Here is a 122,704-nt window from a genome sequence, read left to right on the forward strand (position 1 = left end):
TTATTTGTCTCCAGTAAAGTGCCTGAAAACCAAATTAACTTTTTATTTATTTTTTTATGGAAAAGAGCTGTGTGAAGATTCTTCAAAGATTCTCCAAGTAAAAAAAAAAAAAGCAAACAGTTCTGGAACAACATAGAGTGGGTAAATAATGATATACTGTATAATAATGATATAATAACTATTCCTTCATAACAATATCACTTCAAGGAAATTCCCGGAGATCATATTTCTGCACACTATTTTTGAGGAAAAGAGGAAGTCTATTTTCCTTTTCTTATCTTATTGTTCTAATTTTGCTTTGATGATTTTACTTACTACAAATTCAGACAGCCAGGATAATTCCATGCATATGTATGTATTATTATTTACAGTATGTGCATAACAATTACAGATGCGCAAAACCCTTAATATATTTTCAGAGCAATTTCTTTAACTAGAGCGAGAATACGAGAAAGGTTTTGAAAAGAACATCATGCAAACACTTCAGTTGTAATCAGAGTATTTTCATTTTCATTTGTGCTTTCTGTATTAGAAACTGGATGTTGTTGCGTCATAAATCATAATGCTGTTATTGCTTGACCTACGAAACCATTTTTTATCTCATGTGCATTTGTCTCATTTAAACGGTCACATTACCTCTTTAAGGTCCTCGTTAATGTCAGATTAAACCTTAAACAGTATTCTAATAAAAACACTTTCTGTCACTGTAAAGCAATATTAAATCTTATATTTAATACAATTGCTGACAGTAATGTACTCTAATGCACAAGGTTAGGTTAAAGTGAAGATATTAAGCTAAACAGCCGAGGAATATCGATATGAAACAGTTTCATTATTGATTAGAAATTACAGTCAACTTACAGTACTTTCAATCCCTGTAGCGTATTTGATTGTGTGTATTTGTTCTAGAGTTTGATTTATATACAGTACATTTAAAATATATATATATATTAGCTTATTTTGGAAGATTATGCATTTCTGTTTCATAACAAAACTATAATTGTTTGTATATTTGCTTATTTACTGTCCTCATTTTTCTCTAAAAAGCTTGCCATGATGGTACGGACAACCGTTTTGGGGAAAGCAATTATTTTTCTGGATACTTTCCTGAATGCACACAGTCTAATTTCACTCATTACCAGCGGTGCGTTCCAAAGGTGCATGACTCCCTCTATTGGTACTTGATTTAATTTGAATCTTTAGCTCAGCAGAGAATGAAACTTGGTTTGAAAGTAGTTTGTCAAGAAATTAAAAGTGAAAAGTCTCATTACAAGACAGCATAGCATAAAAGTGAGATATTATCTTAGCGCACGCAGTGCGTTTTATTATTCATAAAAATGGTCATAACACAAAAACAGTGGAAATAAATCAAGCTAAGTTTGTTGCTGCTCTAAATTTGTGCAATTTGCATTTAGTAAACAAGTACAGCTGGTCTGTGAAGAAATGTGAAATGCATATTTCATAGAAAGCAACGTTGATTGTTATAGAACGTTATTGATGATGGAGAAAAAATGATTTAAGGCGTCAAATGAGCGCGTTCACATGCACACCAAAATTCTGATAAATACATTTATGCATTTGGCAGATGCTTTTATCCAAAGCGACTTACAGTGCTCTTATTACAGGGACAATCCCCCCAGAGCAACCTGGAGTTAAGTGCCTTACTCAAGGACACAATGGTGGTGGCTGTGGAATCGCCACTCATACCAGCTTATTCAATAGGCACAATTGTAGGCCCATGCACATACTGGTTTACCTTTAGACGTCGAAAAGCAGAGAATAACCCAATGGTTTCAAATCTCACGTAACAAGATTTCTCACTTTGCCTGATTTTTTGGAATAAGCTACTTTTGGTAGTTATCAGCATATTGGTGTGCGTGTAAGCGGGCTCGTTGGGAAACAATGTTATAGCATTAGATCAAAATGACAGTCAGACTGAAATGCAATAACAACTCATTCCATCCATCACGCTTGCTATAAACATAAACATTCAAGCTGCCCGCACAATTTAAATCTTTCCAACTTCTCTCTCACACGGCACAGATCAAATCATTGTCATATAGCCCAAGAGTTATTTGAACGGATCGGACCTCTTTTTGAAATACCTGCCAATTTCAATCATGCCAGAGTTGTTATTAGTCTTTTGTAGGCCTAGTTCACCAACTGCTTTAAGCTCCTTTAACTGTGTATTATTAGAATGGGTTTAAAGATCTATAAACTAGAGGTCATGCCACCCATCTCTGCTGTTAGCAATCTCACTCTTAAAGGAAACGGATGTATTCAATAACCTCAGAGGAACGAGAAAGCTTTATTGTCATTATTCCCTCGTAACGGCCAGACCTAAACTATGAACCATCCAATTAGGGAGCAGAGATTTACGGCTGGAAAAGCTCATGGCCGTTGATGTTAAGTGTCAAAGCCAGGTCTATAAAAGACAAAAGAGAGCTTGGGTTGGGTGTGTGTGTGTGTGTTTGTGAGAGAGAGAGAGAGAAAATTGGAGTTCGTCATTGGAGATATATCTGTTGTTGTCCCAATAATGCCAAATGTGGCCGTTTGTCTTGAGTCACCAATGGGCCTGTAAAAATCCAAATGTTTTGATTTGCTTCTTTTACGACTGCTGATTTCTTATCTTTGTCCTCCTGTTCCTACTAAACTACTAAAGGACAGATTTTACACGCCTGTTTTCTTTCTTCAGACCAGTTTTGTGAACCAGATCAACTGATTCCCTAAAAATATCCGACTCAAAAGAACGATGTGTTCACAAAAGCGAACATTGCTACTTCTCTCATGAGCCATAATGAACGCAAGATTTCATCGTGATCTCATGAAAATTATGTGACTGTGTGGCAAAATGTTTGCAAAATGACATAGCGTGGTTCATTGCACGTATCGCGGTAGTTTCGAGGTGAAATGTCCACTGTGTGGCGCTAAAAGCGAGTTAAATGTTCTCCCAAACAGACAAGGTTTTAACGTTAATGCTCTATCAAGTTTTAAATCAACAAAATCGACCTCCCTACCCTAAACCTTAATCCTAAACCTAACCGATAGTGTTATAAAAAGCAAATGTAAAATGAAAAACACTATTGCTAAGCAACCACGTCATTTTGTGGAGCTTCTACGACACTTTCGGCTCACGTGTCTACTCGTGTGCTCTTCAGGACTCGTACCCCCCGCTCTTTTGCATTGCATATGCAGTGCTCTGTCAGTTGAGTTACCATGCAATTTGACTGTGTTCAAATAAGCTTGTAAATGTAGTTGGTTATTTATCGCAAATGTTAAAATAAATGTCTTTGTTGCTGTTGTTGTGCCAAATGGAAACTGCCATGATTTGTACAAAGAGCCACGAAAACATTATTTTGCAAAAATTTAGATATACACATTTGAGACCAGGTTGCAAGATTATTAGTGAATAACAACTTAACTTTTAGTCTGTTTCTCAACCAAAGCTATCGTATAGTATCAGAAGACTTGAATATAGCACACAAGTCATATGAACTACTTTTATGGCGCTTTTGCATGTAGCTTGAAAGCTCCTGTCTCCATTTATTGTAATTGCATGGAAAAGATCGACCTGTTTATTTGTCAAAATTTCTCCATTTGTGTTCCAAGGAGGAAAGAAAGTAATGCAGATTTGTAACAGCATGAAGGTGAGAAACTGACTGAATGAGGCTCACCCAGCGATCTTTATTACACCAGACCCCATTGCATGTGGAAGTGAAATGCAATCCGTCACTCTGGAATGCTTCGGCAGATTTCAGAGAAATTACCTGTTTTTAAAGCACTACATTCTTTTTTAATTAGAGCTCAAGTCTGCATTTCCTCAACTGACTTACAAAGCAGCATACTGCATGTTGAAAATGTTAGATTTCCGAATGCACTCAAAAATAACGTTGATGTTATCATCATCAACATACTCTTATGTTGAAAACTTGCTGATACAATGCTAGGATGTAGTTGTGGTTGCTAGGGTGTTTTAAGTGGTTTTCAGCATGTTGCTATACAGTTGCTTGAGTGTTCTGGAGGGTTTTTAGCATGTTGCTATACAGTTGTTATAGTGGTCTGAGGGGCTTTTAGCATGTTGCTATGCAGTTGTTATAGTGGTCTGAGGGGCTTTTAGCATGTTGCTATACAGTTGTTATAGTGGTCTGAGGGGCTTTTAGCATGTTGCTATGCAGTTGTTATAGTGGTCTGAGGGGCTTTTAGCATGTTGCTATACAGTTGTTATAGTGGTCTGAGGGGCTTTTAGCATGTTGCTATGCAGTTGTTATAGTGGTCTGAGGGGCTTTTAGCATGTTGCAATGCAGTTGTTATAGTGGTCTGAGGGGCTTTTAGCATGTTGCTATGCAGTTGTTATAGTGGTCTGAGGGGCTTTTAGCATGTTGCTATGCAGTTTCTGGGGTGTTTTGGGTAGTTTTTAGGGTATTCTGTGGGGTTTTAAGGGCATATTACTTTTCAGTTGCTAGGGTGTTATTAATGTTTTTACTGTCGCTTTGCGGTTGCTAGGATTTTCAGAGTGGTTTTAGCATGTTGCCATGTGGCTGCTAGAGTGTTCTCAGTGGTTTTCAGTGTGTTGCTATACAGTTGCTAGAGTGTTCTGAGGGTTTTTTAGCATGTCGTTATGTGGTTGCCAGGGTGTTCTGAGTGGTTTTTAACTTGTCACTATGCGGTTGCTAGGATATTCGGAGTGTTTTTAGCGTGTCGCTATGCTGTTGCTAGGATATTCGGAGTGGTTTTAAGTGTGTCACTATGCGGTTGCTAGGATATTCGGAGTGTTTTTTAGCATGTCACTATGCGGTTGCTAGGATATTCTGAGTGGTTTTTAATATGTCACTATGCAGTTGCTAGGATATTCTGAGTGTTTTTAGCATGTCTATATACTGTAACTAGGGTGTTCTGAGTGTATTTTTAGTGTGTCGTTATGCAGTAACTAGGGTGTTCTTAGTGGGTTTTTAATGTGTTGCTATGCAGTATCTAGGGTGTTCTGAGTGGGGTTTTAGTGTGTCACTATGCAGTAACTAGGGTGTTCTGAGTGGGGTTTTAGTGTGTCACTATGCAGTAACTAGGGTGTTCTGAGTGGGGTTTTAGTGTGTCACTATTCTGTAACTAGGGTGTTCTGGGTGTTTTTTAGTGAGTCGTTATGCAGTAACTAGGGTGTTCTGAGCGTTTTTTAGTGAGTCGTTATGCAGTAACTAGGGTGTTCTGAGTGGGTTTTTAGTGTGTTGCTATGCAGTAACTAGGGTGTTTTAGTAACTAGGGTGTTCTGTGTGGGTTTTTATTGTGTCACTATGCAGTGTCTAGAACGTTCCCATTCTTTTGTTTCATTGTGTTGCTATACTGTTTCTAGAGTGTTCTTAATGGTTTGTAGTGTTGCTATGCGGTTCCTATGGTGTTCTAAGTGTTTTTAGCATATCGCTATGAGGTTGCTAGGGTATTCTAGGGAGTGTTTTTTAGTTAGGGTTGATAGGCACTGCCACAATTCAAAAGAGCTCACCCAGAGTCTATGATATTCTGGTCCTTAGATATGGCTCAGTACTGATCGTTTAGAAAAGTAATAGCATGCCACAAAATATCTTAAGATGAGTTGTTGTTTTATTCAAATCCCTAAACGAGCATTAACAATAGTGATGCTTCCCTTAGCAGACACTTCTAATAATAAAACTACTGTAAAGTGTAAAGTGTAGTTTGCAAACCCCAGTGTGTGTGTCCACTGTTCATCCATAATCTCAGCTCGCTGTCAGAAACAATAATTCTTATTGATTTATTAGTGATCTCATCATTGTCAAACAGTTCTGCAGCCACCTCATCTGCCTTTACCCCCAATTAAGGAAGTGAACATTGTTAATGATATTTAACTTTATTAGCATGAGTGCACACATGTGGCCATCGATTCAAGTGTGGGTGAAATAATAACAAATTGCTAATGAAAAAGTAAACAGTCCGGCTAATAAAACTCACTCATTTTCAGCCACCTGACACGCACAGGGTTCCGGAGAACTTTGTGACATCATTACGTGACATTTAACGATCAATGATTTTAGAGGTACAAAAAGGCTATGAATAAAAACCAGGCAATTACCGCTGAACGACTGCTAGACTGCTTTCGGAGCATCAAGCTGAGGGTGAGTGAGGTCCTTTCACATTTGATTGATGGGAAAATGGTTTGTCTGTCTCTACTAAACGTTCTCATTTTCATTCTTTTAAGGTGTGGAAATGTCTTTTCTCACGAGTCTGATGCAGGTGTCCATCCTTGCGATATTTCTTCTGCACTGTGCGACCAGCCTTCCTGTCCTGGGCAGGTCAGGACATGTTCTAACTCTAGAAAAAATCTGCCAAATATCTGACCTCCTTCTGGTTCTTTGTGGTTTTTCTGGTAAAGAAAAGGAAAGCCAAGTTAACAAAACTAGCATCATCAGTTCTGGATCCGTTCTAATTATTCAATTCAGTGCAACAATTTAAGTGAGAACAGTTTAACGAATAATTAAATTCATCCCCTCTTCTGTCGGCACACAGATTGTCCTGCCCACAACTCACACCATTGCTTGAGCCAACGTTGCTGTCATGTGATTAGTGCAATGATTTGAACGTGTTATCACTTGGGCTCTCGGGGAAATCAAGCAGTCTTTGCATATTTAAGTATTTTGACATCAAAAATATTCCCCTAATCTTTCAATTTCAATACTAACGCTAGTCAAACAGTTATGTGGCCTGTCGAATCTAGTTAGCTCTTTCTTTTCTTCTATTTTTTACTGTGTCTTTGTCTCACTCACCTTCACCTTTTCATTGATACACACACCAAACAAACTTTTAGTGACTATAAAACTGTCATATTACGAGGTGGCCTCATACAATGCAGATAGATTTGCAGTAGATGTCTTTGACTCATACGCTTATGCTCTGACTGTGTTTATTTGCTTTTATCAATGTAGGTATCTTGGAGAAGAGGACAGCGTTATGAGAACAGACAGCATTTCTCCAAGACGGACTCTGTTTCTGAGGGATGATGCAGATATGGCTGTTGCAGACAGAAGCGGGTGGGTCTCATAAAGTTTGATTGTTCATCAACAAGTGACTTTTGTTCTGCTACTTTGTGTAGTCCACAGAAGACCGGCCCTTATGGACCGTAAAAGTGACACACTCAAATTTCAGTTCTGATAAATAAAGAGACATGTTTGTGATTTTTATGTTTTGTTTTCCATTTTGGTTGAAATATATCATTTATATAAGCTGAGTACTTTCCACTTTATTGCTTCAGTGCTTCAAAGCCATTCATATATTAACTTTGAAATAAATTAACATTTATTGAGCTTCTATTTTCTCCCCAATTTGGCATGCCCAATTCCCAATGCACTCTAAGTCCTCGTGGTGGCATAGAGACTCAATCCGACCTCAATCCGGGTGGCGGAGGACAAATCTCAGTTGCCTCCACGTCTGAGACCGTCAATCCGCACATCTTATCATGTGGCTTGTTGAGCGTGTTACTGCGGAGACCTAGTGCGTGTGGAGGCTTCACGCTGTTCTCTGCAGCATCCACGCACAACTCACCACACGTCCCACCGAGAGCAAGAACCACATTATTGTGACCACGATTACCCCATGTGTCTCTACCCTCCCTAGCAAACGGGCCAATTGGTTGCTTAGGAAGCCTGGCTGGAGTCACTCAGCACACCCTGGATTTGAACTTGCGACTCCAGGTGTGGTAGTCAGCGTCTTTACTTGCTGAGCTACCCAGGCCCCCATATTTATTGAGTTTGATAAATGCTACAAGTAACACCTGACTGACTCTGACCTGCAGCTCCCAGAGATCTTGGCTTCAGACGAGGCAGTTGGGTGACATTGAGTTCACAAACAGATATGCTGAACTGCTGAGATCCAAAGCTAAAATCACCTCAATGTGTTCCTTTCTGAAACGCATGCAGAACAGCAAGAAAAGGTAAATCAGTCCTGTCTGCTAAAACTGCTTCCTTTTTTGGACCTTCCTCACTTTCAAACACAAAATCTCTGTCAAAAGCAACATTTGTTTTGGATTCTGTGCTTACTAAATAGTTAAAATACTGGCAGCTTAGCTAATTAGAAATACAAAAGTATTTAGAGCCAACTCAATTATCATTCTACATAATTATATGTAACGTCACGTAACGTCTATACTCGTTAGCATTATACTTAATGATACATAACGTTCAAAGCTTTCTCTTAGCAGTGAGCAAACTAAGTTATCGTTATATGAAATACCATGTAACGATATTTAATACAGATTACTTATAGCAGTCGCCAACTCTGTTATTAAATGTAACATTATGTTACAATACATAATGTAAAGTTTTTTCCAAGCAGTCAGCAAACTCATTGTAATATATAAAGCTATAGATAATGTTTAGCTTTCTCTTAGCAGGCGGCAAACTCAGTCATCATTAAACATAATGAAACATAACTTTTGTAGCTTTCTCTTAGCAGTCAGCAAACTCTTTTATCGTTAAACGTTATGAAACATAATGAATTAAGCTTTCTTTTAGCAGTCAGCAAACTCAGTCAGTTAAACGTAATGATACGTAACTTTTGTAGATTTCTCTTAGCAGTTAGCAAACTCTGATATAGTTAAACGTAATGATACGTATCTTTGGTAGATTTCTCTTAGCGGTTCGCAAACTCCGTTATAGTTAAACGTAATGATACGTAACTTTTGTAGATTTCTCTTAGCAGTTAGCAAACTCCGTTATAGTTAAACGTAATGATACGTATCTTTGGTAGATTTCTCTTAGCGGTTCGCAAACTCCGTTATAGTTAAACGTAATGATACGTAACTTTTGTAGATTTCTCTTAGCAGTTAGCAAACTCCGATATAGTTAAACGTAATGATACGTAACTTTTGTAGATTTCTCTTAGCAGTTAGCAAACTCCGTTATAGTTAAACGTAATGATACGTAACTTTTGTAGATTTCTCTTAGCAGTTAGCAAACTCCGTTATAGTTAAACGTAATGATACGTAACTTTTGTAGATTTCTCTAGCAGTTCGTAAACTCCGTTATAGTTAAACGTAATGATACGTAACTTTTGTAGATTTCTCTTAGCAGTTAGCAAACTCCGTTATAGTTAAACGTAATGATACGTAACTTTTGTAGATTTCTCTTAGCAGTTCGCAAACTCCGTTATAGTTAAACGTAATTATACGTAACTTTTGTAGATTTCTCTTAGCAGTTCGCAAACTCCGTTATAGTTAAACGTAATGATACGTAACTTTTGTAGATTTCTCTTAGCAGTTAGCAAACTCCTTTATAGTTAAACGTAATGATACGTAACTTTTGTAGCTTTCTCTTAGCAGTTAGCAAACTCCGTTATAGTTAAACGTAATGAAATATAACATATGCAGCTTTCTTTTAGCAGTTAGCAAACTCTGTTATAGTTAAACGTAATGATACGTAACATTTGTAGCTTTCTCTTAGCAGTTAGCAAACTTAGTCGTTACACTTAACAAAATGCTACATGTATAGCTTTCTCTTTGCAGTCAGGAAACTCTAGTTATATATGTATATTGATAACAGTTTGTTCTTTGAAAATGCTCCCAAGTTAAAAGTCATGTACGACATTTAAACCATACTGTGCATTGCTTGCATGTACAGCATGTTTATGAAGCATGCTCTCTTGTTTCTTTGCAGTGGCTCTGGTGGAGATTCAGAGAGGTTGATGTCCCTGATGAAACAGTATTCGTGTCCAAACGTGTACCAGTAACGAATTTGACTGGCATGTCAGCTTACTATCCACCAACGAAGAAACACAAAGACACAATTTCACAAAATGTCTGAATCAGTTTGCTGTAACATTGTGAAACATGTTTTAAACAAACTGTTGTACATATATGAATAAACAAAGACTTTGACTTTTTCCAAATGTGCCACACAAATGACCTGTAGATTTTGTGTGCGTTCTTTTAGAATTGATCTATTTTTATTATTAAATTAAACTGAGTTCTGAATTTACAAAAAGATGAATCGGTTAATAGTTGTTTTGCCCATGAAATCACAAAGTAGCTTTTTCAAAAGCACACATTGGTTTCCATGTAACACTACACAAGAACCTCATTACCCTCATTACAGAGGGTCTGCAGATGGAAATTAGCCTAAGGCTATAATCTGACATATTTACATTTGTGAAAATGTTCATTAATATGTATTGTCCCTTTTAAGAAATTAAATTAAATACTAAAATTAAATTAAATACTACCCTACATGATTTTACAAAAATCGTTTTACTTACAATCATAATTTATATGTGGCCAATCACAGGCTGGACTAGCAGAACATGTTGTTTTCTCATAGCTTCTTTCGTAATTAATATTGTGCCCAAAAATTACCAATAATTTCAAGTCCAATATCATCGATATTGATACCAATACTGATAATTCTATTAAACTGATTTTTTTGTTTTTTTTTGCAGATTTCTTGAGATAAAATGGGTAATTAAAATTTTTATTTTTTGTCACAATTCAAGTCATTATTATTATTTAAATTTTTTTCACATTTGTGAGCCTTATTTGTGAGAATTATTAGACTTCTGTTTTGTTTACCCCTACAACAATTAACCATTTCACTACAGTAACTAAAGGTTAACCATGATATTTGGTTAAACCATAGTTACCACACAATATTACTACAAGTACACACAAACACATAATAAGAAATGTCACCTTTAGATATGTTGTTGTTTTAGCGTGAATTTACTCCAGATGCTGTTTCTCTGATTTTCTGATCATTACCTGTACAAAGCAGTTTGAACGAGCCCTGTGACTGCGATTGTCTGCTTGTGTCGTTCAGACATGTTAACAAATTAGCTCCCATCCTGCACAAATATTTGCTAATATAGCCTAACCCTATTAGCCCACTCGGCTGTGGCTCAGGTGGTAGAGCGGGTCGGCCACTAATTGCAGGGTTGGTGGTTTGATTCCTGGCCCATAAGACTCCACATGCCGAAGTGTCCTTGGGCAAGACACTGAACCCCAAGTTGCTCCCAATGGCAGGCTAGCACCTTACATAGCAGCTCTGCTGCCATTGTATGAATGTGAGTGTGAAGCAGTGGCGGCTGCTGGTCTTTCAAAGAGGGGAAGCTCATTTGCGGCCTACATTATAAACTTATTTACCCTATTTTTTGCACTAAATCAATCTTAGGTGTTGATCTGCCCTGCTGTTTAATTCAAATTTTTTCCTCGTAAGGAAGACTTTCAAATGGCTTCGCCAAAATCAGGTCAACAATATTAGCACCGTCTGCCATCGTGCGCAGTTTCACCCGTACGACGCTAGCCTAGCCTACTGTATGAATGAATGAATGAACGAACAAACGAACGAACGCTCTAAAACAAAATATATTAAACTTGGTAAAACTGAAACAAGGAATGTGGTGTATAATTGTGTGAAATGTATTATGCAAATTGACTAGCAATTTCAGCCAAACAAATATAAAGAAATAGGGTGCAGCAGTTTGTCTTTCGACTACACTTGAGAAATCCGCGATGGGACTGAGCGTGAAATAGCTTCAGTGACTTCTTATAGTACAGATTCGCTGTCAATCAAAAGGAGATGCAGTCTTTCGACAGATCCTCCAATCATCACGCGGAAGCCGGAGTCGGGCCAGCCCACTCCTCATTCACCCCCAGAGGCGCTGGCGTCCGTGGGCGGGACATAATCGCAGCATTTATCCAATGACCGTCTATTTTCGGAGCACTGAAAAAACTGTTCAGAGCAGCCCCATTGAAGTCAATGGACGCTCGGCTTCAACAGGGAAATGCACTGGCGCTTCACGGGAATGTATGAGAAGTAAATCGAGTCAGCCGACCTGCTATATGTAATGTAGCTGATTCTGAACGAACTCGTCTTCGAGATGAACGTGTTCTAACGCATTTTTAGTCAATAAATTGTTTACACAATAGTACATATTTGACCATTATTTTTTTGACATTATAGGGGAAGCTGAGCTTCCCTTGCAGTCTTAAAGAAATCCCCACTGGTGTGAATGGGTGAATAAGTCACAGTGTAAAGTGCTTTGGTAACCTCTAAGGTTAAAAAAAAGCGCTATAAGTGCAGACCATTTTACTTTGAAGCTTATGATTAATGTTTATGTTCATGGTAACCAAATAATATCCCTAGTTTACAATCAATATTTTTGTGTGAGGATCGATATTTTTGATCAGTATCGGAACTATCAATACTTTAGGATCGATCCGTCTATCTCTAACGCCCATTATTTGGCTGCACACTTCATTTAAACATTAAAAAAGCTAATAGCTTACAGTGGCTCAGAACTCAAAAATGGGATTCATTGCTGTCCCTGCGATGTTTGCTCATCTAGCAAGTTTATTTCAGTGGTAAACTCATCACATGCTTGAATTTGCTTCTAGTCCAGGTTGATTTATTCAGTAATTTAGATTGAATCTCACAACTGTTCATTCGCTAGATTAGCCAGATCACTTTTTTGACAACTGTGTCCGTTCTTTTCGATGTATTGCTCTTGCATCATCAAGAAACATTTTCTGCTGGAATAGACATTCACAAGGCCAAGCAATGGAACGCAAAAAATAGCACTTTTGCTAAATGGGAACGATGCTAAATCACAGACATTTATCGCAAGAACCTTTTCCCATTACCAAAAACAATTTATCCATGAATGAATGTTGCATTATGATACTACATTCAAAGCACTTTTAAATACCCTCCTGGATGATGCAACCACAGCCATTGTGCACCAGTACGCTCACCACACACCAGCTATTGGTGGAGAGGAGAGAGTAGAGTTATAGAGCCAATTCATGGATGGGGACTATTAGGAGGCCATGATGGATAAGGGCCAATGGGGGGAATTTGGCCAGGACACCGGGGTTATACCCCTACTCTTTACAAGAAGTGTAGGTGTAGTGGTCTAAGCACATAACTGGTAATCTGGTAATCAGAAGGACACTGGTTCGAGCCCCACAGCCACCACCATTGTGTCCTTGAGCAAGGCACTTAACTCCAGGTTGCTCCAGGGGGATTGTCCCTGTAATAAGTGACTGTAAGTCACTTTGAATAAAAGCGTCTGCCAAACGCATAAACGTAAATGTAAATAAAAGTAAGTGCCCTGGGATTTTTAATGACCACTGAGAGTCAGGACTTTGATTTAATGTCTCATCCAAAAGACTGAGTCTTTTTACAGTATTGTGTCCCTGTCAGTATACTGGGGCATTAGGACCCACACAGACCGCTGGGTGAGCACCCCCTGCTGGCCTCACTAACACCACTTCCAGCAGCAACCTTAGTTTCCCCCAGGAGGTCTCCATCCAGGCACTGACCAGGCTCAACCTTGCTTAGCTTCAGTGGGTAACCAGTCTAGAGCTACAGGGTGATATGGCTGCTGACCATCCATATAACCACAAGATAGAAAAGTCACGAATGAGATCTTTTTAATTTCACAATTGTTTCTCCAAGGCAGCCATGACGTTAAAGGAGAGCAAATGGACACTTTTGCTTAAGTCTCTTGCTCCTGAGAAAAAGACTCAAGCAATCTCATGTTTCTCCTCTAGAATCCAGAATAAATCTTGACAATGTCTTAAAGATTACAATATTTATATATGCCAAAATGTCTCATCAATTTTGCAAGACCAAATTATTGGAGCTATCCACAATCATTTTATAGGCCTATTCTTTTACTGTGTCAGCAACTGTCTCAGTTGTGTATCTTTTTATTTCTCCAGGGGTATCTTAGGGGACACATTTGGTACTTTAATGAAATGTACAGTAAGTGATGGGAAATGGTCTGCACTTATATAGTGCTTTTTTAACCTTAGCGGTTTTCAAAGCGCTTTACAGTGTGACACACACACACACACACACACACACACAGCAGAGCTGCCATGCAAGGCACTAGCCTGCCTTTGGGATGCAACTTGGGGTTCAGTGTCTTGCCCAAGGACACTTTGGCATGTGGAGTCATGTGAGCCAATCGAACCACCAACCCTGCGATTAGTGGCCGACCCACTCTACCACCTGAGCCACAGCCGCCCCTGTGATAACACCAGTAAGTCTCATGATCAATGAAGGAGCAACCTCTGATCAATACATTTGTCCTTTGAATATCAACGTCATCTATTACAATGGATGTTTCATTCACAAATTTAAGGATGGCCTGAGTTATAGATCTACAACATTTTTGAAACAGTACCCTCTGTAGCATCCAATTGACTAAAATGATTCCTTTGTAAACATCGTTCTCATTGTGGTCACACTTTAAGAGATGTACACTTGACTTGACTTGACTTGGCATGTATAAAGGTTGCTCAGATAGATTAATCAAAAGTCCACCTCTGATTATATTATGGCCAATAAAGCCGAGATAAGTGTTCCTCTCAAAGGTTAAGATTGAAGTCAGTTTCTCACATTAGCTACTGCTTGCAAGCGATCATTGTGAGGAGCGAATGAGCTGGAACAAAGGGGTCATTCTCAATATTTCTTTGATATTGATCCACCATCTAACAAAGAGAAATGGATTTAAGGCCTAGTGGTTCTGCGGTTGTTTTCTGTCTACTGGTTATTTTCAACCTGGGCAAGTTCAGTCAAGCGCAAACTGGTAAGAGCTTAAAGTTTTGAAAATAAGAAATATTGGGGCGGCTGTGGCTCAGTTGGTAGAGCGGGGCGGCTGCTAATCCCAGGGTTGGGGGTTTGATCCCCGGCCCACATGACTCCACATGTGGAAGTGTCCTTGGGGAAGACACTGAACCCCAAGTTGCTCCCAATGGCAGGCTAGCACCTTGCATGGCAGCTCTGCCACCATTGGAGTGTGAATGGGTGAATGAGACACAGTGTAAAGTGCTTTGGTAACCTCTAAGGTTAAAAAGGTGCTGTATAAGTGCAGACCATTTATTATACTATGCTATTTTTAAAAAGTGTAATTTTCTCTTTCTAAGGAGTTGTGTAATAACTATTAAGAGTAATAATCATATAACAGTACACTTCACAAAATGTATAACAAATGTCTTTTTTTTTTTTTACGGTGTGTTGATCAGAATCACGTAAACATAACAAACGTTATAATACTTATTTCACTTTCCATGAACAATACAGAACTTTGCTATGTGGAAAATGCAGACCATAACATTATTTTTGTGCCGGAGAACAACACTATCGATGCCACAGTTGCAACAATTAAAGCTGACGAGGGGGTGACAGTCCGTATCACTAGTCAGCAACCAGAGAATCTCTTCAGTCTTAACGACCGCAGTATCACTGCCAATGTTGTGCTGGACTTTGAGGTAAATCTATCTTATAACATTATTAATGGCAAATATGAAAAGCAAATCTGTTGTTGTGTTCAACCAATACTCAATAAAGCTAAAGTTTCCTAAGCTGTTGTAAAAAAGCATTTGTAGCAGATAAATGTCTCCCTCACTATATACAAAATGACCGGTAACATGTGTTTTGTGGTTTTCTTAGACATTTAAGGAGCCCTATTCGATGAAAATTGAGTGTACAAAAAATGATTCAACTGTGAGTATCTGGTATTTCATTTAAAACAATTAAAACCAGAGTACATTTGATTAAAGAAATGATGATTTTGAAACAAGTTAAAGGAATATTCCAGGTTTAATTCAAGTTTAGCTCAATTGACAGCATTTGTTACATAATGCTGATTACCACAAAAATTATTTCGACAATTCCCTCCTTTAAAAAAAAAAAAGCAGACATCTATGTTACAGTGAAGCACTTACAATGGAAGTCAATTGGGCCAGGGCTGGAGTGGGAAGAGAAATCTGCCCGGGATTTTACATAGCAAGGTGTGTGTGTGGGTGTGGGGGGGGATTCGCGGGCCTTTTCTGATCGGCCCCAAAGTGCGTCGGCCCACCGGGAAAATGCCCGGTATGACAGATTACCAGTCCAGCCCTTTAAGTTTCTTTTGCAATGTACATAGAAACTAGAAACTTCTATTGTATACTTTTCTGCATATCGCGGCGCCGTTTTGTGGTCCGTTCTGCATAACGCTGCAGTCCATTTTAGCTTATCGTGGTCCATTCGGCCCATTTCGCGGCTGATCCACCGGCCCGCTCAGTCCTCTTGATGGCCAGTCCCATCTGATCGGCTCCAAAGTGCGTCGGCCCACCGGGAAAATGCCCGGTATAACGGAATACCAGTCCAGCCCCCGAATGGGGCCAATCTGCAAACGTTTAAACACTCACTGTTTCAAAAGTAGCCACAAGACGTAAACAATATGCGTTTAACATGATTTTAGAGTGATAAAATCAATTACTAACCTTTTCTGTTGAATTTGATACTTTGTTGCCAAGACAACGTACCTCCGAAAACTCTAGAACCTTAAAAAAACTTTACAACTCGAATAATACAAAAGAGTTCATGTAAGTGCTTTTATGACATTATAAGCTTCAGATATCTTTTTTTAAACCCTCGAAAAATGTGTTCTCATTCACTTCCATTGTAAGGGCCTCACTGTAACCTCGATTTTTGCTTCATCTTTTTAAAAAAAACATTTTTAAAGAAAAGGAGAGACGTGTCAATACTAATTTTTGTTGTAATCAACATTACGCCACAAATGCTGATGAACGAGCTTAACTTGTATTGAACCCGGAATATTCCTTTAAACAAAATACTTTGTTTCTCTTTGTGTATTTACAATGTTTACTGAACCATTAAAGTAAATTAATCTCCTGCATGTCATCATTTGATCTTTTAGACCTTATTAACACTGAACATAGCTGTTGAGAACATAAATGATAATCCTCCAGTGTTTGCAGAGAGCCAGTTCACAATTGACGTCAATGAGGTACAAGAACATATCTCATTTTACTTGTTTAGCTGAAAAAATTAATGTTGCTTATGCTGTATGGATTAGTTTGTCTTTATTCTTTTATCTGCTTTTGTTCACGATTGTTTTAAAAAGTTCAAAAAATTATATTCTTTCAATTTTGTAGTTAACAATAGAGGGTACCACTGTGGCGAAAATCACTGCAAAAGATGCTGATGGTGATCACCTCTACTATAATCTGATTTCACCCGAGGTACATCTGAGATGATTTCCATAACTTGTCATAACTAAGTGAACATATCTACACATTCTTAAAATAAAGTCAAATAAAATGTTATTTATATGTACAGCAGAATGTACATAGAAACTTCTATTGTATACTATGTCGTCTTTATCAGAAGCTTACTTGCATTGGAATGTCGAGCTACTGGACGGAAGTCAGATGGCCAAATATTCCAAAAGGAATGCTGTACACATTCTATTAGGACTATTTCCTGCACACAATGTGTTTCTAAATCTGTCTAAAAAAAATCTTTTTTTTTTCAGGGAGAATTTGATCTGTTGAGCACTATTAATCCTGACATACTGGTGAAAAAACGGCTTGATTATGACATCATTAAAAAAGTCACAATGATGCTGTATGCACAGGTGAGTTCGTCGTCCTGGAGATTTCTCTGAAGAGTATTTAAAGGGTTCCTTTTTTTATGGCTATGACATTATTTCCTCACCATGATGTCAAACACAAAAGGAGATGGTTAGCAGAATATCAAGGCATTTTTCTTCTCTCCCAAAAATCAAAAGTGGACAGTGATTTTGTTTTGTTTGGCCATGCTCCAAAAATATAGGATATTTTGTGTGAGGAACAGACAGTCACAAAATAATTCACTGAAAATCTTGCATCTCACCCTTTCTAAACATGATACAAGAGCAGCCCGCCTGACATGGCAGGGTCTGAGTGGGGGTTGGGGGGCATTGCCCCATAAATTGTCCTTGTGCCCCCAAAGAAACTTCTGACACCCTCCTTTCGGTCCGATAAATAGAGAAATGAACAATTTCCCTCCTTTAAAAATAAAAAGCAAAAATCTAGGTTACAGTGAAGCACTTACAATTGAAGTCAATGGGGCCAGGGATGGAGTGGGAAGAGAAATCGGCCCGGGATTTTACATAGCAAGGTGTGTCCTGGGGGGGGGGGGGGATTTGTGGGCCTTTTCTGCATATCGTGGCGCCGTTTTGTGGTCCGTTCTGCATAATGCTGCAGTCCATTTTAGCTTATCGCTGATCCACCGGCCCGCTCAGATGGCCAGTCCCACCTGATCGGCCCCAAAGTGCGTCAGCCCACCGGGAAAATGCCCGGTATGCCAGATTACCAGTCCAGCCCTGAATGGGGCCAATCTGTAAACGTTTAAACACTCACTGTTTCAAAAGTAAAGCCACAAGATGTAAACAATATCTACCACTTGCACACCAAAAAGGTCAAAATTAGGGATGGCACTGATCTGATACATGGATCGGTATTGAGTCCGATACTGACGTTTTTACCCAGATTGGGTATTGGCCCTACGAGCCCGATCCGCATTGACGTTACTGTCAAGCTCAAATAATGGCAGAAATAACCTTCAAATCACCATTAAAATAGTCCATATAACTTGTGCATTTTATTCAGCCTCTTACAGTCATCCAAAATCTTATTATTATTATTAGAAATTACAATAAAAACAAATTGGGTCCCAAAAATTACTGTGTGATTGAAAAGTGGATTGATGTACTAATAAAACTAAAATGAAAAAACTAGAGAGAGAGAGAGAGAGAGAGAGAGAGAGAGAGAGAGAGAGAGAGAGAGAGAGAGAGATCTGAAACCATTTACAAGTCCAGATACTAGTTAAAATGTGTAAACAGAACTGGCTTCTTCTCTATTGAAGACTTTCACTGGAATTACTGTTATTTTTGCTGCTGCATCCTGCAGACTACATAACAATACAGTTTTACACATGTTCTTTATGTAATTGTTTTTTTTTTGTTTTCCTATTTTACAATGAAATAATGTATTGCTGGAGGTTTTTGCTTCTTTACACAGAGTACTCCCAATCAGTTCCACACAGTGAATTATACATGTTATAAACTCATTCCGGATCGGATCGGGATCGGTATCAGCTGATACTGATAGTTCAGGTATCAGAATCGGAAGATAATTTTTTTTTTACGTTCCATCCCGTCAAAATGCCCCCAAAAGATTGTATCTTAGTACTGTGGTCCGACCCCATTTAAGTATCTTACATATGGTCTCAGAAGACTTGGAATATAGCAAATACATGTTTGGACTGCTTTTTTGGTAGTTATTGTATGTCATTTTGGGGCTTTGCTTGTATAAATCCCTGTCCACTTTCACTACATGGAAAAGAACAGTCTGGACATTCTGCTAAATATCTCAATTTGCTTATCAAATAAAATGCGGGTGAGTAAATGAAGACCAAATTTACGTTTTCAGTGAAATATCAATTACATTTTTAAAGGGTGGTTCTTTTTGTCTAAAAATACTTGATTGATATTGAAAGCAGAGGGTGCAAATAATGGTCTTGATCATTTCAGGACACCCAGGACTCTGTGGGAGTCTCCCACACTGCCTCGGCCACTATCATAGTCAATATCATAGACATTGACAATCGTCCACCATGGTTCCTGCCATGTACAGAAATGGAGGTCAGCACCAGCAAATTGTGCCTGAACACTGGCTACGAAGGGACAGTCAGCTTAAACGAACAAGCGGTGGGTATCACTTCCTGTACTGTTGAAGATGTAGGTAGAGGTGCAAATATGTGTTCTTACAAAATTTTTAAAGAAAGTGCATCAAGCAACACTGTGGCTATAATAAAATTGCATTTCAAACAGAAATATTTGTAAAGTACATTTTACTGCTGAGGTTGCTGCCATTTTTGTACTTTTTACTCAACTTTATGAAGGCAAAATCAGTTTAAAATCCATAAAATTCATAAATGGATGTTTCTTCAACTTCAGGAACTTTCAACTTTTCAAAACCCAGGGTTTGATTTTTAGTAAAACAAACTTCAAAATTACATGAACAAAAAAAATTTTTTTCATGTAATTTGGCCATTATTGGGTTGTCCCAGACTTCCACGCAATGTTGAAGAGGCGTGTCATCCATGACACCCCCTCCACATCCAAAGCTTTCAGCATTTCTGGTCGGATCTCATCAATCCCTGGGGCTTTGCCACTGCGGAGATGTTTGACTACCTCATTGACCTCCCTCAGGAAAATTGAATCTGATTCCTCATCAGCCTCTGGCTCTGCCTCTAGCATATAGGGCGTGTTTGGGATTTAGGAGTTCTTCAAAGTGTTTCTTCCACCGCCCAATAACATCCTCAGTTGAGGTCAACCGAGTAGGGAAGGAGGTATTGCCCCAAGTGAAGGAGTTCAAGTACCTCGGGGTCTTGTTCACAATTGATGGGACAATGGAGCGGGAGGTTGGCCGGAAAACCAGGGAAGTGGGGGCAGTACTGCACTCACTCTATCGTACCGTTGTCACGAAAAGAGAGATGAGCCGGAAGGCAAAGCTCTCGATCTACCGGTCAGTTTTCGTTCCGTCCCTCACCTATGGTCATGAATGCTGGGCCATGACCGAAATAACTAGGTCGCAAGTACAAGCAGCCGAAATGGGCTTCCTCAGAAGGGTGGCGGGCTTCTCCCTTAGAGATAGTGTGAGGAGCTCAGTCATCCGTGAGGAGCTCAGAGTAGACCCGCTGCTCCTTTGCGTCGAAAGAAGCCAGTTGAGGTGGTTTGGGCATCTGGTAAGGATGCCTCCTGGGCGCCTCCCTAGGGAGGTGTTTCAGGCACGTCCAGCTGGGAGGAGGCCTCGGGGAAGGCCCAGGACTAGGTGGAGAGATTACATCTCCATACTGGCCAGGGAACGCCTCGGGGTCCCCCAGTCAGCTGGTTAATGTGGCTCAGGATAGGGAAGTTTGGGGCACCATGCTGGAGCTGCTGCCCACGTGACCCAACTTCGGATAAGCGGTTGAAGATGGATGGATGGATGGATGGATGGATGGATGGATGGATTATCCATTACCATTATATTGAACACAAAACAGAATTTGAGATGTGCCAGAAATTATACATTGGTGGGAATGTTCATGACTTTCAGAATTTGCCCAAAGTTGAAGAAAAACCCAATTTTGATCTTGACAAAGACGTCCAAAACTCATAATTAGGGTCATTCTAACAAGGCATAAACACACAATTAAAATATTTTGAAATGTGGTCAACAAAACCCAACACTCAGTGTAATTTAGTGTTTATTATTGTGTGTTGGGACAATGATTGAACTAGCCTTAAGAAATGAATAAATCTTGAGTTACAGAAACAGCCGTGACACAGTCCAGATAGACATATGATATTTTTTGTTCACTACAGACAGGTCCTTTGCCCTTGAAGCCAGGTCCAGTCAATGCTATTGATGGTGACAATGGTAGAAACGAGCCAATTGGCTACAGATTTCTTGGAGGTAAGACTCATTCTTTCACATTATGGTCCTCATGGGTTTATTCGTAAAGAATAAGTTACACCAAATGGCCAAAATGATGTGGACACCCCTGTGAGTAATGGTTTTGGATACATCCCTCAATTCCAGTGACTGATCACTGAGTGAATTTTCTTATTTTTTTTTTTTGTCTATGTTCAGGAAATGAAGATGATACATTTGATATCAACCCTAACAGTGGGAGCATCACAATGCTAAAACCAGTTGGCTTAGCTGGCCCGTTCGTTCTTAAAGTTTTGGTGAGAAAAATATTTTTAATTAGTCATTTCTGCAGTTAGACCACCATTCAGTTTTGAATGCACAAGTGTGTGCTTTATATTAACTTTTTATCTCCCAACAATAATGTTGTGCCAGCATTTTGAAGTTGCTAAAACATAGAAGTCTATTGATCAAGGATGCAATTGATGCCAATGATGACCTCAAAGATCATCTCAACACATCCTGTAGTTGCTTCCCAACCCAACTTTCTTCTCTGTCTCCATAGGCATTTCAAGAGCAGACAGTTGATCAGTTTGCCACCACCACAGTCATCCTAAGGGTGGTGGTAACTAGTAAGCATCCTCCTAAATTTGTGAAGCCCAGTTATGAAGGTTTTATCTCAGAGGACGCAGGTGTGGACAGCTTGTTAATGGAGAGCGAAACCTCCAACAAGCCCCTCCGTGTACAGGCAACAGATGAAGACTTTTCTAATGTAAGAACTCAAACTGCACTGTGGTCTGTGCACGGTCCATCCCAGAGCTGCATACTCATGTATCAACCAGCACATTAACTGGCTGTTAATCTATAAAAAAACACTGCCTTTAAAGGGGAATACCTGTGTAAAACACAGTCAGAAAGAACTTAATTCAAATGGAAAACAAGTTTCTTTTGCTAGGATTGGACTAAATTGGTCATAAAACAATTCTCATGTAAATAGTAGCGTTGAACTGAAATGTACGCGCAGCGTAGTTTGAGCGGGAAGACTAGCAGCTGTACATCATCGCACCATTAGCTAAGTAACTCCTAGCCAATCACATGTAAGCCATTGCTTTATAAGTCTGCTCACAATCACATCGCTGTTTCAGTGAGCTAACATGGCAACCTCCACCACCCCACCACCACCAGTTGAGTCCCGTCCTGCACGGGGGTAGTCTCCTCACCCCTGCCTCCTATCTCCGGCAAGATATGCCAGTTTCGAGACTTCTTCGCACTGCCAGATGGGGCTTTTGCCAAAGAGTGAAATTACATTTCCGTTTTATATTCATCAAATAAATATCAGTATAAGTCTTCCTGAATTTTTAAAAACAAATTGTAACTTCATGCTTTGAATTGAATCGTTCATAAATTCATTCTTATGTAAACCGTCGCATTCAATTCAACGCTACAGATTGATTTACTCAGAAATGCAATACTTGTGTTTCATGAATGAGGCCCATATTCTTTATGTTTCTGGAGTCAAATGCTGAACTTGTTTCTTCATAGGGGATGAATCCTAACATCAGAATTGAGATTGTAGATGGCACTGACTTCTCGATAACTCCAGAAGGCTTCATACTCATGGCAAAGGCAGTTGCCCCTGGCACTGTAAATTTACAAGTGAGAACTTAACTTTTGCAATGTTTATATTTAACCCTTTCAAGCCTTAGCCCAAAATTATGAAAATTCCCTCTCCAACTCTACAACAGAAAGTAAGTACACAATTTGTAGCCAGCAGTGTGTTCTTCACAAATCCATCACAGATCACAAATTCAAAAATGGCAAAAAAAGTTATTGATATTTATTGAGCTTATGTTTATTTAGCAAGTTTCACAGAAATGTGCTTAAAAATTGAGGCTAGCTGCCTGTCTGATGAACGCCGACGGCCATGCCATTTTTTCCAGAAATAACTAGCATTTAGCTTAAATTGTCATGAGTATCTAGGCATGGTGATTGGATGGCGAAAATATAGAGACGGGAACCATGGGAATAATTGTTCCCAAATTTGAACCCCCCGGCTGGTAAGGGTTAACGCAATTTCTACATGTAAATTTTTTTTTACTTTCTGACTGAAATATTCATATATTACTATGTTATTCAATGTGACTTAGATGAGGGTGGTTGACATGACCAACAATGAATCAAGCATTGCTTCCCTTACCGTTGAGGTTACTCCAGGTAAGACCGACTCAATACTGCATTCTACCAAGATAACACCTAGTTATATTCATGCTAATAATATGATGCAATCTAAACAGGTTTAATCAAAAGTGGCTAAAAAGGTGTGGGCTAATCACAGCAATTTTGCCTGGCTTTAAGCTAGCTTTCAGCAAAAGGTTTTGGTGATGGAAGCATGGATATACTTTGATGCTGCAAGGGTTGCGCTAAATCCGTTTATATTTCAGGCCATTAAAGAGATTAGCTAAACATCATTACAGAGCCTTAATCAGCGTATCGTTTAAAATATTTTCTTCTTCTTCAGGGATTCCCACAACCACTATGGTCACTACGTCTATCATAACCACAAATAAGATCACTGACACACCACAAACAGAAAGCACCTCCACCTCTAACCCAGACACCTCTACCTCTAACCCAGACACCTCCACCTCTAACCCAGACACCTCTACCTCTAACCCAGACACCTCTACCTCTAACTCTGTCACCTCCACAACTCCTGGCCCCACCACAGGTACACTCACTTATGCTAAGCTAACTAGCCTAGCTAATTCTTGTGGTGTGTTATGTCGTATGCTGTGTTCGAAATAGCAGCCAATGATGGTGGTCAGATGGTTTAACTGGTCTCTAAAACCAACCAACAGTCCAGGTTGACCAGGCTGCGAGGCCAACTAAGACCAGAGCACCAATTTAGGCTGGTTGAAAGCTTGTTTGCATCAAGGTTGCATGTTTTATTCTGCTGACACCTTGCAAATCTGACTGTTTAAGCCCTGCTAAAAATCTTAAACTAGCCTAAGCTGGTTTGCTGAACAATTGCCTGGTCAGTCTAGTCCATTAGCTGTTTTTAACAGGGTTTAGGGCATTTCAGTTGGTCGGATTTGGAACTAGACCAGCTAAAACAGCTTAGCCAGCTAAGACCAGCAAACCAGCTTGGGCTGTGTGCTGTTCGCCATATAAGCATGCTAAAAAACAGTGTATCTCACATGTTCTGTGTTCCAGATGGGCCGCAGGTGAGAGTGGGTGAGTATAGAACAGAAGATATGGCAGCTCTAGGGGCCAGTTTGGCTGTGGTGATAGTCCTGTGCTTGGTTTGTATCGGACTGCTGGCACACCGCATCAAGGGCCATAACACAGACTGGAAGAAACTTTCCGAAGCTAGCGTCTTCCGTAGCACTGTGAGTTTCTAATAAATGACTATTACACACAGATGTTGCTTTTTAGTTAACATGTTAAACACAAGCTGTATCACTCAATTATTCAATGGCTGACTTTGAAACCAAAAAAAGAAATGTTTCATGTTTCAGGTTAAAAGATTTAAAATTTGAAGGGATGTAGGCTTGCTGTGTTTTGGCTAATTGCTACATCTGAATGAAATATAGAACGACAGAAAGCAGAACAAATGATAGAACAATAGATAGATAGATAGATAGATAGATAGATAGATAGATAGATAGATAGATAGATAGATAGATAGATAGATAGATAGATAGATAGATAGATAGATAGATAGATAGAGTAAAGGGATTAATGGAAAGGAGGCGAGAACTGGCTTGACGATATAAATAATAGTTTAATGAAGAACTAAACAAAAAGACAAACACACAAAGGTGTTGGACAGCTGCCAGGAAATCTCTCTCTCTCTCTCATAGTGCAGCTTCCAGTCAGTTTTTATCCCTCTCTGAGGCTTGATTAGCCTGATTAGTGGCCGGGTGTGCAGCATCACGACCTGGCCCTGCCCTCACAGATAGATAGATAGACAGACAGACAGACAGACAGACAGATAGATAGACAGACAGACAGGTAGACAGATAGATAGATAGATAGATAGATAGATAGATAGATAGATAGATAGATAGATAGATAGATAGATAGATAGATAGATAGATAGATAGATAGATAGATAGATAGATAAAATGACAGTGAAGCCCAAAATGATCGATAGAACAAGTTACTAACAATGGGCCAAACCTTAAATTAAACACTGTAATGTATATTTACAGCATATCTTTTTCTTTTGGCAGTTGGGAGGGGGTTTGGGTGGTCCCAAGGAGGGTGTGCAGTACATTAACGAGGACTTCCAGCATGATGATGGTTCTTTAAGCGTGATCTCTAGGCTGGCTGCTGACCTGGAGATGAAACTAGAATCTGGGCCACAAGAGCAGGTGACACCCAGCAGTACTTCGATTCTCCAAACACCCGCCACCCGTAGCATTCAGCCCGATTCCACCAGCCTGGGGAGTTTAGATACCCTAGACGGCGAGAAGGAGGTGAAACCGATCCTTACCAAAGAGCGACATGCAGAGGAGGGCTACAAAGCCGTCTGGTTTAAGAAAGATATTGACCCTAACACCAAAGAGGAAGTAGTCATCATTCCAAACACTGGTGACCTGGAGGGAGACCATGAAGAAGAGGATGACAGTGAGGAGGAACAGGAAGATGATGATCATCTACAGACATGGATGAAGGACTGGCAGGGAGATATTCTAGAGGCTTTAGAAGATTAAGGCAGAATGGCTTCAGATTTGTAGAGCTCTGATTGTAGAGCCAGTTTGGGGATTTTAAAGCAAATGGATGGCCTATTTCTCAGCTGAAGGAACATTACAGCGCAAAAGCTGCAAACAAATAGGACTTGAGTTTAGATCAAATGTTTGCCATTGTAGCAGAAGAGAAAATGTTAAAATGATCATTCAAGTTATTATATGTTTGCTAAAGAATCAATGAAATAACTATTTAATTTATCATATGCCCTTTCTATTTTTAAGTTTGTAAATATAGTCCACACTGCAAAAAATCCAGCCTGATCCCATGAAAAATATACGAGTGTGGCAACAGTCAACCCGTCCTTTACGGGTATCGCTGCAGTTCCGAGGTGAAATGTCCACCGTGTGGCGCTAAAAGCGAGTAAAATGTACTCACAACAGGTTTTACCTTCCTACCTTAAACCTTAAACCTAACCGATGGTTTTATAAAAAGCAAATGTGAGATGAAAAACGATATTGCTGAAGCAGTCATGTCATTTTCTGATGCTTAATAACATTTTTGGCTCACATGTCGACTTGTGTGCTTTTTCAATCTGTTACTTACATACACACTGCTATGTTATGATATCAAAACACTTTTACTATAATGCACCATTTGAAAAACTATACATTTAACACTTGTATTACAGACCCACCAACATTTACACACTTATTCCAATGTGATTAGCTTCCGCGGTAGCTCACCTGATAGTGTTGGACTTTTGACTCTGAAAACTGTGGTTCAAGACCAGTCAAGCGCTCAAGTGGACATGTGAGACGGATTTGTCCTAGAAGTGACACGAAATGACGTGGTTACTTCAAAAAATTTGCTTTTCATGCCTCATTTGCTTTTACACTATCGGTTAGATTTAGGAATTGGTTTAGGGTAAGGATGTCTTGTCCACCTCTCATTTGCTTTTAGGACACTATTGGTTACGTTTAGGTGTTGGTTTAGGGTGAAGATGTCTGTTAGGTTTAGCTTAAAGTTTTAGGTTAGGGAGGTACATTTGACTCCGTCTAATATTTACCTTAACCTCATCTGATTATGACATCATTTCACTCACTTTTGGCGCCCCACGATGGACAATTTATTGGTAAACTGCAGCGAAATGTGTAATAAGGCATGTTTTTCTAAAAATGTTGCCATGGTAACGTAAATTTGCCCATGCCGGTATACACCGATAAGACATAATATTACAACCACCTGTCTAATACTGTGTAGGTCCCCCTCGTGCCACCAAAACAGCGCCAATCTGCATCTGGGCTGGTTTGAGTATTTCTGGGATTTTCATGCACAACAGTCTCTAGAATTTACTCCGAATGGTGCCAAAAACTAAAAACATCCAGAGAGGGGCAGTTCTGTGGATGGAAATGTCTTGTTGATGAGAGAGGTCAACAGAGAATGGCCAGAATGGTTCAAACTGATAAAGTCTATGGTAACTCAGATAACCGCTCTGTACAATTGTGGTGAGAAGAACATAATCGCAGAATGCTATTCTGAGATGCAGGTTGGTTACTGTGGCAGCACAAGGGGTACCTACACAATATTAGGTCTACAGACGTCGTAGCACTATTGGGGGTGTTCACCTATCTCTCTTGGGCCCCCTCAGTGGCTGGGCCCCTGAAAGCTGCCCCTTTTCCTCCCTTACAGGCGGGCCTGGGCCTCAGAGCTAACATGGACTAAAAGTCACAAAACTTCCATTTTTATTTCATGGGGTCTTTCAAAGTGAAATTAAGTATTTGACTGCACTGCACTTTTAAAGTAAAATAACAAATGTTAGCTTAGATGTTGCCATTAAATGTGGAGACATTTGCTTTGATATCCTTGTGGCCTTAACTGCGTGTTTATTTGTGTTTGTGCTGTTGCCGTGGAATCTTGCCCTCGAATCACAAAATCCATTCACAATAATCATAAATTATTTTATAGCTGCTTAGATAACCTTTAATCATTAACCCGAGAACAGTCACAGGTATCTTGGTCCAACTTTGAGTGCTGTATTGTTCATTTGCATGCTGTTATGTAATGCGTACCACAAACAAACAGACTGAATCAGGTCTATCTCTACAGGTGAATCATCCAGGTCATATTTCACTCCAAAATCAAATCAAAATAAATATCTAAATATTTAGGCCTGAATATCCGAATCAAGTGTATCCCTACTTGAGGAACATTTTGAAAGTTTAGTTATCATGTCTATACTATATACTACTGTATATCTGAAAACGACAGGGTTGCCTCGATAATACCATGTGTTTTGGACACTCTGGTAATATCAAGATATTCCTTTAAGTACTGTACATTGAAGTACCATGGTTTTACCAACTGATACCATCAATGGTAACGCCACAGCACATATTTATAAGGTGAAATAGCTCCCTCTTCAGGGTCACCACTTTAATGTTTTCAATTGGGGAACAGCGCTCCTCTGGGGCCAACAAAAAATCTCTTTCATAAACACTTCACAGTTCATGGGACAACAGAGGGTTGTTTTCAGTATAATAAAACATATTTGACAGTCTCTGATGTTTTTAATATACACTGGCCCCATAAATCATTTAAATGTATAAAAAAATATATTGCATTTGATAACAAAATATTGAAGCAAGAGGCATCTGCAAACAAATGCTGCTAGAGCTTTTCTCAAAACTAACGTCTTATGAGCTATTTCTGCAAAGACTTCTAAATAACTGATCCAAATAGATTTTTAGTAGCCAATCAGTTCCCCTCAAAATTCACACAGGTGTGCTCCCATGTTTGACAACAATTATGTTGTTTTATAATTAAAAGATAGATACAATTTTTTGTGAAATGTTTTTGCTAAACTTACAGTAGCTTTAAATCATATACCACTTGGCTTGCTACTTTGTAATCTAATGCAATGACATTCGTACATTGTTATGCACGTGAACACATACAAGTGAATGGGTGCCAACATTTTAAAACTCCAAAATCCACGTAAAGGCAGCAGAAATGTTATCCATATGACCCCAGTGGTTAATCCATGTGTTCAGATACGATATGATAGGTGTGAGTGACAAACAGAACAAATCATAAATTCTTCTCCCTGCCCAGTAGGGGGTGATATTCACAAAGTACAGAAGAAGGAGAATGTAAATGTGAAGTGGAGATTGACTGAGCAGGGAGAATTTATAGTAAAAAATAAAGGACTTAAATATTGATCTGTTTCTCACCCACACATATATTGCTTCTGAAGACATGGATTAAACTACTAAAGTCTTATGGATTACTTTTAAGATGAATTTACATGCTTGTTTTGAGCTTCAAAGTTCTGGTCACCATTCACTTGCATTGTAAGGACTACATAGCTGAGAAATTCTTCTAAAAATCTTTGTGTTTAGCAGAAGAAACAAAGTCATACACATACTGGGATGGCATGAGTGTGAGTAAATGATGAGAGAATTTTCATTTTTGGGTGAACTATCCCTTTAAGTGTTCCAATACTTTTAGAGACAACTTTAATTTAGCCTGTGCTAATTCTTAAATAAGGTGGTATCTTTTCTTAAGCGTAAAAATTGTGATATAGTGTTCCTTCAAGAAATGCACCTTTCTTCACAGGAAGCTGAAAAACTTGGCACAGTTTGGGATGGGCATGTGTTTTGTACAGTGCTGGTTTGAGTAAGAGCAGGGAAGTCATTACATTGATAAAGAAGCATTAACAATTAAAATATCTCAAACAGATTAAAGAAAATGTAGGAAGAATCACTATTGTTTTGGCTGAAATACAGGGCCAAAATCAGATTTTTGCTAATATATATATATATATATATATATAGGGTTTCCGCAGATCCTTAAAAAGTCGTACATTCAGTTTTCCAAAATTTAAGATCATAACAAGTCTTAAATATCTTAAATGACACAACAAAAGTCTTAATTATCATTCAAAGATGTCTTAAATGTGGAGGTGGAAAGACGGGAGTCCTGATATGACCTAATGTGATAATCAAACTTCAGAAGAGTACGATTTAAATAAATGCATGCGCTGCGTCCTTTAAATTGAAAACGTGCTTGCGAGTGTTTTCAGCTGTTGCATAGAAGTTCACAAGCATATCGGAAATAAGCGATCACGAATGATCAACTGTTGATGATGATGATGAAATATGAAAATGTTTACTTTTAATCTACGTTGTAGATTATTTTAAGAGTTCACATTTTATTACCCTTAACTGTATGAATGAGCAGCTAGAAGAGGTGAAGCGCAAACATTTCAAAATAAGAGTCCCCAGAGTATTTCAGCCTTTAAAGTTAAAAGGGCTGCGCTATGAATCAAATCCTTTTTTTCCATTGGTTATTAGTATTTTGGTAGCACCATACTCTGCATCTGGAATTTAAATCAATTTGGACTCTTGTAGCCTCTGTCTGGTACTTCCCATCACAGGAAGTGAAGACTAAGAACATTTAATATGTGCTACCAATTTTAAAAACCATTGGTAGATTAAATGCCTTTCTTTAAACACATCATATCAGCAAAATCAACTATTGGTCGACTCCTATTTTGCATTTATTTACTGGCACATAAACCCATTTTAATGTGATATATATGTGGAAAACATGTCTTGAGTACAGATCGCTCGAAAACATTTTTTATTAAAGGGTCAATATTAACTCACTAAATCAGACAAATTTGCTGGGAATAAAATGCCCAAATACTTAATGCACTTTGACAAAATTTTCACATCTAGCTGTATCAGGGAAATTGGACAGTAACTTTTACACACACTTGGATCTTTGTCCTTTTTAAGAATCAAAATGATCCGGGCCTGTGTCATGGTTGGAGGAAGCTTTCCATTCTTTAATTATTCCGTATAAACTTCTAACAAAATTGGAGACAGTTCTGTAGCAGAAGATCTAAAAAATTCAGCAGGAGCCTTGCCTGCAGGCATGGCCTTAATTACCTTGTCAAGCTCCTCCAAGGTTATCTCAGAGTTTTGTGCAGTCGTCAGCTTGGGGATTTTTAATGGTTCCACAAAGTTTCTAATATCTTCATCAGTAGACGAAGACGTGGAACTATAAAGATCAAGATAGAATTCTTTAAAAGCATTATTAATATCAATGGCTGAGGTAAATATTTTTCCACCAGCAGATTTCACTGAGAGAATGGTAGAAAAAGACTCTCTGCTTTAAATATTTAGCCAAAAGCTTCCCTGCTTTGTCCCCCAACTCAAAGTATGTTGTAGTGTAAAATAGTTTTATATCTATATTTCAATCGGGTCAATTCTCTGAGGCCATCGGATGACATTCGGTGCTTCAGCTCTGCCACAGCACTTTTAATATTCCCTTCTAACTCCACAAGTTCTCGTGATTTGGATTTTTTGATGAATGAGGCATACTGTATGATACGATCCCTAAGAACCACCTTAAGTGCCTCCCAAGCCACACCCACAGAGGATACTGAGGACCAGTTGGTCTCCATATAAACAGTGATTTCAGCCTTTAATATTTGTTGGAAATCAGGATTTTGCAAAAGGGATACATTAAAGTGCTAACTATAGGATTGCTTTTACTCAGTATGTGGCAACACCTTTAAGCACACCAGGGCGTGATCTGAGACTAAGATGTTTCCTATTGAGCAATCCACAACAGATGAAATGAGGGATATAAAAAAATCTCCATATAATCAAAAGTCTCCAAATATCTGTAAGACCAAGATTTTTACACATCCTGTGAAGTGTCGATGTTGCTCTAGGGGGCTTACACACTTTTACATCACTATGATCAAGGACTGAGTCCATCAAAAGATTAAAGTCTCCTCCCAATATTATATCATGAGGGGTGCCAGTGGCTTGCAACATCCCTTCAAGAACTATAAAAAAGCCCTGATCATCAATGTTAGGTGCATAAATATGAGCCAAAACCAACCTTTGCCATTTCTGCTAAAACAATAATGACTCTTCCTAATTTATCTTTAATCTGTTTGAGACATTTGAATTGTAGATGTTTACTTATCAGTGTAATGACTCCCCTGCCCTTACTTGTGCCAGCACTAAAAAAACATGCCCACCCCATATCTTCCCAAATTTGTCAGCTTCCTACGGAGAAAGGTGTGTTTCTTGAAGAAACACTATATCGTATTTCTTACGTGTAAGAAAATAAATAACCTTCCTTCTTTTTATGGGGTGCCCCAACCCATTAACACTCCACATGGGGAAAGGTAACCCACTCATACTAACATTTGACATTTGATATATTGGAAAAAATAAATTGTGTGTCAAAAACAAGATTATACAGACAATATTACAAATTTTTGCAACAATCAAACCCCAAACTCCCTCTCGAACCCCCCCACCCCCCCCAAAAGAAACTGAAAAAAGTAAACGTGCACATTAACCCCGTGCACGACAGCGTCAACCGGCATCAATCCCTCTAAACTCAAAGAGTCCATGTACGCACACGAGAGCCCCCACGACAACTTTGTCAGTGCTTCTGCATAAATTCTGTAAGGCAAAATTACATAACAGAAAATACTTGGTAAAACAAACCCCAGCCAATAGGTAGAATTAACATAATGAACAAGTAGATTCATTCACAGAACTGTCTCGATGGTGTGTTCCTCCACAAAACAAATTCAATCTGATATAATGCCATTCAGTTTCCTCGGACAGACAAACAATTGTTCAGTGAGCCAGTTGTTATGAGTGCAGCAAATGATGTAATCATTCTAATGACCCTTAAAAATATTCCAGCCAACAGGAGGCATAAGCACAAAGAACGAACAGATTCATACACAACTGTCCCGAAGTAGTGTTATTCCACAAAACAAGCTCCAGCCGCTAGGCGGAACCAGCACAAAAAACAAAAAACAGGTGTCGCAGTTTCTCGAATTGTCAAGTGGGTATTATTAATATACCCACATTAATATAGCTTTTTTAAAATGACAGGGTCATAACTCGTAAGACATAGGAAATGCATTTGCATATGGACTTTGCTATTCCGACTAAAATTTGGCAAAATGTGTATGTTTGTGTAAACGGTAATATGAAATTTGCAATTGCATTTGGATTGCAATTTATGCATCCAAAAATAGAAAACGGGTAGCTTTAGGCTAAATAAATGACGATAGAATTGACATTTTTGGGTGAACGACAGCAAAAACAATTCTGAAGCCATATGACAGCTTTTTGTGAGGAAAAAAACAAAAATGTATGCCGTTGAGCGTGATTAATATTATTATTATTTTTACTGAAATAGTAATTCAATTAATAAATAATAAATTAATATCATGAAGCACATTTGAAATATGACAGTAAGAGATGCCACAGAGCTTTATGTGTTTAAAATCCATTTATTAAGTGTGGGGATATCTGTGTTGTTGTGACATTCTATATGATATAATAGTATATACACTTCGCTATAGTAAGAAACAACTAGTGCCATAATAACTGAGTGACAGGCAGACTATAATGAGCGATAGAGCATAACACGGTTAGCTTGCTAACCAGATATAGTGTCCGATAAACAGTATCACTAACATCTGCCTCTGTTTCACTCATTCAATATGCTTTATAAGTATAGGGGTTAATAATAATCTGGTCTCTGTTCAGCTGACAGCCTCATGCAAAGACCTAAACAATAAGGAATGTAATATATATATCTATATCTATATTTAGATGAATACCAGTAGTTAAAATCAATTCGTACCTGAACTAAATACATATGTTCTAGATTGAATGCATCCACATGTTTATACAGTACATATATAGTATTGAAGTAGTATACTAGTGTAGAGGAGTAGTTGCTGCCATAGAAATAGAGGCCACATTAACGCTAAAAGTCCCACAATACCAAGCACATGGTGAACTGAGCGATTGTGCTCACTAAAGGCGGGATTCTGTTCGGGTTTGACTATTTGGATGCACTACAGTCCCTCAATATCATAAACTCTACTGCACTCAACACACTATTAGAGTCTGTGGTTATCATGGATTCCAGCGACGGTCATAAAGTCAAGCAATCTGATATTGCTGAAGCTAAAAGGCAGGATGATGTTCCAGATTCAGGCCCAGATCTGAAGGAAGAATAGATAAGAAAAGGTGATTTAACAACCAGTCATTATATATTATATTAACAATATACATGCCCGTAAACAATCTCTCTCTCCCGCACGACACCCTGCAGTCGACCTTTATACCTCGGAGGCTTGATTAGCCTAATGCGGGACCGGGTGCGTAGGAGCACGACCCGGCCCCGCCCTCCGCCCTGCCACAAATGTTGACTTTAAATTATCCCCTTACTCGTAATGTATGATCCCAGGATCCTGAGCAGAAAGCTGTTCCGTCCGGTGAAACTCGAAGGGTGCTGACTCTGTTCTCATGTCCAAACAAGATGGACACGCGGGTTCCCTTTAAAACGTCCCAAACGTTGATCGTGTAGTCATTGTAGCCACCAAACAGTAGTCTCCCTGCAACACAGATGAAACACTCAACAAACAGAACTGTCAATGAGTTTAATACAAATGATATTAGCATAGGATAGGATAGCACTCCTTAAAAAGGTCACTGATTCTTGATCATTTTGGTCGAAGGAAATCTCTGTGTTGAATGCACTCATAAGTTTAAGTTCATAAATAAAAAGCATTTGTTCTTTTGTGTTGAATGCACCTTAAAGGGATAGTTCACCCAAAAATGAAAGTCATTGTTTGCTCTCAGACTGCACAAGACCAACAGTCAAGCTGCAGCCGCTGGCGAGATGGGGCGTTCAAGTGAAAACTCGCTTTGTTTATCTAAAAACAGGTCTGTCACAGCTATATTGACAACAGAACACAACACAGCTGCACACAAACCAGAGAACAGAACTTACTAAATGTGTCTGATGAGTTTGTAGTTGAAGAATAGATGCATTTCTATGCCCTGCTGTATGTATTTACTTCACAGCGGACGAAGTTATACAGCACAATGCCGCAAATACAAAAACAAGCGATGGACAGAATGTCCTGTTGCTCATCGTGGCTGGTTAGGCCAAAGGCTCTGATGAACATAGAAAAGATACCTTAAAGGGGTCATGACATGTTTTTTTTTATTGTATTATTATGTTCCCTTAGGTGCAATTATAGTATTAATATATTTTTTTTTAAGAAAAACTTTTAAAATCTAGTGATTTATGACCTTTTCCCACCCTGTTTCTCATCCTCTGATTCAAACAGTCTGTTTTGGGGGCGTTTTCCATTTAAGACTTCAGTGTTAACGCCCACTGTTATGATTGGCTAACGTCAGTGCCTATGTATCAATTATTGACGCTCCCAGCCAGAACAATATGCAAGTAAACTAAGTAAAAACACTGTGATTATTCATAATGAATGAAATTGCGCTTTAAAAAGTAGTTTAAAGTTTAAAATAGATTACTTACAGTTTAGCGTCGTCGTTGTTCCCAGAATAGTCGGCACGGACTTATCTTTGAGCAACAGTTTTCTGGCAAAGCCAGCATCATATTGAGATTTGTTCTCAAAACAGTCATCCTTAAAATGTACAGAACAAACGCTTAAGTTAACACCGCCGTGACTGGGACGTCCGCAAAAAATAAACTGCATCCATTTTTCCCTGACGTCTGGATCTTTCGGCAGCTTATTCAGAGGTTTTGTTTGACCACAGCCAGGAACAGCACATCTGTGTGGCATCGTAATTTTCCTGTGCACAAGTAGTCTCTGTCAGAGCTCGCTGTCCATCGACTGAACACTTGTGAGGCGACGGCGATACTGAAATGAGCGTAGTTGTCTTGCGCTTAAATCGTAGTTATCTTGTGCTGGAGGCGGTCATATGCAAACGCTGTTACGTCACTTCTAACCGACACGTCACTTCTAACCATGAATCCAGAACGAGCTGTATTTTGAGCTTGATTAAATAAATGATTCGTTTAGAATGGGGAGGACGTCTTAAAATATTAAACTTGCAGGACGTTTTAATGATACAAAGACCTCTTATATACCAAAAGATCAAGGCAAATTTGGTTTCTCATGTCATGACCCCTTTAAATGGCGTGTTGTTTGCCATCAAGTTAGGACATGGTGCGACTGTAGCTGCCTTCAGCCTCCTCTGTCTATCTCTCTGAGTCATTTCAAACAAATAAGGCTGGGCATAGAAATGCATCTATTCTCTGACTACAAACTCTTCAGACATGTTTAGTAAGTTCTTTTCTCTGGTTTGTGTGCAGCTGTGTTATGTTCTGTTGTTAGCCTAGCTTTGGCAGAGCTCCTTTACAAAAATCGAGAGTTCATGGCAAATTTGTTGCAAACTCGCGGCAAATTGTCCATTGTTGCCAAAGGTTTGCTGCGGGTTCACCACTACCAGTACAGAGTTGCAAACTTCTGGCAAACATTTGTGGCGAATCACAAGCTCATTTGCTTGTGAAAATTATGAAAGGCAAATTTGCGGCACGTTTGCAGCTGGTTTGCCAGAACTGGGCTGTTTTAGATAAACAAAATGAGTTTCGCTTGAACGCCCCATCTCGTGAGAGGATGCAGCATAACTGTTGCTCTCATGCAGTCTCGTGAATGCACACATGAGAGCAATGGTCGGTCAAGATTTTCACAATAAATTACATTCGATTTCGGTTTGTTTCTCACCAAACCTCATTGTATGCTTTCAGAACAATCATGAGTCTCATGGAATAATTTACTGGACTTCTGAATTATACTTTGCATCCAGCTTGAAGATGTGGTCACCATTAACTGCCTTAACTACTTACATTCATTCTTCTGTTAAAACTCATGTAATATTTGAGCTTTAAAATTGTTTAAATTGTGATTTTTACAGTCATTTTAGGGTTTTAGAGACCCTTCCTTTCTGAACATGCCACACAACTGCTTGTTCAGTCACTTGTCATCTCTAGACTGGACTACTGTAACGCTCTCATTGCAGGCCTCCCTGGATGTGCAATTAGACCTCTGCAAATGATCCAGAATGCAGCAGCACGTCTGGTCTTTAATGAACCAAAGAGAGCACATGTTACACCACTCTTTGTCTCTCTCCACTGGCTGCCGGTTGATGCACGTATCAAGTTCAAGGCTCTGATGCTGGCATACAAAACAGTCACTGGGTCTGCTCCAGCATACCTAAAATCATTTCTACAGAGCTATGCGTCCACTAGAAGCCTGCGGTCGGCTATGGAACGTCGCCTTGTTGTACCAACACAAAGAGGCACCAAAACACTTTCCCGGACTTTCGGCTTCATAATACCACATTGGTGAAATGACCTTCCCAACTCCATCCGGGAAGCAGACTCACTTTCTGTCTTCAAAAAATGCATGCAGTTACAGTCTCCAGTAACTTGTATCACTATTTGTGGGGTAGGCGATTTTGGCTAGTGAAAATGCTGAGTGGCTAGTGACCTTGGAAACTACTAGCCACAGTGGCCGGTGAGTAAAAAAGTTCATTTCAAAACCTCAACGTCAAAACATATTTTTGTGGTAATCAACATTATGCCACAAATGCCGTCGATTTAATGCATTCTTTTAATGAAACTGAAATGCATAAACCTTAAAGATAGGCTTGATTTAATCTTTTTTTTTTAATGTACAGCATACTGCTAAAATTAGTAAAGTAGTATGCTATTCCAAAGATCAGTGCTTACCACTGAGGGAGAAGTCCACACTAGATGCCCCAAATATGATGCTTTCTTTTGAATAAATGGCCACCTCTCTGTCTGCCCTCAGATCATAGAGACGACACTATAAACACATAAAATGAGGGGAAAATTGACTATAAATCTATTATGTGAAACAGTATGCATTATGCAATGATAAACATTTCAAACAGTACTATGCCACATTGTCATGTGACCTCGTTCTGTTTCATGTTTAATTCAGTTATCATGTTAGAAATACATTTTTTGTGTAAAATGTCTTAACATTAATGTCTTATGTCCATTGTCAGTTTAATAAAATTTTGAGTTGGGAGTCTGGGTAGCTCAGCGACTACCACACCCGGAGTCGTGAGTTTGAATCCAGGGCGTGCTGAGTGACTTCTGCCAGGTCTCCTATGCAACCAAATTGGCCCGGTTGCTAGGGAGGGTAGAGTCACATGTGGTAACCTCCTCGTGGTCATAATAATGTGGTTCTCGCTCTCGGTGGGACGCATGGTGAGTTGTGCGTGGATGCCGCGGAGAATAGCGTGAAGCCTCTACATGTGCTACGTCTCCGCGGCAACGCGCTCAACAAGCCACGTGATAAGATGCGAAGATTGACGGTCTCAGACGTGGAAGCAACTGAGATTCGTCCTCCGCCACCCGGATCAAGGCGAGTCACAACACCACCACGACGACTTAGAGCACGTTGGGAATTGGGCATCCCAAATTGGGGAGAATTATAATTTTTTTTAAATACAATAAAAAATATTGAGTCAAAAAAGAGATCTCAATACAGTATTTATGTTTGATGCATACTGCAAAATATTTCAAACATAGCAAGGGACTCACGGTGGAGTCGTCAGAGCCTGAAGCGAAAGCGTCTCCGCTTGGATAGTACCTGCAGCGAAAATTTATGCAAATTCATCACTCCTTAAACAGTACCCAAAGATGGTGCTGACATTTTAAATATAAATATTTACCCGCACCTAAAGTCCTTAACTGTCACTCAATCTTGAATGATAAAAGTACTCTGTGGACATACTTACCGCACACTGTTTACGTCCGATTCATGAGTCTCAAAAGACTGGACACACTGTCCCGTGCGCATGTCCCACACACATGCCTTCTTGTCACAGCCCTGAAAGAGATGGGAGAACATACGGGTCACTGCACAGGCATGCTAACAAGCTCCAACGTGCTTATGTGTCTGTGTGTGAAAATTGAATTGGAAGAAGAGTGAATGTGTGTGTTTGTGAGGGCAGGTTTTGCTATACTTGTGGGTACCAAAATGTTCCCAGATGAACCTGGCTAAACCTTAAGTTGATGTCCCCCAAAAAGTTTAATCAAGGGAGTAAATATTGCCATAATTAGAATCTTAAAATGCCAAAAGATATATCTATGAATATAGGTCTATACTGTCAGGGAGTAGCAATATTTACTCCTAACTACATTTTTCCATTCTCTGATGAAAATGTGAGAGGTGCTTGTGTAACAGGTCCTGCTCGACCCGAGACCCGAGTGTCCTAACAAGGAGGCTAAAGGCTACAGCCTCTAGCGTCAGTCGCTACTGCACCTCTTGAGGCTTGGGGAGTGAGGTTTACACACACGGCACAGCACGTACCAGCTGGCCACAGTTACACTTGCTAGGGCATTGCTAGGTGGTTGCTAAGGTGTTTTGAGCAATGTTAGTGCATTTTTACTGTGGTTTCTAGGCTATTCAGGGCAGTTGCTACGATGTTCGGGGTGGTTGTCATAGCATTGCTATGCATTTGCTTATGTGTTTTGAGCGATGTGAGTGCATTTTTAAAGGCATTTCTAGGATGTTTTGGGTGGTTGCTAGGGCATTGCTAGGTGGCTTCTTAGGTGTTTTGAGCAATGGCATTTTAAATGTGGTTCTAGGCAGTTGCTAGGGCATTGTTAGGGTGTTCTTGGTGGTCGCTAGGGTATTCTTGGTGGTTGGCATGACATTGCTTTGTGGTTGCTAATGTATTAGCGTGTTTTTTTTAAGGTATTAGCAATGTTAGTGTGTTTTTAATGTACTCTCTAGGGAGTTCTGGGTGGTTGCCATGGCATTATGTGTTTGGTAAGGTGTCTTGAGTAAAGTGTATTATTATAGGAGTTTCTATGATGTTTTAGGTGGTTGCTAGGGCATTGCTAGTTGGTTGCTAAGGTGTTTTGAGCAATGTTAGTGCGTTTTTAATGTGATTTCTAGGGTGTCCTGGGCAGTCGCTAGGGCATTGCTAGGGTTCTCTACGTGGTTGCCATGGCATTGTCATGCATTTGCTAAGGTGTTTTGAGCAATGTTAGTGCATTTTTAATGTGGTTCGTAGGGTGTTCTTGGTGTTTGCTTTGGTGTAGTTAGTTGGTTGTTAAGGGGTTCTGGGTGGTTGCAATAGCATTGCTATTCGGTTGCTATGGTGTTTTGAGCTATGTATTTGTGTTTTTAATGTGGTTTCTAGGATGTTCTGGGCATTTGCAAAGTTGATGCTAGGATATTCTGGGTGGTTTCCATGGCATTGCTATGCTATTGCAATGTACTGTAGGTGTATTTTTTATGGGGTTTCTAGGGTGTTTTGGGTGGTTGCTAGGGCATTGCTATGAGGTTACTATGGTGTTTAGATGCATGTTAGGGTGTTTTAAAAGTGGTTTCTAGGGTGTTCTGGGTGGTTGCTAGGGTGTTACAAAGGGTGTTCTTTTCGATTTACATTGCATTGCTATGTGGTTACTAAGGTGTTCTAAACGTAAACGGTTGCTACTGCATTTTTAATGCGGTTCCTATGGCGTTCTGGGTGGTTGCCATGGCATTGCTCGGTTGTTTTTAGAGGTGGAGCAAGTTATTATAGTTGATATATTTGACTTTAAATTATAAAAAACAATCAGTTTTCTATTTGGAATAACATGCACTGATTAAATAAGCCAAATAAGACCATGAACATGTATTAAGAATGTGATAAGAGTCAATTTTGATTTCGTGTTAACTTTTAAGTTTCCATAAGGTAATGTGTGGCATTGGTTTGTTTGTGGTGAGGTTTGGATAGGATGTGTTCTGCACTAGCAGTGTTGTTCTCACCCCTGACACAAAGGTGTTTCCTGTCTCAGAGGGGGCAAGATCCAGACACAACACATCAGCCGCATGTCCGTGGAAACTCTGCAGCATCTGACCGCTCTCCACGTCCCACAGAGCACATGTGCCATCGCCACTTGATGTCAAGATCTAACGCAAACGCAAAACAAACCAGAACCATTAGCAAGGTCCTGTACGGCAATGTTCAACAATTGCAAGACACTTTGAATTATTTCATCCTCTGATGGGCCTTACCTGCATATCTGAGTTGGTGAAGCAGCATGCAGACAGGTAGTTTGTGTGCATGGCCACTGATTTCTTCTTGGCTGCAAGGTTCTCGTTCTTGTCCAGGGATAGAGGGTATACAGAGCACTTGTTGTCCAGCCCACTGAAACAACAACAACAATATAAAATTAATAAAACTTGCATAAAACAACATATTTACTACAGAAATCGTGAGTTGACTATTAGGCTCACCCGCAAGCTACTGCACATCCAGAGGGGGCATAAGCACAGGCCATGACCCATGTGCAGGGCATGGTCACTGCATGCTCCTGTCAAGACATTTCAAACAACCAATGACAATGGAGCTGCTGGATATTTTTCATGTAAAACTATATTAGAACTTTTAAAATTATGTTTATGGTGCAAATTGCATTTATGTTATAGGTGGAACTCGATGAACACATTTCTTATCAGGTCCCTTTAAATGACTGAAATATCCGTACATATTTTTTCTTAAGACTGTATTTACCTTATTTGTTGTAAATGCATCCCATACAATCACCTTTCCGTCCTGAAAAGAGAATATATATATATATATATATATTACATTTGTCAGCATTTAAATAAAGAGCAAATCATTTAACAATGTCACTATGAAAGGAAATGACAAGAGGGCGTTTGAATGAATAATGGCCAAAACTGACCACAGATCAGTGCTAGATTCACTCCACAGCCTCTAAAACCGATTCTCGCTTCACAAACAAATCGTTCAGACCGTTTTGTGAACCGATTCATTTCGACCAGTTTATTGGACAGAACCGAATCGAATGAATGATTCGTTTGCATATCGAACATTACTACTCCAATTACTTTCAGTTCAGTTTAAGAGATGTAGCTGCTCACGATCTACTTCATATTTATCAAACTTGATTGTATACTTGAATGCATATATGACCTAAATTTCACAGACCACACCTCAAAGACTGCAAGATCATGTAGATTTACACTCTACAATATCAGGAAAATAAGACCTTTCCTCTCTGTACATGCCACACAACTGCTCGTTCAGTCACTTGTCATAACTAGACTGGACTACTGTAACGCTCTCATTGCAGCACTTCCTGCATGTGCAATTAGACCTCTCCAAATGATCCAGAAAGCAGCAGCACGTCTGGTCTTTAATGAACCAAAGAGAGCACATGTTACACCACTCTTTGTCTCTCTCCACTGGCTGCCGGTTGATGCACGTACTAAATTCAAGGCTCTGATGCTGGCGTACAAAACAGTCACTGGGTCTGCTCCAGCACACCTAAAATCATTTATGCAGATCTACACTCCCGCCAGAAGCCGGCGGTCGGCTAAGGAACGTCACCTTGTTATACCAAAACACTTTCACGGACTCTCAGTTTCATCATACCACGTTGGTGGAATGACCTTCCCAACTCCATCCGTGAAGCAGACTCACTTTCTGCCTTCAAAAAACGGCTAAAAACACATCTTTTCCAAGAGCACTTAACCAGTCACTAAAAAAAATAAAAAATAATTCTTGTTGCACTTAAATCTGTTTTGAATGCTATTCTGATGCTAGTAAAACTTTGTAGTATAGCACTTTTCGTACAAATGTCTCCTTAAAATGATTCGCTTATGTTTTCCTCTTTTGTAAGTCACTTTGGATAAAAGCATCTGCCAAATGAATAAATGTAAATGTAAATGTATATTTGACCTAGTTTATAGACTGACCTGAGATGAACTGACGATTCTCCTCTTGTCTTTACACCAGTCCATACACAGCACTTTATTCCCGTGGCCTTTCAGGGTTCGTCTGGTCTTCATGACAAACTGACCCAAAGCATCCATCTTATCCGCCACTTGATGCACTGTTTGAATAAAAGCCACAATTTTAATGCCACTTTTCAGAATTGTTCTGCATAGGTAAAATGAAGAAACTGAAACGGTGTCCTTTTTTTTGTCTCTTCTTGTTCTTCTTTAAACTGTGCTAAATTTGAGAACGTTACGTGTTCTTGAGCTCCTGAAAGGTGCTATATAAATGTAATATTATTCTTATTATTATTTGACTAAATAATGGTGTCCTTTCGTAACAATCCCTGATAGACATACAGGACTTTCAGCTGAATGTAGGCTATATTGATTTCTTTTAATGCTTGAATTTGTATATATTATTCACTGCAAAATGTCTGCTTAGCATTTCACATTTTGCGTGACACCTCCAGCCTGCAGAATAATGTTGTTATACATGCACAGACAAGCTAAAATTATGTTTCAGGCATATATGAATATCAAAAATATCAGGAGAAACCAAAGTTAACAACATATTCCACAGTAAATGTGGCCTACAAATTCAGCTTCATCTGGTAAGAAAAAACGAACTAAATAATAATTAATTTAAATAATAATTGTATATTATTATTATTATTATTATCATTAGGGTATTATTTTGAAAAGGCATGGACAAGGCATGTTTTAGTAATAGAAACTCTAAATGTCAGAGTAAAATTAAAAAATGGACGTTTCATTTAGTTTTGACACACTTCCGGGTTAAGCCCCGCCCCCACCCGGTTCTTTCAGAATACAGAGACAGATCCAGATAATTTTGTCATTTGAACAGATGCTTCATTGCACACCCATACTGGAAAGCGTCACATTTTAATTACCATCTGCTAAACATCTCAAAGTCATATTGACATCGGAGAGGAAACATCTTAAAGACGTCCCAGATAGTGTTTGTAAATCTGATCTTTTTAAGATGTTTAGCAGATGTTTAGAATGCAATGCTTGAAACGCTCTTAAACAGACATCCCGTAGAGGTATGAGTGCTATCTGGGGTAGCCTATTGCAGAAGAGTAAACAACCTAAAAAAAAAGATTTTTTCCAGATGTAAACACAGGCATCAGGTGTGGCTGCTATCATGGACGTCATTAAATTAAGATGGCAACGAGTCTTTTTGAAAACATAAATAAAATAAAAAAATAATAATTATTATAATAATAATAATAAATTATTGATTTATACAAAATAAACAACTGCTAATAAAAATAAATGAATGGCAGATTGTTTTTTAGTTTCGGGTTTTATCATCTTTTTAGTGCGCGAGACTTTCGAAAATAAAATCTAAATAAATGATTGATAAATAAATTATAACTCATACAACTTAATGCAATTCAATGCATAATAATAAATGATGAAATATACATTGCATAATTATTGTAATAAATGCATAATAATTATGAGTACCCTCTTTTTTAGAATATAAATAAAACGTTCCGTTGCAACCATCATCATCATCATCATCATCACCTTCCTGATCGGTTTAAAACGACCGATCGATCCTCCTCATCTGATCTGATTTACTCTAAACATCCTCGCAGCAAACCGAATTATCCTAACATCTGTTTGCATTTTACACACACGGTAAATCCCGAGGTGTGTCGATCATACAATCGCGCTCTTACGCTCGACATCGTGCAGTTTGGCTCTCTCCTCCTCCAGTTTTATCTTCAGCGACTCCGATTCGGTTTTCAGCGTCGCCAGACAGTCGCCAGGCTGCGCGGCCATCTCCTCCAGTTCGGCCATTTCCACGAGAAAACACACGGCTCACGGAGAGGTGTATTTTTCTGGTTCGAGGACACCGGAGAGACGGAGGAGAGGAGAGCCTGGAGACGGAGCGAACGGATGATGCTGCTTGCGTGACGTCATAAAGGATGAAGGATGCTCTCTCTCTCTCTCTCTCGCTCTCCAGCATCCGCCTGAAACCCCCAGAGAATCCCACTCGGATGCGTTTTAGTCTCCTGATGATCAATATTTAGGCTGTCTGCGTCTACATGGGATTCTGTAGTTCCTTAATAGTTTTTAGGTGACATTAGTGTCATCGTGTGCTTCTCATTATGGACATGTAAGAAATATAGTTTAAAGTGTAGTTATACATCATGGTAGCATTTGTTACATCTTGTTTAAATTGATACAAATGTCACCAGACAGGATGATTTTCATCACTGAATTACAGTAAAGAGAATCAATTGATATAATGCAAAAAAACATATGAATGGTAATAAAACAGGCTTAATTTTCTTGTATGCAAATGTAATTCCTCATTTTTTTCTTTTGGGTTGAAGTATAACCCGGGGATGTGTTTTGTGGGATTCACCCGGTTAGGTTTACTAATTGTTCATTTAGCTCTTGGCATTCTCCAACCTAGTCCTTAGAGGATTATCCATCATAAATATTGCATTTCCAAGCCAGATTGTGAGAGCCATGGCAGATAACTAAGAGTGAACAGAGAGGAGACTCAGTTGGCAGTTGAGTTTATTGATTTATTCAATGTGATTTATAAAAGATGCAATGGGAGAACAATTGTGACAACACTTATTAGGAATTACAAGAGGGAAATTAACTATTCCAGGTTGGTTTGGGTTACTGAGATGTGTGTTTCTGCTCATAACATGTTTGTTCACATTTGATCTTGTAAAAAACTATGGGGTACAAAAATGAATAAAATCAAAAAAGTTCTTCACATTATTAAAAAGAGCACATATGATTGTAAATACACAAAAAATATATATATATATATATATATATATATATATATATATATATATATATATATATATATATATATAAAAGCTAATTATTAAAATTAGCTTTAAAATATGTGTTTATATTAACAATTCAGGTAACACTATACAGTTAATGCATTAAACAATTATCAATATATTTTTTATAGCATTTATTAATCTTCGTTAATGTTAGTCATTGTAAGTTAATTGTGCATTAACTAACGTTAACAAATTGAACCTTATTTTAAGGTGTTACCACAATTCAGTTACACTGCAAAGTTTATATAATGCATTTATGTCAGCATTCAGAGGCGGCATAAAGGCATTTTCCCTTAGTCACTTCATGCTTTTTAACAGATCGGATAGCTATTCTATCATGAAAAGACTATTGTAAATAATATCACAATATGAGGGGCCAAAGGTCAGAGGTTAGGGGTCATATGCGAGTGACGAAGCCCAGACGGAGGCTGCTGGGCACCTGTAGGAGTTCCAGGGCTTGTGGTGAGGAGCAGAACGGAAAAGTCACCTGGAACCGATACTGTGCATCCATCATCAGCTGAGACGACCCCTCGCGCTCCTGCAGCAATGCCTGTAACCATGGAGACAAACAATGAGAGGTCTAGGGCCTATTCACGATTGATTTATAATCATGTCCCTTTAACCTCCCATTTAAACGTACCTGCACCTTCCGGACAAAGGATGGAGTGATTCGTTTTTCGAAATCATCAATGGGTGTGTAGGAGTTAAGAATTTTCACAATCTATAGAAGAAAAGATGCCAAAGTCTCTCATAGATGCAAACATAAGAAGACAATATGCACCGAAAAAAAAAAGATATTCCTTCACAGACAGAATGCTAAAATGAAAGGGGTAGTTCACCCAGAATGAAAATCATTTACTCATACTCATGCCATCCCAGATGTGTGTGACTTTCTTTCTTCTGCAGAATGCCAACGAAACATTTTAGAAGAATATCGTAGTACTGTAGGTCCATACAATGCAAATGAATGGTGACCAGAACTTTGAAGCTCCAAAAAGCACATAAATGAAGCATGAAAGTAATCCACAAGACTCCAGTGGTTCAACCCATGCCATTTTAAGCAATGAGATAAATGTGGGTTAGAAAAAAAATCAACATTTAAATCCACTTTCACTTCCACGTTGTTCTTCTTTTGTTTTTGGCGATCCGCACGCACCGTGTATATCACCACCTACTGGTCGGAACTGGTCAAAGGTGCAGATTTATAGTAAAAATTAATAAATATTGATCTGTTTCTCACCCACACCTATCATATCGCTTCAGGTGACATGGATTAAACCAATGGAGTTTATGCTGCCTTGTTGCGCTGGTCATCATTCACTTGGATTATGTGGACCTACAGAGCTGAGATATTCTTCTAAAAATCTTAATTTGTGTTCTGCAGAAAAAAGAAAGTCATACACATCTGGGATGGCATGAGGGTGAGTAAATGATGAGAGAATTAACATTTTTGGGTGAACTATCCCTTTAATGCCACAAATCAATTACAGGAAAAACACAATATTTCCTAGTCAGTTGTCTTAAAGGAAAAGTTAAGTCTAAAGTTTGCACCTGTACAGGCGAGAGCTCAGAGCATCTCTGCTTGATTTCAGCTGCGTCCTCATCTGTAGTTTTGTTGACCTGAAGAAGCCATGCGACCTGTGACAGCGGTCCGAGAGTTTCCATGGCACAGCTGCTCTGCAGACCCTTCTCTCGCAGCCACTCCTCCAGGTAACTTATGTTACACCTGAATGGAAAAAATTTAGTTGTCGAAGTGGCCGTACGACTGATATAATGATAAAGACAATTATTTTAGTTCCAGCGCCAAGTAGAGCTTAGATCTCCACCACAATACATAAGAAAGTCTCTGCTACATACAGCAAAAACAGTCCCACAACAATCTTTGTTTTATTATTCTACCTGATCTGCATGCCCTTACGACAGGAGCAAAGGTCTTTCCTCAGCAGAATGCTGTTGACAGAAGTGGATCCGATCAGGTAGAACATCTGTCTGATGACCTGACCCTGCAGCTGTGGCTCCATGCCCTGCTGTGCCATGCATGTGTGGAATGTGGTGAGCTGCTGCAAGATGGACGTCACGCTGAGCGGCTCACCACCGCCGAGGCCCTCACCGTCCTCGTACACGCTGCTCGAGCGCTTACGGAAGCCGGTGGGTTTCATGCTGGAGATCCCCTGGAGACTCTCGTGCTCCAAAATCCCTGGAACTGAACAAAGGGTGGATGAATGGATAGTTCAGCCTAAAATGTCATTTCTAAACCAGCCTAACATCTCCTTTTGTGTTCCACTGGAGAGAAATTCTTATGGGATTGGAAAAACAAGAGGGTGAGTAAATGTTGACAGAATGTTTGTTTTTAGGTGTCCCTTTAAAGGTGCTGTAAGCTGTAGTTTTTAATCTGGGTTAATCGGTGTGTATGTTTATTTCCATACTAATCATAGGAAAGAGTGTGTCCTCCATCACGCTGATGAACTGATGGAAGATGTTGATGGCCAGATCGCTGAGGACCTGCCTGTGCTCTGACAGGTCAAAGTTCTTCAGGCAGTTCTTATTCTGACGTGGAGTGTTGTGCTTAATGAACTCCTGTTGATGGAGGAAGACATATTGAAACCACTAAAAGTATAAAGTAGTCAAGATACTCTTTTAAAAAAGAAGTTAGCTACACTACAAGCTACTAAAAAAGTAGCTAACTACATTTAAAAGGATAGATCACCCAAAAATTAAAATTCTCTTATGAATTACTCACACTCATGCCATCCCAGATGTATATGAGTTTCTTCTTCTGAACACTAATGACATTTTTTTGAAGAATTTCGGCTCTGTAGGCCCGTACAATGCAAGTGAATGGTGACCAGAACTTTGTAGCTAAAAAAAAAAAATCACATAAGGAAACATAAAATAATCCATATCATCGCTGTCTGATGAAAAACACGTGTCTCCACTTTCGGCAATTTTGACGGAATGCACCGAATGACCAATAAAAATATGTTTAATCAGGTGATTTGTTTAACAAGTATCTCAATTGGCCTTGAGAAGTGTCCATCAAATCCGTGTATGTTCCGCCCTTATGTTTTGAAGAACTAATTTACCTCAGTTGTCCGGCTGAATTAAAGGGAAGAGATTGCCTAAATCATGCTGTCTCTGACTGGAGTCATATGGATTACTTTTATGTTTCCTTTCTATGATTTTTGGAGCTTCAAAGTTCTGGTCACCATTCACTTGCATTATATGGACCTACTGAGCTGAGATATTCTTCTAAAAATCTTTGTTTGTGTTCTGCAGAAAGAAAGAAAGTCATACACATCTGGGATGGCATGAGGGTGAGTAAATGATGAGAGAATTATCATTTTTAGGTGAACTATCTTTTTAAGCTATTTAAATATACAGTATAACAATCAGAAAATATTAACAATACCCAGTAATATGATAATATCACCTGATAGTAATATTAGGGTGATGTTCCCGTAAGAAAACCATGGTTACGAAAACATTACTATAAATAAACCATGGTTAATTTTCATAATTGTTAAACAAATAGGGTGACACCATTCAATTGAATATTAATTTGTATTCAATATACACAAAAAAAATCGAAATGTAGTACAATAGAAATACAATAAATATTTCATAAAAAAAATAAATTAAAAAAAGCCAAAGTCCCTTTAAGACTAGTTGTTAATGGTTGCAAAAGCGTTCGGTGTTAACAGCCCCATACAGTTGGTTGAAGTAATTGGCCGTTGAGTCTTGCTCCCTCATAAGCGTTTCTAAGATTAAATTCATTTTTTAAAAGCTTTGTCAGGAAAAGAGTTCAACTTGGAAATATGTGTCTCACGATTCTTGCGTTCTGTTACATTCTGTTGTCAGCCCCTTGCCTGTGCTCATAGTCTGAGCCGCTTCACCACAGTGTTCAGCCGAATACCACTGCTGTCTGGGAATATTGCTACCCTACATTCAACTGTAATGAATAAAAACCAATGTGCTATTTCACTGTTAATCTGGGGTAGTATACTCATACTGTGGCATCAGTGCAAGTGTAACACCATGTGGACTGCCTATTGAAGCGTTCCACCCCCCCCCCCCCATTTTACTTTTGACATAACATTTGAGAAAATCGGCTGACTGAAACGTTTAATTAATTAATTTATTTCATGCACATTAATGAAATACTCTTTTTTTTTTAACAGCCAGGAATGTTCTTTGCAATAATATAATGGTGCTGTATAATTTATGTATTTATTGTGCTCTCTTGTGGACAAAGGAACAAAGTACATTTAAAAATAAACTGACTTTAAAATTTGAATATTATTCAAATTTTGAAAATTTGAATTTAGTTTCTCTCGGTCAATTGACAGCCCTGTTATAGACCTCTGTAATTACAATTCTTACTAGTAAAAAAATCAATTGTAAATCCATATATTTGAAGTTTTTACTAGTAAAAGCTCTGAATTGTATTTGTATAGGTAAATATGCAAATGAACAGCTCTGTAATTGAAATATTACTGGTAACACTTTACAATAAGGTTCCATTTGTTGACATTAGTTCACATAAACTAACAATGAACAATACTTTTTACAGCATTTATTCATCTTGGTTAATGTTAATTTCAACACATACTGATACATTGTTAACATTAGTTAATGAACTATGAACTAACATGAACTTAAAATGAACAATTGTATTTTTATTAGTGCTATATTGTTTGATCATGATACCTAATGCGTTTACTAATAATAACGAATGTAACCTTATTGTAAAGTGAAACCGTATTACTAGTAAACATATCATTACAATGCATAACACTGGAAGCATTTATGTTAAATTGGCTTGCCATAGTTTGCTACCTGTGCTCGCGGAAAATCGATGTGACAAAAATAGCGTTTTGTGACGCTACAGCGCTACACATTAGGAAATGTAGCTTCTTGCTAGTGAAGTTACACTACTGTGAAAATAGCTAAACTACAGTCATGATACTGAAAAATATAGTTAAATAAGTAGCATCGCTTCTCTTAGTTACATGTAACTACTCCCCTGCACTGCTGGCAGAATTAAGGTGTCCTTTAAAACTTAAAAAAAAACATGAAATCACTTTATGAAACACTTTTATTTCCTGTGTTGATGTATAAAGTGAGACTTTACCTCATCACCACTGTACTGTTTGAGGCAGTTGAGAAATTGATATGTGTTTGAGAGACAGAAGGACAGAATTTCAAAATCCTCTTGGTGCACCTGAAATCGTCATTGTAATTGTCAGCATAATTATTATATAAGGAAACTTTTCATTAACGTTTAACCATGCAACCATCAGGCACAGCGTCTTACCATTACAACATCCTTGAATGACTTGATAATGGCATGCATGAGGGATTTAAGCTTGTTTCCGTCGTTGAGATAATCAGCATGTCTTACACACATGAAGAGGAGATGAGCAGCCAGACCAGGGATCATATTCACAACCACACCACGAGGTTTCAGCTCTGTAGAGGTTACACAACTTAGTGTCAATTTGTCTAAGTAAGTATTTTTTATATTTTACATTACTCTAGTTACAATTGAACTGATTTGGAATTTAATATTCCAGGGCTAGTCAACCAGTGCTCCAGAGAAGATGGTTCACTTATAACATGCTTTGTGAACACAAATCGCAGCGCGTTCATTTTATTTTCACATTTGCTGAAAATTAAATTCTAAATATATCTGACTGTTGCAGGTTATTCCGAAAATTATGAATATGCATAAATATAGTATATTATAAAGTCTTCTAAAATGAATGGTTTCCGAATTTCTGAACTGCCCCCAGTGGCCGAAGCTGGAACTACAGTTGTACGCATCTGCACCTTCGCGTAACCAATGTGCAGAACATGAGCAAACATTAGGCGGATTAAACATTTGAGTAATAATTATATTAATATAAAAACCAAAACTGAGACCAAAACAATGTTATTTGAAATTCAGCACATTGGGTATCAATTTTGGGTGGAAAAAAATTTGGAACTTCAGAATGGATTCAAACTCACATTGCCCGTTGAAGTTTTGGGTATACTGCGTTTTTCCACGTGCCATTCCATCTCACACATGGTAAAACGTGAAAAATGTCAAAGTATACCCATTTGCATGCCCATATGGACACATTCAACGCATGCACACAACAACTGCTTTGTGGCACAGTCAATGGCAGGCGCACGTGCAGATGATGCGCAGAAGCGTACTGTATATTACAGCTGGGCTGCACGTGGACAGTCCGCCCATACTGTGATGACACAATTTGGGTAGTGGCATGCGTAAAACCTAACAACAACAACAACCGGAATTTGCCACTAACTGGCGGTGACGTCCCCACAACGCTTGTGCCAGGCTGTGTGCACCTTGAGGCCAAGTGAAGTGTCGAAAGCCAGCGGGCAGGAGGTCACGGGGCAGACCCAGATGCCAAGGGTCGACTGACTGAGACAACTGGCTGATGGACCACCTGTGCTCCCTACTGTGCCAACTTGCTGTGCTTTAGCCATCCGGCGCTCCGCTCATTGTTGTGAGTCTCCATTCTGCCCTCCGTTGTTGTTGTTGTCAAATGTTGTCAGATTTGATTTGGTCTCATGAGCACAAAGTAATAGGAAATTTTGGGAAAACCTAAGTACACTTAAACGCACACACTTTCACAGTATGGTTTACCTATTATGAGAGTCTGGACCAGCCTGCCTTCATCTTCCTTCTTGTATTCCAACATGCCCAAGTATTCTTTGGGTACTGTTGGTGCTGCTCTCTGATTGGCTGATGAGCAGATTAAACATGGAGAGAATGAGACTTGATTGGCTGAATCTAAAGTCACGTAAATGGAATGGTCTTTAAGAGTGTTACCTGTCTCAGATGTTTGAAGAGATTTGATTTGGTCTTGGAGTCTCTTTATCAGTCTGTCCTTCATATCTATCTGCTCCTCAAAGTCCTGAAACCAGAAACAAATAATGAAGATTAACACACCAACGTGCCAATTAATTAATCGCATATATAGTAAATGGTCTGCACTTATATAGCGCCTTTTTAAACTTAGCGTTATTCAAATCACTTTACACTGCTTCTCATTCACACACCAGTGATGGCAGAGCTGCCATGCAAGGTGCTAGCCTGCCATTGGGAGCAACTTGGGGTTCAGTGTCTTGCCCAAGGACACTTCTGCACGTGGAGTCATATGGGCCTGGAATCGAACCACCAACCCTGCGATTAGTGGACAACCCGCTCTACCACCTGAGACACAGCCGCCCCAAATATATCAATTTTGCAATTGCATTGGTCAGTCTGTCCTGTTCCCACAGCACGCGCTCTTGCACCGTTTAATAGTTGGTTTATGTACATGTGCTTCAAATGGATGCTTCAGGAGCCTTTCATTGGTATTCAGCATCATAAACACCATGTTTTTAGGACACTGTGTCAAGTTAAAAGTAGTTGAAACTTTGAAAATCATGTGTTGAGATCCTTGCATTCAGTTGTGCTTCGTCTAGCTGTCAAAAACATACGTGTCCAGTGATCTGGCTCTCATTCTGTGGTTGGGCTGCTTGTGAGATTTGTTGAGGCGAGGTTTTGCTGAATGCCCCCTACTGACGTGGCTTGTAAAAACATGTTACATTTACATCTAGCTTTAATTGCTCTGGTGGTAGGAACATTTTATTATGGAATTTACACACAGGTCAGGTGGTATGATTTATTGCGTAAAATTATTTTATCACATTATTTTTTTAAATTATTAATTACACTAAACAAACACATAAAATAGACAACGCTAAAATATCAGAATATTTCAGGTTCCAAGTAAATCGACAGCATTTATAGCATAATGTTGATCACCACAAAAATGTATTTTGACCTGCCCCTCCTACAGTGAGGCACTTACAATGGAAGTCAATGGGGGCCAAACATTAATATACTCACTGTTTCAAAACTATAGCCACAACACATAAACAATATGCAAGTGAAGATGATTTTAGTGATAAAATGACTTACTAAACTTTTCTGTGAAAAGTTATGGTCAATTTTACAACTTCATGTTATGTCAACAAACCCTAAAATGACTGTCAAAATTACAATTTAAACAACTATACAGCTCACATAAGTTAAGAGTACAAAATAAGAGTTTTAACAGAAGAATGAAAGTGCTTTTATAAGCTTCAAATTTATGCATTTAAACCCTCCAAAAGTTGGCCCCATTCACTTCCATTGTAAGTGCCTCATTGTAACCGCCATTTCTGCTTTTTTTTTTTTTTTTAAGAAAAGGAGGTTTTTGTTGTAATCAACTTTATGCCACAAATGCTGTACGATTGAGCTTAACTTATACTGAACCCAGATTGTTCCTTTAATTCTAAGATTTTTCTTACAGTACTTGAATCTTACAGCAATTAGGAAGTCGACTAATAAATACACTATTAAAAATTCTCAAAATAGATTTTCCTTTGCACTTTGCCAGTCATAGGCAACAACAAAATACAATTTCCACTTGTTATTTTGATAAAAAAAAAAATGTGCTAGCTTTATATAGACACAGTTTTTATATGTGAAGTAATTACCCTAATGAAAACACTACATTTCAAAATGGTTTCAAAGTTCAAATAATGCTTTTTTATTTGTCATAAAATTCTTTAAAAAATAATGTTTTTATACTAATTATATTATTATTATTATTATTATTAAATGTTTTATATATAATATTTTATATTTATTATTTTTATATTGTTAATTTAATTTTTTGGAAAAGAAAAGCTTGTTGAAGTTTATCTTAAAACCATTATAAAGTTGATGTAACATTTGTGTAAAAAAACACAATACATTTAGTAATTGAGTTTTTCCCCATTACAGCACTTAATTACAAAATAACTCAAAATGCTCATCTATATTTTGCAGGTAACAATAAGACCTAGAGGGCTAGTCACCACATTTATGATCTATTATCTATATTACTGTACAGTATGTGTTGTATTTATCCTTATTTGTAAGTCACTGTGGATAAAAGCTAAATCAATATGTGTAATTGCAAATATACACATAAGCTTTTCCTTGTACACACATGCACACACACACACACGCACACACACACGCACACACACACGCACACACACACGCACACACACACACACACACACACACACACACACACACACACCATGTTCTCAGCTGTGAGGTGTGATGTCTCTTGTTTCAGTCTGTTCTTGGCTTCATTCTCTATGAGTTGAGTTTTCTGCAGCTGCTCATTCTCTTCTTTGAGGTCCAACATCTGTCTCTCCAGCTCTTCTCCTTTTCTCTCACTCTCTGTAATACTCTCCTCCAGGAGCCTGTGAACAGATTCAAACACACACACACACACACACACACACACACACACACACACACACACACACACACACCTGTTCCTTCAGCCTGAAACCTGTGCCACAGAGTCTGAAGTGTAAAAACAGTTTGAGCAAATAAACACCAAACCTGCGCTGCAATCGCTCCTTTTCAACAGCGAGCTGAAGCTGATTCGATAACTCCTTCATTTTGGCTGCCAAATAAGATTTAAAAGTTACGTTGTAAAGGAGTTAAAAACTGCTTGAGCATGTTCAGATTTGGACATCAACTGTAAAAACTAAGCAGTCAAATTCATGCACATCTTTGTACTGAAATAATTGAGTTGAAATAAGTCGTTGTATCAACTGTATTTGATGTAAGTGTGTATAATGCATGAGTAGAACTAACCGGTCATGTCAGAACTCTGATCTTGTATCTGGGTCTCCAGTTCGTGTTTGTGACGGGTCAGTTCAGAAACCTGCTGCTTCAGTTCTGGAATCACCTACAGACACAAAGCAAAAGAACGATCTCCAGAGAATCGTTTAAGTGACATAAAACTACGCAACGAGGCAAGAAGAGGTGGACAGATAGATCGCACACACACTACCATGTTCTCAGCAGTAAGGCGGGCCACTTCCTGTCCGATGTTGTGGTTGACATCATTTTTCTCCTGAAAGAGAGCTTGAAGTTGCTCGTTCTCTTTGTTTAAATGTTCGTTTTTGAATACCAACACTTCCATCTGACTCTTGTAAGCTTCTTTCTGTTCCCCCAGTTGAGTCTCCATCACTCTGAACGAGGAAGACGGAAAGACAAGATGAACTAAATTCGTTCAATTCCAGAAGTATACACAATGGATTCGATTAAAAACGTTTAGAGTTCATACTTGGCAGCTTTCTCCATTCCGTCAAAAGCGGAGAGAAGATCGTCTCCAACATCGCTATCTAATGCTTCTTCATTCATTCTGGAGTAAAAAGACACAAGCAGTCTGAATCAAGCATGTGCTGATTATGCTGCTAATGTTCACCATCAACAGCCTCAATAAATAAAACACACCTGTGAATGAGCGCTTCCTCTACAGCTTCACCAAGCAGCTGCCGCGTAATCAAACTCATCTTAGCTGAGAGCATAAAAATGGAAACAAACTGCTAAAATGACTTATTCACACATTTTATTTAAAGGGATAGTTCACCCAAAAAGGAAAATTCTCTCATCATTTACTCACCCTCATGCCATCCATAATGTATCTGTCTTTCATTCTTCTGCAGAACACAAATTAAGATTTTTAGAAGAATGTCTCCACTCTGAAGGTCCATACAATGCAAGTGAATGGGTGCCAAAACTTTGAAGCTTCAAACAACACATAAAGGCAACATAAAAAGTAATTAATAAGACTCCAGTGGTTTAATCCATGTCTTCAGAAGCGATATAAGTGACAGATCAATATTTATGTCCTTCTTTACTATAAATTATCCTCCCTGCCTTGTAGGTGGCGATATATATATATATATATACACCAAAAATGTGAACGGGCAAATCAAAAGAAGAACAACTTTTAGGAGAGAAGAGCTTTGTTATTATATATTAATAATAAATATTGATCTGTTTCTCACCCACACCTATCATATCACTTCAAAAGACATGGATTAACCACTGGAGTCTTATGGATTACTTTTACACTGCCTTTATGTGCTTCTTGGAGCTTCAAAGTTTTGGTCACCATTCACTTGCATTGTATGGACCTACAGAGCTGAAATTTTCTTCTAAAAATCATAATTGTGTTCTGCAGATGAAAGAAAGTCATACACATCTGGGATGGCATGAGGGTGAGTAAATGATGAGAGAATTTTCATTTTTGGGTGAACTATTGAGTAAATTGCAAAATGTTACGTGTGTGTGTGTGGGGGTATTAATTCCAAAAATACCTCTGACTTGTTCACTTTGAGCTTTTATGTTTTTATCGGCTTCAGCTTTCTGCATCTGAAGACTGTTAATTTCCTTCCGTAGGTCTGGTATGATCTTCAAAATATGCAAATAAGGAAAGAAAGAAATTAATTTTCTTAATTTTTGTTTTTTTTTCTTTTCTTTTCAGTAAAACCCTCAAAATACTCTTTTAAGATGTGATAAATTAAACTTACATTTAAAAAAGACATTATTTATTAATTGTAATTTTTTTTAATAAATATAATTTGTTAAATAAAATGTATTTCCATATACAGTTGCAGTTTTAGGTTTATACTTAAAACAAGAAAGAACTATTTTCCAGTGGAGTATAAAAAAAATGTATAAAAAAAAACATTTCAAGATATATTCTCTGAAAAGAAAATTAAATCATCTCAATTTTGCTTCTCAAGTAAATGTCCATCCATCTTCAACCGCTTATCCGAAGTCGGGTCGCGGGGTCAGCAGCTCCAGCAGGGGGCCCCAAACTTCCCTATCCCAAACCACATTAACCAGCTCTGACTGGGGGACCCCGAGGCCTCCTCCCAGCTGGACGTGCATGAAACACCTACCTAGGGAGGCGGCCAGGGGGCATCCTTACCAGATGCCCAAACAACCTCAACTGGCTCCTTTCGACGCAAAGGAGCAGCGGCTCTACTCTGAGCTCCTCACGGATGACTGAGCTCCTCACCCTATCTCTAAGGGAGAAGCCCGCCACCCTTCTGTGGAAGCCCATTTTGGCCGCTTGTACTCGCGACCTAGTTCTTTTGGTCATAACCCATCCTTCATGACCATAGGTGAGGGTAGGAACGAAAATTGACCGGTAGATCGAGAGGTTTGCCTTCCGGCTCATCTCTCTTTTCGTGACAACGGTGCGATAGAGCGAGTGTAATACCGCCCCCACTGCCCCGATTCTCCGGCCAACATCCCACTCCTCCTCACTTGTGAACAAGACCCCGAGGTACTTGAACTCCTTCACTTGGGGCAATACCTCCTTCCCAACTCAGAGTACAGTAAATGTATCTTGTTTTAATTTATATCTAGGGTCACAAAACTTACCACATTATGGTATGAAACAAACTGCCACTTGTTCTTTTCCTTAGAGGACTAAAACACAGAGACATATGGGACATGAAAAGGCAATGAAGAGAGAGACAGGTATAATTCACCTTGACATGTTTGGTGAGCTGCACCAGTTGTTCTTGCATTTCTGCATTGAGCTGCTTGTCCTCTTCAACCTGCGTCTGCAGTCTGATCCGTTCTTCTCTCAGTCGCCGGTTCTCTTCTTTCAGTGCCACGATCTCTATATCCAAGTCTTCTTTCTGGAGTTCACTGTTGTGCTCCGCCACCCTGACAAAACCAGAACAGATTTAGACAAATTCGTTTGAACAAAACTGTGGAATGGTTTGTTAGAAAATTAAAAAGTTCACACAAAAATGAAAATTCTGTCGTTTATTCACGTCATGTTTTTCCAAACCTACATGACATACGTCATACAGGTTTGAAACAACATGAGGGTGTTTAAAACGATGCCAGAATTTGTTGAAATATTGCTTAATCACACAGCTCTTACTTTCTAAGTCTCTCCTCTCTTTCTAAATCTTCCATCAGTTTTCTCTTCACATCCTCAAAGTGATCTGAAAATCAAGAGGTGTGTCACAACGAGTTACAGTCGTGTCATTTCAATATCACAATATCAGTTATTAAAATGACTTCACCTTTCATCTGTTGGGTCATATCGCTCAGTTTCTGCTCCAAAGCCTTATTCATTTGAGTAAGTTTCCCTTTATCATCCTGAAGCAGAGCGATTGCCTAAGAGAAGAAAGCAAATTGAATGCATTATAACAATATTCAGATGCTTAGAGGCATTTAAAGGGACAGTTCACCCATAAATGAAAGTTCTTTCATCATTTACTCACCCTCATGCCATCCCATATGTGTATGACTTACTTTCTTCTACAGAACAAAAATTAAGCTTTAAAGCTCCTAAAAGACCATAAAGGCAGCATAAAAGTAATCCATACGACTCCAGTGGTTTAATCCATGTCTTCTGAAGCGATCTAATTGGTTTTGGGTGAGAACGGACCAAAATCGAACTCCTCCTTCACTATAAATCTTGACATCAGCAGTCTCCTTGGTGATCATGATTGATCAAGCCTGATTACACTTCTAGGGTGAGTATGTGTTCCTTGTTGTGCTTTTTGGAGCTTCAAAGTTTTTTCATCATTCACTTGCATTGTATGGACCTACAGAGCTGAGATATACTTCTAAAAATCGTAGTTTGTGTTAAGCTGAAGAAAGAAAGTCATGCACATCTGGGAAGTAAACGATGAGTTTTTGTATGAACTGTCCCTTTAACAAAGCTTAAAAGTAGACATTATCTTTAATAATAGCAATACAGATCAGTGTGTCTTCACCTGATTGGCCTCTTCTATGTTTTTTCTCGACCTCTCCTCTAAAGCCCCCCTCTCGTTAGTTATTTTGCAAAGCTCCGCCTCCAGAGTCAGAACCTTTTCCATTCCTTGAGTGCGTGCGTTTGACACACTGGTGAGTCGTTCCAAAAGACCATGATTCTCTTTAGTCTAGAAGACGAGAGGGTCGTATTGAAGTCAAAACAGAAAATATAACGTTGAAGAATAAAGTTAGAAAACTTCATGTTGTCATTTTGACTACATTTATGATTGCAGCAGACACTTTAATCCAAAGTGATTTAAAGTGAATTCTAAGTGTATTTCCCATCAATCAAACCCATGACTTTGCTGTTTCTAGCACAAGCTGAGCGACAGGTACCTGAAGTGTCTTTGTAAGACACATGTCGCATCAGAGAGAAAAATCTCTTCAATATTTTCAATTGATTCTCCTAGACCGTTCTGTCAACGAGACCAGAATGGTCTGATCATACCTGTTCTTCCACTTTCTTGCGAAGCTGTTGTACTCTGTACGAGAGCTGAACGTTTATGACCAGCCTGCGCATGGTCTGAAACCGTCTGCGGGCCAGCCAAGCACGAGTGTACTTCTGCAGAACCAGAGCCTTGTGTTCTGCAACCATCTGCAATAAGACACACTCATAGAGTATCATACTGAACCAGATAAACATTATTCAGGCTACACAAAATTATCACAAGACTCCTGTATTTGCCTTTTTGTAGCTCTTGCGGGCCATCCATCCTCTTGTAAAGGCTTGTATTGTGATTGTAGCGATCAGGACGAGCTGGTATACCCTCCGTACCAGATACCCACGACAGTGTCTCTGAATCACGATAGCTGCCCAGCCCTGCTTCAACGCCTGAGCCGTCACGGTGCGTCTGCAAAACAACAGCAAGAAGTGCAGTCAGATGATCCTTTTGGATCCTTTTCTGCATATCGCGGCGCCGTTTTGTGGTCCGTTCAGCATAATGCGGCGGCTCATTCGGCCCGTTTCGTGGTTGACCCAACGGCCAGCTCGGTTGTCCCGATGGCCAGTCCGCCCCTGATCGGCCCCAAAGTGCGTCAGCCCACCGGGAAAATGCCCGGTATGCCAGATTACCAGTCCAGCCCTGGTTACATTTATACTGCAAGATCTACAGCAGATCTTTTTTTCAATTTATTTAGTTTTAACGGTGTTCACTTAATGAAAACATGTATGAAAATGTATGAAAATGTATAATTATTAAAAATTTTATTATTATCTAATATGAAGCATTACACTCTGGGTCAGCATCATAAGGTGTTTTTGTATTCCATAAATGCTATTGGCAATTAGGCCTTTTTGGTCACATGTCATACACACGTCATAGGGGCTATTCAGACCATTCCTCTGTAAAAAAGTTAGTCTCGAGATGCATTTTCAAAAGTTGACGTTCCTGCACAAGATGCTGAAAAACACGAGATGTGTCGCAACGATCAAAGACGTCCATCTAGTGCATGTTTACATAGAAAAACAATTAAAAACAGTGTAGTCAGATGCAAAAATGTATTCAGTCGGATCAGCCACTAATCTTGTTGCATTGTGTCTGGGAGTTTTACACTTGGAATTTAATGTTGCGCAATGAGAGCTGTTTTTTTTAACCTTGTGTGACTCCGTATCCGCATGTTGTATTTTGGCTTCGCTATACATTTTAAGGCTTAAACTTCTGGCGCACTGAAACACGTGACACAACAGCAGGACGTCGATTTCCGTGAAGCGCTTCTACGGGTGCAGCGCCAAAAAAAGTGCCTCTGGTAAGAAACCTCTTAAGTTTTTTGATTGAAACCTGTTTGGGTGTAAAAGCGTCTCTAGGTTCCTTTAAGCTGCGGCTTAAAAAAATCTATTTGTTTTCCGCGCTTATAAATATAATGTCCACATATCTGGAAAATGGGACCTTATTCCCTCAAAATTTATATAATACAAATAATGTTTTTTATTTTGAATAACTTTCAACATTAACACATCTGTGAGCAAAGGAACATCCTAAACTTTCTATGCAGCTAAGTGCATTCATTTCCTAAAATCTGATCAAAATATAGTCTCCTAAAAGAATCTATAAATGCCTTGTTTAATTCCGTATTGATCGTAATGCTATTGATCGTAATGCTAAACACAGAAATGTGTTTTGTGTGGAGTGGTGGTGGCGTAGTGGCTAAAGCACAGGGCTGTTAATCAGAGGGTCCCTGGTTCGAACCCCACTGCCACCACCATTGTGTCCTTGAGCAAGGCACTTAACTCCAGGTTGCTCTGGGGGATTGTCCCTGTAATAAGTGACTGTAAGTCGCTTTGGATAAAAGCGTCTGCCAAATGCATAAATGTAAAATGTAAATGTACGGTCATGCATTCAGTCTGTGCTATTTGTGTTGCTTATGATGCTGTGTCATGTTAAAATGAAAAAACACCCAATTCTATTCTGCTGCACTCCATCTTAACATTTTAAACACAAGCCCTGTGTGTATATCCCCAAAGAAAGATTCAAGCCGTGTATAGTTAAAAGTCCTGAGAAGTTGGAATCACCCACCTGATTTGTTTCTTGCCGCGGACGTACTGTTGGATGATGATGGCTGCTTGCCTCATGTGGAGGAATCTGTGCCTCTGTCTCCAGCCCCTTGCGTGCTTCTGGATGGTCACGCATGCTGCACGGAGATGATCCAAACGGAGCTTCTCCAGGTATGCCACCTGCCCCGCTCGGAAGAATATCTTAGTCCGTCCAAACTTGTACTGGTCGGAATCCTTTAACAGAAGATATTTTCATAGCATATTTAAAAAGTACAGGACCTTTTTGTTTATTTGTATTGTAAGGGGCTGTTCAGTCCAATAAATTTTTTCTTAGTCTTCACTGTTTTTCATTGCTTTTCTATGTACACATTAGATGGACATATATGACCATTGCACCGCATCTTGCTGTTGTTTTTCCAAATCAAGGTGCACAAATGACCATGGTAGGACTCAGGTTGATGACGCAAATGTGCCTCTGTTCGGAAATAGCTAATGCAAATGAAAAGAGAATAAGCTATCAAAGCCAAATGTGAAAACAGCCTTACAGGAATGAGTCTCTGTAGAACCGTCCTACACGTCTGCTTCTTTTCTCCCAACTTCAGCTCCGACTGGCTCATCAAAATACTGTAACGGCTGTAAAACTCGATATACGTCCACCTGTGAGGATGGGGGATGGGGGGGGTTAGAGCGAGATAGAAAAGATTCTCTGACTGCTAGACTGATTTTCACAGAGAAGCTCCTTAACTTTAAATAAAATGGTCACCTGGATGGGTAACTCTGAGCACTGATGCGGATCGTCTCCAACACACCGCAGGCTCTCAGCTGCTGTACCACACGCTTTGAGTCGTACCTGAGCAAACATACGCAAATAAGGATTGCAAATCTATAAGAACATATAATTGCAAACAGTCAGACCCAAACAAAAGACTTTGTTGTCACTTACTCAAATGACATTTTCTCCTCATTTGGTTTGATACAGCGCACATAATGAGGTGTGGTAGCATTCAGGGTCTCCATTAACAGATACAAGGAACTCCGAAACTTAATGGATGAGATAGATAGATAGATAGATAGACAGATAGATAGATAGATAGATAGATAGATAGATAGATAGATAGATAGATAGATAGATGGATAGATGGATAGATAGATAGGATGAACAAAGAAACGAAAGATAGAACAAACAAATTCAAGAAAGATAGGAAGATTGAACAAACGAAAAATAGGTAAATAGAACGAACAACAGATAAAACAACCAATCATACGATCGTTCGATCATTTTATAGATTTTCTTCTATTATTTTCTAGGATCATGTACCTTATCTCCTACTGTGGTTCTCAGCTGTTTGTTTGAAGCTTTAACTTTGGGTTGTGCTGGTGTCACTTTTATATTTTTGTGGCCCAAATTCCGTTCTTCCACTTGAAAGAATTCTGCCAAGAGAGCAAACTAACAACACAGAGTTTCAGAAATTAAACAGGCATCCAACAATATGATAACATTATGAAATTAACAAATTTAACTATCATAAGAAAACAAGACATACGTTTTAGATAAATGTGATTATTACCTGACTAGTGCGCATGATGTCAACAAGCTCTTCATAAAGAGTGTCTCGATTCTTCTCCAAAAAACCTTTACACTGGTATTCTACCTAAAAAAAAAATTATCTTTAGGTATCACTTTCACAAATGTTACTGTCTTTTGAAAAGAATATAGAGATAAACTGTAATCATCATTTACCTTATCAGCAAAATGCTGGATCAAAAAAGAGTCATTGGACAAACGGGGTTTCTCAAACAGCGGTTTTGAGCCAAGAAAATTGTAGAGTTTTTGTAGCCAGTTTTTATCAGTGCCTTGAGGGAGCTGTGGAGAAATTAAAATGCAAAAGCATCCATTAAGTCTCCTGAGCTTTAATAACATTTAGTAATATTAATTAAAAACATTTTTTTAATTTTTATTGGAACACAACCATATATTATTTCTTATTTACCACGTAAATACAATAAGAAATAAGGGTTACACTTTACAATACGGTTCTATTCGTTAACATTAGCTAATGCGTTAGGTCATTTTATCTTGGTTAATAGGGCTGAAGCGATTAGTTGACATTATCAACAACGACGACAATAAAAAATTGTCGACAAAAGATTCTGTTGTCGAATAGCGTTTGATCTCATTTAACGTAACATGAGATCACAATAAACTGTAATGATGGCGCATGAGAGTATCACTGCAGCTCGTGCCTGACTCAGGAGAGGAAGAATTACACAGATCACAGTCCAGATGCACTAAACTTTCCAAACAGCTTCAGGTGATGGAGATCGCAAAGTATGAAGGAATTATAAAAAAATAAAAAAATAAATAAGTAAATACAGAAGCACTCTCAATGTAGAATAAGTGGAGTCGGAGCTCTTTAAAGGAAACACCCCGGTGTTACATCTAAAATGCAGTTATATTTAATGCGTTATATCTTTATTAAATTTCAAATAATACGGCAACAGGTCATGTAAATAACTACAAACTCTGAAACTGGCATTTCTCTTTGCGGTCACTGTCTCTTCTATGAGTTGCACAAATGTCCGGATTTAAGGGGGAGAGACTGAATCTGCATCGGCCTGACGGACGCTCTGTCGCGGCGACGCTCGTCCCTCAAGCTCACACGCTTGCTGCAGCTAGATTATAACGTGATGGCTCGCGATTTATTGAATCATAATATATGTGTCATTGTGTGTTTCTTATCGTTAAGAAAATTGGCAATATGCGGCTTTATTAATAAGAGAGAGTTTTAGTGAGTTAAAGATGGATTGAAGTGAACAGAAAGTTGAGAGAGGGAAATCTTCGCCCCATTATTCACTGCAACAAAATACATTTTTTATTTGATTTTGTTTTGTCTTGATTTCCAATAAAAATATCTAAAACTCCTTTAAGACAATGTACATTTACTTTAGCAGCTATACTGCAGGAGAACATTTTTTATTTGAGAATGTTGAAAATAATATAAACAATTCAAATATTTTAAAATATCTAAAGTCCAGTACAAAAAAGATGCATTGACCTGAGAAGCAGCATATATGATATTTAGACTTGCTTTTAGAGAACAGATCATGAATATAAATATATTTTGTCTTTACTGCACTAGCAGAAGTATAACCAAGTGAAAAAATACACTTATCTACCAAATACACTTATATTTAAGATACATCATCAGATAAAGTCTAAATGTCTTATATGCTGCTTCTCAAGTAAATGTATTTTGTTTTTTAGACAAATTAAAATGGAAAACAAGAGAAAAACGTTTGATAACAATAGAATTTTTTGCAGTGAATTTCTTTACTGAATTAAACTTAATAAAAAGTATTATTTTCCCTGTTTATTAATTGAATGTCATTTAAAGGTGTTTTTAAAAGATGATTTTGTCCTCTTTATTGTTAGTAAGCATGTTTAATACAACCTTTTATGTCGGGACACAAGCAAAATAATCGGTTAAGGGCTAATGATTAATCTGTGCAATAATCGCCGTATAGTCGAATAATTGTTAGATTAATTGATCATCAAAATAATCATTAGTTGCAGCCCTATTGGTTAATGTTATTAAAATACTATTGATCATTGTTTGTTAATGTTAGGTTGCAGTGCATTAATTAATGTAAGAAATTTGGAAATTTGTGGTTAAGTATTGTGTTTACTGATGTTAACAAATATAACCTTATTGTGAAGTGTTACCGAAATAAGAAATGGGTTTTATTGTTAATTCTCACCAGACACTCCTCATCCAGAAGGTCCAGAATACCCATTTTAGCTTCGATGAGATCGATGACAGGCTGATTGTCATAGAAATCAATCAGCGTCCAAGGAATGTCCTCTTTCATATACTCCTCCTGCTCCAGTTTAAATACATGCTAACAGGACAATAATCAGTTTCAGTGATAATATAATTCAATATACCAGAAGGTAAAATGAGATGGAAAAGAAATTACCAAGTTAAACTGTTGTTGCAGCTTTTCATTGGCATAGTTAATGCAGAACTGCTCGAAACTGTTAACATCAAAGGTCTCAAATCTGGATGAGGCAGAAGAAAGAATTACATTAGAAAAATCTGGAGTGCGCTGACGACTAAAATCTGGAGAAAAATCTGAATGTGTATCTACAAATGTAGATTAACTCAAGCAAACATACCCATAAATATCCAACACCCCAATAAATGAATGTTGTTTCCCGGGCACCAGTAGCGCCCGGTTGATTTTGTGGATGACCCAGTCGAAAAGGTAGGCGTAGATGTGTTTGGCCAAGGCGTCACGGGCGTTGATGGCCCGCTCCTTGGGCTGAGGTTTGACTACAGTCTCCGCTGATAGAACGATCCGCCGATGACATAGCCTATGACACATGTTTTCTAATTTGATGCCCATCAGGTCACAGAATATGCCCAAGTGAGGGTCACTGGACTGGGGAGAAAGAAAAAGAACTGATGCAAGAACTAGATGATGCGCATGATGAAGGCACATACAGCAGAAACCTAACCTGAACTAACAAACTACAAAAAATAAATAAATAAAGTAATTTAGTTTTTTCCAGTATAAATATATATATATAAAAAATATATGATTCTCAATTGAAAAACACCCTCAAGAGTGCAAGCTCAATCTGTGCAACATTTTTCTTACATCAATAGATGATTTGTCAGAGTTATTGGCCTTGATGACAACATTTCCTAAGTGCAGAATTGCTGCAAGCACCTTAAACACATCAGCTTGAAAACTGTCATTGAGACCTGAAGAAAAACAAGACCACATCATTATAACGGCAAAATGTAGCCAAAACATCAATGGCAGCTTCAGTATAATGAATCGGATCTTTAACGATTTGTAAATATCCGCCTGCTTTTGTTACCCAGAAGATTGAAGGTTCTGCGTGTTTCTGCCATATCAGCGCAATCATCCACACCTTCGATCTCTATCTCACCACCCATGCAAGTGTAATTAAACTTGTCAGCACTCACTAATGAAGAGAAATTAACATTAATGAACACATACACAAAAGCAGACTGAAGAGACTAAAATATCATTTATAAAATACGATAGGAAAGAACATGATGAATGAGATCTCTTTAACTTCTCAATTGTTACTTCTAGACATAAATGACATCAAATGGAGATCAAGCCGAGATCCTAAATAAATGTCCTTCTTTTCAGATGTTTCTCCCTGGTATTCTCACACGTATCTCCTCTGGAGTTTTAAAAACATTCTCAACAATGTATTAAAATGTGCTCTGATCTGCCAAGATGATTTCAATATGAAATTAGTGAAATTTGATAGTACGTGGACAGAAAACTCACACAGTCTTAGGCTTTTGAACTCTGGTTGATTTGCACAGGCGCACATTTGGTAGAAGATGTGATAATTTCTCTCATTCTCAGACTGCAGGGAGACAAAAAAAAAAGACTTTAACTATACACTGGTAGCCAAAAGTTTGGAATAATCTACAGATTTTGCTGTTTTGGAAGGAAATTGGTTCTTTAATTCACTAAAGTGGCGTTCAGCTGATCACAAAGTATAATCAGGTAATTACTGATGTTAAAAACAGCACCATCACTATTTGAAAAAGTAGTTTTGATCAAATCTAGACAGCAGCATCATCACTCCAACATCTTATCCTTGAGTAATCGTGATAAATTGATCATTTGGTACTAGAAAAACACTTTATATCAAACACAGTTGAAAGCTATTTGGTTCATTAAATGAAGCTGAACGTTGTATTTGTGTTTGTTTGTTTTTGAGTCGCCACAGTATGTAATAGACTGACATGTCTTAAGGTCAATATTAGGTCAAAAATGGCCAAAAAAGAAACCGCTTTCTCTAGAAACTCTTCAATCATTGTTTTGAGGATTGAAGGATATACAATGCTTGAAATTGCCAAAAAACTGAAGATTTCATACAAAGGTGTAACTACAGTCTTCAAAGACAAAGCACAACTGTTTCTAACAAGGACAGAAAGAGATGTGGAAGACCAGATGTGCAACTAAACAAGAGGATAAGTCCATCAGAGTCTCTAGTTTGAGAAATAGACGCCTCACATGTCCTCCGCTGACAGCTTCATTGAATTCTACCCGCTCAACACCAGTTTCATGTGCAACAGTAAAGAGAAGACTCAGGAGGACTTATGGGAAGAATTGCAAAGAAAAAGCCGCTTTTGAAACAGAAAAACAAAAAGAAAAGGTTTGAGTGGGCAAAGAAACACAGACATTGGACAACAGATAATTGGAAAAGAGTGTTACGGATCTTAACCCCATTGAGCTTTTGTGGGATCAGCTAGACTGTAAGGGGCGTGAGAAGTGCCCGACAAGACAGACACATCTATGGCAAGTGCTATAGGAAGTGTGGGGTGAAATGTAATTTTTCACATTATCGATGTCCTGACTATAAATTGTGATAAGTTGAATGCCACTTTGGTGAATAAAAGAACCAATTTCTTTCCATAAGAGAGTGTGTGTGTGTGTGTGTGTGTGTGTGTGTGTGTGTGTGTGTGTGTGTGTGTGTGTGTGTGTGTGTGTATATATATAGCTCCATTTACAGTCTGTGCAGAAAAGGTTAAGTTTAGACAAAAGCATTTCTCACCTGAAAAACAACTCTTGACTTTTCCAGGAGGTATGTCCTCATGTTAGCGCCAATAATTTGGTATTTTTTGTCAAAGCTGATCTCCGTGTACTTCCCGAATCGACTGCTATTATCATTTCTGGTTGTTTTGGCATTTCCAATTGCCTGTAAACACAGCAGTGAACTGATTACTGCAAAATATATCAAGTAAACATTTGTATGTTTACAGAAGTTCCTGTTGGTATTAAAAATCACAAACCAAAAGTGGCTAAATAAAAAGTATTTTCTGGCAAGCTCAATAGTTTTTCTTCAATAAGAGTGTAAAAAGAATCACTGTCTTAAAACTGAATTATAACCAGTATCAATTTAATGAGTCTACAATTGACACGCCCCAAATAAGAAAGTCTGGCCTTAAAGAAAATCCAGAGTTTTCCACTGGTATTTCTGACATAGTGGTGCCGTTTATGTGCACTTATCTCAAAAATATCATTGAGACATGACTTGAAGGCAACATAAGAACACACAGCTTTACCTCAGTGATGGGGTTGGATGCCAAAACTTTGTCCTCCACCCGTGTGTTGCTGCCAGACTTGCTGACCACAGCGAAATACCTCATAGCGTACCGAGCAGATACAGTCTTTCCAGCTCCTGATTCGCCACTCACGATGATGGACTGATTCTTGTTATTCCTGAATCAAGAAATACAGACAATCGTAATTAAATACATAGGTTTATATCAATAAACAGATGTAATTCTTATGCCAACAAGCACAGGGAGAACAAAGGACTAACTACAGTATTACCTAGTATATTATCTGTTATGCTTATCCAGTGGAACATATTAGATATAGTGCCCTTTCTACACATGTTTGTGGAATAATTGCTCCAATTGCACATATTGGCTTTAACAAGTTATCAGAAGATATTGATGACACAGAGGAGGATTGCACTTTTCTGGAGATATCTGAGTCTTAACAAAAAAGTACCATAACAAGATTTGATTACAATTACAGTGCAAAAAAAGTTGTTTTAATTTGTACATCACTTACAAGGGGTTTGGTTCTTTTAAAGAAGGCTCAAGTGTGAAAACTCAATAGGTGCCATTGTCAAGAATTTACCAATGGAGTAAAGGGTTTGCAAATGCATTTACCAAATAAAAACCAAAAGATAAAGCCAATAAAAAAGACCAAACACACTCAACAAGGATCATAAACTTGAACAATAACTAAACTAATACACATATTATTCATCAAAACTATTGAAAGAGATGTGGACATTTGATAGAAATGGTTCAGTCCAATTTCCTTCTATAAAGATGGAGTCAATAGTGCTAGCTCCTCTTTGCCTGCTTTGGCCTGGAAATAATGCAGTCATCTTTAACAACAGAGCTGGATTTGGACTTGGGTACAAAAGTTCATAACATGTTTGCATCATTTTGCCTAAATGGTCCTGTGGTGTAAGAAATGAATGTGCAATGTTTCCAATATATTTCAGTTTATGCATCAGGAGAAACCCAGATGAGCAATATACAGTATATTGTATACAATAAATAAATAAATAAATAAAAACAATGGAACCATTTATATTTTAATTAAAATATTGCAAACGTAAATGCCTTTGCTAATATCTTTTCTGTTAGTAATGAATCTTAAGTATGCAAAACTGTCAAGTAATTTTATTTGAATTGCACTTTTCACAATACACATTGGGTCTGTTCCAAAGCAGCTATAGAGAATAATCAGACTCTAATATCGGCAAGTCACCATTGAGCAGTTTGATTAGTGAGTCAAATGTTGATTCAGTAACCACTCTGAGTGATTCAGTGAGTCAGACTGATCTGGTAACTTGTGAGTTTGTGAGTCTTTTAAAATAATCTTGAAAAGAAACTGAATGAAAAAAGTCATTTGATTATGAATCAGACCACACCACAGGACAACTCAATAGAAAGAAATGTTTTCCTGCCAATACACTGCCTTTCCATCTCACTGCATTCATTTTAGACTACTAGATCACCATTCTGGTAAAATGACTTTACACAATGTATTTTGCAATAGATTCAGTACTGGCAGAGTGTCGCTGCTGGAAAGTGTTGCAAGAAAAACTGAAAGTGTGATTTATCAATTACTGACAACGTTTACATGCACTTAAGAAAACGGTTTGTTTCAGGGTTTTATCATAAAGCAGCATTCTGAAAATTCATGTATACAAGAACGCTGATTTCCTTATGCTTTCTCGCAATAAGCCTGTGACAAGGAGGAGGGCGGGTCTGGGCTGTGACTACGCACGCCTGGCCCCCAATCAGCCGAGGAGAGGGATAAGTGCAAAGAGATGTGGCAGTTCGGGAGAGAGAGAGAGCTACAGGCAGCTGCCCTGTATTTGTTTACGTTTGTGTGTCTTTGTGTTTTAGTTTATTAAAAACATTACTTTGATGCTTCGTCTGGTTCCCGCCTCCTCCTTTCCACTGAACCCTGTTACAAAGCTGCTTTCTGGTGCCCATGTAACTGTAGTCAATGAGACTGTAAGATCTGCATGTATACATTGAGGAATTGGAAATTGTTTAAACTGATTGGCCTCAAAAAAGCAAATTATACAGGCGGTTTAGAACATTCATTTTATTTAACCCATTTACAGTTGATTCTTAGATCTGCATTGAACAAATGCCATGTAAAAACTCAATTCGGCTGGCAAAATTGGGCATTCATTGGCAGCCACCGTAGTTGGTGGACAAGTTTATTTTTCACCCTGGTTATTATATTTCAATTACTCAAGTCAAAGCATGGTGATGAGGCCCAGTTACATTTAAGTGTAACTGGGCCTCATCGTGAGCTTAGCCTGCTAAACCTACACAGTTGGTTATTCAGCACATGTTATAATAATCTAAAACAACTTGCAGTACAACTATAAAAGTCTCCCTGGAACAACCCTTTTTTAATGGTTTGCTCATGGATACAGCTGATCTGGTCAGTGATTTAGGTCACCCACCAAAAAAGTTAATAATTGACTCACTCTCACATTTTATGCTGATTTTAAGGTGCTTTTTTTTGGTCTTTTTTGCATCTTTATAGTCTCTGTTCACTAATATATATCCTTTCATTGCATGGAAAAGAGCAGCCTGGACATTCTGCGAAACATCCCCTTTTTCTTTTCAGCACACACGCACAGCTCTCCCCTCCGGCGGTCTGGATTGCCCTTTAAATCCCTCTACACTCTCATTGCAAACACAAAACAACTGTTAACGTTGATTTCCCACAGGTGTCAATCCTTGCCATACTCGCTCTCATGGTCTCGCTCTCCACGGACATTGCTCGGCCACGCCCCCATCACCACATATCCCTATACATGTAAGTGCTTTGCTCATAAGCTTCCCAATTCATGTTTTATTTATCATTGGGTTTGAAGCCAGGATCTTCATATTACCCAATATGATGGTTTTGTTTCTGAATGTGTACAGTGTGTTAGTGTTGCGTTACCTGGCCATTTGTTTGTAGGCCTCTTCTGCAACAGCAAATATATGAGGGTCCATGTCGCCCATGTTTTGCCCAGAGTATGCATGGATGACCGCATCTCCATAGATTGGGAGCTGCTTGTATGGATTTACTGCCACCAAGATAATTCCTGAGAAGTTAAATTTTAAGGATGAACAGACTGCAGTGAAATCCCAGTACAGAGTAAGTAAATACATAACATGTAATAATTGTCATGTTTTCATTGAATACGGCTTTTCTACAGCTGACCTACCACAATATGTGTAAATGATTTTGGACTCGACGAATCGAACTTTGAGGTTGTGAAGCACGGCCGGCTCGTGGAGGTAACTGAGAGCAGTGAGGTCATTCTCACCCACCAGTATGTCCGGGTTACGAAGGGGCGGCAACTTCTCACCCCCCTCCAGAGGATACTGCAACTCCTTAAGGAAAGATTACACATCAGGTCAGATTTATTCAAATCAAAACCAATTAAAGCATGTCCAATTAAAGCTGTGTTTATACAGTGCAGTCATAAAAAGAAAAAACTGATACCACATTGACATATGTTTTCAGTCCCTTTGCTATGACACTAGAAATTGAGCTGAGGTGCATCCAGTTACTCTGGTTCATCTTTGAGATGTTTCTACACTTTGATTGTAGTCCACCTGTGGCAAATTCAATTGATTGGACATGATTTGGAAAGGCACACACCTGTTTATATAAGGTCTCACAGCTGAAAATGCATGAGGTCAAAGGAACTGCATGCAGAGCTCAGAGACAGGATTGTGTCGAGGCACAGATCTGGGGAAGGCTAAAAAATACAATTGGCTGCACTGAAGGTTCCCAAGAGCACAGTGGCCTCCATAATTCATAAATGGAAGATGTTTGGAATAACCAGAACTCTTCCTTGTGCTGGCCACCCAGCCAAACTGAGTAATCGGGGGAGAAGTGCCTTAGTAAGAGAGGTGACCAAGAACCCGGTGGTCACTCTGGTTGAGCTCCAGTGATCATGTGTGGAGATGCGAGAAACTTGCAGAAGGACAACCATCACTGCAACACTTCACCGATCTGGGCTTTATGGCAGAAACACGATTATCTGGTCTGATGAAAGATTGAACTGTTTGGCCTAAATTCTAAGTGTCATGTCTGGAGGAAACCAGGCACCGCTCATCACCTGCACATTACCATCCCAACGGTGAAGCATGGTGGTGGTAGCATCATACTGTGGGGGTGTTTTTCAGCGGCAGGGACTGGGTGACGGGTCAGGGTTGAAGAAAAGCTGAATGCAGCAAAATACAGAGATATCCTTAATGAAAACCTGGTCCAGAGCACTCAGGACCTCAGACTGGGCCAAAGGTTCACCTTCCAACAGGATAATGACCCTAAGCACACAGTCAAGACAGTGCAAATCTGGCTTAGGGACAACTCTGAAAATGTCCTTAAGTGGCCCAGCCAGAGCCCGGACTTCAACCCAATCCAACATGTCTGAGAGACCTGAAAATGGCTGTCCACCGACGGTCCCCATCCAACCTGACTTGTGAGGATCTCCAGAGAAGAATGGCAGAAAATCCCCAAATCCAGGTGTGCAAATACCCAAAAAGACTTGAGGGTGTAATCTCTGCCAAAGGTGCTTCAGCTTAGTACTGAGTTAAGGGTCTGAATACTTATGTCAATGTGATATTTAATTTTCTTAAATACTTCCCAAAACAAGTTACCAAATGTAACAACAAATTCAACAATATAATTTGTGTAAATAAACTTGCAAACAGTGAAACCATGCAAGCTTATTAATTATTCAAGCCCAGTGCATGCTGGGAACAGTTAGGTAAAATGTACTTATTTTATTTACTGGTGAAATTTACACTCATTAGCTAATAAGTATGACAAGGCTTTCTACTTTAGGATTGATACATGATGAAACATTGTAAAACTAACTAGTAATCATATATACTATTTATTATAAGCTAAAGCATAAATCTTTACTTGTTAGAATACAAAATATAGCATATGACGTCATACCGTTCCATCCTCCAGCTGTAATTCCAGCTCTATGTCTCCCGGTTGGAAATCTTTTAAAATCTCCGCGGATTTCCAAACATGTTCCGCGTCAGGAATCCACACCCTGTTATACTGAAACACAAAACTCCAATAATAAATTATTTTATACGACTGTGCTTGGGAAGAGAAGCTTTCTTGTGGGTTGATGTTTTAACATTTGCAATGCGCTTGTTTTAAACTGCTTTGGGTGTTTTACGTCAAGAACAAAACAAACTGCAAACAAGTAGGAATTATGACCATATGTCACACTTATAAACCAAGTTACTAAATTTGAACCAATAATATCGACCATAACTCTTAGACAAGAACGTTATATTCTCAAATGTATACACGCTAAACCGTAATAGCATGTTAGTAAACACAACCGAATGAATTTTAGTTTAAGCACTTTCCGTTTCAAGCATACCTTTGTGTACAACTCCGACAAAGCCATGGCAACAGGAGCCCCGTCACTTGACACAGACTTCTTTCCGTTTTAACGCAACTTTTCATGACATTTGCAAACGAAACTGATATTCAAACTCGTAACTTTTTCACCACGGCACCTGTTAATCAGTTGGTCAACTCTTTGGGAACTTCCACGCTCACCTGTTACTGCCGGCGAAACTACAAATCCTACTATGGCGAAAGCTTGCTGCTTAATATTCATGAACCACTTATAAATATTCATAGATCATTTTTTTATATTCACGGGACACGAAAGTTTTAGTTGTTGGTGGTGGTTTTTACTTCTATTTCACAAATTATTGACAGTGGAATGTAATACAAAGCACACACCAAAAGCCTACATAAATATATAAATAAATAAAAAAATCAACTTGAAGACATTTTTTATTTTTCATGGTGCAAATTAGGGTATAACAGGGCTAAAAGCTCCCCAGGGTAAAATGTTTTATTTTATTTTCTCCCAAAACACAAAACAGCAACAAACTACCACAGAACATTTCTCAAAACCTGTTTGTCACCATTCATTGGGTGCAATATCTAAAGTTTGATTTTGAGGTAATTTGTTCAAATATTTAATTTCATTTTTTGTCATTTTCAGTTTTGTTCAGGGTGATTAAATCAAACGTTATTTAATAACTGTCCAATAAGTGAAAGGATGGTATTTGGGTTAAATACCCCCCCTGTTGCAGGGGCTAAAGACCCAAATAAAACATTGTTTTTCTTAAGTTGGGGGGGGGGGATTGATTTGTTATTAAAAAAAATTTTGAAATGGGCTCAACTTGACTGATCCAATCACAATGGATATTAATTTGTATGTAAAATACTTTAAATGTTATGAAATGTAAAACGTGATTGAAATTTGCAAGAAATGGTTAACCCTTTACTGAAGCAGTTATTTTCAATAAGCATTATCTTAATTTGTTACGCAAAAAAAACAAAAAAAGCATTCGTCTATACCCTAATATTGTTTTCATGCATTTCATGTTTTCATGCTAGTGTTTCATTTTCAAAAAAATTATGAGACTGGGCTTTTAGCTATATTTATTTTTTATGAATTATTATTGAAAAAGGATATTTACTAAAGTAGTACTCTTTCTTTAGGCTATACATATATCTTGATGCATTAACACTGAACAAGCCAATAGTTGGCTACATCCTTAAACAGTCCCTTTTGTAGTTTTCATCAATTGCTTTGGATAAGAGCGTCTACTAAATGAAAAAATAAAACATTTACAAAAGAATCCACAAGATGTATTTTAATAAATTTAAACAAACCTTTCCAAAACATGTTATGCCACTAGAAGGTAATAGCATAACGTGACATGCGTGACGTATACAGGATCTAATTAATATTCATGTGAGAAGCCTTCGCCGTAGTAGGATTCTTAAAACGAGTGTTTGGCGGACTTTGCTTTCCCACTGTGCGCGAGCGAGTCTCGTGACGCTGTGCTTACCATAGGGGTGTGTACATATGAACAAGGATTTGGCAGACAAAAAAGAACAGGATACTGCTTACTCATTCAGTGAGTGCACAAGTATGCACACAAATGATCCTCAGGTGGTTAAACATGAAGACAAGTTTTCTCTTGGCTTAGTGCACTCAGATCAAATTCTTGTGATCTTGATGCATTCTTCCACACACTATGTTGGCATTGGAATGCGAGAATGCTGCATACAGTGCCTTATTTACTCTATTGTCTACCATCTTCTTACAATTTGATATTAGTATCAAAGGTTTATAGACCATTTCAAGAATGTAAACCAAAACAAATGAATTAGAACCACAGATTATTTAGTAGAAATGGGCCACTTCTATTAAAATTAATGGGAGAAATTGGAACACTCAACCAAGGAGCTCTGAGCACCCAACGGTCAATGGATATAGAAAGGAAGTCCTGCGAGTTAAAAGAGCCAATCACCTTTTAGATACAGACATCAGCTGTCAATCAACTCTTTAACGTGTATGCACATTAGCTATAAAAGCCGTGAAAATTATCATATGTACTGATATGTATTGTCATTTATTACTGATTTATAATATGTTCTTTAATCATAATCTTGACCAACCATTTTTGAGATTTTGGTCTTTCTCCATTGAAATAGATAGGAGCTGCACTGGCATGACTGGAAATAACCTCCTGTGAGCATTCCAAAGATGGCCGGCAGTGGACTGCCTTGCTAGAAATGGATTAGAACGGTCCAAAAGTAATGTATTTCCAAATCCTTTCAACAAAGTCCCTTTTTCAAGTAAGTTAGTCCATTTGGTGGCCATATTTGTAATGCTCTTGGGCAGTTTGGGCAGCTGTTTTACTATGCAAGCAAGCATCATGACAGTGAAGCTCCTAACAACTTGAATGGGGAAAGACTGAAATCTCCAAAACGGTTGGTCAAGATTACGATAAAAGAACATATTTCATATAAGCAGTAAAATTGTATTCGTCCAAGTCACGTGTGGCGCCGGCTTCACTCGAGTGGCCTGGCCATGACGTATGCTCCAATCCCCGGTGATGAATCTAACTTGAACCGGACCCACACCGCCCCATTCCTGGACCCGCGAAGATGCCAGCAAGTAAAGACCGCTCTCCAGAGGAGAGGCGCGCTCGGTGTTTTTCATTGGCTGCCGTTAGGCATTCCAATTTCTTCCAATCATTTTAACAGAAGTGGCCCATCTCTGCAAAATGGTCTCTGTTTTAAAAAGCAAAACTTATTGTTATAAGATCTTACAAACAGAACAAATATTACACACACAAAATAAAAAAATAAATAAATCAGGAAAGAAAGAAGGATAAAAAAAAGACAGGGTTATAAAAAGATAAAAGGATTTACAAATATTAAATTGAGAAAGGCCTTGATGACTTGGTGTACTGGCAATGCCAAAACAAAGACAAGCAGGAAATGTTCGCGGAACAGTGAAGTCACTCGAAGTCTCCAAAGGACAATCCTTGAAATGGTCTATAAAGGTTTCAATCAGTAGTGCTGTCCTTGAAATGGTCTATAAAGGTTTCAATCAGTAGTGCTGTCTGATCTCAGTACAGCAAGTGATTTACAGTTCTCTCAGTTATTAAATTGGAAACTATAATTTAATTTAAAGAGATTTGCTTTTTGCACACACTTTAACTCATAAAGTCCCCACAATATTTGCCTTCAGTGTATTATTCAAAGAGATTTCAGTTTAGTTTTCCATGTATTACAGGTAAAAGGCAATGCTGGTATGTGAAAATTGAAACCTGTTGCATTCCAAATAATGTTAGATCATCAAGATCAGTAGTGAGCAAGATCTGGTAATACCAGTTCCTCCTCTTTGTTGTAGTAGAAAATATTCCTTGTAGCTGTTTGAAACTTTTGTATAAACATGCTTGTTATAATTTCCACTTGCTTTCAATAACAGCTTCAATGTGCCCACCAATGCAACATTTTGATAGAGTGCTAATGCAAACAACTGCGCATTTATTTGTGCCTTCAATATGCATTTAATGATAGGCCTACATAAGCTGTGTGTATTTGTACATTTTATATGTGCATTTTGTGGAACATATTAAAATAATTTATGGCTCTAATGCATGTACTTCTGTTTTGATTCGGTTGCGATTGTGGGGGGAAAAAGGTAACATGATGACAGGTGAGGAGCAGTTACAACAAAGGTGATTGTGCTCTCACGCGGTGAGAAGCTGAAACTACAGGCGGGTAGAACTATGCATTACGGATCTATTAATTTTTAATTATTAATTGTAATGAATATGCTACTATAGAAGTATTTAATCTTTCTCTTGTGATTGCTAAAATAATTCGACTTGCATTTGTAGATACAGCAAACAATGCTATCAGCAATCATCAAGGAAAAGCGTTATTATTTTAATAAATTAGTGTAACGACCAATCAAATGTTCGTATGCAAATTACTGCAGAAAATAAAGACCAATGGCATTTCACTATTCAAACATAGCAATTAACGCAATCGCTGACGGTTAGATTTTGAACGGGGATCGTCAGTTGTGAGTCAACGGAAATTTGCTTCGAATTCAATTTAAAATTTATTAAAATGTGCAGCGTTATTTAATAATCACAAAAATAGACAAACCTAACTGAAATTATCTACAAAAATAAATAAATAAAATAAAATAAAAAATGTTTGATCTGAGCCGTTTAGTAGTTCCTACTGAATTAATTTAATGCTTGAGGAAGACCAATACATTGATGCCTGTATGTCGGTTTCGTTATGAAATACTTTATTTGAATTATGGAATTATTTGTATTTTGGCGGTTAAAATTGACATACATCAAGTGACATTGTAGGAATTAAATCAGGCATCGAAAAAAAAAAAGTTCTTTAATCTGGAGATTAATCAGAAAACTTTCATCTGTGGTTTGTAGGAGCTCGAATGAGTACAAATTCCAATTGATTTAGTTGACAATTGATTTTGTTCAATTACTTTATAGTTCAACTATGTAATTTGTAGCAAAACCACATATCGTTTTACTACAACCATATTTAAACAATGACATTTGTGGTAAACCCATAGAAATAATACAAGAGAATCATAATCATTCTGCCAAAAACAACACTGTTAGCACCATGGTTAATATGTGGCACGTACCACAAAAAATATTTACTTAAGTAAAACATTAGTAACCCTTTTTTGTGGCAGAAAGATTATTCTTACCATAGTTTTGATTTTATTATTATTATTATTATTATTATTATGGCTTTACAATGAATATCACAGTTAAAATATTTTCTGGTTATGGTTTTACTACAAAGTCAAATGTCACTGTTGAACTAGTTATTGTAGTAAAGCCATGGTAAATCCTGTGGTTACTATTGTATGTTATATTATAGTTACCAAAGTTCAGCTATGGTTACTGTAGTAAAACCATGATTAATTTTCATAGAGGATGGATTAAACTATTGCAACAAATCAAAATATTATCAGAGGGAATGCAAACATTTATGTAAGGGAATGATTCACTATTGCGACAGAACACAAAATAATTTCAGAAGATAATTTCCCTCTACTGTAAGAGGCTCTGTAGTATTCCTTTGCATTTACTGTGCAATTATATGCACATTGTATAGTGTGAAATGTAGGACTGTATGACAACTATAGAGCGACAGTAAATCAGTCAGCAGCTTATATATAATTAAAACAAATCCTAATTTCCTTTTACAGAGCATCAGAATGATGAAGTGCTGTGGTCTTGTGTCTGAGGGAATGGTACCAGGTATGAACTCACCTATTTAGCTCCTTGCTTACAATAAAATTATAACATTTTATTTTGAAGGCCTGTTTGATGTTATATAACATGTTCTAACTGCACTTTCTTGGTTTTAATATGACGTAGAGTTTGTGGAACTCGATCTCTGAAACACTTCAAGCGCTGTAGCTATTATGTATTTGTGTTGTTGAGGTCTTTGTGTTTTTGTTAGTGCCTCTGAAGAGCATCACAGTGGATGTGCGGGTTCAGGGGCATGTTGCCACAGTCACGTCCACTCTGCAGTATGTGAATGAGGAAGAGCGCCACCTGGAGGCCTTGTTCGTCTTTCCTCTGCCAGCTGATGCTGCTGTCTGCCACTTCAGTGCAAAGATCGGCGAGCAGGAGATTGTGGCAGAGGTGCAAGAGAGACAGAGCGTGAGTCCAAATACTGTGGCTGAATCCCAGTTCATAAAATCGTGTCTCGATATCACAAAACTCAAGTTTGTCTCTCTCTTGTAGGCGAGGGATCAGTATGATGATGCTGTGAGTTCGGGTCAGCAGGTGTTTCTGTTGGAAGAGAGCGCAGAGAGTTCTGATGTGTTCAGATTGAGTGTTGGGTGTCTGACACCACGTCAGAACGCTGCCATCACCATCATCTACGTCACCGAGCTCGCTGTTCAGGCCGATGACGCCCTGCGGTTCTGTCTGCCTGCTGTACTCAACCCCCGATACACACCAGCAGGTACTACAGTTCTTCATACACGCTTTCTCATCAGAATGACACCATTATAAGGTTCTGTGTGTGTGTGTGTGTGTGTGTGTGTGTTTCAGGTTCAGGTGGTGGAATAGTTTCAGAGATTTCATCAGGATGTGGATCTGTTCCCTACACTCTGACTCTCAGTGTTCATGTGAGCTCTCCAAACCCCATCTCCAAAATAGAGTCCAACTGCACTCTGGATCCTCTAGTGTTCCTCAACTCTGATCACACTCACGCAACGGTATTTATGTGTATGAACAGAACCGTGTTTATGCATGTGGTTTTAAGGAGATATAAGATTGTTATAAATGTTCAATGTGTGTCTAGGTGAATCTGAGTGATGGTCACATGTTTGATAAGGACGTTGAGCTGTTTCTGTACTATCAGAATACCCATCAGCCCACCGCTATAGTGGAGGCAGGAGTGGCCACTTATCGGCCAGGTAGGAAATGAAGTTCCCCTTTATAAAACTCAACACGGACCACTCAAAGACTATTTTCCTGATTCTACCTATTCCAAAAATTAGTAAAGAGCTCATGAACCAAACCAGCCAGCTTCAAGATCACAGTGACAGCATTTAATTCTAAGCAAAACATTTTGGAAAAATTGAATAAAGTAGAGGTACAGCACTGAGTAATTCCCTCTTATCTACTCATCATTACTATTCTTGAAGCATTGTGAAATATTTAATCAAATCAGTAGTAGCGATGCAATATAAAATGGTTGACTAAGTGAATAATTGTAAAAAAATATGACAAATGGTATTTTCACAGCAGTTTGGTGTCACGACATTGCCATTGATCTTTCTCTATTAAAGGTACATTGATGCGGGATTCAGTGGTCATGGTAACTTTGTACCCAGAGTTCCCTGAGGAATTGATGTCATCAGTGGCATCAAAAGGCGAGTTTGTTTTCGTGATTGACAGATCAGGCAGTATGGACGGCATGATGCATCGTGGGAAAGGAGCACAGAAGCGCATAGAGAGCGCAAAAGTAAGATTCAAGATTTAAAATATGTAATTGTAAAAATATGTAAATAATGTAATTGTGTTTAGATGAGAGACATTTAAAGGTTCACTCACTCATTTTTCCTCATTAAAAATGTTTACTCCTTCCATCCATCCATCCATCTTCAACCGCTTATCCGAAGTCTGGTCACGGGGGCAGCTGCTCCAGCAGGGGGCCCCAAACTTCCCTATCCCGAGCCACATTAACCAGCTCTGACTGGGGGACCCCGAGGCGTTCCCAGGCCAGTGTGGAGATGTAATCTCTCCACCTAGTCCTGGGTCTTCCCTGAGGCCTCCTCCCAGCTGGACGTGCCTGAAACACCTCCCTAGGGAGGCGGCCAGGGGGCATCCTTACCAGATGCCCAAACCACCTCAACTGACTCCTTTCAACTCCTTTACTCCTTAAGAAATGTTTACTCCTTAAGAAATGAAAAAAAAAAGATTGAAACTAATAAAACAGGGATGGGCAGTGAGTACTATAAACAGAAATATAAAAGTGTAAGTTTGCTTTTAAAAATATTTCCTCTGCCAGTGTTCAGTGATTTTATTCACTTTCAAATATGCTGGTCTGATAAGCTTTTGAGCTTCTCGTACCGCTTTGCATTTTCTTTCCTCATCCGTTTGTGTGCATGACTCTAATAAAGGCCAAATGCCAATTGATTACAATTCAATAAGGATCAAAACATTGCAAGTATAGCCACAACTGACTATATTGTAACTGCAAGATTTGGGGAGCGATATAAAGGGAAAATATAGTATAAAGCCCCATTCACAGATGCATTGACTTTTAGTGACAAAGTGACATGATCTTCGACTTCTGGCAACACGAGCAACAGCGTCCTTTAGCGACTAGAAGTGGGCGTGCCCATCAACTTAAGAAAGTTGAGAAAAGTTCAACTTTATGCAAATGAAGAGCGACTTTTGGCAGCGACACCCAATAGTGAAGGTCAAGTCATCTATCTCCTGTGAGATACCCTGTGAGATACAGGATCAAGTGCAGGAAAGACAGAAGTGTATACGTTTCTGTGAGAAATTTCACTGTTGTTTATGATTCTGTCTTTTTATAGGACACTCTACTCTTATTGCTGAAGAGTCTGCCAATGGGATGCTGCTTCAATATCTTTGAGTTTGGCTCTCATTTTGAGTCCTTATTCGAGTTAGTAACCAGATCTTTAAAACTATTTTGTCTTTTATAGTTATGAAAGGTGATGGAGGAGCTGATTCTCATTTTTGTGTTTGTGTGTGTTTGTGTTTGCAGTCAGAGTGTTGTGTACAACCAGGACTCAATGGATGAAGCTCTAAAGAGAGTAAAGGAAATGCAAGCAGATATGGGTGGCACTGAGATTTTAAAGCCCCTAAAACACATCTATAGACAGCCCTGCTACCCTGATCACCCCAGACAGGTACAACACCTCAGCATGCTCCTGTACTTCTAGAAAACTATGTAATATTCCTCAGAGAGTGTCAAGTCATTTTTATTTGTATAGTGCTTTTCACAGCACACATCATTTCAAAGCAGCTTTACAGAATATCATGCATTAACAGAAAATGAAACTGTAATATTTATAAAGTCTTGAGTTTCATTGTGTAGTTTGATTAAATATGATTGTAAATTGTGTATTCAAATAAATAATTAAATAATAATTATATTTAGAACCCCAGTGAGCAAGCCGAAGGTGACTGTGGCAAGAAACATAAAACTACATTCCATAGTGTAGTGGTGGAGTGGTGGTGGCGTAGTGGGCTAAAGCACTATACTTGTAATCAGAAGGTTGCTGGTTCGATCCCCACAGCCACCACCATTGTGTCCTTGAGCAAGGAACTTAACTCCAGGTTGCTCCGGGGGGATTGTCCCTGTAATAAGGACTCTGTAAGTCCTTTTGGATTTTTTTTTGGCGTCTGCCAAAAATTGTTTTGAGAAAAATAACCTTGGGAGAAACCAGACTCACTGTGGGGGCCAGTTCCCCTCTTATTTATGTGCAGTACAGTCATGGTTTAAAATTAGTAAACTAAGTAAGTGTTAAGGGTCAGTGTTTAAACAAAGATTTTGTAAGAACTGTAAGATTAATGACTAATGTCTAAGTCCAAGGTTCAGGCTGTGGCATATGTAGTATCCCATGTATTATGGTTGGAGTTGGCATCAGTTCATCCCCTAAAGTCCATCGTAATAGACTGAAGTGTTGTCTGGCTGGCACCGGCTGCATTTAGTGGTCATCACTCAGAGAAAGCTAGCAGTGGAGTCTGACACCAAGCAGGAACGTGGCTGGATCTGGACGGCTCTGGTAACCTTGTGAATCGTTGAAACTGGGAAACAAATAGAATAATAAAATGTTTTGCAGATCATGATAAATGTTTCTGGTTCTGGGCAGACCTAACTAAAGCAGCCTAATTGTGAGTTGATGGATAAATTAGTTGTATGCCTGGCTAAATAGATGAGTCTTTAGTCTACACTGAGCGAGTGTGTCTGTGTCCTTAACATTGTTAGGGACACTATTCCATAGTTTGAAATAGATATAAATATATAGCTATAGGGCTCTAGAACATGGCCGTGTATGGGGCACCTTGTTGCACCCACTTTTTCACCTAGTCACCAAAATTGGTACATATATTGTTCTCATCAAGTCATTAGCTTCACCCAACAGGAGGTTGCAGGCTCTGAACTTTTAAATACTCCTCCTAGGGGATTCATGTGACATTCACCAGATTTAGGCAACATTATGCCAATACATTGAATATGCTTAAATGTGAACAGATTTTTGTAAATATTAAATGGTGTTGGCATGGTGAGGCAATACATTAATGGCAACAAAAAAGGGAAACTGGAAATGTCTCATATCTTCTGCATGCATTGTGTGATTTTGATAAAAATGTAGCTGTATGTTTGGTAATGGTGGCTGATTACATGAATGTGGCTATTGTGGGTCACATTCATAGCGCCATCTACTGGCAGCTGGAAGTGTGGCACTTACAACATGCTTTAAAATAGTCCTCTTACATTTACTCAAATTGCTTCAAAATTATTTTGAAGAATGTCAAGGTACAGCTGATTTTGTAAAATCTTTACTTGATATCTTAAATCGTGTTGTCATGGCAACGCATTAAATGTTATTATTGTTTGTATATTCATGTGTTTTTGAGGCACTTGTCTTGCTTTCCTCAACAAAATGCATGTGTCCATCATGCATTGTTTTCCGAAAGCCACCGGGTGGAAATGGACCCATGGTGCTTGGGCCCATCATTGGTGTTTGCAGCTATAGTTGTTTAATTTGTTCTTATACCCATTTGCAGTATCTTTATCCTCTAACTGTCCAGTGAGTCAGAATTATGACAATAATGACTCTAGAAAAATTTCTTAATATTGAAACACATGAAATTTCTACACATGTTTTAAAACAAGACATGCTGTAATTCAGATTGTAAAATCTGAATTACAGCATGTCTTAAAGTTTAAATTTGCGAATGCTTTGAATTGCCAACATCTCATGCCAACAAGTGCTCATTCATTAGAGTTGCAGTGTATGTGTGATTCCCTGAATGCTGCAAAGATGATCAGCCCTGAATCTAGGCACGATCAGCTGATGCCGATCACAGATTTAAGGCAAAGATCTGCCGATTTAGATTGGTGGTCTAGTTTTCTGAACTGTTGTTTAGGTGTTTGAATGCCATCTTCAAAACTATTGTTCTTTCTGCAGCTGTTCATTTTCACTGATGGAGAGGTGCAGAATACTAAAGAGGTGCTGGACCTGGTGAAAAGTCAAGCTTATGCTCACAGGTGAAGAGCTGGTTGCTTCTGCCTATCATAAATGAAATGAAATAAATAAAATGATATAAATGGCTGTATTTGAGTAACAGTGCTGTTGTTTTGTCTTCAGGTGTTTCTCATTCGGGATTGGTGAGGGTGCAAGTACGGCCCTCATCACAGGAATGGCCAGAGAGGGATCTGGTCAGGCCCAGTTCATCACAGGCTCTGACCGCATGCAACCCAAAGTAAGACTATGAATGGGATTAGAATGAGGGCATTATTTGGAAACAAGGAAAGGAAACAACTAAATAGTATTTAATATCAAATTTATTTTTACATTTTACAAATTTTAAAAGAATAGGGTTTGGGTATTTTTCACCAAATGTTTCTTGTTCTTCAAATTGCATCAGGTGATGCAGTCCCTCAAGCTTGCACTTCAACCTGCAGTGGTTAATATCTCTGTCAAATGGATGGTGCCAGGTGGTATTTATGTTAACACAGTGTCCCCACCCATCAAAGTGCTCTTCCAGGGTCAAAGAGCACTTATTTATGCCCATCTTCAAGGAAAGGTGAAAGCTTGCTTAAGTGTGAATTGGAGACCAATTTCTATAATGTGTATAGATTGTAAAATCTTGAAGTTAAAGTTTGCAGTTAACATGGCTTTACAATTTTGCATAAACAATCATAGTGTTAAATATATAATTTCCATGGGTTGCTTTTTTTGATTGCGGGTCTGTTTTGCATAGTAGATTATTAATTAAATATTTTTTTCATATGCATCTAACACCCAATTTCTTACCTCATTCAACGTGTTATAGAAAGGAAGAAGCTCTAAGGGAACTGTGATAGTGACATACAGCCTGAATGATCAACCAGTGACAAACCAGCTCCACTTCTGCCTTAAACCTACTGAAGATACTGGGTAACACACACTGAATTGAAAGCTTTAAATAGGCATCCATTAGCACACATTAGGGGTTTCACGACTACTGATTTTTAATAGTCAACTAGTCGAGCCCATTAGTCGAGTTGAATTCGACTAGTCATGACATCAATTCCACTGCCAAATCATTGCACTGCACTGGGTCTAATTCACCATAAAATTATATCAATGTTAAGAAGATAGTCCTAATTAATTTTAAACATTTAAATAACAATAGCATAAGCTATTTTATCCTTTTAATGTCCAACAATCTCATTAAACCATAATTATTCATCTATATTGCTGCAGACTGACCATCCACCGGCTGGTGTCTCGGTCCCTGATCCGCTTGCTGGAGCAAGTAGAGAGGGAAGGTTGTTCAATGATGCAGGATATCAAGAGCAGGATGGTGGAGCTCAGTGTTCAGGCAGGAGTGAGTTGTATTCATACAGCCTTCATTGCCATTAACAAAGACAGCAAACAGATTGTGAAAGGACCCCTGCTGCAGAGGAGATTGCCAACAGGAGGTTTGTACTCTGATTATGTGTGTTTATAGGAAATTAAACTTAGAATTTAAAAATCACTTATCCTGCCATTTAACAACTCATTTGATGTGTTCATCCTATTGGGTTATAGGGAGGAGCTGGACCGGAAGTGGTTACCGTAAGTGGTTCATTTTTATCTGTTTTAATTCATCTCTTTTGCTCTTACTATTAATATTAATCTTGTAACTCATGCAACACCATCATTATGATGTGAAATGTAATTGTTTTTAGGTGTAGTGATGACGAATTCTGGCCCCGGTAAGAGGTTTCTTTCAATCTGTTTTGTGTGAGGTTCTTATGCATTTATGTATTAATCATGTTTGGTAAGGCAAGCATCACTATCACTATGGGTCATACTTAAGGTTAGAGGAAGAGATGTTCAAAGTCTTTATCATAAGTCCGAGCCAAGTTACCAAATGTTACATCTTTACATTTTAATACATTACATAGTCTGAAGTAAATTCTGAAATATCAGGGGATACTTCCACTATAATTCTACATATAGAAACTTGTGAACTTGTAAATGTCAAGTGATTACCACCTCCTGCTGGCAGACACTAATGCATGCTCAGTCTCCCTCCTCCTTGCCAGCGATTAAACGAGTAAACGATGCCCACACCTGAAAATTAATGGAAAAATTAGCTAGTGTGGTGCCGGCTTATCTCTAGTTAAGGGTCTTTGAAAAAGTTTTGTTACACTCTTGCCACACCATTTGTGCTACGGAATTACATGAATGCTAGCTTTGCAGTTTATTCATCAGAGGTCTGCTGGTTTTCACCTGGCGGATGATAAAACAACCTAAACTTACATTAAAGGAGGGACCGGAGTCAATTCTAGAGACCAAAATATCATGTGGGAATATCTTTTGACTTGGGATAGTAAGCAACCACCTAACAATAGCCTAGCAACCACATTGAACAGACTAGCAATTGCATAACGACATGCAAAAAAACACCGTAGCATCGTGACTGCAAGTCTTTCACAGGCAAGCGACACTGATTTGTTCAGGAGAGATGTGGAGAATAAAACAGGCAAAATCATTTTCTTAGGAAAACTTTAAAATTATGATTTAAAATGATACTTTGTTGTCACTGAAGAGTTACATTTGTTATGTTCACCTCATTGTAATTTAATTTCTTTTAGTTTTCATGAAGAGGCAAATCGGAGGTGGCTATGGTAAGTGGTTCCTCTTAATTTGTTTTCTGTGTGGGTTTCTTGTCCCTAGGAGAATGTGTGGACTCTTATGGTGCGTTCACATACAATACGGAAGATACATTCACCTTGCATTGCTCGCGCGAGTTTGACCGCTGGATTAAATTTGTGTTAATCTCGCGTTCGCACGAGTAACGTGAACCTGCGAGCATTCCCCCTTCTCTAGGGCTTCTACGACAACTTATCTTTCCGCCATCAACCATGGCCGATATCACAACGATTGCTGCTCTATATCTGTTGTGGAAGTCCCAGATACATTGATGTTGTGTCATACAATTCCGGGTGACCACACACCGCTACAACCATTTTCAAATTCTTCTGCTACTACGTCAGTACGTCAGTGACATCCAGACAATCTCAATGCTGATATGCTTTCGCGACAACGCGTCATGCGAATTTCTCACTCATGTTGAAACATTTCAACTCACACGAACACGCAAATTAAGCCTTTACCACCACTTAGCAATTCCTTAGCAACCACACAGAACACCCTAGCAATCACATTGTAACACTTGGAACACTCTAGCATTGTGGTGGCAAGTTTTGCTCAAGCAAGCACCGCTCACATTTCTTCTGAAAAGTCTAGTTTAAAGAATATCATTTTAAAATAGTCTTCCCTATCACTGAACAGTTCACATTTTGGACTGTATGATCACTTCATTAAGATGTGAAATGTAATGTTTTAGGGCCGTCACCATATGAAGTCCCTGCAGTATACCAGTCTGGTAAGACAAATAATATTCAGTCTTTTAATCTCTTGTGTGTTTTGGTGTGAATGTGTAAGTGTATTTGTATGAAAAGAATTTGATTGAGACTGTATAAGATGGTGTTTATATAATTTATGTGTGTGTTTATGCTGTTTGGAAGGATGGTTCCGCAAATGGCACATCGTTTTGCAAAATGTTAAGCTAACATGGTCGCTTTGCAAAGCTACACTTTTTTGTTTATTCTTATGAATGTGTAACTTAATTTAAGTTTCTCCTGATCTGAATCTGTTTATTTTTTTATCATTTGTTCCTCTGTCTGAAGCCTCAAGCATCGGTGGGACTAGTTCATCAAAACCCTGTGGACGCAGTGGCAGAAAAAAGGCCAGATATGATTCAACGCTGGGTAAATGCACCTAAATGCAGTAATAGAAACAAAATATATGCATTTGTTTACAACAATGTTCGGGGGAGAAAGGCTTCATGGAACATTATATGGGTAAAATGGTAAATGGTCTGCACTTATATAGCGCTTTTTTAACCTTAGAGTTTACCAAAGCGCTTTACACTGTGTCCCAATCACCCATTCACACTCACACTCATACACCAATGGTGGCAGAGCTGACATGCAAGGTGCTAGCCTGCCATTGGGAGCAACTTGGGGTTCAGTGTCTTGCCCAAGGACACTTCAGCATGTAGAGTCGTGTGGGCCGGGAATCGATCCGCCAACCCTGCAATTATAATAACTTTTAAAGACTTTTAAGAGCTACAATGAGCTGTGATACCTGCTTGAGTTGAAGCACAAGTCAGTGTGATTTCACATTCATCTTTAAAAATTCTTATTTGAATGCTGAATTCCCATAGAAGAATTACACTAACCATAATCCCAAAGAGAGATCCACCAATCAGAGAATTAATTATTACCATGGAAATAAACATGGAAAAAAGCCCAGCAGTGACCGCAGTGGGAGTAAAGCATTTTGGGTGATGTAATTAAGTTTTCCCAATACTTTAAATGACAAATATGTTTTTACAGGTTTTACAGGTTTTTTTCTCAAATTACATAATTCACAATGCTTTATGGGAGTAGTTAATTTCTTCATTTCTTAAAACAAAAATGACCTTTGACCTTTTTTGCCAATTGTCATACTTTTTATTTTTATTTGCTTCAAAGCAAAGTTTGCAATGTTTTTGATCTTGTAGCTGTTTAGATTGATTCATGGATTTTTAAATGCTTGTAGCGAAAATGAATGGGTAAAATAATAGGGATGTAAATATATCTCAGTGTATTGCAACACCAAAATCCGACGATGTGGCTATAAAAAATGAATTGCTACATACATAACTTACAAAGTTAGTTTTATCCATCTCTCTCACTTTGGACTAGTAAAAGGTTTGAACAACAGAGGGCGATGTAGACATTACATATCAAATCACACAGATACCAGTTTGAAAAGCACAAACCTCATCGCTTGTTTACTATGGGGATTGAGATAGATCACTGACTATTTGATCTGTGACGTGTTTCAAGCTAATTTTAGGAAATGTATAATTTTTATGCACTTTGCGATGAGAACTGTAATATGATAAATATTGATCTCATATTGCCGCACTGCTCAGCGTGACCCGCACACATGCTTCATTCTAATGGAGGCAGTCAAAGCACACTATGGTTTAAATTGCATTTTAGTATTCAAGCAAAACAATGTTACTATTTCAGTGTATCCTAAACTCATATGTACCCAAACCGTTACAGCTCTGTTCCCACATTGCATGAAACATTTCCAGCAGTGTTGTAAGTTATTATGATGGCAAATTGCCAAAGCTGATTTGATGACATTTTGTCATCGGGTCCGGTTCACACATGACCTCTAAAATGATACATTGCATTTAATTGACAGAAAATGATTAATGTGTGAAAACACATAATACAAGACTTGTGATGATGTTGACTTGAAGATGAATTTGTAAAATCATGAATACATCATCAGCAGTCATTTACATAATTATTTGCTTTATCATAAATATGAATAACAGCCTTATACTTTATCTATTCACTTTACTGCTCCTCAAATTGGTGTTTAGGAGATACTAAGCTCCAGAAGGACTCTTTGCTCCAGCTGGTTTCTCTCCAGAAGGCATCAGGCTGCTGGGATCTGAACTCCACACTGGCTCATGTGTTTGGAAAGATGGAGGATGAGCTGACCAATCAGAAGCCAGCACAGGTGGGATATATGAAATACTGTCAATCAATCAATGATTATGCACATTGTCCAATGACGAACACGTGGATGATGTGTGGTTTTGTGTTTCAGGTGGATGTGTTAGTTTGGGCCACTCTTCTGGCTCTCATCTGGCTGTACGGATATAAAATGGATCATCAGGTTGAGTGGCAGTTTGTGGCCATGAAGGCGGCATCATGGATCCGCTCTCAGAAAGGTGAGATCTCCATTCCAGATAACATTCAATCAGCATTCATGAGACATTTGATCACATATTTTACTGCAGTGTGTGCAGTTATTACTTTACATGTGTTTCAGTGGACAGTGTGTCTCAGTGTGTGTGTGTTGGTAATGCCCTGCTGGGATGTCAGGTGACAGAAGAGACGCTGGGAATCTGAAGACGTCAGTGGGACTCCACATCATGTTCTGTTAGAAAAAAAAAAAAAAACTGTTCTGTTTTATTTAGTGTTGCTTTTGTTGTCACTTAATATTGAGTTAGCTGAAGTTCAACCAAATTATGATTATATTACAAAAATATAAAAACTGTTGCTGTTCTGAAATAAATGTGAATATAATTAAAGTGAACATTTGCTGTTTCATTTAGTGTTTTTGTATTACAGTGATGTACTAAAGCTAGTGAGCAAGGCAAATAGGTGAAGTCATCCTTAGACAAATATACACATCGACACAAGTGTCCAAATAAGTATTTATAGTGACCAATTTCACTACAAATCAGCAATCAGTATGATGATGCTGTGAGTTCGGGTCAGCAGGCGTTTCTGTTGGAAGAGAGCACAGAGAGTTCTGATGTGTTCAGATTGAGTGTTGGGTGTCTGTCACCACGTCAGAACGCTGCCATCACCATCATCTACGTCACCGAGCTCGCTGTTCAGGCCGATGACGCCCTGCGGTTCTGTCTGCCTGCTGTACTCAACCCCCGATACACACCAGCAGGTACTACAGTTCTTCATATTCAGGTGGTTGAATAGTATGGAGTTATATATGTGCCAAAATTCTGTGCTATTTTGAGTGTGCACATTGATATTTTGAGCACACAAAAATGTTTTACGCACACAAGATGATATGTTGAGTGCACAAAAAGCTATTTATTGTATGCGCTTGAACTCAGTTTTGTAAAGCAATATATCTTATTGCAGAGAAATCGTTTTTGCGTGTGCAAGATCTCACTTGTTCTCTCTCCTCGTTTGCCCTCTGTGTGTGCTCGGAGCTGCTCGTTTGCTTTTTAAACCATATTTCCTCTTACATCAGAATTGGCTATTAGAAGCTGCTTACAAGCACTCTGCGATTGGACATTTGAGGTAGCTACTTCCTGTAACAGTTTAGTACCCCCCAACAAAACACTGTAAAATTTAAACGAGACGGATAAGGCCAACGCGGATCGGCAGTGAGAGAGAGAGGAGAGAGAAATGAAAAAAAAAATACTTACTTGCCAGTTCTCCGATACGCCATAGCTTGTTCCTCGGCCACTCCTCCACCCTCTAACGGATGCAGTCCGCCACATTCTTGGGGAACAGAACGGGTCTCCCCCGCCCCTGGCGGCGGTTCTCCCACTCCAGGTGGTTGGCAGCGAGCCCCTTCTCCCCTCGCGGTCGGCGGCCATTCCTCCGCTTCCAGGCGGCCGGGCGGCTGCTCCGTTGAGGTGGATGGTAGTGGCGAGAACTCTACTACGGTGTATCCCTCCTCCTTCCCGGGTTTCGGCACCAGTGTAAAGCAGTTCAATGGAAAGGAGGAGGCGAGAACCGGCTTGGCGATATAAACAATATTTTAATGATTAACTTAAACAAAAGACAAACACACACACATGACGGACATATCTGTAAATGATCTCTCTCTCTCGTTGCACCACTGTCCGCAATCGGCCTTTATCCCTCTCGGAGGCTTAATTAGCCTGATAAGGGACCGGGTGTGTATAATCACAACCCGGCCCCGCCCTCCGCCCTGTCACAGACAACAAGCTCAGTCCGATGATGCTGCGACACACCACCCCAGACCATGATGGGTCTCCACCTCCAAATCGATCCCGCTCCAGAGTACAGGCCTTGGTGTAACACTCATTCCTTCGACGATAAACGCAAGTCTGACCATCACCCCTGGTGAGACAAAACCGCATCTCGTCGGTGAAGAGCACTTTTTGCCAGTTCTGTCTGGTCTAGCGAAGGTGGGTTTGTGTCCATAGATGTCTGGTAAGGACCTGCAATCCAACAGGCCTACAAGCCCTCATTGCAGCCTCTCTCAGCCTATTGCGGACAGTCTGAGCACTGATGGAGGGATTGTTTAGTGTCCTTAGTTTTAGAACTGTGACCTTAATTGCTTACCGTCTGTAAGCTGTTAGTGTCTTAACGACCGTTATACAGGTGAATGTTCATTAATTGTTTATGGTTAATTTAACAAACATGGAAAACATTGTTTAAACCCTTTAGAATAAAGATCTGTCCACAATAGTGCCTGTACCAAAGCAATCCAAAATCACATGCTTAAATGACTGGTGTCCTGTTGCTCTGACCCCCATCATCAGCAAATGCTTTGCGAGGCTAATCAGAGATTGCATCTGCTCTGTGCTGCCTGCCTCACTGGACTCATTGCAGTTTGCTTACCGCAACAACCGCTCAACTGATGGTGACGTGCCATTGCATCAAAACTACACACTGCTCTCTCCCACCTGGAAAAAAGGAACACACATGGGAGAATGCTGTTTGTGGATTACAGCTCAGCATTCAACTGCATAGTGTTGATGTGAAACTCTGGGCTTAAACAGCTCGCTGTGCAGCTGGATCCTGGACTTCCTGTGAAGCAGATGCCAGGTGGTTAGAATGGGCAGCAACATCTCCTCATCACTGACCCTCAACACTGGGGCCCCGTAAGGCTGTGTTCTCAGCCCACTCCTGTATTCCCTGTACACACATGACTGTGTGGCAACACATAGCTCCGATACACTGAAAATACATCAAATCATAAACCTCACACATGCTTTCAGTTTGTGTACACTAACACCTTGCAACCACACAGAACATACTGGCAATTGCACAGCAGCACATTTGAACCCACTGACCTAGTTTTGCACAGACAACACCACAATTGCTTCTGATAAAATAACCTCATTTTCTTCAGAAAAGCCACCACATTTTTTCTCCAGAAAACCACATTCAAATAACTTCTGTGCATTGCCATGGGGTTTTTTTCTCTCTCAGAAAAATCTAGTTAAAAAATATAATTTCAAAATAATTTCCCCTGTCATTTAAAGATGGAGTGTATAAATTTAATCCAATATACTTTTTCTCATATTCCGTGAGTATCTCTTCACGGTCCAGTAGCTGTCACTTCAGCGTGCGCCCTGGCTCTGTAAATGAGAAAATAAACAAAGTGGATCGTCACTGACTGTGATGACGCGTTTCTGCCTTATTTGGCAGCGTAAATCATGCAAGTCTTTAAAAATGATGATTGTTTTTTCAATATTGAGTGTAAATTTATAAAATTATGCTTATTGTTATATATTCTTATATGTCTTAATCCACCACTCTCTATTTTCTTCCTCTTCTGGAATGTCGTTCAAATGTAATAGTGGATTTTTTATTTTGGTCTTGGAGCAAATGGGTACGTGAAAATAATATTTGCTGTGGTCTCCCATTTACTGCTGTCTAAGTTTACCCTGCCAATGTTCACTTCTGCATTACAAAACCCGGAGTGTGAAAATGGTCTATGGGTGTGCATGAATTTGGGGGCGGAGCTTCTGAAGGAGCACTGAAGGGAGAGGTGTGTATTTTTGGCAGTTGAGTTAAAATATCAACATTCTTCCTCAGAAATCACTTGCATGAAAGGGCGTGAAGAGTCTGAGGAAATTTGGCAAACGCTGTTTGAAAACACTTTATTTTTGTTATTCCATTTGGTGCCACTGGTAGCGCAGAAATGACACACTCAACCTTTAACAGTTTTAATAGTTTTTAATGAGTTCACCTCATTAAAGGTGCTTTAACTGATTGTAGTCATTCAAGAATTTCCACATGCTGAGCCATTGAATTAGCCACGCCCCCTCTTTCCAAAACCCAGCAAATTTACGCAAAACATGGTGCAGGCTGAGTTGTGGCTGTGACATGGCATGGTGCAGGCTGAGTTGTGGCTGTGACATGGCATGGAGCAGGCTGAGGCGTTGCTGTGACATGGCATGGAGCAGGCTGAGTTATGGCTGTGACATGGCATGGAGCAGGCTGAGGCGTTGCTGTGACATGGCATGGAGCATGCTGAGGCGTTGCTGTGACATGGCATGGAGCAGGCTGAGTTATGGCTGTGACATGGCATGGAGCAGGCTGAGGCGTTGCTGTGACATGGCATGGAGCAGGCTGAGGCGTTGCTGTGACATGGCATGGAGCAGGCTGAGGCGTTGCTGTGACATGGCATGGAGCAGGCTGAGGCGTTGCTGTGACATGGCATGGAGCAGGCTGAGGCGTTGCTGTGACATGGCATGGAGCATGCTGAGGCGTTGCTGTGACATGGCATGGAGCAGGCTGAGTTATGGCTGTGACATGGCATGGAGCAGGCTGAGGCGTTGCTGTGACATGGCATGGAGCAGGCTGAGGCGTTGCTGTGACATGGCATGGAGCAGGCTGAGGCGTTGCTGTGACATGGCATGGAGCAGGCTGAGGCGTTGCTGTGACATGGCATGGAGCAGGCTGAGTTGTGGCTGTGACATGGCATGGTGCAGGCTGAGTTATGGCTGTGACATGGCATGGAGCAGGCTGAGGCGTTGCTGTGACATGGCATGGAGCAGGCTGAGGCGTTGCTGTGACATGGCATGGAGCGGGCTGAGGCGTTGCTGTGACATGGCATGGAGCAGGCTGAGTTGTGGCTGTGACATAGAGCAGACTCAGGATCCGGGGCAAAATGTGGCACTAGCTCAGCAACCATGATGAGGAACTCTGGCTTGGCGGCCATGACGTGGGACTAGGGCTCAGCATCCACCTCCCGCACAGTGAACGTAGAACCACATGACATAAAACACATGAACAAACACACTAAACATTACATGGTGAAAGCTAGTGACATTTTGAAACGTATATTTAAACGTGTATATATAAGGTGCAATAAGATCAAACAATTTATGAATACTATTCAATAGTTATTAATAATGCATATTAAATCAATGCATTTGTTGCTAAAACTGTGTAGGATGTGAAAAGGGGCTTACCATATAAATACCATAATATATTATAAAAAATACCAAGGTTTACCATATTATACAATCACTGTACCACACTACTGGCTTTTGAGAAAGGTATATTTGATTAACTTTATCTTGTGCTGTGTAATGTGAAAAGCTGTCAATATGTTTGAGTTAATAGTTTGATTAATGCTACACAATATACTTTATATAGGCCACTAAAGAAAATGTTCAAATGATGCTCCTAAAATCACTAGAAATTAATGCTTGTTTTGCAATAAATAAACAAGTAAAAATGTATAATATATCAATGCAATAATTTTAGACACGTAAAAATACAAATGTTGAAGATAGCAAAAAAAAATGAAGACTGAGACAATTATAAAACATTTTCCCACCGTTTGTTTTTTTCTTCCATCTTGCGGTTCAGGGCTTCCGTACCTGGTGGGCTCAAGACTGCTGGTATTGGTTACGCCTACAAAACTATTTAACATTCATACATAAAAGCCTTCACCATAACAGGAACCACATCACTTCTCTACACTCACCTGCTGTTTCCAGTTGCTGTAGTCGGTCACTGAAGATTTAAAGGAAGTAAGTTTGTGTTCAGTTCACTTTCAATTTGCTTGGAGGTGATGCATGAAACATTATACATTTGACATAATTTAAGAACAATATTTTAAAATCGTAACCTTAACAAGGCATATACTGGTTGAAAACTTTATACAGCGACTTTTAATCCGTTACAGACTAAATTTCCTCGAACCGTGTCGGAATGATGAACAGGTGTGGTCTTATATCTGAGGGAAAGGTGCCAGGTATGGACTCTCTTACTTATATATTTACGTCAATGGAAGCTTTAACATTCCTTTGGAATGTTTTTTTACTTTTTTGCTTAATTAATTACAAGTCTTGTTGTGTTTGATTGTGTCAGTGCCTCTGAAGAGCATCACAGTGGATGTGCGGGTTCAGGGGCATGTTGCCACAGTCACGTCCACTCTGCAGTATGTGAATGAGGAAGAGCGCCACCTGGAGGCCTTGTTCGTCTTTCCTCTGCCAGCTGATGCTGCTGTCTGCCACTTCAGTGCCAAGATCGGCGAGCAGGAGATTGTGGCAGAGGTGCAAGAGAGACAGAGCGTGAGTCCAAATACTGTGGCTGAATCCCAGTTCATAAAATCGTGTCTTGATATCACAAAACTCAAGTTTGTCGCTCTCTCTTGTAGGCGAGGGATCAGTATGATGATGCTGTGAGTTCGGGTCAGCAGGTGTTTCTGTTGGAAGAGAGCGCAGAGAGTTCTGATGTGTTCAGATTGAGTGTTGGGTGTCTGTCACCACGTCAGAACGCTGCCATCACCATCATCTACGTCACCGAGCTCGCTGTTCAGGCCGATGACGCCCTGCGGTTCTGTCTGCCTGCTGTACTCAACCCCCGATACACACCAGCAGGTACTACAGTTCTTCATACACGCTTTCTCATCAGAATGACACCATTATAAGGTTCTGCGTGTGTGTTTCAGGTTCAGGGTGTGGAATAGTTTCAGAGATTTCATCAGGATGTGGATCTGTTCCCTACACTCTGACTCTCAGTGTTCATGTGAGCTCTCCAAACCCCATCTCCAAAATAGAGTCCAACTGCACTCTGGATCCTCTAGTGTTCCTCAACTCTGATCACACTCACGCAACGGTATTTATGTGTATGAACAGAACCGTGTTTATGCATGTGGTTTTAAGGAGATATAAGATTGTTATAAATGTTCAATGTGTGTCTAGGTGAATCTGAGTGATGGTCACATGTTTGATAAGGACGTTGAGCTGTTTCTGTACTATCAGAATACCCATCAGCCCACCGCTATAGTGGAGGCAGGAGTGGCCACTACCCAGCCAGGTAAGACATGAAGTTCACCTGAATTATGAGCTCCATTTTTGCATGTGTTTATTTTTAATTTAATCTATTTAATCAGGGGTTTTGTGTTTGACTAGTATAATTGAGCTCTCTGTCTCTCTATCGTTCAGGTTTTCTGATGAGGGATCCAGCGGTCATGATCAGTTTGTACCCAGAGTTCCCTGAGGAAGTGATGTCATCAGTGGCATCACAAGGCGAGTTTGTTTTCGTGATTGACAGATCAGGGAGTATGCGCGACATTATGCATCATGGGGAAAGAGCACAGAGGCGCATAGAGCGCGCAAAGGTAAAATTCAGAGTCCATATATGTATATATATTAGAGATGCACTGATTGCAATTTTCTTGTTCGATTTCGATTTCCGATTTTTTTGCAAGTGTGCCTGCCTGATACCGATTTTTTCCGATTCCGATTTTCTTTCTAAGAACTATTATTGACCACATGTACAAACAAAATCTACCTTTCTTCAATGCTAAATTTTATTTTCATAATAAAATAAATTATTAAACATTACAATTTCCCCCAAACTGCACTAAGTTACAGGATCTTCTCTCACTTAAACAACTCTCAAAATAAAGTGCTCTGTGACTGGAAAGAGGTAGAAATAACAATTAACAGCAAATGAGTTCCTTTATATAACAGATGTCATTTCCCACTATTTTTATAAATGGACCTTTTTCTCTTTATTACTCGTCTAACAAAACAATTCCAAAAGATCTGAAAAACTGAAGTGTCCGATACGCTCAACTTACGTTAGATGTACAAATATCAGTTGTAAAACTGAGCACTGCTTCGGGAACGGCTTTTAACTTCATACCTGTCAACACTCCCATTTTGTTATTTCTCCCCAAAAAACCCCCTGTAATTTGTATGGCCCAAAGCACGTTATATGAATAATCACATCAATATAATATTCCAAGGTGGTCCAGTTGCCAGATCTTGAATGAAACGCATCCTACTCACACAATCGACACATCATACAAATTACAAATCATGTATGACCACAATCTGGCAACCTACAACCCATTTGCGCTGTTGATATCTGCGCAGGCAGTAGACGCGGGATGTTAAATCAAGCATCACTGGTAGATGGGAGAGGAAGACTCAGCTGGTGCTCCGGTGTAAAAAGCAAAATATACATGTAAATTTAACAACAGCTGGATGGAAGAATTGAATTTCATATCCCGAAGCCATGACGACAATGCCCACGCCTTTTGCAATGCGTGTCGCACTGATTTTAATATCGGACACGGTGGGAAAAATTACGTTACTCAGCACATTAAATCACAACGGCACAATTTGTATGTATTTAGCCTGCCTCTGCCATCCAGCACCCCACTTCCCCTCTCCCGGATTTGTGTACCCAAATGTTGACAGATAACAGGCTGCGTGTGTGACATGACACGAGATTAAACAACTCGGGCAACGCGACGTCGGAAAGTACCTCATACTCTGTATCGAGGAAATGTATCTGATTTCTGATCCCTCTGTCCTCAAATATGGAGAACGGCTGGTCATCCAGGGCCATGAATTCCATAATGTTCCTCGTAATTGCTTTGGTCTTTTTGTTGCTCAAACCATGGAATGTTAGGAGAGACTGCTGACTTGTGATTGGCTCTGAGCTCTGGCAAGCTTTAGCCGCTTTTACTTTTTAGCTTCTTTTTTAAAATGGGCATTTTCAGCTGGGTTTACCCCACGGTTTACTTTGGCGAACTTTATGTATTCTTCACTCACACAGTGAAGATCTTCCACGCCAATGACATGTTTACATGCGGCTGTGATGTTATTGCCTGCGCCGCTGGCAACAAAACGGACCGGCTTGGAATCGGACAGACGTGAGGCTGACCGGCCAGTCACCGATCCGGGCCGAGCATGTGGAAAATCGGCTAATTCCGGTTCCTGGCCGGTCGATCGGGGCATCTCTAATATATATAATATACAGCATATATTGTATAAACACATTCAGATGAGATACATTTAAATGTCTGTATTTATCTCTTTTCAGGACACTCTTCTCTTATTGATGAAGAGTCTGCCAATGGGATGCTACTTCAATATCTATGGATTTGGCTCTCGCTTCGAATCCTTCTTTCAGTTAGTAAATCAACCTTTAATACTACTTTGTTTGTTATGCTTATTTTTGCATTGTGTGTGAGGAGAGGCGCTCATTGTTGTGTGTGTGTGTGTGTGTGTGTGTGTGTGTGTGTGTGTGTGATTGCAGTAAAAGTGTTGTGTACAATCAGAAGACAATGGATGAGGCTCTGAAGAGAGTAAAGGAAATGCAAGCAGATATGGGCGGCACTGAGATTTTAGAGCCTCTAAAACACATCTACAGTCAGTGCTGTTACCCTGATCACCCCAGACAGGTACAACACCTCAAAATGCCCCATATTCATGCAAAAATATTCCTCGTAGAGGACTTTTTGGAGTGTTTTATGTTTTACACAGTTTTCTTTAATGTTTAGATCTGTGTTTTGCTTCAGGAAATTGATTTTACATTGGACATTAAGTGGTGAATCATCAAAGTACCAAAATTGTTTATTGAACAAAAGGAAACAAAATATAAAAATCAAACATTAAAATGTAGTAATATTACCATTAACTGCATAGTCCCAACAATATGCAATATTGTTAACATGACATGAATGGCTGAATGGAACAAATTTCAATTTGGTTTATAAATGTTTCCTGAATGTCGATGGTTTCCTGCTTCTGGCTGCCAATAATTCACTGAACAAACACATTGTTGTCGCTCAAAACGTGTTTATCCTTGCTGCAAGTTAATCTATATTTAAATTATGGTCAGATTTTTTTTTACTTTTCAGTAGTTTTGTTCCTTATAGATGACAGATACAGCCAAAATACTGTAGATTTTGTTGTGGGAAGCATTTTCTCCTCCCTTTTTATTTTTCCTGTTTTTTTAATGCTATTCTTAATATGCATGATTATATGATTAGTTGCATTTTTTATTTATATTCATCATTGCTTTTGCATGATCCAACAGCTATATAGTCTTACAAATCTTACAATTTGTTCATGATTCAGAACACATCATTTAAATTAAGTAAAGGCTTAAACTTTCAATGGATTGAGTCATGTGACAAAACAACATGGAGCAACATGGCAAATACTTTTTTTTTCCTTTTGCAGCTGTTTATCTTCACGGATGGAGAGGTTGGTAACACTAAAGAGGTGCTGGACCTGGTAAAAAGTAATGTTCACTCTCACAGGTGGCTGTCTTTCCTGGTTATATAATTCACATTTTAGCTTAAGGCTTATATTATCCTGTTCTGATGTAAAAGTTTGATTAATGTCAGATGATGCTAATTATTAACCAATGCGATAAACTGCTGATTTTAAGTAAATGAAGTGTCTTCAGGTGTTTCTCATTCGGGATTGGTGAGGGTGCAAGTACCGCCCTCATCACAGGAATGGCCAGAGAGGGATCTGGTCACGCCCAGTTCATCACTGGCTCTGACCGCATGCAGACTAAAGTAAGATTACAGATCAAAGGGTTTATCTGGAAACAAAGCAGATACATTCAGATCAAGATCATATCTAAAAGGAAAGGGTTTGTATAATCACCATTTTTCCTCTCTCTTTAAATTGTATCAGGTGATGCAGTCTCTCAAATTTGCGCTGCAGCCAGCAGTGGTTAATATCTCTGTGAATTGGACTGTGCCAGATGGCATTACTGTTGACACACTGTCCCCTCCCATCAATGTGCTCTTTCAGGGTCAAAGGGCACTAATATATACCCTGCTTAAAGGAGAGGTGAGGGCATGTTTTTCTTGAATGCGAATTTGAGACCAATGTCTCTCATTAGTATAGATTGTAGAATCCTCATATTTCCAAGTTAAGGTGCCTTTTCCCGCTCTTATAGAGTTCAGGAAGCTCTGAGGGAACAGTGACTGTGACATACAGCCTGAAAGATCAACCAGTGACAAACCAGCTCCACTTCTGCCTTAAACCAACTGAAGATACTGGGTAAAACTTATAACCATGTTCTCCAACACTGAGCACGTTTACATGCACATTCTTTGTCAATTATGCTTAATAAGCCTACAACGTATGTGGCCATAAATGTTTTAAGCATAAGCGATCAACACAGGTTCATTTTTGTCCATTACCCCAATTTCACGTTGCTTGTGAACACAATTATCTGTTAAATATTTACGTTTGGCAGACGCTTCTACCCAAAGCAACTTACGGTGCATTCAGGGTAAACGTTTTACGTATATGCATTTTTCCTGGGAATTGAACCCATGACCGTGGCGTTGCTAGTGTCTGCTCTACTAGATCTATTATTTCCTGTGGCTTCTTGAATATATACATTGCTTAATTGTAGGCTTTTCAGTTAGAAGTGCATGTTTCCTTTTCAAAGCTAACAATAAATCTATATTCCTTTTATTAAGTGTTGTAGTACTCAAGACCGGTCTTGTCATGGACTCGTGAGCAATTGGACTCGATCTTGACTCGGACTCTAACAAGTGTGGACTCTGCCTTTAGCCCTTTACTGGAGTGGTGGTGGTGTAGTGGTCTATACCACATAACTGGTAAACTGGTAATCAGAAGGTCGCTGGTTCGATCCCCACAGTCACCACCATTGTGTCCTTGAGCAAGGCACTTAACTCCAGGTTGCTCCGGGGGGATTGTCCCTGTAATAAGGGCTCTGTAAGTCGCTTTGGATAAAAGCGTCTGCCAAATGCATAAATGTAAATGTAAATGTATCTCGAGACCAGTTGAGTTCCTTTCAGAAAATATACTGAGAAACTTCTCTGACAAGCATTTTTTGTCTGACAATATCAGCGATTATGACATTGGCTGCGTAGAATCAGAACTAGTGATGACTGACACAAATAAATAATTCCATTGAGTCAATTTCTTTCCAGCAAACTGGACAAACAGCAAAAAGGGTCTCAATCGATTCTCTATTCAGTCCAGTTAGTTCGGACTGCTGTCTCATTGAATAATTTGCAACAGTTTCTCACTCAGTAAAACAGCATCAGGATATTTCAGGAAACCGGGAACAAACCAGTCATTGGATGAAGTGGATATTTACCTACTATCATTTGAAACAAATTATTTTTTGAGAGGTAACTTTGAGGAACTTTAATTGGTTTTGTGTCTTGTTAATAAGAGGCCATTCACACCAAATGCATTTTTACATCCATTCATGCCGTTTTTCTGTTTCTTTTCTATAAAAACACGTTAAATGGATGGCTTTGACCATTGCACCAAGTGTCTCGCTCAGGATCATTCTTACGTCAAGTTAAAGAGAACATCAACTGTTAAAAACCATCTCGAGACACCTGTGTCCTTTTCTACTATAGTTGCTGCTCTACGTTGATCTGAACGGCCTCTGTCTTTTAGAAATTATTTAGCAATTAATTTCATGAATGCTACACATACTGAAGAAAATATAAATAGTTGTAAATTAAATACTTCTCTCAGTTCCACCAGAATTGAATAGTTTGGTGTAGTTTCTCTACATACCCCGAGATGAAATCATGCAGGCGGAGGTGAGCAGAAATGCTTACTTGACTTACAATGAAAGCAATATAGTAGTGCAATTGAAGAAATTGTAAACAAATTTCTGCATAAATATTGTCAGATTTAATACATTATTGTTAGGTTTTTAGGCCCGTTTTAGTTGCGGTACATTTAATACTGAATTTTTTCATAGCAGACATTTTTTCTTGACTTGAATGGAATATAATATAGAAGCTGGCACTTTGTATTGCCATGCTAAGCCACATATGCGCTTTGTACCTTTTATTTGAGTTTTTCACTGACATGTCATAATTGTAATACCATTGTGTTTACTTAAACTAGGATATGGCATTTAGGTCATTTTTACACTCGACTGGTAATACTGTTTAATCAACATGCCTTCTTACAAAATTACACGTTTTGTCACCTCAAACAAACATATACGGTTTATATGCACATTTTGGTGATTCCATACAGCATTTTTATGTGATATCCCAAAATTTGCATGACAATTTTCCCAAAAATTGAGAGAGTTCCCAAAACTCACAGCTGCTGCTGCGTCTCGTAGGTCCACAGAGGATTCCAAGCGTCTGATTGGCTGAAAATTTAGTCTGTATGCTTATGCTTATGCTTCTGCAGGTTGGCCATCCACCGTCTGGCGGCTCGGTCCCTCATTCGCTCCCTGGAGCAGCAGGAGAGGGCAGGTGTTGCAGGAATGGAGGGTATCAAGAGCAGGATGGTGGAGCTCAGTGTTCAGGCAGGAGTGAGTTGTATTCATACAGCCTTCATTGCCATTAACAAAGACAGCAAACAGACTGTGAAAGGACCCCTGCTGCAGAGGAGAGTACCAACAGGAGGTTAGTGTTCTGCATAACAAAATGAAATATTTGAAATAGCATTTCCTGTAATTTATCAACACATTTGATGTGTTCATCTTGTGAAAGGATCCCTGCAGCTGATGGGCACGCTAACAGGAGGTTTGTGATCTGCATATTGATTTGAAATGTTTGAAATAGCATTTCCTGTAATTTATCAACACATTTGATGTGTTTATCTTGTGAAAGCATCCCTGCGGCTGAGGAGCATTCAGACAGGAGGTTAGTACTCTGATTGTGAGCATATATCTGTTTTTAAAATTGAAGCTAAAGTGTATAATTTCTGGGCCACCAAACAGAATTTGAATGAACTTTTATCACTAGGTTGTTCTATTATTTTGTGAATATTTTGGAAAAATTGCAAATGTTGTCAGCAATGACTGTATTACATGAGACAGGGGGCCTGGTTATTTTTATTAACAACAAAAAAACAAACATGTGAATGGAAATAAGCCTCAGCATTCTTTATAAAAGTATTTTTAATATCCTCATCCAGTAATATTAAATGAATGTGATTGGCCCATTGTGGCTAGTATCACGTGACTGCGTCACCTTTTGCGCTGTTTCGGTAGCAGTCCGGATCTCTGGACAATAATTACATCTGATTAATTATACTGACAAACTATAATAACCACGAAAGAAAAACAAAATGAAATGGCAAGAAATGAAGAACGAGGCGTTCCCAGGCCAGTGTGGAGATGTAATCTCTCCACCTAGTCCTGGGTCTTCCCAGAGGCCTCCTCCCAGCTGGATGTGTCTGAAACACCTCCCTAGGGAGGCGCCCCAGGGGCATCCTTACCAGATGCCCAAACCACCTCAACTGGCTCCTTTCGACGCAAACGTTCCTCACCCTATCTCTAAGGGAGAAGCCCGCCACCCTTCTGAGGAAATCCATTTCGGCCGCTTGTACTCGCGACCTAGTTATTTCGGTCATGGCCCAGCATTCATGACCATAGGTGAGGGTAGGAACAAAAATTGACTGGTAGATCGAGAGCTTTGCCTTCCGGCTCAGCTCTCTTTTCGTGACAACGGTACGATAGAGCGAGTGCAATACCGCCCCCACTGCCCCGATTCTCCGGCCAACATCCCGCTCCATTGTCCCCTCACTCGTGAACAAGACCCCGAGGTACTTGAACTCCTTCACTTGGGACAATACCTCCTTCCCTGTGTGCATTTATTACATGAAAACTAATACAATATTTACAGTAATCGCCTCATAGATGCAGTATCTGCACTTCTACTGGCACGTTTGGTACCGCTTCTCGTGTGAATGGAAAACGCCTGTACAAACAAGAAGCTGCGAGATCACTAGCAAAGCCTGCCGCCCACCGCATCCCGTGCAAAACCAGCTTAATGTTAATCACATCAGTTCGACACTAAACCTCTTTCTTTATAGGACTATCTGTCCTGTTATACAGTAGTACCAAAAATGAAGTAACGGTACTCGTACTTGTTCTATAAAAAATGGTATCGGGACACCGCTAATTAATGATTTGTTCAAAGTACTTATTTGCTGGGCCGCCTAGGCACATCCGGTGCCCTAGACGGACACCTGTATCGTCTATAGGATGGGCCGTCCCTAGAGCCAGTGTTGTTGTGTCAGACTAGATGGGCCGCTCAAACAAACAGAGCAATGTTTTGATAGCATCACAGTGTGTTTTAGCAACAACATACAACGACATTCAATCTCTGATTTTGCCATGGTATGGTAAGATAAATAATATTGACTCTTCTTTTCAATGTCTGATGTGTTTTTTTGTCAGGTAGGTGTTGTGGAGATTTGCTTTTCCTGACATTTGATGAGTTCTCTTCACCCAAAAATGAAAATTCTGTCATCATTTATGCATCCTCATGTTGTTCCAAACCTGTATGAATTTTCTTCTTCTGTGAAACACGATAGGAATTATTTATAGCCATGCCCAAGCTGCACTTTTCCATACAATTAGAGTCAACAGGTGACCAATCTAGATTTTCATTGTCTACCTAAATGTCGGCCTGTTTGACACATAAAGCTATTGCATGACTTTTTAAGACTTGGAATATAGTGCATGAGTCATAAGGTACTTTTATGGTTTTATTTTTGTCTTTTTTTTTGGCTTCTTCTGTCTCCATTCACTTTCATTTAATGCAAGGGAGAAGCTCAGACAAAGATAGGTTTAAAATGACATGGGGGTGAGTAGATGGTGACAGAAGGTTTTATTTTCAGGTAAAGCAGGTAAAATAAATATATATATATATTTGTTGCAGGATTTGAATATGCACAATTAGGTAAGACAAACTATATTCTCTTTACAAAACCTTTTTCAATATTTGTATTTGTTTTCATGTACTGGGAGATTTACTTTACCAGTCAAACATTTGGAAAAACTTGATTTGTTTCTTGTGATCTTAAAAATCCCTTTGATCTAAAGGCTCATGCTTCAATGCTTAAAAATGTTTTGGAGACATAAATTGTGCCTACAAATGAATACAAAATAACATTTAAAAAGGAACCTTTTTTGTTGTGGCAGATAACATGAAATCAACATGCAGGAGAAATCCAAAAAATGTCCAAGTTGAAAGAATTCAAAGTTGTATAAAGATTGACCCCTGTGAAATTGGAACATTTGCAGCGGACTGTGGAGGAATGGATTATTTTACGGGGTCAAAGCAGTGTAAGTGACGCAAACAAACTTTGATGTAAAGAAGGAATCACTAAAGAATTAATTGGGGTTTCAATGCACATGTCATGGGTTAAATTCCCAGGGAACACGGCAACTAAAAAAAATACATACTTTTATTCCACCGTAAGTCATTTTTGGTAAAAGCCAAATTTAAGTGTAAAATTTCTTTGTAAAATTCTCTTTAAATGCCAAACATAGCACTGCTTACTAACACAATTCATATGTAAAAATAAAAGTTAACATTTAGTGATTCTTTTAAAACTGTTTGTGTGTTCATACTAGTCTGTTTCTGAGGGGATTTGAGTATATTGTGTTGTTGTATGTCTTTCAAATAATGAACATGAAAAAGTATTTTCCATCTGAGTGAGACATGAATTCTTCTTAATAGACCAAACGGGGTGTCCTGAACAAAAACAGAAGAGAACATTAAAGGAAAGTAAGACAATTTACAGATTCACTAAAGATGTTTTTATTTTCAAATCGATGTAAAACAAATGCAAAATCTCAATATCGCTGTTGACATTTGCAGAGTGCTTGAGATTATTTCACCGTAAGTCTTCATCTGTGCTGTCTGTTCAGGCAAACTCTCAAAGCAAACAAGAGGGTACACACACACACACACACACACATAATCACCTAATCATGTCAGATTATTTAATAATTAATAAAAGATCATTTCGAATTGGAACAGAATGGTAAAAAATAACTTACAACATATGTGTGTGTGTGTGTACATGTGTGTGTTCAGCCGTTGTTGAGCTCCAGAAGGACTCTTTGCTCCAGCTGGTTTCTCTCCAGAAGGCATCCGGTTGCTGGGATCTGAACTCCACACTGGCTCATGTGTTTGGAAAGACGGAGGATGAGCTGACCAATCAGAAGCCAGCACAGGTGGGCTATATGAAATACTGTAAATCAATCAATGATTATGCACATTGTCCAATGACGAACACGTGGATGATGTGTGGTTTTGTGTTTCAGGTGGATGTGTTAGTTTGGGCCACTCTTCTGGCTCTCATCTGGCTGTACGGATATAAAATGGATCATCAGGTTGAGTGGCAGTTTGTGGCCATGAAGGCGGCATCATGGATCCGCTCTCAGAAAGGTGAGATCTCCATTCCAGATAACATTCATCCAATCAGCATTCATGAGACATTTGATCACATATTTTACTGCAGTGTGTGCAGTTATTACTTTACATGTGTTTCAGTGGACAGTGTGTCTCAGTGTGTGTGTGTTGGTAATGCCCTGCTGGGATGTCAGGTGACAGAAGAGACGCTGGGAATCTGAAGACTTGGGACACAAATGCTGCTTTTTTTTTCACTCAGAAATGATGTGCATTAGCTCAGTCGGTGAGACTAAACAGAAATACAAAACCTGTCCTGATTGAAAGTAAACAAGCTGACAAACACATCAAATACATTTTTTGGTGATAATATAGCATAATGAGAGATTTATAAGCAATTTTTAATAGGCCGGCCATTTTTGACCGGGAACACCAAAAGTGTAACAAAGTGGAAAAAACACACACAAAAAATACAATTTTGATACCCAGTGTGAACAAAGTCTAAAAGTTTACATAAACTAGAATTTTCAGGCAAAAGAAAATCCTCTTCGGGTCAAAATGACCGGAAGACAACAATGAAAATATGGACAACTGATTGATCTTTATTAAAACTATTTGCACTGATTTATTGTGTTGGTTACATTTTGTTCCTTTGTTGGAGCTGCAGTGGTTCAGGAGTCTTTGAGTCTCTAAAAGTTAACAAAGTGAAAAAAATAAAACGTTTTTTTTTTTTTAGGTAATGTGTAATGTTTGTAATCTTGTTAAAATGTAGCATTTAGGAACTGGCATCGAAGTCAAGATATCGGTATCGAATTTTTTTGAACGATACCCAGCCCTAGTCTCATGAGTGTGAAAATAATGTTTCCTGTTCTAGATTTCTCCTAATTTGTTGCATCATCTCTTTGATATATGAAAAATAAAACAGTAGAATAACAGAATAGAAAAATAAACAGGAGTGCATGTGCTTCCTGAACATAGACTGACCTTATAAATACAGTTATTAATAGTTTATTCCATCAGTGTGACAGATAGCAGAGTGTTGAAATGGCGTCAGGATGCACACTGATCTTCGATGAGGAGATGAGCCGTTATAAACTCCTCTGGAGAGAGTATGTTATCAAATCCAATGTAAGTACCATGATATCTGAAATCATGACTGTACCATGATGACACCACAGTAAGTTGTTTGTGCATGACACAAGTCATTTTTCCAACAATTGTTTACAGACCGATTGTTTCACTTTTAATTGACTATATCACAATTCCAGTGGGTCTGAAGTTCACATACACTAAGATAACTGTGCCTTTAAGCAGCTTGGAAAATTCCAGAAAATTATGTCAAGCCTTTAGGCAATTAGCCACTGATAGGAGGTGTACCTGTGGATGTAATTTAAGTCCTACCTTCAAACTCAGTGCCTCTTTGCTTGACATCATGGGAAAAATCTCCAAGGCCTTAGAAAAACAATTGTGGACCTCCAGAAGTCTGGATCATACTTGGGAGCAATTTCCAAATGCCTGAAGGTTCCACATTCATCTGTTCAAACAATAGTATGCAAGTATAAACACCATGGGACAACGCAGCCATCATACCGCTCAGGAAGGAGGCACATTCTGTCTCTTAGTGATCAATGTAGTTTGGGGCCAAAAGTGCAAATCAATCCCAGAACAACAGCAAAGGACCTTGTGAAGATGCTGGAGGAAACAGGTAGAAAAGTATCTATATCCACAGTAAAACATTTAGCTCAATTGTCAATATTTTTGGGGATCAGTGCAGTGAGGAATATCTGGATGTTGTGAAACAAACGACGTCTACGTCAACGACGTCGGTTTCAGCCAAGTTAGTCCAGCTATAAAGATCCTTCATGCTTTTTGGGTTTAGATAAATGTAAAAGTTTACTAAGTTGAGACTTTATTCTATAGAACACAAAAATAGTTATTTTGAAATGAATCTTTTCCACACAATGAAAGATATTCAATACAAGATACAACATTTCAGTCTGTTCTTCACACTTGGAATATAGCATTTTTGAGCCCTAGTCGCTATTTACTTTCATTGTATGGAAAAGGACAACTCCACTAGAAGTCTTGTGACTGCAGAACATCTATCACAAATTCACCCGCAGTGAAATCTTATTGGTACAAAATCCTCAGCACATGAGTAAAAATGTTTTACTGTTGTTGATTTAAAACGTTTATTCCGAGTGATTAATTAATAAAAAATAAAGCGTAAGAAAATGAATATAATTAATCATGTCTCTGGACCGTACTATGGAATATTTCCTCCATTTGTGCAACTCAAGCTTGAAGTAGCTTGATGTTTTCAGCAGGGGGCAGTAAGCAAAACTCCAGCTGTTTAGGCAACTTGCAGCTGTACAGAGAACAAACCACAATCAAGCGTGCTTGACACTAGCGACAGCACAATAGATACAATTGAAGAATATAATTTGTTATAACATTTTTATTTTATTTTTTTAGTACCCTGGTGACTTCATATGATGGTGTAATTTTATTTTATTTTATTATTATTATTATTAGATTTTTTTTTTTGTCTTTTATCATATTATTATTTTTGTGTGTCAGCCCATGTTAAAATTAAGTTGATTGTAATTTAAATGCCATTTTTTTGTAATATTTTTTATATTTGCTTAATAAACAAATAAAAATATAAAATAAAAAAAATCCTGAGAAAAGCCCTCTTAATGAATCTGAGACAGATTAACGAATTCAGTTGCAAAATGGATTTCAGTGGACTGTAGGCGATAGACTAATGTTCAATAATATGCAAATAAATGATATATTGCCTTCTAAAGCCACTTTTTGTCTTATCAATGCTTTACTAATCTTCCACAATAATGATGAAATGTATTTAAATTATCTGAAGTATTTTTTTTTATAATTGTGTGTGTGTGTGTGTGTGTGTGTGTGTGTATATATAAGTAAGACGGCAATTGTGAGGTCACTTCTTTTTCAGTTATTTTTGCTAAGAACATTAAATTTGAAATTGGCATATAATTGTTCATATTTAAATGATCAAGACCAGATTTCTTAACAATGGGGGTTACAGCAGCAGTTTTAGTTCTGCTGGAACTGCAGCAGAGGCTAGGCAACAATTAATCAAATGTGTGATGGTAGGTGACATATCAGAGACACACATTTTAAATAGAGAGGTGAAATCGTATGGTGAAATAAATGTTTTCTTGTGTGGATTACATGACAACTGATACATGTTTAGTTGCTTGATATGTTAATATATTTTAATAAAAACTAAACGAAAATTCTGACAAGGTTTACTCATCCTCATGTTGTTCCATAAAAGGAGATATTAGGCAGCATGTTAGTCTCAGTCACCATTCACTTTGCCTCTTTTTTCCATACAATGAAAGTGAATGGTGACTGAGACCAACATACTGCCTAACATCTCCTTTTGTGTTCCGCAGAGGAAAGAAAATCATGCGGGTTTGGAACAACATGAGGGTGAGAAATTATGAAAGAATTAGTCTTTTGTACTAAGAAAAGATAAAAGATAAAATCTGAGTTACAGTGAGGCACCGAGACTTCTGTAATACACGTCACTTTGGATAATTAGCATCAATTTGCTTCTAGTAATTTACTAGTAAATCATCATTTCTGCATGTTTTCTGGGAAATAACAAAGATCTGGTGGCTGTTACAGCCGCTGCCCTATCTGAAGCCCCAGCCCCTCCTCTTGGGGCCCTGGGGCCCCCCAAACCTGAAGATCTTCAGGTGTTGGAAAAACAAAGACATAGGCTGCAGAAGCACAGGTGCTGATCCTTCAGCCAACATACCAAAAATAACAACGAAACAAATCAAAAATTGCACATGCGTCCTGTAATTGCAGTGCTTGCACATCTAAATGAGAATATGCTCATACTTTTTCACATATACAGTTCATTGTGACTAGAATGCAGCAATGTAATACTAAAAACATAAATGTTTTATATGAATAATAATGTGTGTGTGGGTGTCTACATCTTCTGGGATGACCTCTCTCCTCACTTCATATGTCCACCTATGAGAAATGCATGAATCATTTAGTAATTTTATACTTTTGCATGACATTAAAACAAATGAACCGTACATTTAGATGTGGATATTTATTTTCTGACTTTCCTGTGTGTGTGTGTGTGTGTGTGTGTGTGTGTGTGTGTGTGTGTGTGTGTGTGTGTGTGTGTGTGTGTGTGTGGGTGTGTGTGTGTGTTTGGGGGTGTGTGTGTGTTTGTGTGTGTGGGTGTGTGTTTGGGTGTTTGTGTGTGTGTGTGTGTGTGTGTGTGTGTGTTTGGGTGTGTCTCCAGATGGCAGAATTGATGTCTGTTACAACACATCTCCAGCTATGACTATATAACTCTCCTAATATGCCTGGAAAAATGTTTGTTCATACTTCCTTTTTTTTTTTTTTGAGCTATTACACTATATAAAGAGACTCTTGGTGTGCTTTCTGTTAAATTCCTTCTCACCACACCCAACAGAGAAACGGTGAGTTATAGCAATAACTAAATATTTGAACTTAGAATTATCATGAAAATCATTAGTACCTCCTGTTTTTATTTATTTTATTTTATGTTTAATGAATTATACTTTTTTACTGTTACATTTAGTAAATGCATACATTTTTATGTAGAAGCTTGTTGAGGAGTATTAATCATTTATGATCAGTCTGAATGGCATGGGATGTCCTGGATCAGAGATTGTGGTATTTTAATTCATCCAGCCACAACAGTGGTGGGTTTACAGGAGTCTCTGCTGGGTGGGTTTGGTTGTGTGTGGTCCAGCGCATTGAGTGACAAAGATTGGAAGCTAAAAACTGTTTGTTGTGGTACACAAAGTTGCTCCACCAGGGGTGCTTTACATCTCAGAAATCCTATTCTTCCATCTCAGAACTTTTTCTTATTCTTATGTCTTATTGTAGACATTTGAATGCTTGAATGTATGGTTTAAATTCACTATTTTCAAAGGTCAGTATATCAAATACTAATTCCAAGCTATTTCTAGGAAATTAACCTTATATTGAAAATTACGTATCCAGCAATCACAAATGACTGTGATTGGTCCATCCAGACCGACGCTGAGAAAAGAAACAGCTACCACGTGACACCGCCTTCTCTCTTTTTTGCTTCAGCAGCAGTTTGGACGATATTTTACGCCTGAATTTGGACTTTATATACTTTTAAAGGAATAATTCACCCAAAAATTAAAATTCTCATAATTTACTCACCCTCATGCTATCCTTGATGTTTATGAATTTTTTTTATCTTCTGCTAAATACAATTATGATTTTTAGAAGAATATTTCAGCTCTGTAGGTACAATGCAAGTGAATTGGTACAAATATTTGGAAGGTCCAAAAGCATATAAAGGCAGCATAAAAGTCATCCAAAAGACTCGAGTGGTTAAATCCATATCTTCAGAAGCTATAAAAGTGTGGGTGAGAAACAGATAAATATTTATGTCCTTTTATTTACTATCAATCTCCACTTTCACTTACACATTGTTCTTCTTTTGTTTTTGGTGATTGCCATTCTTCATTCTCCCCAAACCAACCCCCAGAACTGCCACTGCCTTGCCTCTTTCAGTATCATTGCATTTTTTTAGACGCCATATCAGTTAAAATAAAACTTCACCCACACTTTAAAAAAAGTATATTTTTTCTGGCTCAAGACATGTTTTTCTGGCGCACACTAAAAAAAATATATATTTTAGCCTATTTTTTTATTTAGATTTCAACAAATTTCATAATTAAATTAATAAAACTTAAAATATGTAGTTTTATATTTTAATTGTATTTGACTAAAGATTGCGCAGTTCAATTAAATGGGATTTTGTTATTAAATTAAAATGCGTCAATCTTAAAAGTATTTTTAGTGCATGTTCACAGAAAAAAAAACGATTGAGAAAGCAGCGCAGACGGTCGAACGACCCCTAAAAAGTAAAAAATAAAATAAATAATAAATAAATAGTTGACCGATCGTATCTGACCAATCAGAGTCATCTTCCGGAACGCTAAGCCCCGCCCATTTATTGTTCCCTATTTAATGTTAATTGCCATTCTACCCGCTTGTTCTGTTTCTCTGAGCGAAGCAGCAGCGGAGCGGGATGGCCACGAATCCGACAAAGTCTTCCGGACACCCTGACAAGATGAAGAAAAACGAGTCTCTGCTCGGGAAACTGGGAGGAACATTAGCTCGCAAAAAGAAGCAAAAAGAAGGTAAGAAACTAAAATGATTAGAAGAGCGCATGACATCATGCCATATTTGATTATATCGCTGTCCATGGTGCTGCATTTGATCAATATTATGATGGATCTTTAAAAGTGCGTGTAATTAAACCTTATGCATAATATTTATGTATATTAAAATTAAATAAAAATTATATTAAATGTAACATACATTCACCCATTTCTATTGAGCTATTAAATATCTTTATAATCAAAGTTATAACAGGGTTATGATTGACTAGTTATTTTGTTAATCAGTTATTTTGTGCTGTTGACGTCTGGGACAGAAATAGACAAGATAAGAATGAAGTGGACTGCTTTGCCCTTTCCAAAGTTTTAAGGGGTCAAATGTATGTTTAAGCCCTTTAGTTTGGTGTTTTGTGCTATTTTAGATGCAACTCTCTTCAGCCTTCATGTATGTGAACAGCTGTACAGTTAAAAGTGTGTGTGCATTTGTCATCCCTTTGTGTCTCTTTGAGGAACAGAGACGGGTTGTTTATAATGGGTTTGTACTGTTATAAGCCTCAGACAGTGACATGGGAGTGATACAGGGTGTTGAGGGCTTTTAGTGACCCTTTATATTTAAGCAGATCCTGTTTAGGGCATTGTAAAGAGTAATGTCTTACTCAAATGTGCAGGAGTGTAATGTTTTATTTGTCCACCAAAAAGTTTTAAAATCCATAAAATTAAGGGTTTAAGTACTACTAACTCCAACGATAAGTACAGAACTAAGGTTGTGGGGAATACCCATAAACCCTTGAGCTTGAATATTATATATATAAGTGGCATTTAACTGATCACATTGTATATTCAGGACAATAATAACGTGAAAAATTACTATTACAATTTGACACAAATGTTCAGAACTTCTTAAACTACTTCAAAGATTCCTCATCAAAAAATCCTCCATGTGCAGCAATGACAGCTTTGCAGATGCTTGTTATTCTAGCTGTCATTCTAGATTCTCAGGTGACCTTTAACCCCACACTTCCTGTAGCACTTGCCATAGATGTGTCTGTCTTGTCGGGCACTTCTCACGCCCCTTACAGTCTAGCTGATCCCACAAAAGCTCAATGGGGTTAAGATCCGTAACACTCTTTTCCAATTATCTGTTGTCCAATGTCTGTGTTTCTTTGCCCACTCGAACCTTTTCTTTTTAGTTTTTCATGTTTCAAAAGTGACTTTTTCTTTGCAATTCTCCCCATAAGTCCTCCTGAGTCTTCTCTTTACTGTTGTACATGAAACTGGTGTTTTGCAGGTAGAGTTCAATGAAGCTGTCAGCGGAGGACATGTGAGACGTCTATTTCTCAAACTAGAGACTCTGATGTACTTATCCTCTTGTTTAGTTGCACATCTGGTCTTCCACGTCTCTTTCTGTCCTTGTTAGAGACAGTTGTGCTTTGTCTTTTAAGACTGTAGTTACACCTTTGTATGAAATATTCAGTTTTTTTGGCAATTTCAAGCATTGTATATCCTTCAATCCTCAAAACAATGATTGATTGAGTTTCTAGAGAATGATGTTTCTTTTTTTTGCCATTTTTGACCTAATATTGACCTTAAGACATGCCAGTCTATTGCATACTGTTGCAACTCAAACAAATACAACGTTAAGCTTCATTTAATGAACTAAATAGCTTTCAACTGTGTTTGATATAAAGTGTTTTTCTAGTACCAAATTATACATTTATCATGATTACTCAAGGATAAGGTGTTGGAGTGATGCTGCTGTTGTCTAGATTTGATCAAAAATGACTTTTTTCAAATCGTGATGGTGCTGTTTTAACATCAGTAATGTCCTGAATATACTCTGTGATCAGCTGAACTCCACTTTGGTGAATTAAAGTACCAATTTCCTTCCAAAACAGCAAAATCTGTACATTATTCCACATTTTGGCTGCCAGTGTGTGTGTGTATATATACTGTATATATAAATACAATGGGGCTAAAGGTACGCCTTAAGGAAAATTTAATTTTTTCTGGTCACAAAGTGTATCAAGATTCAAGAATTAAATTAATTTTTATTGAATATTGATATAGCAACATATTTGTGTGAAAATAATAACAAAAGGTTGTTTTGAATAAAATTAATTTAAGAAATGGTGTCGAGAGGGCCTTTTACCTCACACTTGGGATAAAAGGCCCCCAGGGTGGTTATATTGACATAGTGTAGATACCAGGGCAATAGTTATTGGGCACAATTTGTCAACATATGCAAATACTTTTGAGACAGCAAGACGATTTTTTGAGTAACAAATGAAGATAATGCTTCTTTAAATAACCACTTCAGAAAAGGGTGCACAAATTAATATTAATTTCATCACATCTCAAGTATTCTATAAACAAATTAATCTCCATTGTGATTGGATGAGTATTTTTCTACAAATCTATGTGTTATCTTCTACAATGTGTTTATTGGGGGCCTTTAGCCCCTGCAACAGGGGGGCTTTTTACCCCAAATACTATCCTTTAATTTATTGGACACTTATTGAAGATCTATTGATATAATCATGTTTAACATAATTGAAAATGATAAATTGATATTTTGTCTCAAAATAAATGTGAGAATTTCAGGATATTCATTAGCTACATTCATTTACAACATTTAAAAAAATATGACATATTAGATCAAACGACCTTCAAATCAAACTTTAGACATTACAGGCAAAGATCTCACGGAGCAGCAATAGTGTCAAACAGGTGTTTAGGAAAGTGCTGTGGTGGTTTTTGATGCTATTGAGTGTTTTTGGAAGAAAAGAAAATCGAAGTAGCCTTTTACCCCGTTAGCCCCGTTGTACCCTATTTATTTTTTTCATTATGTATCTTGACAGACATGGACTCTTTGGACTGTTACAGTATGTTAAAGAGATGCCATAAGATTCTTCAAGATTTCTCTTTTTTTGTTTCTTGGTAAAAGAACACGTAAGGGTTCGGCATGACATGAGTGTGAGTAAATGATGTGAACTATCCCTTTAGACTGCAGTCAGTACATGTTTAGTAATTTTATGTTGGGGTGACTCTGTGCAGTGCACATGACTGATGCATGAGATCTATAGCGCCATCATGTGGAATTTGGTGGGACTTTACAAACAGCTATTTATTTTCCGCAGAAAAGTCCTAACAGTTCCTGTGACTGACTAACCACACATTTCCATCCCTGTTCTGCTGAAACTGATATCACACACTCAGTTTCATATAGGAAGTGTGTGTGTGTGTGTGTGTGTGTGTGTGTCAGGATGTTGACCCGTCTGTCACACATTGTGTGAGTGTTGGTGTGAGATATACCATAAAGATCTGTGGCTGGATGTTATTGCCTTCAATTATTGAGTGCTACACATTTTCTCAAGACTTCTATTAATTTAAGCTTCTAACGAAAGTGGATTCAAGTAAGTTTCACTTTTTTATCTTTTAATATTTATATTGATGTTTTCATTGAGCATCATTGATGTGTGGCTGTTTGTGTGCTGGGAGGAACACCCTGTGGAGGTGTAGTGCGGGACATTAAAAAAGTTTATTTTCTCATTGGATATTGAAAGATCCACGGATCTAAATTACCTTTCAGATCCTTCGATATTGATACAGTAATTATACCGAGTGATCAAATGTGAGTTTATGCATGTGCCATATTCTTTATGGTGAAGCTTAAATAGGTTAAGTTATAATAGGTTGGATGGTTATCATCACTGTTCCCATATACTGTACAGAAATAGTCCCTGCTACTTTGGATAAATATGCTAGATTTGAAATCACCCAATTTGCATGTCTTCTTTCAGCACTTTCAGAAATTAAAATGTCATTACTTGCAATTTGTTTTCTAAAATGCTTTATGCATCTTTCTAACATCATGTTTAAGGGAATTACATCATAACAAGAGCTGGGTAATCATAAAGATTTTCCAAATCAATTCCCATTAAAGGGACAGTTCACCCAAAAATGACAATTCTCTCATCATTTATTCACCCTCATGCCATCCTAGATGTGTATGACTTTCTTTCTTCAGCAGAACACAAACAAAGATTTTTAGATGAATATTTCAGCTCTGAAGGTCCATACAATGGTGATCGGACATTTGCAGCCCCAAAAATCACATAAAGGAACCATAGAAGTAATCCACAAGACTCCAGTGTTTAATCCATGTCTTCAGAAGTGATATAAGTGTGGGTGAGAAACAGAACAATATTTATGACCTTTTTAACTCTAAATCCCCACTTTCACTTTTACTTCTGAAAGTCACATGTGGTGCCTGTTTAGTTTCACATTCACATCTGAAAGTGAAAGTTAAATTGGAGATTTAGATTAAAAATCTTTTTCTCCCCCACACCTATCTCTTCTGAAGACATGGATTTAACCACTGGAGTCTGTATGGATTACTTCTATGTTTCCTTTATGTGATTTTTGGAGCTACAAATTCTGTTCACCATTCACTTGCATTGTTTGGACCTACAGAGCTGAAAATCTTTGTGTTCTGTAGAAGACAGAAAGTCATACACATCTTTGATGAGAGAATTTTCATTTTTAGTTGAACTGTCCCTTTAAAATCTCTCGATTCAATTTAGGTCTCATTTTAGCTTTTTAAAAACGTCCATTTCCATGTATTCCATCAACAGAATTGATATATTTAAATTGCATATATTACATATACATGTATGCTGTAGTTACATGTTTATTATTTACATGCAAATAATATGTATTTACAAGGGCGTAGATTTGTCTTTAATATTGGGGGGTGGGGGCTTGCAGCGTGAAGCATCTACATGTTTCCAATGATCATGTTATAAATATTGGTGTGGAGGGGGTGTTGTACTTGCTTGTTTTGATTATTGGGGGGTTAGCTCCCCACATCCTCCCTGGAAACTACGCCCCTCGTATTTACATTGATATGTAGGACACGTCCTAAAATGGTACTGTCTCTTTAAGAATACTGGCAGTTCCATGAGCATCTGACATAAGTGTTTTGCTTGAGCGTGAATGGAACAAGTCAAACCAAACTTTTTACATTCAACACTGTCATGGTGAGTGACATCTGAAAATATAACTGTCAGTGGCTAATCGCAGATGTTTTATTCACATGTCAAATTTTGTCACAAATCAATTGTATTGTAGGGCTGCCGCATACAGTGAAAGAGCGATGCATCGGAAAATCAACGTTTTTTAGGCAGCATCATAAAATGTTTGCATGGTTTTGAACAGGAGTTTCTCTCAACTGAATTTAGTAGCACTGTTGCAGAAGAATAAAATCACATAAATTATAATTATAATGATAAATTGAAAAAAAACATAGCATTTTTTCTTGGCAAACAAATTGCATTTAAATAATGTTTTGTAGTGCAATGATATTTGTTAGCTAATGCCATTATTAGCTGTTTTTGCACTAATCTTCAACCTTAAAATATGTTAAATGTAACAGGGTTGACACCAAACATGCTTTAAAAGACTTAATGCTAGAACTTGACACAAACCTCTATGAATCTTGGACTGTGTGCTACTCATTTAGTGTCTATTTCCCACCCCAGCATCCAAATGCTTCCAGAAATAAGTTTTACTATATTTAAAATCAGCTCCATTCCCTCTGACCAGGCTGGGACGTTATTTTTGTCTGCTTAGTAATAAATAACTTTCCTTAAGTGCTACAGAACATACACACAAACACTACACACTTACACAAGCCTGTGTGTGTGTTTTGATTTCTCAGTGTAGTGTGTGTTGCTGCTGTTCCTCTATTTATATTCTCACTGCAGTCGCTGACTGGCAGCTTTTAACTAATTGATCTGAACAGAAAAAGTGTCTCTGAGTGTTCAGCCTGCAGAGCTTTTAAAGGGAGATTTATAACTTCCTGAGAAAGAGTTATCATCAAACTATATTTATTACCTCATTAATCAGATTAAATAATAAAAGATTTACTACTCAACACAAATTTAACATCTAAAAGTATTACTTAAACTTAAAACCTCAAAAAACTCTAATCTAATCTGTTACAGAAAAATAATAGAATTTATAATAATGTCTTGGAATAGAACAGAATTGATTTAAAATAGAATATAAATAATATGCAAATATTGGAATTAACACAAATATAAGTTCTAAAATGTTAATGAGGATTGAGGATAAGGAATGCTTGTGTTGGGGAAAAATATAAATATCCTATACATATTGTTTAAAGAATAGAATTACTAAATGTCTTGGAATATAACCAAATTTCTTAAGAATAGAATTTAATTGATCCCAAATCTAAGAATGAACACATCTAAAATTTAAAAATATCAATGAAGATTGCATCTGTTGGAGTAAACAAATTGTAGAAAGAATAGAATTTCTAAAAATGTCTTGAAATAGAACAGAATTGATTTAGAATAGAACAGAATGTATAATTTAATAACTCAAATGTCATATCTAAAAATATTGGAGAAAAATGAAAACATCTAACCCATTATAAAAATAATAAAATTACCAAATATGTCTTGGAATTGAACAGAATTTCTTAATAGAATAGAATTAATACACAAATCTGAAAATTTACACATCTAAGATCTTAAAATGTCAATGAATATTACTTGTGTTGGAGAAAAACATAAATGTAACGCATTGTAGAAAGAATTGAATGTATAATAATGTCTTGGAATAGAACAGAATTTCTTTAGAATAAAATAGAATTAATATACAAATCTTAGAATTAACACAAATCTTAGATCCAATTTTTTTTAATGAGGATGAGGGATGCTTCTGTTGGAGAAATTGATAAATATTTAACATTGTAGAAAGAATAAAATTTCTAAAAATGTCTTGAAATAGAACAGAATTGATTTAGAATAGAACAGAATGTGTACTTTAAGAAATCAAATGTCATATCTAAAAATATTGGAGAAAAATGAAAACGTCTAACCCATTATAAAAATAATAAAATTACCAAATATGTCTTGGAATTGAACAGAATTTCTTAATAGAATATAATTAATACACAAATCTGAAAATTTACACATCTAAGATCTTAAAATGTCAATGAAGATTACATTTGTTGGAGAAAAACATAAATGTAACGGATTGTAGAAAGAATAGAATTTCTAAAAATGTCTTGAAATAGAACAGAATTGATTTAGAATAGAACAGAATGTATAATTTAAGAACGCAAATGTCATATCTAAAAATATTAATGAGGATTACTTGTGTTGGAGAAAAATGAAAACTTCTAACCCATTATAAAAATTATAAAATTACCAAATATGTCTTTTGAACAGAATTCTTAATAGAATAGAATTAATACACAAATCTGAAAACCAACACATCTAAGATCTTAAAATGTTAATGAGAATGAGGGATGCTTGTGTTGGAGAAATAGATAAATATTTAACATTGTAGAAAGAATAGAATTTCTAAAAATGCCTTGAAATAGAACAGAATTGATTTAGAATAGAACAGAATGTAACAAATGTCATATCTAAAAATGTCTTGGAACGGAACAGAATTTCTTAATAGAGTAGAATAGAATAGATTTAATACACAAATCTGAAAATCAACACATCTAAGATCTTTTTTATTAATTTTAATGAAGATGTGTTGGAGATAAATGTAACACATTGTAGAAATAATAGAATGTATAAGATTGTATATTTCTGTAGAATAGAAAATAAATGAATACACAAATAAGTAAAATCTAAGATCTAAAAATGTTAGGACTGCTTGTGTTAGAGAAAAACTTGAAAGTATAGAATAGAATAGAACTGAACTGATCTGAATACACAATTCTACAATCTAAATACTTGCATTTTACCAAAAGACAGATCTGTATTGCCAGTACATGAAGTCTTTCTCTGGTTGTAGCGCAGTAAATCCCACTGTTTACCCTCACATAGTGCGTCAGTAAGTGTAGTTAGGAACCTATAATAATATTGAGTTGTCAGGTTGGATCCCGGCTCTCTTCTCTCATCTCCTTTCTCCTCTTTTTTCCTCCTCTTCCCTCATTGAAACAGGAGCAGTGCGGGGGGGGGGGGTTCAAAGAGACAGAAATAACACGTGATGACGCGGGCGCAACTGCTGTAGCCACATTGACGGCCACACACACACACACACACACACACACACACACACACACACACACACACACACACACACACACACACACAGAGAGACCACTAGGACTTACTGCAGGGACATTACTAATATCCAGCACAGTTTAGCAGGACATGGCTGGTCTACTGTGTGGGACGAAGAGAAGAAAGCAAGGTAGAGTTTTGATGGGAGGACACACACAGTATGTATATGTGTTTACACTTTATTATTTTATGGTGTATCCTTAAAATCTACGGTGCTCTAATTAAATAATAATAATAATAGCCATCAATCCTGTTTAGTAACAAGGACCTCAATGGAAATAAGTCTATTATGAATTTATTATGCTATCCTTGTCAGATAAACTTAACGAATAATGTATTATTCGATGAGATTAATACAAAGAATGATTAAAAAATAAATACATACTTAAATATAAGCTGAAAATGTATATATTAATATATATTATTTTATAATAATATTATTGTATTTATAGTATTGTACAGTACTTTGTTTGCTGCACAGGTTCATACAGTACATGGATGTTTTCACTGGTTAGTACTAGTAAATGTATATAGTAGTTATTAGTTATTAGTATATATAATAATATATAGTGCAGCAATTTAATTGTTCTTGTTTGGATTCATGCAATTATGTGTTAACTAAAAAAATGTATATTATAAATTCATATTTAAAATAAATTGAAATATATTTAAATACATGTGTAAATTTATGTGATTTCATAAATATAGACTGAAAGATCACTATA

General features: G+C 38.3%; 6 protein-coding genes across 9 annotated transcripts in view; 4 read left to right on the top strand and 2 right to left on the bottom strand.

Annotated features, from left to right (window-relative positions):
• The first annotated feature begins 15,064 nt into the window (after positions 1–15,064).
• On the top strand, positions 15,065–25,959 carry LOC127640221 (cadherin-related family member 5-like). The gene is made up of 13 exons (XM_052122675.1): positions 15,065–15,265; positions 16,699–16,788; positions 16,937–17,023; positions 17,317–17,418; positions 19,357–19,537; positions 21,200–21,286; positions 21,464–21,561; positions 21,807–22,013; positions 22,784–22,897; positions 23,389–23,455; positions 23,760–23,969; positions 24,455–24,630; positions 25,477–25,959. Exons 1-13 carry the CDS (start codon positions 15,065–15,067, stop codon positions 25,957–25,959), a joined length of 2,103 nt encoding a protein of 700 aa, XP_051978635.1.
• A 7,311-nt stretch (positions 25,960–33,270) lies between these two features.
• LOC127640522 (guanine nucleotide-binding protein subunit beta-5a-like) lies at positions 33,271–44,562 on the bottom strand. Its single transcript, XM_052123135.1, has 11 exons — positions 44,309–44,562; positions 42,579–42,715; positions 41,368–41,409; positions 41,091–41,167; positions 40,869–41,001; positions 40,620–40,763; positions 38,596–38,687; positions 38,399–38,447; positions 37,556–37,652; positions 34,225–34,391; positions 33,271–33,998 (listed from the first exon to the last, which is right to left on the bottom strand). Exons 1-11 carry the CDS (start codon positions 44,427–44,429, stop codon positions 33,987–33,989), a joined length of 1,071 nt encoding a protein of 356 aa, XP_051979095.1. The 5' UTR covers positions 44,430–44,562; the 3' UTR covers positions 33,271–33,986.
• Positions 44,563–45,484: 922 nt separating this feature from the next.
• Positions 45,485–74,328, bottom strand: myo5c (myosin VC). 2 transcript variants are annotated; one of them, XM_052122929.1, is made up of 41 exons: positions 74,153–74,328; positions 73,708–73,818; positions 71,960–72,128; positions 71,692–71,836; positions 68,754–68,910; positions 68,243–68,386; positions 66,964–67,045; positions 66,518–66,625; positions 66,292–66,398; positions 65,807–66,072; positions 65,608–65,689; positions 65,389–65,529; positions 63,371–63,493; positions 63,198–63,281; positions 62,948–63,076; positions 62,573–62,670; positions 62,393–62,479; positions 62,175–62,286; positions 61,652–61,863; positions 59,824–59,989; positions 59,587–59,733; positions 59,102–59,266; positions 58,403–58,496; positions 58,258–58,321; positions 57,854–58,034; positions 56,669–56,762; positions 55,800–55,863; positions 55,630–55,707; positions 55,354–55,534; positions 55,155–55,248; positions 54,897–54,960; positions 54,583–54,751; positions 52,293–52,377; positions 52,107–52,205; positions 50,763–50,917; positions 50,580–50,669; positions 47,875–48,025; positions 47,348–47,651; positions 47,000–47,174; positions 46,089–46,169; positions 45,485–45,998 (listed from the first exon to the last, which is right to left on the bottom strand). In XM_052122929.1, the coding sequence occupies exons 1-41, from the start codon at positions 74,177–74,179 to the stop codon at positions 45,846–45,848; spliced, it is 5,238 nt and encodes a 1,745-aa protein (XP_051978889.1). In that variant the 5' UTR covers positions 74,180–74,328; the 3' UTR covers positions 45,485–45,845. The 2 variants fall into 2 exon arrangements, with proteins under 2 accessions (XP_051978889.1, XP_051978888.1); XM_052122928.1 differs by lacking the exon at positions 74,153–74,328 and adding an exon at positions 73,943–74,067.
• A 5,041-nt stretch (positions 74,329–79,369) lies between these two features.
• LOC127640222 (von Willebrand factor A domain-containing protein 5A-like) lies at positions 79,370–90,894 on the top strand. Its single transcript, XM_052122676.1, has 21 exons — positions 79,370–79,412; positions 79,618–79,820; positions 79,905–80,127; positions 80,217–80,383; positions 80,470–80,584; positions 80,960–81,135; positions 82,217–82,305; positions 82,408–82,552; positions 84,842–84,921; positions 85,022–85,136; positions 85,302–85,460; positions 85,710–85,813; positions 86,123–86,340; positions 86,450–86,476; positions 86,590–86,616; positions 87,502–87,534; positions 87,584–87,604; positions 88,600–88,680; positions 90,360–90,499; positions 90,590–90,713; positions 90,815–90,894. Exons 1-21 carry the CDS (start codon positions 79,370–79,372, stop codon positions 90,892–90,894), a joined length of 2,370 nt encoding a protein of 789 aa, XP_051978636.1.
• A 5,318-nt stretch (positions 90,895–96,212) lies between these two features.
• LOC127640393 (von Willebrand factor A domain-containing protein 5A-like) lies at positions 96,213–108,248 on the top strand. 2 transcript variants are annotated; one of them, XM_052122920.1, is made up of 23 exons: positions 96,213–96,263; positions 96,419–96,487; positions 96,604–96,806; positions 96,893–97,115; positions 97,187–97,353; positions 97,440–97,554; positions 97,683–97,858; positions 99,577–99,665; positions 99,793–99,937; positions 100,722–100,801; positions 100,951–101,065; positions 101,187–101,345; positions 101,455–101,558; positions 103,704–103,921; positions 104,009–104,041; positions 104,129–104,161; positions 106,187–106,207; positions 106,450–106,593; positions 106,991–107,038; positions 107,132–107,206; positions 107,351–107,490; positions 107,581–107,704; positions 107,810–108,248. In XM_052122920.1, exons 2-23 carry the CDS (start codon positions 96,445–96,447, stop codon positions 107,887–107,889), a joined length of 2,535 nt encoding a protein of 844 aa, XP_051978880.1. In that variant the 5' UTR covers positions 96,213–96,263; positions 96,419–96,444; the 3' UTR covers positions 107,890–108,248. The 2 variants fall into 2 exon arrangements, with proteins under 2 accessions (XP_051978880.1, XP_051978881.1); XM_052122921.1 differs by having other exon boundaries at positions 107,132–107,152.
• Positions 108,249–113,732: 5,484 nt separating this feature from the next.
• LOC127640394 (beta-parvin-like) overlaps positions 113,733–122,704 on the top strand; it is a 20,397-nt gene continuing 11,425 nt past the window's right edge. The window contains exon 1 of one of the 2 annotated variants that reach the window (XM_052122922.1): positions 113,733–113,886. In XM_052122922.1, the coding sequence (XP_051978882.1) occupies positions 113,775–113,886 (112 nt within the window). In that variant the 5' untranslated portion in view covers positions 113,733–113,774. Of the gene's footprint in view, positions 113,887–122,007; positions 122,110–122,704 lie in introns of those variants that run through there. The other variant, XM_052122924.1, reaches the window with a different exon arrangement.

The sequence above is a fragment of the Xyrauchen texanus genome, chromosome 49 (assembly GCF_025860055.1).
Source record: "Xyrauchen texanus isolate HMW12.3.18 chromosome 49, RBS_HiC_50CHRs, whole genome shotgun sequence".
Classification (NCBI taxonomy): Eukaryota; Metazoa; Chordata; class Actinopteri; order Cypriniformes; family Catostomidae; genus Xyrauchen; species Xyrauchen texanus.

Bases quoted from the DNA above. Each gene is read 5' to 3' on its own strand.
- LOC127640221 (XM_052122675.1), top strand. From the start codon at position 15,065: ATGAACAATACAGAACTTTGCTATGTGGAAAATGCAGACCATAACATT. The intron at 16,789-16,936 runs GTACAAGAACAT...TCAATTTTGTAG, and splicing joins TCACAATTGACGTCAATGAG to TTAACAATAGAGGGTACCAC. The intron at 22,014-22,783 runs GTAAGAACTCAA...GTTTCTTCATAG, and splicing joins CAGATGAAGACTTTTCTAAT to GGGATGAATCCTAACATCAG.
- LOC127640522 (XM_052123135.1), bottom strand. From the start codon at position 44,429: ATGGCCGAACTGGAGGAGATGGCCGCGCAGCCTGGCGACTGTCTGGCG. The intron at 42,716-44,308 runs GTAAGAGCGCGA...TTATTCAAACAG, and splicing joins CAAACTGCACGATGTCGAGC to TGCATCAAGTGGCGGATAAG. The intron at 41,002-41,090 runs GTGAGCCTAATA...TTGTTGTTTCAG, and splicing joins GGATGTGCAGTAGCTTGCGG to TGGGCTGGACAACAAGTGCT.
- myo5c (XM_052122928.1), bottom strand. From the start codon at position 74,038: ATGGTCGATATTATTGGTTCAAATTTAGTAACTTGGTTTATAAGTGTG. The intron at 71,837-71,959 runs GTAGGTCAGCTG...TTAACTTCTCAG, and splicing joins AATCATTTACACATATTGTG to GAATTATCTTGGTGGCAGTA. The intron at 56,763-57,853 runs GTGAATTATACC...CATATTTTGAAG, and splicing joins AGCTCACCAAACATGTCAAG to ATCATACCAGACCTACGGAA.
- LOC127640222 (XM_052122676.1), top strand. From the start codon at position 79,370: ATGATGAAGTGCTGTGGTCTTGTGTCTGAGGGAATGGTACCAG. The intron at 87,605-88,599 runs GTGCGTTCACAT...CTCTGTCTGAAG, and splicing joins AGAATGTGTGGACTCTTATG to CCTCAAGCATCGGTGGGACT. The intron at 88,681-90,359 runs GTAAATGCACCT...ATTGGTGTTTAG, and splicing joins CAGATATGATTCAACGCTGG to GAGATACTAAGCTCCAGAAG.
- LOC127640393 (XM_052122920.1), top strand. From the start codon at position 96,445: ATGATGAACAGGTGTGGTCTTATATCTGAGGGAAAGGTGCCAG. The intron at 99,938-100,721 runs GTACAACACCTC...TTCCTTTTGCAG, and splicing joins ACCCTGATCACCCCAGACAG to CTGTTTATCTTCACGGATGG. The intron at 107,491-107,580 runs GTGGGCTATATG...TTTGTGTTTCAG, and splicing joins CCAATCAGAAGCCAGCACAG to GTGGATGTGTTAGTTTGGGC.